General features: G+C 45.4%; 5 protein-coding genes across 5 annotated transcripts; 4 read left to right on the top strand and 1 right to left on the bottom strand.

Annotated features, from left to right (window-relative positions):
* Window positions 1-7292: 7292 nt before the first annotated feature.
* hmox1a (heme oxygenase 1a) lies at window positions 7293-18942 on the top strand. Its single transcript, XM_072588465.1, has 8 exons — window positions 7293-7662; window positions 9678-9798; window positions 11054-11545; window positions 11899-11951; window positions 13285-13405; window positions 14496-14987; window positions 16071-16167; window positions 16781-18942. The coding sequence occupies exons 1-8, from the start codon at window positions 7613-7615 to the stop codon at window positions 16924-16926; spliced, it is 1572 nt and encodes a 523-aa protein (XP_072444566.1). The 5' UTR covers window positions 7293-7612; the 3' UTR covers window positions 16927-18942.
* An 11983-nt stretch (window positions 18943-30925) lies between these two features.
* mcm5 (minichromosome maintenance complex component 5) lies at window positions 30926-52252 on the top strand. Its single transcript, XM_072588464.1, has 16 exons — window positions 30926-31124; window positions 31666-31792; window positions 32404-32532; window positions 35821-35993; window positions 36472-36627; window positions 38172-38338; window positions 39571-39742; window positions 41885-41996; window positions 43045-43188; window positions 44085-44150; window positions 45131-45307; window positions 46496-46608; window positions 48620-48748; window positions 48865-49007; window positions 49339-49466; window positions 51852-52252. The coding sequence occupies exons 1-16, from the start codon at window positions 30958-30960 to the stop codon at window positions 51951-51953; spliced, it is 2205 nt and encodes a 734-aa protein (XP_072444565.1). The 5' UTR covers window positions 30926-30957; the 3' UTR covers window positions 51954-52252.
* Window positions 52253-64277: 12025 nt separating this feature from the next.
* On the top strand, window positions 64278-72257 carry ndufa6 (NADH:ubiquinone oxidoreductase subunit A6). The gene is made up of 3 exons (XM_072588462.1): window positions 64278-64445; window positions 68395-68510; window positions 72084-72257. Exons 1-3 carry the CDS (start codon window positions 64307-64309, stop codon window positions 72213-72215), a joined length of 387 nt encoding a protein of 128 aa, XP_072444563.1. The 5' UTR covers window positions 64278-64306; the 3' UTR covers window positions 72216-72257.
* Window positions 72258-73616: 1359 nt separating this feature from the next.
* On the bottom strand, window positions 73617-90025 carry smdt1a (single-pass membrane protein with aspartate-rich tail 1a). The gene is made up of 3 exons (XM_072588463.1): window positions 89846-90025; window positions 80343-80487; window positions 73617-74559 (listed from the first exon to the last, which is right to left on the bottom strand). The coding sequence occupies exons 1-2, from the start codon at window positions 90005-90007 to the stop codon at window positions 80350-80352; spliced, it is 300 nt and encodes a 99-aa protein (XP_072444564.1). The 5' UTR covers window positions 90008-90025; the 3' UTR covers window positions 73617-74559; window positions 80343-80349.
* A 19275-nt stretch (window positions 90026-109300) lies between these two features.
* Window positions 109301-131491, top strand: LOC140489189 (alpha-N-acetylgalactosaminidase-like). The gene is made up of 9 exons (XM_072588460.1): window positions 109301-109454; window positions 110500-110678; window positions 111485-111659; window positions 113838-114015; window positions 116846-116940; window positions 118536-118697; window positions 122969-123166; window positions 127065-127208; window positions 128677-131491. The coding sequence occupies exons 2-9, from the start codon at window positions 110524-110526 to the stop codon at window positions 128842-128844; spliced, it is 1275 nt and encodes a 424-aa protein (XP_072444561.1). The 5' UTR covers window positions 109301-109454; window positions 110500-110523; the 3' UTR covers window positions 128845-131491.
* Window positions 131492-144179: the final 12688 nt, after the last annotated feature.

The following is a 144179-nucleotide window of genomic DNA, read 5'->3' as shown; positions in this document are numbered from 1 at the left end:
TTATACGCCTAGTCATCACACGAGTGTGCACTCTCAAAAACAAAAGGACTCACGGAAAACCTCATCCCTTGTACCCAACACACTATCCACACACCACCTGCACAGACATATCCATACACACCCTGACACACACACACATTCCCTGATACACACACACACACACACCCTATACACAAATACACACACCCTCCGACACACATATAAACACTCTGACACACAGACATGCACACACATTCTGACACACACACCCTGCCACACATAGACACACAGACATATACACATACCCTAACACACACAAACACCCTGACACACACACAAACATATACACATACCCCAACAAACACCCATCCACACACACAGACACATAGACATATACACATACCCCCAACACACACACACCCTGACACACACACACAAAAGTCCTGACACACACATACACACACAGACATATACATATACCCCCAACGCACACAAACACCCTGACACATACACACAAATGATCTGACACACACATGCAACACACACACCTGACACATATCCCTTGACACAAACACCTCAACAAACACACACACACCTTGACAAAAACATTCACACCCTCCAACACACACACACACACACACACACACCCTCCCCCTGCCTCTGGCTCACATTCATATACACCCCAACACAAACACACCTCAACACACACTCACACCCTGACATAAACACAGACTCCCCAACACACACACATGTCTGGGAACATCTGGCAAGTATGTATGGATAGTGTCAGATATGGAAAGAGAGAGGTTCCACTATTTGGGCCCTTGTATTTGAATAACCAAAGTGACAATCAGGGCCTCTGAGTCCTGAAAGATCACCCAGTGCCCATGGAATTGGCAGGGAGGATTTTGTTGGTTGCTATCAAAGCAGATAGATCCAACATGGCAGGTGGTTACTTTGGGCATTTGTATCTTGTACGCCATTTTGGCTTATTTGTGTCTGAAGTAGGGGCTCTGGGCAGCCTGTTATCATTGATCCCATTTTGAAATCCTGCTGGTGACAATTTTTCCAAAGTAGTTCAGTCTCTTTCTCTCTCTCTCTGTGTCTTGCTGTCACTCTCTCTTGAGTTGGGGGTGGGCTCCCTTTAATCGATAAATCTTGACAAACAATTCCTATCCTCTTGTTACCATCTTCACTTCATAAATCTATTTGTTTCACTTGTTGCTGTTGTTCCTCATACTTGTACCAAACTTGAAGTTGGTTCTGCTTCTGTAAACATCGATTAGTTCCAATTAACCCAATATATTTCAAACTGACTGCAGCATTTGCTTCAGGGTTAATTTTGAATTCATAAACTCTGGCTCCACAAGCTGCAGCAGATTAAAGGTGTGAAGTGATTCTGTTGGTCAGATGAGTGCAGACAGACAATATAAATTAAAGGGTACAGTTCGAAACAGAGTATAAGAACAGAGGGGCCTAAGTTTATCTGAAAGGTGGAGACCACAGTCAATGAAACATACAGCATCCTAGGCTTTATTCTTAGGGGCATGGCACACAAGAGCATAGGTGGCTGTGTTGGACTTGTATAAGAAATGGGTTCAACCTTAACTGAAGTAGGGTATAAGACACAGGATAAGTCATAGGAGCAAAAGTCAGCCATTCAGCCCCTTGAGTTCGCTCCACCAGTCAATGAGACCATGGCTGATCTGACCAACTTCAACTCTATTTTCCTCCTTTTTCCTCATAATCCTTGATTCACTTACTATTTAAAAACCTGTCTATCTCAAGCGTGAACATATTTAACAAACCAGTCTCTCCAGCCCTTTGTCATAAAGAATTCACCAGATTCATCACTCTCTGAGAGCAGAAATTCCTCCTCGTTTTGTCTCAAATGGCTGACTGACAAAAAGCAGAGGGTCAAGATCAATGATGGATGGTGAATTGTAACTAATTGGATGCCACAGGATTCAGTTCTCGGACCTCAGCTATTTACACTCTATATAAATGATTTGCAAGCCGGGACAGAGAACATAGCAAAATTCGCAGATGAAACGAAAATAGATAGGAAAGCAGGCTGTGGTAAGGAAATAAAGAGTTCACACAGGGATATTAATAGGCGAGGAGAACGGGCTAGAATCTAGCAGATGGGGTTTAATATGGATAAGTGTGAGATTATCCATTTTGGCCGGAAAAATAAAAGGCCAAATTATTATTTAAATGGGAAGCCGATTCAAAGTGCATCTGTGCAGAGGGACCAGGACGTATTTGTGCATGATTTGAGGAAAGTGCGTATGCAGGAGCAGCCTATAAAAAGGGAAGACAAATGGAGTCTTGGCATTTATTGCAAAAGGACAAAAAAGTGTTGTGGTGATTATATAAGGCGTTGGTGAAACCACACCTGGAATATTGTGTCCAGGTCTGGTTTCCGTATCTGAGGAAGGGTGTGGTGGGACTGGAGGCAGTTCAGAGGAGGTGCATCAGGTTGATTCCAAGGATGAAAGGGCTGTTGTACAAGGAACGGTTAAATAGCTTAGGCTAGTACTCACCGGAGTTCAGAAGAAAGAGGGGTGATCTGGTTGAGGTATAAAAAACGCAAAAGGGGATTAATAAGGGGGATGTTGAACAGACGCTCCCCCGTTTGGGACAGTCTCAAACAAGAGGTCATAGAGCGAGAGGAGATAGGTTTGAAACTGAGCTGAGGGGAAACTGCTTCTCCCAGAGGGTTGTGAATCTGTGGAACTCACTGTCCCAGAGTGCAGTGGAGGCAGAATCAATCAACAGATTCATGAAAGAAAGAGAGGTTTCTGATGAAAAGCAGGATAAAGGGGTATGTGTAGCAGGCAGGAAAGTGGGGTTGGGACCAGGAAACAAAAAACCATGATCATGTTGAAAGGTGGGACAGGCTCAAAGGGCTGAATTGCCTATTCCTGCTCCTAATTCCTATGTGCCTATGGGTGAACCCCTTATTCTCAGATAATGCCCTCTGGGCACACTCTCCCACCTGGGAAAACAACCTCTCCAAAGAACCTTCTATGTTTCAATAAGGTCAGCTCTCATTCTTTCACATAACCGACTCAACCTCTCTTCATAAGACATTCCCTTCATACCCAAGATCAGCCGAGTGCACCTTCTCAGGACGGCCTCCAATGCCAGAACATCTTTCCTTAGATAAGGGACCCAAAACCATTCACTGTATTCCAGCTGTAGCCTGACAACTACTTTGTATAGCTTTATCAAAACTTGCCAACTTTTATATTCCATTCTATTTGAAATAAAGGCCAACATTCCATTTGCCTTCTTTATAACCTGCTGAACTTTTTGGTGATTCGTAACCAGGACTCCCAATATCTTCTGCTCCATAGCTGTCTGCAGTCTTTCTCCATGTAATCCTCAGCTCTTCTATTCTTCCTGCCAATGCACAACTCACATTTCCCACATGATTTCCCAACTGCCAAGTCTTTTGAGTATTGGGTCCCGTCCTAGCTACTGCACTTTAGAAAGAATGTGAATCTGTTGGAGAAGGTGCAGAAAAGATTCATGGGTAGAATCTATGGACGAGGATCTTCAGTCGTAGGGATCGATTGGAGAGGCTGTGAAGAAAGACGTTGAGAGGTGTTCAACATCATGAGGGGTCTGGGGCGGAGTAGTTCGGGAAAAACTCTTCCTGTTGGTGAGAGGATCGAGAGCTAGAGGACATAGGTTTGAAGTGATTGGCAAAAGAAGCGATCGTGAGATGAGGAAACGATTTTAAATTATGTGAGTGGTTAGGGTCTGGAATGCACTGCCTGACAGTGCGGTGGAGGCAGGTTCAATTGAGATTTTCGAGTGGAAGTTGAATTATTAGCTGAAAAGGAACAATGTTTTGATCCAGACTCGTACCCAACAAAGGCTGCACTCTGGAAGGACCGTGCAACAGATTTTACATGTTCACTGTAGGACTCGAAGGGTTACATTTTAAAGGTTAGCGTGAGGTTTATACTCCTTTGAAAATATAATCACTGTGTTTAAGATGATTAATGGATTTGATGTCAGTTAATCACTACTTTGGATGTCAAATGATGCCTAAATGCTTGCTTTAAGTACATTTAGGTCATTTTTATAGAATTAGTTCATGGGATGTTGATACATACTGGTTATCCCTGTATATATTGCTCATCCCAAATTGCCTAGGAGATGGTGATGGTCAGCTGCCTTCTTGAACCATTGCAGTCCTTGAGGTGTAGGTAGACCCAAAGAGCTGTAGAGGGGGAAATTCCAGGATTTTAACCCAACGATAATGAAGGAACGGTAACATATTTCCAAGGCAGGATGGTGAGTGGCTAGGAGGGGGAAGTTGCAGATAATGGTGTTCCTATGTATTTGCTGCTTTTGTCCTTCTAGGTGGTAATAATCGTGGGTTTGGTGGGTGCTGTCAGAGGAGCCTTGGTGAGTTGTCACAGTGCATCTTGACAATGCTACATTCTGCTGTTGAGCATTAGTGGTGGAGGGAGTGGATGCTTGTGAACGTGGTGCCAATCAAACTGATTGCTATGTCGGAGATGGTGTTGAGTTTCTTGAGTGTTGTTGGAGCTGCATCCATCCAGGCAAGTTGGGAGTATTCCATCACACTCCTGACTTGTGCCTTGTAGATGGTGAACAGGCTTTGGGGAGTGAGGAGGTGAATTACTCACTATTGAAGTCCTAGCCTCTTGTAGCCACTGTATTTGCAATGGTGGGCCCAGTTCAGTTTCTGGTTAATCATAATTCCCAGAATGTTGATAGTGGGAGATTCAGTGATGGCACCACCAATGAATGTCAAGGGGTGGTGGTTAGATTGTCTCTTATTGGAGATGATATTTAAGTGGCATGAATATTACTGGCCACTTTTCAGCCCAAATTGTTCACATCTTGCTGCAATATTGACTAAATGATTCCACTTTAGGGAGCAAACGCTGTAGGATGCAAAGTATGTCAACAACTCTTGGTAGGGAATGGAGAAAAAGTAATTTCTAAATGTGATGGAAATCCAGAACAAGGGGGTTCAAACTCAATTTTAGACTCAGGCCAAATAAGAGACAGACAGGGAACACTTGCTCACACAAAGAGTAGGTTTTCACCCTGTAGTGTGGACTGGGTCTTAGCTAGGCCTGGAAGGTGAAAGGTCAGTGATGAAGTAAAGGAACACGAGGCCAGTGAAGGAGCTAATCAGTGTGAACTTCAAAGGACCTGCAACTGGTACAGTACAGGACATTCAGTCAATGAAGAACAGAGAGATAGCATTGCACTGATGAAAACACAAGGTCATGACCTTCACTTGTATGGGACTGAATGAACAGATGAATGGGAGGTGGAGAACCTGGTTTTCAGCTAATGTTGGGGAACAGGGTCCCAGACATAACTGGCGAGGGGATGGTATTCTTTCCTGTGCTCTCCCAGAGCAGGTCCTACACCAGCAGGCCGAACCTATCAGGAAAACCATGGGCATCAGATTCTCAAGGTATGACCCTCATCTGATTCCGAAGAGTCTCTCTCTCTCTCTCTCTCTCTCTGTGAAGGTGTCAGTGGCAGGTGAGCCAGGGTAGGGGACCTTGAGAATTGGGCTGAGGGGGCCAAATGAGACAGAAGTGTGTGGTTGAGGGTAGTGGAGGGGTGGGGGGGGGGAGAAGACCCTCTATAATGCTCTACAACACTGCATCACACTTTGGCAGCACCTCGTTGAAATAAGAGAGGGAGTGGGAGCGGAGGTGGGAGAGATGGGATGGCAAAGTTGGAGGGCATGGTGGAAGGAGGGATAGAGAATGGAGGGTGTGAGATGGAGAAGGGGTGAGGAGGGAATGGGAGGGAAGTGAGGGAGACAGAGGAGAGTGAAGATTCAGGCGAATGACTCTGAGTCATTATTGAATCATCTGTATTCCGGAAGGTTCCATTTGCTGGCTTATTCTTTTCAGAGAAGACATGACCAACATGAGTTGGATCAATTGGACGCTCCTGCTTTCCTCTTGAACTTTTCAATGACCAGGGAGTCCAGAACCCAGGATCATTGCATAGGGGAATGGGGTAGGCCATTTAGGACTGAGATGAGGATAAACATCTTCACCCAGAGAGTGGTATGCCATAGAATCCCTACAGTGTGGAAACAGGTCCTTCAGCCCAACAAGTCCACACCAACCCTCCGATGAGACACCCACCCAGACACATTCCCCTACCCTATAATTCTACTTTTACCCCTGACTAATGCACCTAACCTACACATCCCTGAACACAATGGGCAATTTAGCATAGTCAATTCACCTAATTTGCACATGTTTGGATCACACAACACCAGGTTATAGTCTAACAGATTTAATTGTAAGCACTAGCTTTCCTAGCACTGCTCCTTCATCAGGTGGTTGTGATTAAACCTGTTGGACTATAACCTGGTGTTGTGTGATTTTTAACTTTGTACACCCCAGTCCAACACCGGCATCTCCAAATCACATCTTTGGACTGTGGGAGGACAACACACACACACACACACACAACACACACACACACACACACAACACACACACACACACACAACACACACACACACAACACACACACACAACACACACACACAACACACACACACAACACACACACACAACACACACAACACACACACACAACACACACACACAACACACACAACACACACAACACACACAACACACACAACACACACACACACACACACACAACACACACACACACAACACACACACACACAACACACACACACACAACACACACACACACAACACACACACAACACACACAACACACACACACACACACAACACACAACACACACAACACACACACACAACACACACAACACACGCCTGAGGCTGGAATCGAACCTGGGTCCCTAGCGCTGTGAGGCAGCAGTGCTAACCACTGAGCCGCCCCTATGTAGGATTCTCTGCCATAGGAATTGGCTGAGGTTTAAACATTGCATATTTTTGAGGAGTTTGATATAGTTCTTAGAAATAAAGGTATTGAAGAATATGGGGAGAAAGCAGGATCAGGTTCTGCATTGGATAGTCAGCTTGATTACAATGAATATTGCAGCAGGCTTGAAGGGCCGAATGGCCTAGTTCTGCTGCTATTTTCAATGTTTTCGGATCTTCTCCCTGTCAATCGAAATCTGTCAGCCTAGCCCTGCCGCAGAGTTCAGAAAGGGAACATTGTTCACCATTCTCAGACTCATGGATGTTATTGCTACTCTCAAGTTCAGGAGTCTGGCAGCCAAGGGGTTAAAGTCTCTCATTTCTGCAAAAGTCGACTGCACACAAGCCCCAGGCTTTAGCTGACTGGGAGCAGGAGATCAAAGTTTTCACTGGGACAAAGAACATTCTAGATTGACACCTCGAACTTTCGCACCCAGCTGGAGAAAAGTCTCCAAGTTAACCACACAGGAAATGAACTCAACATCCTCTCGGAGCTAACGTTTTGCTAACTGATAATCATGTGAATGGTAGTGGGGCTGGGAGAGGTCCAGAGCTGCTCCAACAAGAGGGCTGACTCACAGCATCACGTGGGATTCCACAAACAGCAGATAAAAGGCTCCAGCATTCACACATTTTGGACAGAGAACAGAGTGAGCTGCTAGAGAATCTGAGAGTCAGCAATGGAGACCAGCACGGAGACCACAACAGCAACCATCAGCCAAACAGACAGGTAGGAGGCAGGCAGTAGCTGAAATCAGAGACACCAGCTTCTGTACCTGCAGTGAGGCCAATGTTTGAATCCGGTGTGAGATTCTTGTAGGGATGAGCACAGATTCTGAATCCGGAGTGAGTCCGCACTACACTTTTGGAGTGAGACTCGTGTCTGAATCCAGAGTGTAACTAGGATTCCTAAACTGGAGCGAGCCTAGATAACAAATCCTGAGAGAGAGACTTGCGTCTGAACCTGGAGTGAGAGAGGTGTCTTGATAAAGAATGAAACCAGATTCTGAAACCGGTGTGAGTCTACATAACAAATCTCAAGAGTGAAAGGCAGAGAGGTGTGTGAACCTATTGCTGGGCACCACGATATTAATGATACTGTCAGCTAGTCTGGCCAAGTTGTGTAAAGATCACAACAGATTAAATATTTACAAGTGGCAGTTTCAGTTTGTTGTCTCCATGGGAGAGCAGTTCAGAAAAAGCTAGTGATTGCAGTACTATGGCACCAACAGCTTTGTGGTATTATTGCTGGACTGTTGATCCAGAGACCCTGGTGATGATTTGGGGGCCTGGGTTCTAATCTTGCTGTGGCAGATGGTGGAGTTAAAATTTAATGCAAATCTGGAATTAAGTCATGATTTGGAGATGCTGGTGTTGGACTGGGGTGTACAAAGTTAAAAATCTCACAACACCAGGTTATAGTCTTACAGGTTTAATTGGAAGTACACTAGCTTTCGGAGCGCTGCTCCTTCATCAGGTGATAGTGGAGGACACAATTCTAAGGCACCTAGAATTCTAGTCTTTATCAATTAATCCCAAAAAAACTGCCATTGAAATTCAGCTGGTAATAGAGAGTCTGGATTAGTGGTGCTGGAAGAGCACAGCAGTTCAGGCAGCATCCAAGTAGCTTCGAAATCGACGTTTCGGGCAAAAGCCCTTCATCAGGAATTTATTCCAGCACCACTAATCCAGAATCTGGTTTCCAGCATCTGCAGTCATTGTTTTTACCTTGGTGATAGGGAGAGCAGATGGATTGATGACATTCCTTTCAAAGGGAATGGAGAATAACAATAGGGATGTCTTGCTAAAACTATACAAGTTAAACTAAAACTAGAATACTGTGAGCAGGTTGGAGCCCATTATCCAAGGAAAGATATACTGGCATTGGAGGCAGTCCAGAGAAAGTTCACAAAGCTGATCCTTGGTAGGGAAGGACTGTTTTATGAAGAGAGGTTGAGCAGATTGGGCCTTTGCTCGTTGGAGTTTAGGTGTGAGGTGACTATATTGAAACATACAATTAGGGAACTCATCTAGTAGATACAGATAAGTAGTTCCCCCTTGTGGAGGAATCTAGGAATAGAGATCATCGTCCCCAAATGAGGGAGTCACCATCTAAAAGAGAGGGTTCTCTCAGAGGGTTGTGAATCAGTGGAAATCTTAACCACAGAAGGCTGTCGAAGCTGGGTCATTAAGTAGATCTCAGTGAACTCCATCACAGGACACTGCCTCTATGACATCATAAGATTCCTGTATCCCTGTGGGATCTTGGGGTTTGGACTTAGGAGGGAGACTCAGACCTGTGATGTTCTGACTTGGAGGTGATAGTATGACCCCCATTGAACACTTTGACATCTTGACCATGAGTACTTCCGGGTCAGGGGTCAACAGGACAAGAAATGTGTTCCTTCTCCAGATCTCCCCTCACCAGGTTAGAGGCAGGACAAGCTTGATGCCTGTGATTGATCGCGATGCACTGTGCAATTGAGTAACCTGCTAATATTAGCAATCAGTCCATATATAAACAATGGTCACATGGATGAACGTATGATGGCTATGGAATCAGAGGCTCCATGGGAATTCATTGCATCATGTTTCCCTCAGGCAGCCCAACCATTTGACCTCCTGATCTTGGTGTGATAGCTTCCACAGTTGACAATCTTGACAACACTAACTATGTTGAAACACACATTGTGTGGGAGACCGAATAACTGGCACTGACGCTGCCCTTTGATCTCTTGGTTCCAGCATGCCAGCTGACCTATCAGAAGCCCTGAAGCTAGCCACGAAAGATTCGCACGAACTGGCCGAGAACTCTGAGTTCATGAAGAACTTCCAGAAGGGTCAAGTCACCCGAGATCAGTTCAAGGTAAGGGGGGGAACTGGGGAGCTTTTTTCAAATTGACCAAAGCAGTTCTCCTTCTAGCTTCTAGATTATTGATCCTATGTTCTTAAGTCAGGAGATTCCACAGAACAGAATCAGAATTCCTGACTGCACAGTCAGAGGCCATTTTTTTTCCTATGTCAGAGTTGACTGGAAGAGCTAACCATTTGCACCAAATTCCTTCCCCATTGCTCAGCAAACACCCTCCCCGTCAAGTCTTTATTTGAGTTGGATATCTGGATCCACTTTCCTATTTAGATCACAACTCAAAAATCGGGGAACAGTTCCAGCACAGAAAGGGGCCAATCAGCCCTTCGTGTCTGTGCTTGCCCTGAAAAATCAGTCCATTGACTATTCCTCTTCAGTTTACTCCCTATAGACTTGCACATTATTCCTGCTCAGAAAGCAATCCTAATCCCTCATCAAAAGCCTCAATCAAACCTGGCTCCACACACAGTTGAGCGGCCCATTCCAGATCCTCACTACTGTCTGAAAACCTTTCTCCTCAACACACCAACTCTTTGCCAATGATCTTAATTCTGAGTCCTCTGACTCCCAGTCCCTCTCTGGTGGGGACAGTTTCCCCACGATGCCCTCTGTCCAGGCCTTTAAGGGTTTTGACAGCCTCTGTGGATTTCCTGTCATCCTTCACTTCTCCTAAGGAAAACATTCCCAGACATTGCAAGTCCCAATTCTGAGATACACAGAAGGAAGACTTGCATTGCTGTAGCCACTTTCTCTACCCAACCTCTAGCATTCCCAAAGTGCTTTAGGGCCAGTGAAGTGCTTTCAGAGTATAGTCACTGATCTGATTGGCCGATTTTGGCACACAGCAAGATCAGGTACTGATTGGATGATCCCTTCCTCAGAAACTTAACTAAGGGATGAATGCTGGCCCCAGCAGAGCAGGGAGAAGTCACTTGCTCCATATGAATGGCTCTTTTCCGAAGAGGGACTCTCTTTCATTTCTGAAAGATGGCGCCTCCAACAGTGCAGCTCCAGCACTCCCTCAGTATTTTTAAGATAGCAGGCATAATCTGTCGTCATTGTGCCAAGTCTCAGGCTCGCCACCCTCCTCACCCTCGATGCCATTCTCCTCACCCTCCTCTCCCCTTGCCCTCTTCACCCAGCCCCCTCACCCTCATCTCCCCTTGCCCTCAGTGCCCTCACTGTGTTGATGTTAGGAGTGAGCTCGAGCTGAGGCCTGCTGATGATCCCTTTCCCTCTGTTCCTCCTGCAGCTTTTACTGGACTCTCTGTACTTCATCTACACGGCCCTGGAAGAGGAGATCGAGAGGAACAAGGATCACCCGGCCTTCGCCCCTCTCTACTTCCCCTCGGAGCTCCACCGGAAGGATGCCTTGGTGCAGGATCTGGAATATTTCCATGGGCCGGGCTGGCGAAGCCACATCGAGTGCCCAAGGGCTACGAAGAAGTATGTGTCGAGGATCCAGCAGGTTGGGCGCCAGGAGCCTGAGCTGCTGGTGGCCCACTCCTACATCAGGTACATGGGGGACCTGTCAGGGGGGCAGGTGCTCAAGAAGGTGGCCCAGAAAGCATTGCAGCTGCCGAGCACGGGCGAAGGGGTCGCCTTCTTCACCTTTGACCGGGTCACCAACGCCACCAAGTTCAAGCAGTTGTACCGCTCCCGCATGAACACGCTGGACACCACGAATGGAATAAAAGAAAAGATCCTGGAAGAGGCAAACCGGGCCTTCCAGCTCAACGTGGAGGTAAGAGCAATATACTCACTTTTTTTTGTGTGTGATGAGATCTCACAGTTTGACACGAGGCTGGGTTAACCTTGTCCTCGACCGTGAGGCTTTCTGGGCCTTGTTGCTAAGGCTCAGCCTTCTACATGAGACTGCGTGAAGATAATTGCCTTGGCTTCGCTCTCAAAATCACTTCCAATTCATCCGAATGCAATCTTCACCCTGAGTCCAGCTGAGGTTTAATGTGATTGGCCCAATCTTGAATCTCAATGGCTGCTTCCGCATGGAGCCCTGCAAAACTTAGCCCTTAACTGCTTTTGCTTCACGCTGGGCCCTTAAACTGAGTTTTCTTTTTTGTCTTATTGTAAATGCAGGTCTTTGCAGAGCTCCAGCAGCTGAAAACTCAGAACCAGAAGCAAGGAGTCAGGTAAGAGTGTGGTGCCAGGATTGATGCCCTATTCTCTCCAAGATGGATGGAGGGAAAAGATACAGGTTACACTGCCCAGTAATGTCTCAGCCCTGGGACACCTCTCTAGAGGTAGAGAGTAGCACAGAACAGTAAAGGGAAAGGGTACCTGAGCTGCTCTAGGATGCCCATCACCTGTAGACTTGTGTCCATGGAGAAGGTCAAGGCCTTTGGGAGAAGACAAAACCATCAGATTTGGGCTAAAGAACCCACTGAACCTCCCTAGGCTCAACCCAAGGGTGGCCCAAGGACAACACACTCCAGAAGGGAAATGCAGATGAGAGACACCGAGGCAGAGAAATGGAGTGGAAGAGGAGAAAAAGCCTTCTGAATCCTGGCACCAAATTCAACATGAGGCAGAGCAGCCAGTAGGCTAGGTTCAGGGCTGGAGTTACAATTCAGTGTCAGTGTTAGACTTTAGATCAGTGTTAGGGTCAGCATCATACTAAGGGTTTGGATCTGTGTTTTAGGTTTAAGTCAGCATTAATGTCAAAGTCAGGTTTAGGTTCAGGTTTTGGGCCTGTCTTAGGGTTAGGCTGATGGTCAGAGTCAGAGTTAGGCTGAGGGTTTCAGCCAGGGTTTGTGTCAGAATAACATCAGTCAGGTTTCAGGTGAGGTTTAGCATTTGACTGCATTGGGGTCGGTTTTAGGGTCAGGATTATCATTGGGTTTAGGGTCAAGATTAAGGTCAGGTTAAGGAGGTCACGTTGGGGTCAGGTTTAGGGTTGGGGTAAGGTTCAGGGTCATGCTGCATTTAGGTCAAATTGACAGTCAGGGTTTGGGTCACCTCTAATGTTAGCAGAGATTGCTGGCAGAATATGACCACAGGTTGTTGTGTAAAACTGGCCCTGGCTACACCAGCAGCCCCCTTCCTTCCTGAGGAGATGGTACCTGGGTGAGAGCCCCTTAAGGAAGCCAGCAGCTAACAGGGGCATTCAAAGCTCAGATATGGGCTTTGGGGGATGATGAGGTGACTGCTGACATCAGTTCCATTGGGTGCTGTGAACCCAGTCGGAAAGTGAACACCTGTAAACATTGAGACTGTCCTCAGTGTGACGGCCTCCACAGTCAAACAGCCAACTGAAACTCCCCGTCCAGACTTGGTCATGGGATAATCTGAGCTGTTTCAGGAGGAAGGGGGGGGAGGGAGCACAAGAACCACTCCCTCGGTGATTTACTGGGGATGAGGAGAAGGATATGAGGTGTTGGAGAGGGTGGGAGAGCTGAATAAGTGACGCCAACTGTGGCAGGATTGAGCCAATCTAATACTGCCCTTTTGACCTCTTGGTCCCAGCATGCCATCCGACCTATCAGAAGCCCTGAAGCTGGCCACGAAGGACTCTCACGAACTAGCTGAGAACTCAGATTTCATGAGAAACTTCCAAAAGGGTCAAGTCACCCGGGATCAGTTCAAGGTAAGATACAACTCTTCAAATTGTACGCTCTACCTCACCTTCAAACTTTCACCTTTGACCTCCTGTAGCCATTCCCAGCACTCTTGACCGTTACCTTCAGTTCCTGGTCACCTCCCACACCCACACCGCCTCCCCCCCCCCACCCCAACCCTTGTCCTCCATCTCTTCACCAACGTTGGATGATGGTATCCTACAGGATGGTGATCTCCAGGGTGAAACACTAGACCCTCTCCAATCTCATCAAAACACCACTTCTTAACAGCGAGGGTCAGTCAGAAGTCAGTTGGAAATCACGAATCTGCCCATACACCACCAACAGGCCTTACCTAGGGGAGCTGATGTAAATCACAGCCTTGGGCCAAGACTGAGGACGGATATTTCAGACCTAGATGTAATCCCAGGGGTCCATCTATTTTGAACATACAGCATCAACATGGGCCAGGAAAGGAGCATTCAAATGGGAGAGGAGGGTGGAATATCAATGGACTTGGAGTCCACTGGCTGAGGCTAAAGGTCTGGGTTCAAATCCCATCAAGGCAGCTTGTGGAAATTTCAATCCAGTTCAGAAATTGGAATTAAGTATAGCTTAGAAAGTCATTCAGTTAACTAATGCCCTTTCGGGAAGGAGGTCTGCCATCCTTACCTGGTCTGGCCTACATGTAACTCCATACCGGCAGCAACTGGTCTCTCAAATGGTCAAGCAAGTCACTCAGGCCTAGAGCAGTTAGGAATGGGCAGCGATAGAAGAAAAAAATTGGAGGGGACTCTCAGCTTTCACTGCAGCTCTGACCCTCCAACAGTGGAAACACCAGACTGGGCTTAACAACAGTGGATCTTCCCTTCCCTTAGCACCCAGCCCCATCACCTTCATCTCCCCTTGCCCTCAGCACCCAGTCCCATCAGCCTCCTCCTCACTACCTTCATCTCTGTTACCTTGTCTTCAGCACTCCATCCCATTACCCTCATCCTCACTCCCCTCACCCTCAGCACCCAGTCCCTTTGCCCTCAGTGCCCTCACTGTGTTGATGTCAGGTAGTGAGCTCAGGCTGATGCCTGCTGCTGATCCCTTTTCCCTCTGTCCCTCTTGCAGCTTTTACTGGACTCTCTGTACTTCATCTACACGGCCCTGGAAGAGGAGATCGAGAGGAACAAGGATCACCCAGCCTTCGCCCCTCTCTACTTCCCCTCGGAGCTCCACCGGAAGGATGCCTTGGTGCAGGATCTGGAATATTTCCATGGGCCAGGCTGGCGGAGCCACATAGAGTGCCCAAGGGCTACGAAGAAGTATGTGTCGAGGATCCAGCAGGTTGGGCGCCAGGAGCCTGAGCTGCTGGTGGCCCACTCCTACATCAGGTACATGGGGGACCTGTCAGGGGGGCAGGTGCTCAAGAAGGTGGCCCAGAAAGCATTGCAGCTGCCGAGCACGGGCGAAGGGGTGGCCTTCTTCACCTTTGACCGGGTCACCAACGCCACCAAGTTCAAGCAGTTGTACCGCTCCCGCATGAACACGCTGGACACCACGAATGGAATAAAAGAAAAGATCCTGGAAGAGGCAAACCGGGCCTTCCAGCTCAACGTGGAGGTAAGAGGAAGACTCAGAATCTGTAACCATGGGTACCTGTTACATACTTTGGGTGAGACCAGTGTTAATTGCCCATCCATCACTACTTTGGCGAAGGCAGTGAGCTGCCTTCTTAAACTTACAAATATAGATATTAGGAGTAGGAGGCCATTCAGCCCACTGAGTCCATGTTGTTTTTCAACATGATAGTGGCTGTTTCTCCATCTCCGAGCCATCCTCCTGCTCTTTCCTCTGACACCATCAGCCTCCAGAATTCCATCCCTTATGTAAGGGTATCATGGTGGCTCAGTGGCTAGCACTGCTGCCTCATGGCACCAGAACCCAGGTTCGATTCCAATCTCAGGTGTCTATCTGTCTGTCTTCCCTCTATCTGCGTGAGTTTCCTCTGGGCGATCTGATTTCCTCCCACTGTCCAAAGATGTGCAAGTTAGGTGCGTTGGCCATGCTAAATTGCCCATAGTGTTCAGGCGTGTGCAGGCTAGGTAGATTGGCCTTGGTAAATGTGGAGTTATGGGAATAGGGTGGGGGTCTGGATGAAATCTCTTCAGAGATTCATTGCAGACTCAATGGGCCAAATGGGCTCTACCAGCACTGTAGAGATTCTAGTCAATGACTCCGCCTTCTGAGTGAGAATCTCACAGGTTCATCATTCCCTGAGTGGAGAATTGTCCCTCCCTTCACTTTACTAAATGGCCCACTGCGTAACCCTGCCTCCTTGCTCTGAATCGCCCCCTAGCCTGCAGGAAACATTATCCCTGCATACAGTCTATCTAGCCCAGTCAAAATATTACACATTTCAATGTGATTGTTCTAAAATCCCAGTGGGGTACAAACCAAGTCAACCCTAAATCTCCTCATATGGCAAACCTGCCATCCCAGGAACCTGTCTGGTGAACCTTGGCTGCACTCCCTCAATGGCAAATATATCCTTTCTTAGGTAAGGAGACCAAATCTGTGCAAAATACTCCATGTATGGTCTTGCAAAGCCCTGTACAACTAACCCCCACCACACACCCCCAGCCTCCATCTTGTTTATACCGATACCTCCGCCATTAAAAGTGTCCTCTTCTTTTCCCAATGCAGCTTTTCCATGAACTCCAAACTTTGACCTCCAGCTCAGAGAGAAACGGTGCCGTGCACAGCAATGACACAGAGACCAGGAGACGCATTGTCACTCAGGGTAAGGGGTGGTGTGATTTGGCTCGGCTGGGTGGGGCAGGTGTGTCGACTGGGTTGTAAACCTTACCACAAGAGCCAGGAGTCTCTCTCTGGCTCAACTGTGATGTCGAATATTCCTGCTATCTCTACACTTGCAGTGGGCAAGACCAGCACTTGTTGCTGTCCTGATGTAAAAATATACTTTAATCATATAAAAACAGATTTTAAAAATCACCTTCCTCATCGGTGCCTCCTAACTGGCCTTGAACTGAGCCTCTCTCTTCACCTGAATCTGCCATGATCTCATTGAATGGCTGAGGTGGCTTGAAGGGCCTTGTCTTCCTCCTTGCTCATATGTTTGGAGGGCAGTTATGAGGACACCATGTTGTGGGGTCTAGAGTCACATGTAGACCAGACCAGGTAAGAACAGCAGGTTTCCTTGCCTAAAGAGGCATTGGTGAGCTCGATGGGTTTTGTTGACAACAATTGATAGCGGTTGTAATGGTCACAAGCACTGATGAATTTACCATTTTGTTTTGATTATCTATTCCCCCAATGAATTAACTCACATAGGTGGATCAGTTTCTAGTGGTCAGTTCTGATTGATCAATGACTGTTACCTTTTCTCTTCACAGGACAATCAGTACTTACAGGAGACAATCAGCATCAGCCAAAGCACTCAGATGATTTGCTGACTCACGACCGAGGCCTGCGATTTGCTGTACTGATTGGTTTAGTTGTAGTAACACTCACTGTTGCATATTATCAATATGTATGGTGAGAACTTCAGCAACGAGACACTCTCTCCTTTATTTCCATGTTGTTGTACTAACCAAATTTGGCCAGTTTTTAGCTTCCATCTCCGTGCATAGATTTCTTGCCTCAGTGCTGGGATATTGTGGTTCAATACCCACTCCTCATTATCCTCCACTACAGTACTGAGAGGGTGCAGCATTGTCGGAGGTGTCAGCTCCTGTATGAAGTGTTACACCAAGGTCCTACTTCTGGAGAAATTCTTCTGAAGAAGAGCTGGGAAGTTTTCCTGGTGTCCTGGCCAATAATTAATTATTTCTGAACCACTGTCACAAAATAACAAATTGATTTTATCTGTTCAGTATCACTTTTTTTTTGTGGGAGCTTGCTGTGTTCACAGTGGCTGCCATGTTTCCTGCAAGCAATGACTTTTCAAGAGGCACTTAAATTGACTATCAAGCAATTCTGGCTATCCTCAGGTGGTGAAAGGCGCTAGATAGATGCAGAATCCCTCCCTAAAGCTCTGAGGTCCATGGGCCAGAGTGCACTCAGCACAATGTGGGGCAGGAATAATCACCAATTTCCCAACTCCCATCAGCCCCTCTGTCAGGGTCAAAGGGGAAACAAGATCCTGGAGGGTGAGGGGGATCTGCTCCTAATCCATAGGGGGCATAGCCCTTGCTGTTTTTCTCCTGTTTGCATGTGATGCTGGTCTCTGTGAATGGGTTCCAAGGGAAGGCCAACACAGGAACAGGAGGAAGCTATTCAGCCGCTGCTATACTCATAGAATCCCTACACTGTGGAAGCAGGCCATTCGGCCCATTAAGTCCACACAGACCCTCAAACATCCCATCCAGACCCACCCTCTACCCTAACCCTATAACCCTGCATTCTCCCATGGCCAATCCACCTAACCCACCAATCCCTGAATACCCATGGTCGATTCATCTAACTGGGTACATCTTTAGACTGTGGGAGGTAACTGGAGTACCAAAAGGAAACCCACACAGACACAGGGAGAAAGTGCACACCGTGCATAATCATCTGAACGTGGAAATGAACCTTGCCCTCGGTGCTATGAGGCAGTAATGCTGACCACTGAGCTACCATGCTATCTGTTCCACTCTATCGTGGCTGGCTCACCTCAAATTTCACCCCTTAGCCCCGCATCCCTTAATAATCCAACTGAGCAAAAGATTGGAAATTGAATCCAGGCCCTGGGTCAGCATTTATTGCATATTAATGTCTTTGAGAAAGTAGTGACGAGCCACTCTTTTGTTTTCAACTGCTGCAGTCCATGTGCTGTAGGTACACTGACTTATGAGGGAGTCCTTAATTGAGATGCTCCCTTCAGTGAAACGTTTTTTGTGTCTAACTTACTGAGTCATTTTCATACTTGACTGATGGCATTTTCAACGGTCTACACTCAGGAGGATACACCTCAAACCTAAGTAGCCCAACCTCATCATTTAACCCTTTCAGCTCTTCCACTGCCAACCAACAATCTTGTTCTGGTGAATCTGTGCCTGTTGGCAAGTCACCACCTATTGAGTAAAATGCAGGATCAGTGTGCCTGCAGTATTTGGGGCTTTGACTAGGCTTTTGATCATCTATCCCATCAGCTATACAAAGGGCTTCAAATATGTTTTCCAAAGTTCGAGGAGCTATACAAATGCAAACTGTTGTTCTTAAAATGACTGGCAGTTAGGCCTTCAAATGTGGGAAGTTCCAGTTCGTGGAATTTTTTGTTCATTTGCTTCTGCTTATAACTGAAGAAAAAAGCACCCATGTGATTATGATCATGTCAGTGGGATCATGCTCGGCATAAATGTCCTACCATTCACAACAATGACTGCACTTCAGATGTGTTTAATTACTTGGAAAGCACTGTGGGATGTCTAATGCAAAGGTGTGATAAAGATGCAATTTCTTTCTATTTTTGTTAGTTTCTGTATATACATTAAAAATATATATTTGTACAAACTGTTTTGAAACCATTTCAAAGTGGGCAAGTGCATTTGAATTAAAATTGATATTGATTTCACATCCTGTTTTATGTCTGTTTTAACTGTTGTGGGGTGTGTGGATTTAATCTAAACTGGAGAATAATTAACCTCAGCAGTGAGATGTTTAGTGAGCTGCACAAACCAGTCAGTTCTGTAATCTGGGTGCCAAGTTGGCAGTATTTGGAGAACATGGAGGCCATTTAGCCCCTCAGACTCGCTCTGCCTTTCACTTAGATCATGGCTCATCTGATTTGGGCCTCAATTCCACTTTTTTGTTGACCCAAATTAACCATTGATTCCCTTGTCAGTGAAGAATTCACCTTTCTTCTCTTAAGTGTTCAATAATGTCCTCTCTGGAAAGTTCCATAGACAAAAAAAAACTTCCCTCACCTCAGAAATCACTCCACAGAAGCTAGCATCCCAGCACCAAGTCACCTTTTATTTACTTGAGGAGAGTCCTTGAGTCCTAGTCATTGCTTCCTCAGAGACAGCTCTGAGTGACAGGATCTGACACTCCTGTTTCGTCCTGTCAGCTAGGGCTCTCTGATTGGGGCTGTTAATCTGGTCCAATCAGGGAACTCAAATTCTGAGATCCACCTAGCTGACCTCATTACAATCAGTACAGTGACCATATCAACTATAAACATTGTTTAAATCCCGTCTTGTTCATTAATATCTTTTACGGATGGAAATCTGGCATCCTTACCTGGTCTGTCCTACTATGTGACTCCAGACCCACAATAATGTCAACCACAGAATTATAACATCTCAGGAGGCTGTTCAGCCCATTGTGACTGCACTGGTTCTGTTACCTAGTGACAATCTTCTTCCCCTTACCCCTGAACACCCATTTCTGTCGAAATAATCATGCTCTTGAATGCCTCAATTGTACTTGCCTCCACCACATTTCCAGTCAGTGGACTCCATATGCTGACTACACCCTGTGTGGAAAAAGTGTCTTTCTCACATTACTTTGTTTACACGTTACTTTCAAATGACTTCTGACATGACCCAACTTGAGGGAAATTAGTGTTGGGCAACAAATGCTGGTCTCAGCACTGACGCCCACATCCCATGAAAAATAAAGAAAGATAAAAGTTGGTCCCTGTGGCAGGAAGGATTCCCAATAGAACAAATAACAATACAGCATTGGAACAGGCCCTTTGGCTTTCCAAGCCTGCGCCAACATATTTTGTCCTTCAACTCATTGGGAGGGGCAGAGGAGACGGATGGGAGCAGTTTTAAGACTCACCCTACCTTCGGAATGAGTTAGGGGACAAGACAGATGGGTTTCGGTCAGAGATCATTAAGCAGGGATTCTTTATTCCAATGGTATGAGGTCATTGCAAACAGAAAAGAAATTAAGGATCTATTTACACTACCTGCATGAAATGAAGCCTCTAGTTCACACTTGTCTGTGCCCTTTTCCCATCAGCTCTTCTTCCACCAAAGACACTGTTTTCTTCCAGTGATAGCCCCTTTGAATGCTGTGGTAGCCCTCCCCGCCTCCCTCACCATTGACACCTGCTGGCGGAGGTCCCAGTGGCAACAGAACTCCCCCACTCAGTGCCCTCCATCACCATCGCCAATTGTTTCTGGAAGTCCTATTGTCATTTCACAGAATCTGCACAGTGCAGAAAGAGGCCATTTGGCCCTCGGATTCTCCACTGACCGCCTGAAGAGATTCCTATCCCACTTAAAAATTCCACATGGGGTTTTTAATCATGGCTAACCCATCTAGCCTGCACAACGCTGGACCTTACAAGATAATTTAGCATAGTCAATCCATCTAACCTGCACAACTTTAGACTGTAGGAGGAAACCAGGGCACCTGGAGGAAACCCGCTTAATACACGAGGAGAACGTACAACTCTAGACAGACAGTCACCTGAGGCTGGAATTGAACCTGGTTCCCTGGTGCTATGTCACCTTGTTACCCTTTAATTGTCCAGGTGTTCACAGGAATATGAGAAGGTTATTCAGCCCCTGATCTGTGCTCAACTCTATATCCCTGTTGCTGCTCCACGTTCCTTGATTTAACTTACCAAACCAATCAATCAAGCTCCATCTTAAAGCCTTCAATGGACCTAACATTGACTCGGCAAGATTCAACAGAGATCAGGGAATCCCAGCCAACACCTGTAAAAATCAAATACCCACACGATGACTGTTTGTGGGATACTGCTGTGCACACAACTGGCTGCTCCATTTTTCAAAGTAACTGCACTTCCAAATGATTTCATTGTCTGTAAAAATATGAAGTTATGGCAGAAAAGGAATAGGGGTCAAAGTTCATATTACTGGCAATGATTGGTTGCTTGTTATTGATTTCACTGGGAGCAATGATTGAGCAAAGACTATAACCTGGTGACAATGTGTAAGAACCAGATAAATTTGCTTAATTTTTGGTGAGGTAAAGCAAAATCAACACATGAACAGTCAATTCTTTCATCCTAATTCTACCAAATTCCCAACGGTTTCTCACTGAAACTCATTGACTATGGGGTTTTCAGGTCTCGCACTTTGACATCGCTTGCATTGGGTGTGTATAGTGTCCTGGGCCCAATCATCTTCAGCTGCTTCATCAATGACCCTCCCCTTTGTCATAAGATCAGAAGTGAGGATGTTTGCCAATGATTGCACAACGTCCAGCACCATTTGCCACTGCTCAGATACTGAAGTAGTCCACGTCCAAATATGGCAAGACTTGGACAATATCCAGGTTTGGGCAGAAAAATGGCAAGTAACATTCGTGCCACATAGTTGACCATCTCCAACATGAGAGACAGCTTCTTTTGACATTTAATCACATTATCGTTGTTAAATCGTCCACTGTCAACAGCTTGGGAGTTACCATTGATCAGAAATGGAACTGGACTAGCCACATAAACGCAGTGGCTGCGGGAGCAGGTCAGAGGCTAGAAATACTGTAGCAAGTAACTCACCTCTTGACCTCACCACTATCATGTCCACTATCTACAAGGCACAAATTAGGCATGTAATGCAATACTCCCCATTTGCCTGGATGAAGGCAGCCTCAACAACACTCAAGTTGCTTCACATCATGCAGGACAAAGCAGCCCACCTCACTGATACACTACCACTTTCAACGCACTGTGGCAGCAGTGTGTGCCATCCACAAGCTGCACTGTACCAACTTAACAAGGCTCCATTGATAGCACCTTCCTAACTTGAGACCTCCACCACTTAGAAAGACAAGGGCAACATAGGTGCACTACCACCCAGGTGATCCCCTTAGACTCAAACATCAACCTTTCTTGGAAATATATTGCTTGCCACTCTTAGACCAGTCATCAGTATTAGAGATAAGACAGGTTCAGAAAGTGCATGTTACCCATTGCTTTAACAATTGAAAAGGTAAAAAATCTTGAACAATATGTTAAACGTTTATTAGCCTGAGGGTTAGGCCTCATCACAGTATTATGTTAAATACTGGATACCTTCTTTCAGCAAAAATGTCATGGTCTTGCATAGGTAGTAGACTGGAATGATTCCAGAGATGACAGACTTCAATTAATTCAAGACCAGAGAAGTACTTCATGTGGGGAAGATTTGTGTGTGATTTAATAACCAAGTTCCAATTGATAAATAAAGAACATGGGGAGAAACTCTTCTCAGATACTTTCTAATCATCCTGTTCAGAGGTGTCATTTTACATTCTGCAATAGGTGGCATTTGAACCCTCCTGGATCAGAGGCAGGAACACTATCACAACACCATAACAGCCAATAAGAAGCTCTCTCCATTGACAGGGCTGTGAATAAATGGAGGCCAGAGATTGATTGTAATTGCCAGAGGGCAGAAAGAGGAGAATTTTCATGTTGCGATTGTTGTGATCTGGAATTCTCTATCTGTAAGGATGGAGTGTAAAAACAGAATTGATTAAATACATGGATATTTATCTATTTCCACACAATCACAACATTTAGTGGAGGTGCTGGTGTTGGACTGGGGTGGACAAAGTCAAAAATCACACAACATTGGGTTATAGTCCTAATGGTAGGGCAAACCAAGGCAGGACTTGTACAGTTAATGGAAGGGCCCTGGGGAATGTTGCCAGACAAAGAGACCCAGGGATGTAGGTGCATAGTTCCTTGAAAGCAGACTTACAGGTATGAAGGGTGAAGAAGGCACATTTGCCTTCGTTGGTCAGAACACTGGATATAGGAGTTGGGACTTCATGTGGCAGCTGTACAGGACATAGGTGAGACCACTTTTAGAATACTGCATTCAATTCTGGTTGCCCTTCTATCGGAAGGATGTTGTTAAACTTGAGAGGGTGCAGAAAAGATTTACAAGGATGTTGCCGGGACTGGAGGAATTGAATTATAGGGAGAGGTTAAATAGTTTGGGGCTTCTTTCCTGTACAGTTGGGGGCTGAGGGGTGACCTCATACAGGTTTATAAAATCACGAGGGGATTGGATAGGGTGAATAGCTGAGGCTGGATTAGTGGTGCTGGAAGAGCACAGCAGTTCAGGCAGCATCCAAGCAGCTTCGAAATCCGAATAGCTGAGGCCTTTTTCCTAGGGTGGTGGAGTCCAAAACAAGACGGCCTATGTTTAAGGTGAGAGGAGAAAAATTTATAAAAGGACCTGGTTGGCACATGTATGGAAATAGCTGCCAGAGGAAGTGGTGGAGACTGATATAATTACAACACTTAAAAGGTGTCTGGAGGCTATATGAATAGGAAGGGTTTAGAGGGAAGTGGGCCAAATGCTGGCAAATGGGACCAGGTCAGAATGGGATGTCTGACTGGCACTGCTGAATTGGACTGAAAGGTCTGATTCCATGCTGTACATCTCTATGACTCTTATCATATTTTTCAAACCCGTCGGTGCTTGTGGATACTTGTTCTGTTTGAAGTGGGTTGTGGTACAGGTTGGAAGCATTTGCTTGAAGAGTTATTGAAATACACAAATCTTTCATTAGCGATTGACAAGATATGGAGTTGCCAACTCTGCCTGGACACATTCCTGAAGGTTTTTATCACATGATTTCCCATCACCTAGTCAAAGAGGTTGTTGTTGCCTCGGTGCCAATATCTTGCGAAATGATTAATGCGGTATAAAGGAAGAATAAAGAGGAGCACAACACAAGAACAGGTCATTCAGCCCTCCAAGCCTGTACCAGTCATCATGCCCTAACTAAACTAAAAAGCAAACCGTCTGCTCTTATGGACGGCATGGTGGCTCAGTGGCTAGCATTGCTGCTTCACTGCGCCAAGGACCCAGGCTCGATTCCAGCCTCAGGCGACTGACTGTGTGGGGTTTGCATATTCTCCCCATGTCTGTGCGGGTTTTCTCTGGGTGCTCTGGTTTCCTCCCACAGTCCAAAGATGTGCAGGTCAGATGAATTGGCCAGGCTAAATTGCCCATAGTGTTCGGTGCATTAGTCAGAGGGAAATGGGTCTGGGAGGGTTGCCCTTCAAAGGGTCAGTGTGGACTGGTTGGGCCGAAGGGCCTATTTCTGGACTGTACAGAATCTTATTTGGTTCGTATCTCTCTATTCCCTCCTTATTCACGTGACCGTCTAAACGCCTCTTAAATGTCACCCATGTGCTTGCTTTCCACCATCTCTTCTGGCAGTGCAATCCAGGTTCCTACCACTTTCTACATAAAAACCTTCCCTTGCTCATCTTTCCTAAACTTTCCTCCTCTCAACTTGAACCTGTGCCCCCTTGTAATTGAAACTTCAACAAAGGCTCTGACTATCTACCCTATCAATGCCTCACAGGTCCCTTCTCAGCTGCCATCTTTCCTGTGAAAACAATCCTAGTCTTTTTAACCTTTCCTCATAGTCATCACCCTCAAGACCAGGCAACATCATGGTGAATCTTCTCTGTACTCTCTCCTAAGCTTCCACGTCCTTCTGGTAACGTGGTGACCAAAACTGCATACAATACTCCATATACAGCCTAACAAGGATTTTGTATAGCTGCAACATGGTTTGCCAACTCTTGTACTCCATGCCCCTTGTGATGAAGGTAAGCATAACATATGCCTTCTTAATAACCTTGGCCACCTGTGTTGTCAGTTTCAGGGAACTGTGGACCTACATGCCCAGAGGCATGTCTGTATATTAAACTTCCAAAGCTCTCTGCCATTTACAGTGTAATTCACACTTATTTTTGATCCTCCAAAATGCATCACCTCATATTTTGTCTGGATTCATTTCCATCTGCCACTTGTGCGACCAAGTTGTCAATCTATCTATGTCCCGTTGAATCCTTTCACAATCATTGGCACTATCAGCAATTCTACCAACCTTTACCTGATGAAGGAGCGTCACTCCGAAAGCTAGTGTGCTTCCAATTAAACCTGTTGGACTATAACCTGGTGATTTTTAACCTTCATGTCATCTGCAAACTTGCTAATCAGACCACCCACGTTTTCCTCCAGATCATTTATATATACTACAAACAACAGAGGATCTAAGACTGATCCCTGTGGAACACCACAAGCTACCGGTCTCCATTCTGGAAAATACCCTTCCACCGCTACCCTCTGTCTCCAATGACCAAGCCAGTTTTGTATTCATCTAGCCAGCCTGAGAAAGCTGGTAGCCTTACCCATTTGCTAAAGAGATGTGGGAAAGTGCTTGACCACGGCTGGGGTGGGGAGAGTCACCATTTATTCAGAAGAATTAAGGACATCTGTTCTTAGTGTCAATGTGATGAAGGTAAGCATACCATATTCCTTCTTACTCACCTTGGTGTAAATAAGGTGATAACATTTGTTCACGTGTTGAATGTGTGGCAGTACTTCCTTCTCACCTCGGGGGCTGAGGTGCACATTTTTCACAGTTAGATGTCGGATAACTAAATTTCTGGTTTAGATTGAAGACTCTTAACAAAACTCATACTCAATAGGAAAAGAACATGTAATTTATTAAGATGAGTGGAATTTGCATGTAACAGAACAATCCTGACACATTTTCATGTATACCACACTGAGCAGATTTGAATTTATGAAGCTCAGTTCCCTCATCTTGACTGTTCTGGAATGTAAATGTCTCATTACCCATGCAGGCTAGGAAAACACAAAGGCTAAAAATTGTTATGGTAAGAAAGTTGAAAGATGTTCGTGTGTGAGTGAGAGAGAGAAAACATTCTTCTGTAAGTTACATTCACTGACCGAAGGGTTCAAGGGACATAGAGAGAGAGAGAGAGAGAGAGAGAGACAGGACAGAAGCTGGTGGAAACATTAACTCTTTGTGGTCGGATTTGAGTGAACACTGGCTTGTCATGGATTGAACATTTGTGTGTTGTTCCCTGGAGCTTGAGATCCTGGAATGTTATGAATTTAATTTGCATTCTGGGAATCTAAGATGATTTTAAAAGAAAAAGCCATTTTGTGGGACAATGATACTAAGCATGTTAGCTGAATAAGGTTACCTCATGACCTTTTCCACATAGTTTAGACTAGTCCCTCGTTATGATGCACTAGCCAAAGCAATTGGCCATTTGGCCTGGCTTGATCTAGGGTTTCCCCTTTGATGTGCATGAAGCTTAATTAGTCAAGCATACTCAGGCCTGTCAATGAGTTTTTCTTTCTCTGCAAACTTTTGTCATTTTATTGCTGCTTATCTGATTAAGGACATGTGGCATTTTTGTAATTTTAATACCAAATTCTGTATAAAGACAGCTTCTTTGCAGCAATGAGAGTTGTCTGAGAGAGCTCTTAGGTGTAAGAGCTGGCGCTGCTACACTACTAATGGTTTTAGAACCTTAGTTCGAGCCTGGCTTGTAGGTATCTATGTTCTAGTGTAACATTGAAGCTATTGGTAAACAAAGGTAATAATTTAAACTAAACTGTCTGTAAGAATTTTATATTACAGACTACCACAGAGTCTGATCTCTGGGATGAACCAAGAGAGGCTTATAGATCGAGTCCATCAGGGATTCCCTGAGCATACTCAAATAGGTATTTTAACAAGCCTACCCATGTGACTTTAGTTTTTGTACCAATCTGCCATGTGGAACTTTATCAAATGCCTTACTAAAGTCCATATAAACCACATCCACAGCCCTTCCCTCATCAATTACCCATGTCATGTCTTCAAAGATTGCAATCAGATTGGTGAGACATGACATTCGCTGTACAAAATCATGCTGCCTGTCACTAACTTATTTCATTTTCTTCCAAATATGCAGATATCTTGTCCCTTAGCATCTTCTCCAAGAGCTTCCCCACCACAGATGTCAGGCTCACTGGCATATAATATCCTGGATTATCCCTGCTTCCTTTCTTAGACATGGGAACAACATTAACTAATCTCCAGTCCTCTGAAACCTCACCTGTTGTCAAAGAGGATGTGAAGATATCACTAATATCCCATCTACTTCTTCCCTGCCTCTCGCAATAACTTGGGATAGATGCCATTCGGCCCTGGGGACCTGTCTACCTTAATACAGTTCAGAATATCCAAAACTTTCTCCTTCAATATATTGACATTCTCCAGAGTATTCACACTCTTTGAGAAACAAAGCTCACTCACTTCAATAATTTCAGTCCGAGACAAGATCTGAATCAGTAGTGTCATTTATTTTACACTTGCAAGTGGGTGTGATGTCCAGTGTCTATAAGGCAGAGGACATACACACCAAATTCAATTCATACACAACATTTATATAATTTAGTTTCTTTTGTTTTACATTGCTCCTCCCCTGTTTACATCTTCCACTTCCCTAAGACCGGCCCCCATTACTCCTGTTTATCTCTTGCCTTATCCGGCCTTGTCTGTGACAAAATGCTTATTTCTGGCCTCACAAGGCCGTTTGACCTCATCCCGCTATAGGTCATTGTTGGGCATATTCTTTCTTCATCATTATCTATCCCCTCCATCTGTGCCTTTCCCGAGGCCGTTCTGATCCCTATGACCCTTTTAATTGGGGTTTGTTCCTCCGTCTCTGTAAAAGTGGGAAACAGATGTTTATACCTACTGTTTGAACAGGTGTATCTAGCTTAACTTCATCCCCTCACAACATCTTATCTACTTGCCCGTAATGTCTACCATTGTTTTGCAGTCACATTTCATTCTGACACACAATTTTAGCTAATACAAAAACATTTATATATTTCCTCCACATCGTTTCCATTCTTGTTGACTCAGCTTTTGGCTAAAACAATTACACACTGGTGTGAATTCATTTACTTTGTAAAATGGAATTGCAGAATTGCAGAAGTAACATTAATTTACCTATATCCCACACACTCTCATTCCTGATCTCAATCACAGTCACATCCTTCTCGATGAATACTGAAACAAAGTATTTATAAGTCTCCCCCTTCCTGTGGCTTCACATGTAATTTCCCTCCTTAATCCTTGAGTGGGCCTACTCTTTCTGTTGCTACCATCTTTCTTCTAATATATGCAATAAATGTAGATAAAGAAATCACATCCCTTGCATGACATCATAGAATCCCTACAGTGTGGAAGCAGTCCATTGGCCCAACAAGTCCACACCTACTCTCCGAAGAGTAACTCACCCTGACCCATAAACTGTATCCGGATCTTAGTGGGGTGGAAGGTGAGGACAAGATATGTTCTATCCTTGTTGTGGTTGGAGGGGTGGTGTTCAAGGGCAGAGGTGCAGGAGATGCGCTGGAGGGGAAATTGCTGTCCTACTAATCTCCAGATACAGCGCACTATCCTCCATCACCTGCCACCTACAAGCAGACCCCAGCAGCAGAAATATACTGTATTGCCCTCCCCACTCCTATCGGTATTACATAGAGACCATTCCCTTCGTGACTCTCTTGTTATGTCCATGCCACCCCCACCAACCCCCACTCCTCCCCCCACTCCCAGCACCATCCCTGCCGCCACAAGAGGTGTAAAATCGCTCACACCTCCCCTCTCATCTCTGTCCAAGGAGACTTTCCTCCACATCCAAATGCCTCATCTACTGTGTTTGTTGCTGTCAATGTGGTCTTCTCTACATTGGGGAGAGAAGATGCCAACTCATGGAACGTTTCAGGGAACCTCTCTGGGACACATGCACCAAATGACTCCACTGCTCTGTGGCCGACTACTTCAGCTCCTTCTCCCACTCTGCCAAGTATATGTAAGTCCTGGGCCTCCTCTTCTGCCAAATATAAGCCACCCAACACCTAGATGGAGAATGCCTCATCTTCTGCCTTGGGACCCTCCAACCACACAGCATCAACTCGGCTCCACCTGTTTGCTCATCTCCTCTGCCCCCACCTCATCCCAGATCCAACCCTCCAACTTGGCACCACCCTCTTGATCTGACCTACCTGTGCATCTTCCTTCCCACCTATCCACGCCACCCTCCCTCTGACCTATCACCATCATCTTCCAACTGCATCGACCTATCGCCTTCCCAGCTACCTCACGCCCACCCTCCTAAGTATCTCTCAGCCCCCTTTGCCCCCCCTCTTCCTGATGAAGGGCTTATGCCTGAAACATGGATTCTCCTGTTCCTCCGATGCTGCCTGACCTGCTGTGCTTTTCCAGCTCCACGCTTTTCGACACCATTCACCTAACCTGCACATCTTTGGATTTTGGACATAGCCCTATGCGTTTCATGCATTTCACTCTGTCTGGTGGCCAGGAGATTAATTGATGATTCCCATTCAGCCCTCGGGATAATGCTCAAGTAGAAGTTAAACAAAGTGGAAATAATGAAGGAAACACAGGAAATGTTTGGGGATCATGCTGGTGGCTTGTGAACACAGATGGGAAACCAATCTGAATATCATATCCTCCAGTGAGATACTTCCAGGGAATTCACATCCCAAGAGGGACCCATCACTGCGAGGGTTTTGTTGCTTTCAGGAGGGAAGCGATGTTTGGGTTAGTGCCTTTTACCAAAGGGGCAGCAGGGGATAAGGGGCCGAGTGACCACCCGGAAACGTTCTGTGGGATATAGGTAAATTAATGTTACTTCTGCAATTCTGCAATTTCATTTTACAAAGTAAAATGAATTCACACCAGTGTGTAATTGTTTTAGCCAAGAGCTGAGTCAACAAGAATGGAAACGATGTGGAGGAAATATACAATTGTTTTTGTATTAGCTAAAACTGTATGTCAGAAGGTAGACATTACGGGCAAATAGATAAGATGTTGTGAGGGGATGAAGTTAAGCTAGATACGCCTGTACAAACAGTAGGAATAAACATCTGCTTCCCACTTTTATAAAAACACAGAACAAACCCCAATTAAAAGGGTCATAGGGATCAGAACAGCCTCGGGAAAGGCACAGATGAAGGGGGTAGATAATGATGAAGAAAGAATATGTCTAACAATGACCTATAACAGGATGAGGTCAAACAGCCTTGTGAGGCCAGAAATAAGCATTTTGTCACAGACAAGGCTGGATAAGGCAAGAGATAAACAGGGGTAATGGGGGCCGGTCTTAGGGAAGTGGAGGATGTAAACAGGGGAGGGAGCAGTGTAAAACAATAGACATCAAATCATATAAATATTATGTATGAATTGAATTTAGTGTGTGTATGTCCTCTGCCTTATAGACACTGGACATCACACCCACTTGCAAGTGTAAAATAAATGACACTACTGATTCAGATCTTGTCTGGGACTGAAGTTATTGGAGTGAGTGGGCTTTGTTTCTCTCAGTTCCTTTCGCCGATTGGCCAGAGTTTGGTGCCAGAATGAATTCGGGGCGGGGCCTGGGAGAGGAGTAGCCAATGAAGGGAAGGGGAGGGGCCTGAGGTGAATTTGGCGCGAAACCGGGGACAACGCGGCGGGAAGAGAGAGAAAGAGAAAAGAGAAATAGAGGGAAAGAAATACAGAAAAGGGAGAAAATATAGAAAATAAACAGAGGGAGAGAAAGTGAAGAGGAGAATCCCCGAGAGATCGCGGCTGCGGCTCCATCCCCGGTCCCTCTCCCTCTCCCCCCTCTCTCCCCCCCGGCCCCTCTCTCCCTCTCTCTCCCCCCCCCCCCCCCCCCAGGCCCCTCTCTCCCCCCGGCCCCTCTCTCCATCTCCCCCCGGCCCCCCTCTCTCTCTCTCTCTCTCTCCCCCCCCCCCCCCCCCCAGGCCCCGGTATGTCGGGTTTTGATGACCCCGGGGTGTTTTTCAGCGACAGTTTCGGGCCCGACCCCCCGGGAGACGCGGGGCAGCTCCGTCGGACTCAGCTCCAGAAGCGGCTGCGGGATTTCCTCCGGCAATACCGGGAGGGCAGCGACCGCACCGGCTTCACCTTCAAATACAGGTCCGTCCGGAGGGTGGGGGGTGGGTGAGGGGAATGTGGGCAGATCGGGGGCATGAGGCCAGAATGGGGAGTGAGGGGGGGGGGGGGGGGAGTCGTGGTGTGTTGGAGGATCAAGGGGGTGAGGGGGGGGGGAGATGGTGGGGAGATGAGTTGGAGCGAGGAGGGTGTTTTGGGTTGTCAGGGGGGGTGAGGGCTTCAAGGAAGGGGTTGGGGTGTCAGGAGAAGGGGCTGGGCATGAAGTCAGCAGGGTGGGGTATCCCAGGGTGGTGGGAAGGGGAGGGTAGGGGGGGCAAGGAGGAGGGAGGTCTGAAGGAGGTGGGGTAGGTGTTCAGGGAAATGGGTGTTGGGGGGGAATTGAGGGAAAAGAGGAGTGAGAAGAGGGTGTTGGGGAACTGGGTGGGTGTTGAATTGGAGAAGGGATGGGGTAATGAGGCCAGTAGGGAGAGAATTGACAGGAATGGGGCAAGGGAAGGTGCAGGGAAGCTAACATGCTATTTGCTGCTCTGGCATTTAATTCCTTTGGATTTTGACTGATGCACAGGGATGAACTGAAACGTCACTACAACCTGGGGCAATACTGGATCGAGGTGTCCCTCGAGGATCTGAGCAGCTTCGATGAGGATTTGGCTGACTACCTTCTCAAGCAACCATCTGAACACCTGCCACTGGTAAAAACCCAAAGGCATTCCCCTTTGCCTAAGATATCAGGAGGGAGCAATTCCTTCCCAGCATGGACCATTCTCCATTCAGTGTGACCGCTGACCACGGTTGGCAGAGATCACAGGCTTGAAATGTAACATAGGAATAGCTGAGCTGGTGTACCATTGCCCTGGCATTTCCAATCCTCTGGATTGCACCCCTTCTGTAAAATTAGTAAATGCCACATGAATCACAGCTGTGATACCCAAGCAGTCAAATAGTCTGGAGTTGTCCAGGGTTGCTTGTGGTGAATGAGGTGCTCGGTGAGATTATCTGTAGTAGGTTGTTCCTGGTTCCCATAGGGCTTGACCTGAGTGAGTTTCCTTGCAGATTGCCAGTTGTATCCTTCTTGCCACCTGGTTCTACTACTAGAGTGGAAGGTGATGATTTAAATGTTTTCTGAGGAGGGCAAACTTGGGTTGATTAATTAACACCAACGCCACATTCCCAGCTGAGAAAGATGTGTGGTATCAGCTCACTCTAGGGTCTCGCCGTGGGGTGGGGACTGTGCAGTGTGTGAGCGACTGTAGTTATATCTGTGTGTGTGTCTCTCTCTCTCTTCACTTCCTGTTCCCTGCAGTTGGAGGAGGCAGCGCGAGAGGTGGCAGATGAAGTGACACGCCCACGCCCAGCTGGTGAGGAGACGCTTCAGGAGATCCAGGTCATGCTGCGGTCCAGTGCCAACTCTGCTAATATCCGCAGCCTGAAGGTAACAACTGGGCAAGGTTTCTGGTGAGATGTGCCCCTGCCTGTTGGGATATCAGGGAAAGATTTATTAAGCTCTCACTTTCGTTATGAAGCATTTCATTGCCATATCCCTTTCATGTGTGCCCACCTTGTGGAAGTTCTGCTCCCCTCCATCAGGATTTTCAGTTTTCTTGTTCAAATATACCAACCTTTTCCTAGCTATAACTAGCTCTGAAGAAGCACCGCTGGACTTGGAATATTAACTCTGCTTTCTCTCCACAAATGCTGAAGAACTGCAGAGTTTTTCCAGCAGTTTCTGTTTTCATTTCTGATTTCCAGCGTCTGCAGTTTTTATATAGATTAGATTACTTGCAGTGTGGAAACAGGCCCTCCAGCCCAACAAGTCCACACCGACCCGCCGAAGCGCAACCTACCCAGACCCATTCCCCTACATTTACCCCTTCACCTGACACTACTGGCAATTTAGCATGGCCAATTTACCTAACCTGCACATTTTTGGACTATGGGAGGAAACCCACGCAGACACGGGGAGAATGTGCAAACTCCACACAGTCAGTCGCCTGAGGCGGGAATTGAACCTGGGTCTCTGGCGCTGAGAGGCAGCAGTGCTAACCACTGTGCCACTTGCTTCATAGTGTATCCTGTTGTGTGCATTCTGAAGATTAGATTAGTGAGTGATGAGCAAGCCAAAATATGTTGGTGATTTTTAGAAGATTGGTGGAATAGAAAATGGAGAGCATTTTGTTACAAATGGACAGGGGAGTTGGTGAGATCCACAGCTTTTAAAACAACTGCACAATTTTGGACACCACCCCTTGAGATGGTAAGACTTGCATTGGAGGCAATTCAGGGACGGTTCACTCAGCTGATTCCTGGAATAAAGGGGTTGGCATCTGAGAGGTTGAACACATTGGGCCTATCCTCACGGGAGTGTAGGAGAATGAGAAGTGATCTTATTGAAACATATGAGACCAAAGGATGTTAGTGTTTTGGAGTGGAGAGAATCCGAAAGTGGTTAACAAAAATGGTTCCAGGAACAAGAAACTTCAATTGTGACGATTGATTGGAGAGGTTGGGTCTGTTCTGCTTGGAGAGAAGCCAGTGAAGGGAGAAGTTTCTGGTAAAACAAATAAGGGCAGAACTTACACAATTAAAAGTCGGGCCTTGGGTGGTGTTGTAAAACAGAGACATAGGGGTTCAGATGCATAGTTCTTTTGAAATTTGCGTCACATATACACTGTGGTTAAGAAGACATTTAGCGTCCTTGTCTTATTGCTCAGATCTTTGAGTAAAGGAGTTGGGATGTTACATTGAGATTGTAAATTACGTGAGTGCCACCCCTTCTGGAATACTGTTCAGTTCTGGGGTCTCAAAGAGAGGAAGGATATTATTAAGCTCGGCAGGGTTCAGAAGAAATTACTCAGGATGTTGTTGAGAATGGAGGGTTTGAGTTGTGAAGATAGGCAGGGATTTTTTTTCATTGGAGCATAGAACATTGAGGGGCGACCTTATAGAAGTTTATAAAATCATGAGGGGTATAGATAAGGTGAATGGCAGAGGTCTTTCTCTTAGGGTGGGGGATTTCACGAGTAGGGGGGATTTTGAGACTTGGGGACATATTTGTAAGGTGAGGGGAAAGATTTAAAAGGGACCACAGAGGGTGTTGGGTGTATGGGATGAGCTGCCAGAGCAAGTGGTAAAGTTGGTACAATTTCAACGTTTAAAGGATACTAAGATGGGTACATGGATAGGAAAGGTTTGGAAGGATATTGGCTAAATGCTGGCAAAAGTAATGACGCATGCACTTTAATATCATGTCAATTTATTAGTTTAATCTACTTATTATCTAATAGAGAAATAGGCAAACTAACAAGTGAGTATACACAAATACATGAGTCTGACACTGTCTTCTATCTGTCCGGGGCTCTGGTGATAGTGGCACTCGAAGCTCTTTCTCAGATTCCAAGTCTAATAAGTGGGGCAAAGTCCCTGATACTAATGGTATTCTGAATCTGAGATTGTGTGTTTAATCTCTTTAATAATTGCTGTAGTCATTTTGCAACCTTCACAACAGGCTGGCCCCTTTGTTTTTGCAGTTTTGTCATCCAGTGTATAACCAAGATGGTGCCAGAGAATGGCGATATGTACACTTCGCACTGTACTCTTGTATGTCTATGGACTCATGTACAGCACGGAAACAGACATTTCGGTCCATGCCGTCCATCCCAACCCAATCTAGTCCCACCTGCCAGCACACAGCCCATATCCCTCCAGACCTTTCCTATTCATATACCCATAACAATAAAGTCTAATTCCAATTCTGAACTACACAACAGAGGGCAGTACTCAGATGTGGTCAGTGGCATGTGCTCACCTTCCATGAAAAGCAGGCTGTTTTTGTATTAGACCTGCTTTTCACGTTCTTTAACATTTTCTTTCCAATTAACCCTGAACAATTCGTTTGAAGATATAATTACAAAACCCAAGACTACGTCCACCATCCTTCTCTGAAACTCCGGTATGTTTAATCCAGTCTCTCGGACATCAGTCTTGCCAGCGCAGGAAGTGGTCAAGTACACCGTTGTTGTGCTCCCTCCGTAGCCTGACATCCTTCCTCAAAAAAGGAGATTAAAACTGCACATAGTACTGTAGGTGTGCAGCTACCAAGACCCTGTACTATTGCAGCAAGGCATTCCCACGCCTGTACTCAAATCCTCTCACTATGAAGTCCAATACCTGTATACTTTCTGCAACCTTCACTGGCTGCCTACTTACAATGGCTGGGAGACAAGTAACTCCCATGTCTTGTACTTTCCCAATCTGTCGCAATGTAGATGATCTGCCTTCCTGTTTGTGCTACCAAAGTGGATAATCCACCCTTAATCAACATTATACTTCATTTGCCATGCAATTGCCCACTCATTCAACTTGTCCAAGTCACTCGGAAGCAGCTCTGCAGTTTCTTCCACATTTCACCCTCCCACCTACCTTTTGTGTCTGGGTTATGGTCGCGTCATTCATAATCCAGAGGCCCAGACCAATGATCTGGGGAACCTTGAACATAGGAATTAGGAGTAAACAGTCTGCCCCTTATCTAAGACTGTGTTCCCTGGTTCTGGATCACCACCACTGTGCGAAAATTCCATGTTCAGAGTAATGCCTAAAGATGAATATTTTTAAATACCATCCAGACAAATTGCTGTCTGAGTTTTATAAAAAAAATTTTGTTTTTTAATAAGGTGTGAGGTTTTGCCTGGCACTGTTTTTAATACTCCCTTTCCCCTGTCAGTCGGACCAGATGTCTCGGTTGGTGAAGATTCCGGGCATTGTGATCTCTGCCAGCTCAGTGCGGGCCAAGGCCACCAGAATTGCCATTGAATGTCGTGGCTGTCGCAACGTCATGAGCAACATCGCGGTCCGCCCCGGGCTGGAAGGCTACACCCTGCCGCGCAAGTGCAACACGTGAGTGTGAGGCGTGGCATTATTGAGTCTGGATCGTGGGTTGCTGAGGCTATACCCCTGCTCCCTAACACCCTGTCGAAGATTCGCTGCCCACACCCTGACCTTATTTGTATTGGTGCTTGGTAAAGCCAATGAGTGAGAAACAATGTCCATCATTGAACTTCTATTTGCTCCTGAATTGTGCTGCTTGTTCCTCTGGTTTTTCAATATCCTCGTTAGCTACATTTCTGGAATGGGCTCCCTTGCTTACATTGTGGAGATTTGTGGGGCCCTCCCTGAGTTTGTTCCTACCCTGATTTATTAAAGGTTTCAGGTTGAAAAGTTGTTTTTTTTTCTCTCTGGGGAATGTTTCATTTATGTTGGTTGGTGGGGTGGGGTAGAGATTTGTTGGCCGGTCTGCCTTCAAGCTCGAGGCCTGGGGTGGCTGTTGTTGCTTGCACTGAAGATGACGGAGGCGTTATGCGTGTGTGTGTTGCAGGGAGCAGGCCGGGCGCCCAAAGTGTCCCGTGGACCCATATTTCATCATTCCCGACAAGTGCAAATGTGTGGATTTCCAAACCCTGAAGCTGCAAGAAGCTCCTGACGCTGTGCCTCATGGAGAGATGCCCCGACATATGCAGCTTTACTGTGACAGGTACTGGGGTTGGGTGGCGTGACGGAGGTCGGGGTACACTGGGTGATGGGGATGCAGTCAGGCCACACCAGGAGTGGGGCAAGGTTGGTTCACCTGCACTGCAGGCAGTTAACTCTGACTGTGCCTCCCTGGGCAGCAGCAGTGAATAGGGCAGCATGGTAGCTCAGTGGTTAGCTCTGCTGCCTCACAGCGCCAGGGACCTAGGTTCGATTCCACTCTCAGGTGCCCATCTGAATTTGCACCCGCTCACTGTGACTGCGTGGGTTTCCTCCGGGTGCTCCGGTTTCCTGCCACAGTCCAGTGATGTGTAGGTTAGGTGGAGTGGCCATGCTAAATTTGCTCATATGTCCAGGGATGTGCAGGCTAGGTGGACTAGCCAGGGTAGATCCAGGGTTACGGGGTGCGGGTGGAGGAACCAGACTGCTGTCCAGAGGGTCAGTGCAGATTCGATGGGCTGAAGCCTTCTCTCTGCAGAGCACAGGTTCTATGAATCTATTTCCGCCCCCCCCCCCCCCCGTGAGTAATTATCCGGTTCTTGTCAGGATTCTGGTCAGGAGGAGGTGGGTGCAGTTACCAATGTGGGCCCTGCTGCATCAATCCATGGGGTTTCTCTATGTAGGAGTAATGTGCTGTGGGTAACGGAGAGTCTGTAGGTGTACTGTATCTGGATTTACAGAAGGCTGTTGTGAAAAATAAGAGCTCATTGTTTAGGGGGTAACAGATTGGGATGGATGGGTGATAGGTTGGCAGCAAATAGTATTCTCACATTGGTCTTTGTCTGATTGGACAGTTATGACGAGTGGAATCTTGGAGGGATCTGATCTGCGGCCTCGGCTTTTACAATTCACACCCAATGATCTGGGGGAGTCAGGGCCTAACTTTGCAGACAACACCATGGAAGGCAGGAAAATACATTGTGAAGACTACATGTGGTTGCAGGCCGATCTAGATAGGTTGAGTGAGGGGGCAAAAAAATCTGGCAGAAAGTGTATAATGTCGAAAAATGCAGTTCACTTTGGTAGGAAGATCTAAAAAGCAGAGTATTGCATAAACAGGATCACTGCAAAATCTACATGTTTTGTCACTAGAAGTTATTATGTAGGTACATGAAGTGATCAATGAGGCTAATGAATTTGCTGTCCTTATAAGTAGAATTGAATGCAAACTTAAGGATTTTATGCTCAGTTCAGAGGGCGTTGGTGAGAGCACATCTTGAATATGGTGTAGAGTTTTGGTCATCATATTTAAGGACCAATGCAGTTGATTCACTGGAGGCTTGTGGCTGAGTTCAGAAGATGGGGCACTATTTTGAGAGCCTCCCTTTTACAACTGAGTTTTGGGGTTTGTGCCCCTCTGTACCTCCATGCTTGGGTGGTGATGTGGTGTTGGTAGATGGAATTGGCCTTTAATCTCCCACCCTCACCTCCTGCTGGTGATTGACCTTCTGTCTCACAGATGTCACCTTCTCTCTCTCTCTCTCTCTCTCTTTCTCACTCACACGCACACACACACACTTTGTCTCCTACTCTCTGTCTTCACTGCAGGTACCTGTGTGATAAAGTCGTCCCTGGCAACCGTGTCACCATCATGGGGATCTACTCCATCAAGAAAGCAGGTGCAGGTCGCAACAAAGGCCGTGACCGGGTTGGAGTGGGGATCCGGGGATCCTACATCCGAGTGGTTGGGATCCAGGTCGACACTGAGGGTACAGGTACGTCCTGCCTCTCACCCTGACACAGACTCTCTCTCTCACACACACACACACACACACACACACACACACACACACACACACACACACACACACACACACACACACACAGACTCAGGCGCTCGGACAGACACGCGCACACTCAGACACAGACACACGCACACAGATACACATCCCTCCGTTACGTCTCCTATGTGAAATTGTTAACTGGGCTGCCTTAACACTCAGGTCCTCAGATGGCAGAGGACAATGAGGAGCCAGTGAATTGTCCCACTGATTCTGACCACGTTCACACAGTGCCATGCTTTGATGACTATGATCCCTCTCCCCTCAACTCTGAATTCACTGGACCCTATTCCAGGGTCTGAACCAGGACCTCTGTGGTACTGAGGGAGCGCTACACTGTCAGAGCTGCAATCTCGCAGCCACTGGTTCACAGAGATAAGCAAGGGATTGGAGCGTTATCCCTAGTGTCCTGGTCAACATTGATCCCTCAGGGAACATCCCTGTGACCTATCATCTGGATATTATCCTGTGACTGTTTTTGGGAGATGACTGTGCACTTCCTTTGCAGGCAGTGACTGTTTCGAAAGTATGTCAGCTGGAAACGGCCGAGGGATATCATGAGGTTATTGGAAAGTTTTGTCTTTTTTTTTGCATGAATCACAATTTGATTTATTCATGTAGCTTGAGATCTGTTTCCAAGATGCTCTTCATGTTCTGTTTCAATAGATCATGTGTCCCTTAATCTGGTTTGCCCCTCGAGTGTGCTTTGGTTTTCTCCAAGCAGCATGGTGGCTCAGTGGTTAGCACTGCTACCTCTCAGCGCCAGGGACCTGGGTTCAATTCCCACCTCGGGCAACTGTCTGTGTGGAGTTTGCACATTCTCCCCATGTCTGCGTGGGTTTCCTCTGGGTGCTCCGGTTTCCTCCCACAATACAAAGGTGTGCAGGTTAGGTGAATTGGCCGTTCTACATTGCCTGTAGTGTTAGGTGCATTAGTCAGGGGTAAATGTAGGGGAATGGGTCTGGGTGGGTTGCTCTTCAGAGGGCTCATGGGCCTTGAGGTCTGGTGTGGGATCTTCCGATCTAATCGGGGAGGATTTTGTTTAATTTTAATTGGTGAATAAATTCTGGGACTGAGAGCCGGCAGTGAGCTGACCTGCTCTCTGATGGGGAGTCATCTCTCTGGAACTGGGGTCCTTGATCTCACGATAGTATCATTATCCTTAGGACACGGCCTGTCTGGTACCACAGCCCCACAGGACGAGGAGGAATTCCGCCAGCTAGCTGCCATGCCCAACATCTACGAGACCGTTGCCAAAAGCATTGCTCCCTCCATCTACGGCAGTTCTGACATCAAGAAGGCCATCGCATGCCTGCTCTTTGGGGGCTCCAGGAAGCGGTGAGTGTTTGTGATGTGGAAAGGGGTGATTCTGTTAAAGGGTTTAATCCATCTACTTGCGATCTTGGTCTGACCCTGCATCAATGTAAACTTCTCCTCTGTGTCTCATTATTGGCTGTGTCTTCAGCTGCCAGGTGAGGTGCAGCATAATCACGGTGGAGCAGTCGCTGAAGGTTGGCATGTAGGTTCAGCAGGCAGTGAGGAAAACTAATGGCGTGCTGCCCTTAGAGCAAGAGGGTTTGAGTAGGGGTAAGGATGTCTTGCTGCAGTTATACACGGCCTTGGTGAGGGTACACCTTGAGTATTGTGTGTAGTTTTGGTCTCCTAGTCTGACGACAGACATGCTTGCTATTGAGGGAGTCCAGACTGATTCCTGGGATGGCAGGACTGACACATGGGGAAAGACTGGACCAACTGGGCATGTGCAGGTAGTGCTGGTATAAAGCGCGTTTGGGCCGTGCAATTTGGCTGTAAGGTCGCTGAGGAATTAGGGAACGGTATTTTTGAGAACGCTTACGTCTGTTGGAAATAGTGCGATTCCAGCAGGTATCGGTTTTCGCGCTGCATGCGCCGCTGTCCATGGCGAAATCTATGCTGTTTTGCACATGCGCCATCATCTGTACATGTGCGACATTGGTGCCAGTCTTTGTGCCACTCTGTGCATCCGCCGAAATCTCTGCACATGTTCGATGTCAGCTGCCAGCAGCAGCTTTCTGAGAGGTACTGTACAGTGAGAAGTTTTCTTACTCTTATTAATGCACTGTGTTAAATTTGCTTTTGTTAATAAATATGATTTCAACCTTCATTCAGGATGTGCTATAGTTGGTGTTACGATTTTGGGTGATTGTTGAGCGATCATGAGTGATTTTATTTTTTGCTGGTCAGCCCCTAACCCCATTTTTCCCAAAAGCCCTATTGTTTCTATTAAGTGATTTTCTGTGAAGCAAGGTTTTACTGGATTGCAAATACACTTCATAGGTGAACACCCTGGAGTTTGGAAGAAAGAGGGGGGAATCTTATAGAAACTCCTGATGGGACTAAACCAGCTAGATGTGGGAAGAATGTTCCGGATGTTTGGAAAGGCCAGAGCTAGCGGTCACAGTCTAAGAATAAGGGGTAAGCCAGTTAGGACTGAGATGAGGAAGAAGTTCCTCACTCAGAATCTGTGGAAGTCTCTCCTGTAGGGAGCTGGTGGGGCCACTTGATTAGATATATTCAAGAGGGAGATGGGCATAGTCCTTGTGGCTAAAGGGATATGGGGAGAGAGTGGGAATGGGATATTGAGATTGCATGATCAGCTGTGATCATATTGAATGACGGTGCAAGCTCAAATGGCCTACTCCTGCACCTAGTTTCTATGTTTCTAAATCATACCCTGAAAATCTCTTCACTTTGTACCCACTTCCTAAAACCTGTCTCAAAATCTGCTTTCAACCAAGGTTTTGGTGGTCTGTCCCGACACCTTGGTGTCTGATTTTGTTCAGTAATCAAACAGTGCTGGTGTGTACTGTAAGGTTGCTGAGAGTGTGTGTACGTTTGCGTGTGTGTGTATGTGCGCTTGCTCTTACCTTAGTTCCGCAGACTGGGATTTGCCTCAAAATGGGTCACAGTCACAGAAATCGGAGAAAACCCATTTCGAATTGAGAGGAGGAACATGTTCACACAGCGTGGCCAGTTTTTGTTATCCTCTGCCGCAATGCCGTGGAAGTTCATTTATTGAATATACTTGATGTGTGTGCATGCAAAATGCATTGCCTGGGTATGTAGTGGAGGCAGGTTCAATTGAGGGATACTGGATAATTATTTGGATGGAAATTGTTTGTATGTGGAGAAAGCAGGAGTTTGACATTAAATGTTCTTTTGAAGAGCTGGTACAGACATGATAGGCCAAATTGCCTCCTATAACAATTCAGATGTTCAAAAGTGAGGTGAATAGATTTCTAGTCACTTAATTACATCTAGATATGCTGATAGAGGAGGGGATCAAGGCTGAAAATGTGTTGCTGGAAAAGCGCAGCAGGTCAGGCAGCATCCAAGGAACAGGAGAATCGATGTTTCGGGCATAAGCCCTTCAGGAATCAAGGTACAACATACCGGTGATTGACTGGGTGGTCTAACTGGCCTTTGCTTCTCCCCCTCTAGTCTGCCGGACGGTCTGACACGGCGAGGTGACATTAATTTGCTGATGCTTGGGGACCCAGGGACGGCCAAGTCTCAGCTGCTGAAGTTTGTGGAGAGGTGTTCACCCATCGGGGTAAGCATGGCTACCTGCAAAGGTTGTGAGGACACCTGAATAATGAGATTATTCACCTGCTCTGCTTCTCTGTGTAGTTCTCAGTGCCATTAGATTAGATTCCCTACAGTATGGAAACAGGCCCTTCAGCCCAACAAGTCCATTGACCAACCCTCTGGAGGGTAACCCACCCATTCCCCATATTCACATCTTTGGACTGTGGGAGGAAACTGGAGTACCTGGAGGAAACCCACGCAGACACGGGGAGAATGTGCAAACTCCACACAGACAGTCACCCGAGGCTGGAATTGAACCTGGGTCCCTGGTGCTGTGAGGTAGCAGTGCTAACCACTGAGCCACTGTGCCACCCAATTCTCCTGCCTTTTCCCTCTAACCAAATACGTTGTTCCTTTTCAAATTACAATCTAAAACACCGTTTGAATGCAATCTATCTCCACCTTTCCCCACCTCCATTATTTTATTTCTTCCAATGACACTATTTTGCTGCTATTACCAATTGCTTTAGAATGGCAATGCTCTAATTCCTAAATTCTTCATGAGGGGGAGCACATTCTCCTTCTCTACTCTATTATGACCCGCTATGATTATAAAGTCCTCTATCAGATCTCCTCCCTGCATTTGCTGGTCCAGAGCAAACAGTCCCAGCTTCTCTAATCCTGCACTGAGGCCTAGTATTACAGGCCTTGGCTCCTGGTGTCAGCTCCAGATGTGGTGTTGGAGCTGGGATCTCAAGGTCACGGGTTGAATTAGCGTATTGATTTATGCGCCAGGTCCAGATAAAATGAGTGCTAAAACTGTTGGGTTGGATCAGGGAAATCCAGAATCCTTCAGGGTTGGCAGTCGTCTGGTCCAGCCTAATGTGACTCCAATCCGACCCTTCCCACATGCCCCTGAGGTCAGCAATAAAGGTCGCTTTTCCGTTTCCCTGGGAGTGCTGAGGGGCTGGTGTTGTTCGATTTGCTGCCTCCGCTGGAAGCAGGAGGGAGACTGTCTGCATGCCACGGTGACTCCTCTGCTGATGGGTGTGGACTGTTTTTGTGTTGTGTAGGTGTACACATCTGGGAAGGGAAGTAGTGCGGCCGGACTCACTGCTTCAGTCATGCGGGATCCATCCTCTCGAAACTTCATCATGGAGGGGGGCGCCATGGTTCTGGCTGATGGGGGCGTTGTCTGCATCGACGAGTTTGACAAGGTACGAGGGAGTGTGCTCAAAGGCTCTCTGGAACTAGTCGATGTAGACCGGACCAGCTTGTGCTATCTGATCCAAAACAAGATTCCTTATACGGGATAGTGAGTGGGTTGCATTGAATGTCATTTTGTCAAAATTCAAACATTAAATTACCTCAGTGTGTCAATAATTTTGAGGAGGGAACTCTGATAGATCTGTGCTGCATTGACCCTGCAAGTCTGATAAGGTGGGTGATCTCCCATGACTAGAAAGGTGTGTTTATTAATCTTTTAGTGCAATACAAAATCAGTTGGTCCAACTACTCTAACTCTTTGTGCCAGTGAGTTGAATGTTTTGCCCCAGTTGAGAAATTTGTAAATAGGGGTTATGTTCTTTGAATGACGGGTTCTCTCTAGGGTGGAGGTGAGGTGAGCAGTCTCCACTTAAAAGACTCGTGAATCTTTGAAGTTGACTCCAGCGAGCTAGTGGAGGCAGCAGTGCAGTGGCTACATCACTGGGCTAGTAATCTAGAGGCCCTGGATCATGTTCTTAAAATTTGAATTTGATAAAATCTGGAATTGGAAAACTATTCCTCATAGTAGCCGTCTAGCTGTCATTTGTTGTAAAAATCTATCGGGTTCACTAATGTCCTTTTAGGCAGGGAAATCTGCCATCCTCGCCCTGGTCAGACCTATAGGTGACTCCAGACTGACAGCAGCGTGGTTGACTGAGTGCTTTTTGCCGCCACCTTGAAATGGCCTAGCAAGCCATTGCATTCAAGAGCAGTGAGGGGTGGACAACAACTGCTGGCCCAGCCAGTGACATTCATGTCCCATGCGATTATAAAAGAAATAGCAGGTGAGAGGGGTAGAATGGCCTGGCGCCTTGAACTTTGCTGACTCCAATCTGCTCTGTCTCAGATGCGTGAGGACGATCGAGTGGCAATCCATGAAGCCATGGAGCAGCAGACCATCTCCATTGCCAAGGTGAGAGGCCAGCCCCAGGTGGGGGCATGCTTGGGACTGTGACCCTGAGGTCAGAAAGCTAGGAGGGAGTTTTGTCAAACGAGAGTCTTTGTTTAGGGGAGGAAGGTGGGATTTTCCAGGGAGCAGGGAAGAATGGAAAGGCCAGCTCAATGTTCTGTGTCCTGGGACTATCCTGACAGGCTGAGTGGCTTCCTCTGGCACTGGGATCATTCTGTGAAGGGAGGGTGGAGGTCACAGTTGAAAGGCTGAGATGATGGATTTGTATAAAGGCATGGGCTGACAGCTGGAACTATTACTGGGGACCGTGTTTCCTTGTGGATTTGAATGAATTTTGCTGATCTGGAGGTCTACCTTTACTTACAAAGCAGACAAAACATGTCCAGAAACCCTAGCCATTCTGCTCTACATCAAAGACATCTTGGAAATGACTGCCAGACTACTCCGACCTCTTGACATCATGGTAGCTCACAAACCCACCAATACATTAAAACAGCAGCTAATGAACTTGTAAGACCTATACAGACAACAAACAAAACTAATGTCATTTACAACATGCCATGCAAGAACTGTAACAAACACTATATTGGACAAACAGGCAGAAAACCAGACACCAGGATACATGAACATCAACTAGCCACAAAAAGACATGACCCACTCTCTCTAGTATTCTTACATACGGATGAGGAAGGACAACACATCCATCCTAGGACAAGCCAAACAGAGACATGCACGAGAATTCCTAGAAGCATAGCATTCCAACCGGAACTCTAACAACAAACACATTTCCTTGGATCCCATTTACCATCCGCCTGAGGTGTCGGGCCTGGGACATTAGGGTGGGTGTTGTTGCTGAGGACAAAGTCGATCAGTTGAGGAGGGTTGCCACTGTTAGAGTGGGTGGCAGGGATGTTTCCCAGGGCTGTGTGTTGCAGGAATATTGGAGACTTGGAGGATTGATGGGAATGCTAACTGTTCCACAGGCTGGGATCACGACCACTCTGAACTCACGCTGCTCGGTCTTGGCTGCAGCAAACTCTGTTTTTGGACGCTGGGATGATACGAAAGGAGAGGAAAACATTGACTTCATGCCAACCATCTTGTCTCGATTCGACATGATCTTCATCGTGAAGGACGAGCACAATGAGGAGAGAGACATGGTGAGGCTAGGGTCAGCAGCGATGCTGGTCGTGACATGAATCACTGAAGCTTTAGTTTGGGAATGTGAGGAGAGGCTGTGGGGTGAATTGATGAGTATTCAGTTTGCAAGTGGGTGGGATGCTAGTTGTGATCAGTTAAACTCTCCAGTGGCAGTGTAGTGGTAATGTCGCTGCACTGGTAATACAAAAAACTTCCAGGCTAACAAACTGGGGTCATAGGTTCAAGTCCCATCATGGCAGATGGTGAACTTTGATCTTTTACAGGATGTTGGTTCGGCCGCATTTAGAATACTGGTCGCCACATTACCAAAAGGATGTGGACATTTTGGAGAGGGTGCAGAGATGATTTACGAGGATGTTGCCTAGGGAAGGTGCTAGTATGAAGAGAGGTTGAGTAGGTTAGGTTTATTTTCATTAGTAAAAAGGAGATTGAGGGGGGACCTGATTGAGATTTACGAAATAATGAAGGGTATAGGCAGGGTGGATAGAGACGAACTTTTTCCCAGGGTGAAGGATTCAATTAACCAGAGGTCATGCTTTCAAAGGTGAGAGGTGGAAAGTTTAAGGGGATGCACGCGGCGAGTACTTCACACCGAGGGTGGTGGGCGTTTGGAACACGTTGCCAGCAGAGGTGGTACAGGCAGGCATGGTAGATTCATTTAAGATGCGTCTGGACAGATGCAAGAGTAGGTGGGGAGCAGAGGGATACAGATGCTTAGGAATTGACCGACTGGTTTAGACAGTATGTTTGGATTGGCTCAGGCTTGGAGGGCTAAAGGGCTTGTTCCTAGGCTGTAAACTTTGTTTGTTCTTTACCTGGAACCTCCTGTTGAGGTGGATTAGAATGTAAAATTGAAGCTAGTCTTAGTAAAGGTGAACATGATGACGAGCAACAATTACTGCAATGGGCCAGATGGGTTTTTAATGCCTCTTGGGGAAGGAAACTGCCATCCTTACCTGATGTAACCTAGACAAGGGTCCAGACCTGCAGCAATATGGCTGATTCTTCATTTTCTTCTGAAATGGCTTAGAGAGCCACTTGGTTCAAGGGCAACTAGAGATGACAACAACCATGTCCTGTGAATAGTTCAGATAAATTCCAGGGTGAACTGTGCGCAGCTGATTACCTCGTCTTCGGTTCCTTCGGTTTGTCAAGAAACACTTTTTTTTTCCTCCTCTCTGCCACAGACTCTGGCCAAACACGTCATGAATGTGCATTTGAGTGCCCTGACCCAGACCCAGGCAGTCGAGGGAGAGATCGAGCTCAGCAAGCTGAAGCGTTATATCTCGTACTGCCGCACGTGAGTGAGGGGGAGGCGGGGGGGGCAGCCAGACTGCTTTTGCGATCATTGAGTTTATTGGGATGGGGATGCGCGCGGAGCAAAAGGAAAGGATAGAACTCATTTTATGCCTCAGCTCCTGGCTGGGAGTTATAGAACATAGAAAAATACAGCACAGTACAGGCCCTTTGGCCCTCGATGTTGCGCCGATCCAAGCCCACCTAACCTACACTAGCCCACTATCCTCCATATGCCTATCCAATGCCCGTTTAAATGCCCATAAAGAGGGAGAGTCCACCACTGCTACTGGCAGGGCATTCCATGAACTCACGACTCGCTGAGTAAAGAATCTACCCCTAACATCTGTCCTATACCTACCACCCCTTAATTTAAAGCTATGCCCCCTCGTAATAGCTGACTCCATACGTGGAAAAAGGTTCTCATGGTCAACCCTATCTAAACCCCTAATCATCTTGTACACCTCTATCAAGTCACCCCTAAACCTTCTTTTCTCCAATGAAAACAGCCCCAAGTGCCTCAGCCTTTCCTCATACGATCTTCCTACCATACCAGGCAACATCCTGGGAAACCTCCTCTGCTCCCGTTCCGGTGCCTCCACATCCTTCCTATAGTAAGGCGACCAAAACCACACACAATACTCCAGATGAGGCCGCACCAGAGTCTTATACAACTGCAACATGACCTCAGGACTCTGGAACTCAATTCCTCTATCAATAAAAGCCAGTTCGCCATATGCCTTATCCACCGTACTATTTACCTGGGTGGCAACTTTCAAAGATCTGTGTACATGGACACCAAGATCCCTCTGCTCATCCACACTACTAAGTATCTGACAATTAGCCCAGTACCCCATCTTTTTGTTACTCTTACCAAAGTGAATCACCTCACACTTAGCTACATTGAAATCCATTTGCCACCTTTCTGCCCAGCTCTGCAGCTTATCTATATCCCGCTGTAACCCGACACATCCTTCCTCACTGTCAACAACTCCACCGACTTTCGTATCATCTGCAAACTTGCTCACCCAACCTTCTCGCTCCTCCTCCAGGTCATTTATAAAAATGACAAACAGCACTGGTCCCAAAACAGATCCTTGCGGAACACTGCTAGTAACTGCACTTCAAGATGAATCTTTACCAACAACTACTACCCTCTGTCTTCTTCCAGCCAGCCAATTCCTTATCCAAACCTCCAACTCCCCCTCAATGCCATACCTCCGTATTTTTTGCAGTAGCCTACCATGGGGAACCTTATCAAACAGCTTACTAAAATCCATATACACCACATCCACCGCTTTCCCCTCGTCCACCTCCTTCGTTACCTTCTCAAAGAATTCAATAAGGTTTGTGAGGCACGATCTGCCCTTCACAAAACCATGCTGACTCTCCTTGATCACATTATTCCTATCCAGATGTTCATAAATCCTATCCCTTGCAATTCTCGCTAAGACTTTGCCCACAACAGAAGTGAGGCTCACCGGCCTATAGTTACTCGGGTTATCCCTACTCCCCTTCTTGAACAAAGTTGGTCAAGACCTGGAGATTGATTCCCACCCTTGGCAGTTAGTTGAGGATTGAATTATTTTAGCCTGGAGTCATGGGTAAGCCAGTGTAAAGGGAGACAAACTGTGTTGCATTGTGCATTTGAATAGCCACCTTGTTTTTGTGTGCTGGGGGAGGGTTAGATGAGGCTGCATGCCTCTCAGTATAAGCTGTTGGCTCTGCTGGGTGAGTAGTTGGGACTGGGTTTTGTTGGAACACAGAAAAAAAGTGCTGGAGAAACTCGTCAGGTCTGGCAGCGACTGTGGGCAGAAAATATAGTTAACGTTTCAAGTCCTGTAACCTTTCGTAACAACTTCTAAACAGAGGCTGTTCTGCTTATTTTTATTTGCATGTTTCAGATATCCAGCATCCACGGTTCTTTGTTTTATTTTGGGGTGGGCTGGTTCAAGGGTTTTGGTAAGGGTGTTTCTATATTTATAACCTCCCCGTCTCGGGGTTATCTCCTGCAGGAAGTGTGGGCCTAGGCTGTCGGCAGAGGCTGCAGAGAAGCTGAAAAACCGGTACATTCTAATGCGGAGTGGGGCACGGGAACACGAGCGAGAGAGTGATCGGAGCAGCAGCATCCCCATCACTGTCAGGTCGGTGTCTGCTGCTCAGCCCTCAGTTAGCCCAGTGCCAACAATCTCCTTCCCCCAACCCCTTGGTTGCCACCCCCTCCTCGATCCACTGACTCTGTCTCTTCTCCCCCCTGCAGGCAGCTGGAGGCCATCATCCGGATCTCCGAGTCACTGGCAAAGATGAAGCTGCAGCCGTTTGCCACGGAGCGTGACGTTGAGGAAGCCCTGCGGCTGTTCCAGGTCTCCACCCTGGACGCGGCATTGTCGGGAAGTCTGGCTGGTGAGTGAGGAGGGGGAGCAGATTGTTGAGAGGATGACGTTTGCTGGCTTTGTTTCATTGTGCCAAAATGAGGTTTTGCGAAGGGGCCAAACCCCCCAGGATCCTCTGAACTAGTGCCGTTCACAGACATAATGCAGCGTTACCATTGCGGGGTCAGGAGCTGGCTGAGTGTTTGGGAGGGCCTGCAGGCAGGGGAGGGGGTGGTTCTTGGTGCACTGAGACGAGAGGGTTCTTACTGGGATGCGATAGGCACGACCCTGAGGGGATGGAGGGAGGTCTCCTCTCTGGGTCCTCTGAACCCATGCTCTGCCTTTTTTCTCCCTACACCCAGGAGCTGAGGGCTTCACCACAGCGGAGGACCAGGAGATGTTGGCTCGTGTTGAGAAACAACTGAAGCGTCGCTTTGCCATTGGCTCGCAGGTTTCCGAACACAGCATCGTCCAGGACTTCCTCAAACAGGTGGGTGGCTCACTTGCTGGGACTGGCACTGACAGCAATGGACTGAGTGGCCTTTTGCCCCAACGCCACATTTGCTGGTCCTGGTGCTGAACAGAGAGGGACAGTTGATTTGTGGTTGGAGCTCAGCCCTCGGCCGGTCTTGATGAAATCAAATGCCAGAAGTTGAGGCAATAAAAACGTTAAAAGTCCCATCACCTTGGATGGCAGTCAGGTAATAAAACACCAGTGTGAGCAGCAGTGCTGTGGTTTAAATCCCACCCTGACTCCTGTCAATACTTGAATTCGATCAATCCACCTGGAATATGAAGCTGAAACAAAAACAGGAAAAGCTGGAAAAACTCTGCAGGTTTGGTAGCATCTATGGAGAGAAAGCAGAGAAAACATTTCAGGTCTAGTGACCTTTCTTCAGAACCGGACTCGAACCTTTGACTCTGCTTTCTCTCCTCAGGGATTCTGCCAGACCTGCTGAGTTTATCCAGCTGTTTTTCTTTCAGATTTCCAGCATCTGTAATTCTTTATTTTGTTTTGGAACATGAAGCTCTTTTCAGTCACGGTGACCATGACAACTAACATCATTTTATCCTCTGGTTGACTCAGGCCCCTTTCTGGGGAGGAAATCTGCCACCCCTCACCTGATTTGGCCCACAGGTGATCCCAGACTCCAAACCAGTTTTCGAAACCCTTCACCATGGGGATGAGAAGTTGTTTCTCCCTTGTGTTGTTGGCCTCTGCATTTTTTTTTCAGTAGAGGCAGGGTCACCTTGAATTTTGTTAAGGTCGCTTACAAAACATTCACACATTGATTCCTGGGGTGATGGGGTTATCTCACTAGGACAGTGTACACAGGGTTGGACCTATAATCTCTAGACTTTAGAAGAACAAGCGGTCATCTTATTGAATGCCATAAGGTCCTGCGGGAACTTGACTGGGTGGATGCTGAGGCAATGGTTCCCCCCTCCAACCGAGTGGCAGAGTTTATAACTGTAAGGGATGTCCTTTAAAACTGGAGGTGATGATAATTTGTTGGAAGGTCGAGAGTCTTTGGAATTCTCCTCACCCCGAGATAGAAACCACCAGGTTATAATCCCACAGGTTTATTTGGAAGCACTAGCTTTCAGAGCGCTGCTTCTTCATCAGGTGAAGGCAACCACCCAGTGAAGGAGCATCGCGTCGAAAGCTAGTGCTTCCAAATAAACCCACTGGGCTATAGCCTGGTGTTGTGTGATTTTTAACTTGGTCCTCTCCAGTCCCACGCTGGAACCTCCACTTCATTTCTCCCTGAGAGTAGTGAAGCCTGGGCAATTAGATATTTTTAGGGCAAAGGTTTTTAGTTAATACATGTCCAAGGTGTCCTGCCATCATGGCCATGATTAGCTATGATCTTATCAAATGGTGGAGCAGGCCTGATGGATCAAATGGCTTGCTCCTGATTAATTATGTTTGTATGACTCTCTACCAGCCCTCTGAAATGGCCTTGCAAGACTCAGTTTAGGGAGAGTTAGAGATTGGCAACAAATGCTGGTCCAGCCAGTGATGCTGCACACCCCGATTTAAGACTGAAGGGAGAGAAAAGTCAGTTGGTCTCCATCAGAACCTGGCTGAAGAGAAATGAAATGCAGAGCAATGCTGGAGAGCTTTGGGAGCCAAACTTATCAGATGCTCCCATTCCCTGTCTGAATTCAAATCACCGAGGCCTCTCACTAGCAATTAACCTAGCCAGAGCCAAAGAATTGTGTCCAGTTCTGGTCAGTGTTCCTGAGAGGGGGCAGAGGAGTTCTGTCAGAATGGTTCTACAGTTTCAGAAGGCAGTTAAGAATGAGGTCACGTTTATGTCGCATGTGGGCCAGACAAGCTAAAAATGGCAGATTTTCTTAAACCATGAATGAACTGGATGGGTTTTGGCTTCAAGATTAAGCTGGAGTATGTCGATGTACAAGATTCTAACAGGTTTAAATGACGTAGACAAGGGTATCCCTTTTTTGATGGGGATAGCCTGCAGCTGCTTGGGTTCCTTTGTAGGGGAATTAAGAAATGTGAGATTGAACTGAGGCATTCAGTTAGTAAGAGTTAAAGTTTGGTACGGTAAAGAAATTTGCATGTAGTGAATCGCTAGCGAGACGTGAGTTAAACTTCACTTGGACTTGAAAGATTAAACAAAAGCTTGCAGGATTCCTGGCTGTTGGAGCAGAGATTGTTGTAGACATGGGAGAAGTATTCCAATGGGGAAAGTGAGAACAGGGCAGTGGGGGTTAATTTATGATCGACTGGGGGCTTTGGGGAACAGGTGGGCTGATCGGATTGGACTGTTTTAAGCACGATGAGCTGAATTGCTATTCATACTGTTAGTAATGAGTGTCCCTCTCCTCGTGCTCTGTTCTCTTGCAGAAATATCCGGAACATGCCATCTACAAGGTGCTGCAGCTGATGATGCGACGAGGTGAGATTCAGCATCGAATGCAACGCAAGGTCCTTTACCGCATCAAGTAATGATGACTGTGGTGAGGGTGAGGCCTCTGCAGCCACCTTGCACTGTCTGTGTGATCCACCCCTTTTCTGCCTGTGTGCCTGCTGTCCCTGCCCTGGGTCCAGAACCAGGTTACCAAGGTGACATGGCAATTATTGGTAACTGGGAGGCTGCAGGTGGAGACAGGCTGGACCAATGGCCTTCGGACAGCCATAGCTTTTGTCCTTTTATTAATCACTGGATAAGGAATTTATGACACTCTATCTGAGAACTCTTTTAATTCTTCAATAAAGTTGCTTTCCAGAAAGGTTTCTGTTTCTAACTTCTGTGTATGTATTCATTGTGACTCTTATTCAGACAGTGCCTGTCTTCAGGAATATGTCCTTTGTTGGTCCTCCTTGAATATCCTGGTGGGGAGTTTTGCTAATGTTATTCGGGAGGCTTTACACTGTTCTGATTGGTGGTTGGGATCCTAAGCAGTAGTGAGGAAAAAGAAGAAAGGTAAGCCTGACAGTGGTGGTGGATAAGTTGCTGGAAGGGATTCAGAGAGACAGGATTTACCTGGAAAGGCATGATTAGGGATAGTCAACATGGCTTTGTGCGTGGGAAACTGTTCATAAACCTGATTGAGTTTTTTGAAGAACTGACCAAGAAGATAGATGATGGCAGTTTACATTCTCTACATAGACTTCAGTACGGCCTTTGACAAGGTTCCGCACAGCTGACTGGTTAATGAGATTACATCACATGGGATCCAGGGAGAGGTAGAGATTAGATTCCCTACAGTATGGAAACAGGCCCTTCGGCCCAACGAGTCCACACTGACCCTCCAAAGAGTAACCCACTCAGATCTATTCCCCTATCCTATATTTACCCCTGACTAATGCACATAACACTACAGGCAATGTAGCTTGACCAATTCACCTGACCTGCACATGATTGGATTGTGGGAGGAAACCAGAGCACCTGGAGGAAGCCCATGCAGACACTGGGGGAAATGTGCAAACTCCACATACAATTGCCTGAGGTGGGAATCAAACCTGGGTCCCTGGTATTGAGGCAGCAGTGCTAACCACTGAGCCACCATGCGGACCATGATTTGGATAAAAAGTCAGCTTGACAGTAGGAGATAGGGTGGTGGTCGAGGGTTGTCTTTTGGACTGGAGGCATGTGACCAGCAGTGTGCCACAAGGATTGGTGCTGATCCACTACTTTTCATTTATATATGAACTATTTATATATGGAATATAGGAGGCTTGACACCCAAATGGATAGTATAGTGGACAGTGAAGATTATCTAAGTGTACAACGAGGTCTAGATCAGGTTGGCCAAGGAGTGGCAGATGGAGTTTATAAATGTAAGATATTGCATTTTGTTAAGAAACCAGGGCAGGATTTGTACAGATAATGGCAGGGTCCTGGGGAGTATTATCAAACAGGCCTAGGGGTGCAAGTACATAGTTCCTTCAAAGTGGTATCACAGGTTGACAGGGTCGTGTTTGGCGCACTTGCCTTCATCGGTCACAGCACTGAGTACAGTTGGGATGTCATGGTGTGGCTATACAAGATGTTGGTGTACTGTGTACAATTCTGGTTGCCCTGCTATAGGAAGGATGTTATTAAATTGGAACGGGTGCAGAAAAGATTTATAAGGCTGTTACTGAGGCTGGAGGTTTTGAGTCATAAACAGTGGCTGCATAGGCTAGAGTCTAGGAAGCTGAGGGGTGACCTTATAGAGGTTTATAAAATCATGAGGTGTAGATCAGGGGAATAGCCAAGATCTCTTCCCTAGAGATTTGGGAGTCCAAAACTAGAGGGCATAGGTTGAAGTTGAGAGGAGAAAGATTTCAAAGGAATCTGAGGGGCATGTTTTCCATATAGAGGGTGCTGCATTGATGGAACAAACTGCCAGAGGAAATGCTAGACGTGAGTACAATGACAATATTAAAAGACATTTGGACAGGTACATGGATAGGAAAGAGGGATATGGGCCAAATGCAGGCAAATGGGACTAATTCAGTTTTGGAAGCTTGGTTGGCATGGATGAGTTGAGCCAAAGGATATGTTTCTGTACTTGTTGATTCTATGACTTCGGCTGGACTGTTTGACACATGGGAAATTCAACTTTTAAAATCGTTGCAGCTAGGCTTGCTTCTGTCTTCACCAGGAAAAGGTTAATCCAACTGGAGTCCTCTGCCTGGTAGAGACCATCCTAACATGACCCATTGTTGACTCCTATTCCAGTTTTCTGTCAGTGGAGTGGTTTCCTGGGTCTTCCTTATTGTCCTCTGGAACCTGTGCCACCCCCCACCCACCACTGACCCTGTTTCCTCTGAAATTCATATCACTCCATTCTAGAACCTTCTCTTTTGGAAGTAAACAACATGAGCCGACACCCCCTTCTGAGAAGCCCCCACCCCCAGCTCTGCCCCTTCAGCCTGGTGCTCTGTGGGCAGTAAGCGAGTGAGTTTCTCTCAAAGGGGCCAGGCACAATGCTGGAACACTTCCAGAAGATTGACCGGCTGACAGTGGCAGTGGACGAAGTGTTTTACACATGGACTGTCCGTGGCTGTGAGAGGCTCAAAGCCATGCCCTCCATCAAGCTGCTACTGAGGTGTTTCCAATGTTTGTTTGCCTTCTTGGGAAGGGGCCTGGGCTTCAAGCTGCTGGCAACTTACTGGGCCCGCCTGACTGACTGTGTCAATGAGCGGGTGGCAGAATTCGAGGCTGTAGCCCAGCTTGATCTGAAGATGCCACTCGGAGTCTGGGATGTGTGCAGGTAATCAGGACTTTTAAGGGCTGCAGCAAGTTTGTCCTCTCTGTTGTGGTTCATCCTCTTGTTTGAGTCCCATCTTGGACCAAAAACACAAGGCTTAGCTGTTAACTCTTTCCTTGTGCACCTTTTGTGAGAAAGGCTCTACCCATCAATGCTCTCCCAGCTGCCAACCAATCAGCACTGGCTTTCCATGCAATATAAATTGTTGCTTCCTTTGAGATTTGGTATTCTTGCAATTTTATCCTGATCAGTGCAAAACTATAAACATTGAGTGCTGTGCATGGTTCTGGAGTCTACGTTCCAAAATGGATGCAGAATCAGTGGAGAGATGTAAAGGCAACCTTCTAGGAGCACATGGTTGTATCTCTCAGGTATGCCCGACAGGGTGCAGTGCTTTCCTCTGAGAGTAAACCACTGGGTTACCTGATTGAGGTTTTTAAAGTTATAGCAATATTTGATGGGATGGACATACAGGGTGTGTGTGAGTGAGTGGGTGTGTTTGACTAAATCACAAGTAAATCTACTCATTCGGGAGAAACTGACTTAGCCAAACAGTGATTCCATACGTGATAAACATGACAAAGTGATATAGTTGGTGCGAATATTAACAATTAGAAAAACTAGGTTTATACATGAGGGATGGGAGGATATTTTGCGAGCGTGTGATGAGGGGAATTGTATGAGGTTTTAACACCAATATGAGTCACTTCAGTCAAAAGGTCGGTTTCTGTGCAGCCCTCAAATAGCTTGACAATATCTAGGAGAAAACTGACTGGCCATCCTCTCCATCACCTTAAATAAGAGACCCTTGGAAATAAGAGCATCTGGCCCCTCATGGGAGCACCACCATCACCCAAAACGATGTGACACCTTGACTTACCATTCCTTCATTGTTGCTGGTTCGCTATTGTTGGGTTGTTCCACTTGACAGCATGGTGGAGCAACTCAACCACCATATTCTCAAGGGGACTCAGAGATAGGCAATTAATGCTGGTCTTACGATTCTCATATTCTCAGAATGGGTTTATTCTGCGATGCCTGAGTATTGAGAAGGAGGAAAGATGAGTTCACAATTTTCATGAAGGGCCAAATGATGACCTCCTGTCCCCAGTGTTTGAGTTTCTGCGATTCCTGGACATTTTCAGCTTTGGTTATGAAGTCAGATCAGAGTCTACTGCATTCTCCTCAAAGTATTTTCTCATCTTGTTGAATTACGTGCCACCCCAGTGACTGAACAGGTTTCTGGACAGGAGAATGGAGAGAGGTACTTAAAGCTGGGTTGGCAGTGGGGGTAAGGGCTGTGGATTATCACCTTGTCTCTCTCATCTCCCGCCCCCCACCATCTTTTGGCATTGCCTTCGCTCAGTCTAATACCATTGGTTGTTGCTGACAGGACCAACACTCAATGCCCATCCCATAAATGGCCTCTAACAGAATGGGGCAGATGGTAGCATGACATTAATGTCCATGGGATAATAATCTAGAGCCCCAGCCTAATGTGGGGACATGGATTTGAATCTTATTACAACAACTGGTGAAATTTAAATAAATATGAAAACCAATCTCCAAAATGGGAGCTGGAAAATCATTGTCAGTTGTTGTAAAAACTCATTTTTCCCTAATGTTTGTTAGGGAAGGAAATCTGCCATCCTTACCTGGTCTGGCCTACATATGATTCCAGACCCACAGCAACATGGTTTGAAAAGCATAGAAAATAGGAACAGGTGTAGGCCATTTGTCTTGTTAAGCTTGCTTCACCATTCAATATGATCATGATTGATCATCCTGTTTCTGCTTTTAGTCCATACCCTTTGATCAGCTTAGCCCTAAGCTCGCCCTGCTATAGGAAGGAAATTATTTAGTTGGAAAGAACTCAGAAAGGATTTGCAAGGATGCTGCCGGGAATGGAGGGTTTGAGTTATAGGGAGAGGCTGAATAGGCTAGGTCTTTTTTCACTGGAGCGTAGAAGTTTGAGAGGTAACCTGATAGGTTATAAAACCGTGAGGGACATCGATAAGGTAAATAGCAGGTGTCTTTTTCCTAAGGTATGAGAGTTCAAAACTAGAAAGCATTGGTTTCAGGTGAGAGGGTAAAGATTTAAAAGGGACCTGACGGGTAACCTTTTCACACAGAGGATGGTTTGTATGTGGAATGAACTGCCAGAGGAAGTAGTAGATGCAGCTATAGTTACAATGATTAAAAGAAATTTTGATATGGACCATGAATAGGAAAGGTTTGGAGGGTTAGGAGCCAAATGGGACCAGTTTAGATTCTCTACAGTATGGAAACAGGCCTTTCAGCCCAACCAGTCCACACCGACCCTCTGAAGAGTAACCCACTCCCCTCTGACTAATGCACCTAACACAATGGGCAATTTAGCATGGCCAATTCACCTGGCTTGTACATCTTTGGATTGTGGGAGGAAACCAGAGCACCCGGAGGAAACCCACGCAGACACGGGGAGAATATGCAAACTCCACACAGTCACTCAGCCGAGGCTGGAACCAAACCTGGAACCCTGGTACTATGAGGCAGCAGTGCTAACCACTGAGCCACTGTACTGTCTGTAAGTTTGAGAAACTTGGTTGGCATGAACTTGTTGGACTGGAGAATCTGTTCCTGTGATGTATGACTATATCCAACTCCTTCCTGAAAATAATGTTTTGGTCTCAACTGCTTTCTGTGGCAGGTACGTCCACAGGCTCCCCACCCTCTGGGTGAAGAAGTACCTGTCTGGTTGACACATAACTACCCTCTGAAATGGCTGAGAGAACTGCTCAGTTCAAGGGCACATGAGCAACAAATGCCAGAGGTGTCCACACCCCACGAAAGAATGGGTTTTATAAGAGTGAACTGCATTTGCTCTAGGTCTAGAGTCACACAGAGGCCAAACCAAATGGCAGACTTCCTACACTAAAAAGACATTGGTGAACCAGATAAGGTTTTTTTTAACAACAATCAATAATTGCTGCCATAGTCACCATGACTGAGATTAACTTTCATTTCTGGATTTATCAATTGAGTTTAAACTCCACTCACTGCCATGGACTTTGAACCCATGTCTCCTTCTTGGGGATTTGGGAATACCAGTCCAGTGACTATCCTACCATCTTTCCTTAGCATTGTGTTGCTAATGAAAACCTAGGAGTCTGCTGAGTATGATTAAAACATTACATTTTGTTATATACGTAAATAAAAGTTAACTGAGGCTTCATCTTGCCACCAGGCTGTGAGAGAGCAAGATTTCAGTCATGCTACATGGTGCAGCATCACTTCCTGCAATGATGTTGCAGAGTACCCAGTTTGCGTGTTGCACAGTAACCTCTTGCACTCCTCCCACATGTCCGTTCTTTGTTTTAGGACCAAGTACAGTTACCACCAGAACCTGCAGAATCAAACTCTGTCTCTCCGATGGCAGCTAAGCAACCACCTGGAACAGGAGCTGGCCGAAGCCATGATCCTCAGAAAATATCGCAACCACCTACTGGATGTGCTGGAGTGGGCCAATCAGATTGCAGAGAAACAAAGGTGCGCTGCGATTGGCCGACACGTGAGACAGTTGTATGTTGTTGCTGACAATTATGTTCTGTGTAATTCTTAACTGTGTAGCACATCGTCCCCTCCCTCATGTGCTACTGAATGTGTTTTTTTTCCAGTCTGGCCTTTGTGGTAGTGAAGCTGAGCAAGGGTACTGTTCCCAACTCCAGAGGGAGCTGGAGCCTTGGCTATTTTCGTCACCTCCCTCATTCAGTCCAAAGGCCCAAATTGTCCTCTCCCTAACTGACTTATGGACACTGACAGGAGGGGAGGCATGTTTGTGCGGTCCAGAGGACAGGGTAAGTGACATTGTTCCAGATGACCAAGGAATCCCATCAAATACTGATCTTATCTGCTACAGAATAATCATTCAAGAGGGAGAACTGTCCAAAAACCTCCGAGGGTTGGAAGATCTGAAGAAGATCTGGAGGCTACTCATCGAAGAGGAGAAGAGGTTGAGTCGGGAATTGAAGAGATGTCCAATGCAGAGTTAGAGTTTGAGAAAACCCGACTAATATCAACTCAATGCCCTCCCTCTCTCTTCTCTTCGCTTCCCCTTCCTTCCTCCTTCCCTCTTCCCTTCTCTTCTCCATCTCCCCTCTTCTCCTCCCTGCCTGTTCCTTCCTGTTCCCTCGCTTCCTCCCCTCTCAACTTTACCAACTTTGGTTGGACATATTCCTGGAGGTTCTGTCCACTCTCCAGCTGCCCAAACTACTCCGACAGTTTTTAACTCCAGCTTCTATATTTATATAACCAATAAAGTAAAGTCTTTAAAGAAAAATAAAGTTAATCATTTGCTTGAAATTCTCTTTGCCTCCAGCATAGTCCTGGAGGATTAGAAAACTCCTCCTGGCCCACGTGGAAAAAAACTCAAAACAGGTCAAAATTTCTTTTCAGACATGAAGATTTTGTCAACCTATCACATTTAGCAGCAGATCAATGGTACTGTTTAGATGGGGTAAGATCCAGTCAAGCTTCCTGGGCCAATGGCTGAGGAGTGGCAGGTGGATTTTAGTTTGGATGTGTGAGAGGTATTGCATTTTGGTAAAACAAAAAAGGGCAGGACTTACACAATTAATGGTAAGGTCCTTGGTAGTGCTGTAGAACAAAGACTCCTAGGGGTTCAGGTATATAATTCTTCAAAGTTCGTGTCACCTGCAGACAGGGTGGTTAAGAAGGTATTTAATACAGTTGCCTTTATTAGATTACTTACAGTGTGGAAACAGGCCCTTCGGCCCAACCAGTCCACACCGACCCGCCGCAGCGCAACCCACCCATTCCCCTACATTTACCCCTTTACCTAACACTACAGGCAATTTAGCATGGCCAATTCACCTAACCTGCACATCTTTGGACTGTGGGAGGAAACCAGAGCACCTGGAGGAAACCAACGCAGACACGGGGAGAATGTGCAAACTCCACACAGTCAGTCACCCGAGTCGGGAATTGAAACCGGGTCTCTGGCACTGTGAGGCAGAAGTGCTAACCACTGTGCCACCATGCCACCCAAATTATTCAGACTTCGTGGAGTGTTGGGAGTTCGAACATCATGTTGAGGTTGTACAGGACATTGGTGAGGCCACTTTGAGAGCACTGTGTCCAGTTCTGGTGGCCGTGTTATAGGAAGGATATTGTTAAGCTGGAGAGGGTTCAGAAAAGATTTACCAGGACATTGCTGGGAATGGAGGGTTTCAGTTATAAATGAGGCTGCATACGCTGCGACTTTTCTCACTTCAGTGTACATCATTGAGGGGTCATCGAGTCATAGAGACGTGCAGCACGGAAACAGATCCTTTGGTCCAACGTGTGCATGCCAACCAGATATCCTAACCTAGTCTCATCTGCCAGCACTTGGCCCATATTTGTCTAAACCCTTCCTATACATATACCCATCCGTAAGCCTCTTAAATGCTGTCGTTGTACAAGCCTGTATCGTTTCCTCTGGCAGCTCATTCCATACATGCACCACCCTCTGTGTGAAAAAGTTGCCCCTCAGGTCACTTTTAAATATTTCTCCTCTCCCTTAAAAACATGCCCCCTCGTTTTGAACTCCCCCAACCTAGTAAAAAGATCTTTGCTATTGACCTTACCCTTGCCCTTCATGATTTTATAAACCTTTAGAAGGTCACCCCTCAACCTTTTATGTTCGAGGGAAACTGTCCCAGTCTATCCAGCTTCTCCTCCTTTATCTTTTATCTTTAAATGCCTAGTTCAAGATTCCCCAGGAGGAGAAACATCTTTTTGCCCACTGTCAAGCATCCTCAGAAACTCACCCCTCTCTTGATGTGTGTTCTTTATTTTAAAAAAGTCACTTCCCCCACCATTATATAAAAGAACAGCTCAATCAGTGATTGACCTAGTTCCACTTACGCAAGAAAAACTTCAGGTATGACCACTTCAACTGACCCCTAGCTTCAACGGCTTTGAAGGGAAGAGAGTGTTAGAATTCTAGATTGCAACATGAAGAGGTGACACAGTGCTTCATGCACCAGGGAACTGGATTTGATTCCAGCCTCAGGTGACTGTCTGTGCGGATTCTGCATGTTTCCCCATGTCTGCATGGGTTTCCTCAGGGTGCTCTAGTTTCCTGCCAGAGTCCATGGAATACAGGGAGAACTAGCCATTTGGATACAGAACTGGCTCAAAGGTAGAAGACAGAGGGTGGTGGTGGAGGGTTGTTTTTCAGACTGGAGGCCTGTGACCAGTGGAGTGCCACAAGGATTGGTGCTGGGCCCTCTACTTTTTGTCATTTACATAAATGATTTGGATGCGAGCATAAGAGGTACAGTTAGTAAGTTTGCAGATGACACCAAAATTGGAGGTGTAGTGGACAGCAAAGAGGGTTACCTCAGATTACAACAGGATCTTGACCAGATGGGCCAATGGGCTGAGAAGTGGCAGATGGAATTTAATTCAGATAAATGTGAGGTGCTGCATTGGTAAAGCAAATCTTAGCAGGACTTATACACTTAATGGTAAGGTCCTAGGGAGTGTTGCTGAACAAAGAGACCTTAGAGTGCAGGTTCATAGCTCCTTGAAAGTGGAGTCACAGGTAGATAGGATAGTGAGGAAGGCGTTTGGTATGCTTTCCTTTATTGGTCAGAGTACTGAGTACAGGATTTGGGAGGTCATGTTGCGGCTCCAATCCTGCCAACATCCTTGTAAATCTTTTCTGAACCCTTTCAAGTTTCACAACATCTTTCCAATAGGAAGGAGACCAGAATTGCACTCAATATTCCAACAGTGGCCTAACCAATGTCCTGTACTCAATACTCTGACCAATAAAGGAAAGCATACCAAACGCCTTCTTCGCTATCCTATCTACCTGCAACTTCACTTTCAAGGAGCTATGAACCTGCACTCCAAGGTCTCTTTGTTCACCAACACTCCCTGGGACATTCCCATTAAGTGTATAAGCCCAGCTAAGATTTGCTTTCCCAAAATACAGCACCTCGCATTTATCTAAATTAAACTCCACCTGCCCATTGGCCCATCTGGTCAAGATCCCATTGTAATCCGAGGTAGCCTGTCCACTACACTTCCAATTTTGATGTCATCAACAAACTTACTAACTAAACCTCTTATGCTCGCATCCAAATCATTGATACAGATGATGAAAGGTAGTGGACCCAGCACCTTGTGGTCCTCCACTGGTCACAGGTCTCCAGTCTGAAAAACAACCCTCCACCACCACGCTCTGTCTTCTATCTTTGAGCCAGTTCTGTATCCAAATGGCAAGTTCTCCTTGTATTCCATGAGATCTAACCTTGCTCACCAGTGTCCCATGGGGGAACCTTACTGAAGTCCATATAGATCACATCTACTGCTCTGCCCTCATCAATCCTCTTTGTTACTTCTTCAAAAAACTCAATCAAGTTTATGAGACATGATTTCCCATGCATAAAGCCATGTTGACTATCCCAACTCAGTCCTTACCTTTCCAAATACATGTACATCCTGTCCTTCAGGATTCCCTCCAGCAACTTGCCCACCACCAAGGTCAGGCTCACTGGTCTATAGTTCCCTGGCTTGTCCTTACCACCTTTCTTATACAGTGGCACCACGTTAGCCAACTTCCAGTCTTCCAGCACCTCACTTGTGACTATCGATGATACAAATTCTCAGTAAGAGGCTCCGCAATCACTTCCCTAGCTTCCCACAGAGATCTAGGATACACTGATCAGGTCCTGGGGATTTATCCTCTTTTATGTGTTTCAAGACATCCAGCACTTTCTCTTCAGTAATATGGACATTTTTCAAGATGTCACCATCTATTTTCCTACATTCTATATCTTCTATGTCCTTTTTCACAGTAAATAATGATGCAAAATACTCATTTAGTATCTGCCCCATCTCCTGCGGCTCCTCACAAAGGCCACCTTGCTGATCTTTGAGGGGCCCTTTTCTCTCCTTCGTTACCCTTTTGTCCTTAATGTATTTGTAAAAACCCTTTGGATTCTCCTTAGCTTTATTTGCCAAAGCTATCTCATGTTTTTGCCCTCCTGATTTCACTCTTAAGTAAATTCCTACTGCCTTTATACTCTTCTTAGGATTCACTTGGATCTATCCTGTCTATACCTGACATATGCTTCCTTCTTTTTCTTAACCAAACCCGCAATTTCTTCAGTCATCCAGCATTCCCTATACCTACCAGCCTTTCCGTTCTCCCTAACAGAAATATACTTTCTCTGGACTCTCATTATCTCATTTCTGAAGGTTTGTCATTTTCTAGCTGTCCCTTTACCTACAAACATCTGTGCCCAATTAACTGTTGAAAGTTCTTGCCTAATACCATCAAAATTGGCCTTCCTCCAATTTAGAACTTCAACTCTTAGATCTGGTTAATCCTTTTCCATCACTATTTTAAAATTAATAGAATTATGGTTGTTGGCCCCAAAGTGCTCCCCCACTGACACCTCAGTCACCTGTCCTGCCTTATCTCCCAAGAGTAGGTCAGGTTTTGCACCTTCTCTAGTAGGTACATCCACATACTGAATCAGAAAGTTTTCTTGTACACACTCAACAAATTCCTCTCCATCTACACCCTTAACACTATGGCAGTCCCAGTCTATGTGGAGTCACACACAGGCCAAACCAGGTAAAGACATGGAATTCCTTCCCTAAAGGACATCAGCGAATCAGATGAAATTTTATGACAATTGACAGTGGTTAGATGGTCACCTTTAGAGTAGCTTTTCTAATTAAAGATTTAATAAAAATGTTTCCATCTGTGATAATGGGATTCAAAACCATATCCCCACACTTGGGTTCTGAATGATTAATCTAGGGGCTGATGTTCCTGGTTGGAACACGATAGTATTCTATGATGTTAGTTTGATGTTCACAAAACTCAAAACTAAGGGAATGTGACATTGAGGAGTAGTGGTAGCCATTCAGATCCTCAATCCTGTTCTACCATCATTATTTGATGGGATTGTGGCCTCAACTCCATTTTCCTGTTCCTTTGTGACCCCTTGACAATCAGGAATTTTGGTTTGCGTTTTCCGATCCCTTAATTGGACAAGCATATGGAAGTATATGGAATAGTGTAGGTTAGATGGGCTTCAGATTGGTAATGACAGGTCGGCACAACATCGAGGGCCGAAGGGCCTGAACTGCGCTGTAATGTTCTATGTTCTAATTACCAGCAACAACTCAATTTTAATCATCTCACTTTCAATCTCTCCATTTAGTCCCTATCTCTGTACATTGCCCTCCTGCAATCCCAGCCTCCATTGCAGCAACCATTTTAATTGCACCATCTTCAACAACACTCAGCCCAGATTCTACAATTGTCTCCTGTGGCCTTTATCCCCGCCCTTTCACTCAAGGTGATTGACATCCGCTTTTACCAATCGGTGTGAAGTAGAAGGCGGGACATCCGTCGGAATGTGGTACTTGACGTTCATATCAGCCTATCACCGCAAAGGATATGCAGGACCATTGTGATGGATATGCTCCTTCACCAATCATCATCAAGGACGGTTGGAGATTCCGCCCTCCACCCGCGGTTGTGGACCAATCCGCAGACAGGGAGCTCCAGGCGGGTTGGAAGGGGTGAAGATGGCGGCGGCGGCGGCGACGGGCCGTGTGATGGGTGCCGTCAAGGTGGTGAAGCCCTTTCTGTCCCGGAACCAGAGCGAAGCCAAGCGCCGGGTGCGAGAGCTTTACCGGGCTTGGTACCGGGAGGTGCCCAACACCAGTAAGGAGCCTGTCGGTGGGGTGAGGGGTGAGGGGTGAGGGGGGTGGGGGGGGGTGAGGGGGGTGAGGGGGGTGGGGGGTGACCCTCCCCGGCGGGTGGGGAGTGTCCCTCCCCGGCGGGTGGGGAGTGTTGGCCCTGAGCTGGGCCTGGGGTCACCCGGGGACTGGGCACATCACATCACATCACTCCCGGGCCGTCGCGGTGGAAGGGGAAAGAGCTGACGTGATTTCATTCCTGTAGCGCCGTTCACTTTGCTGAGTGAAATGGTCAGGTGGCCATTCTGCCCCTCAATAAGATCACAGCCTCCATGACCCGCCACTGCCCCAAATCCCTTAACACCGCCTGGGCACTCTCCAAATCTGTGACCTCTACCATCTGGAAGGACAAGGGGAACACCACCAACTACAGGTTCCCCTACAAGACACACATCATCCTGACTTGGACATGTCACTGTTCCTTCAGTGTCGTTGGGTCAGAATCCTGGAACTGCTTCCCCGTCGCCAGTGTGTTGTCCCTACCCCCAAGGTCTGCAGAGGTTTAAGAAGGTAAAAACAATGACTGCAGATGCTGGAAACCAGATTCTGGATTAGTGGTGCTGGAAGAGCACAGCAGTTCAGGCAGCAACTGCTGTGCTCTTCCCAGCACCACTAATCCAGAGGTTTAAGAAGGCAACTCTCCATTCACCTTCTCAAAGGACACTGAGGAGCAGGCAGCAAATGCTGGCCCAGCCAGCAGTGCTCTCATCCATTGCACGAATATGCAAAGAAAATCTGCCCCCACAAAATGTTCCTTTTGGTACCCAGTTGGCCAACTCCTTCCTTTTACTGAGTGCTTTTGTAAAAGACTGGTTTTTTAAAATCTTTTCTTCCTCTTTGCCTGTCTTGGATCTCACCTGCACCTTGAATATTTAGTCTGGTTCCATATTGTGTCATGAACATTTTGGTATAAGCCTACATTGTTTGTATGTTTTAACTTATTAATGTAGAATATTTATTTATTAATGTAGAACTTTGGCATAATAAAATGTACCAATGAACTTTTGAAGAGCCTTACAAAAGAATATATGACAGAACCACATAAGGAGAAATTATGTCAGATGGGGTGCTGTATTTTAGGAAAGCAAATCTTAGCAGGGCATATACATTTAATGGTAAGGTCCCAGGAGGTTGCTGAACAAAGAGACCTTGGAGTGCAGGTTCATAGCTCCTTGAAAGTGGAGTTGCAGGTAGATAGGATAGTGAAGACCTGCAATCATCTTCCCGACCTCTCCACCCCCACCCCCTCTCTGGCCTATCACCCTCACCTTAACCTCCTTCCATCTATCACATTCCCAACGCCCCTCCCCCAAGTCCCTCCTCCCTACCTTTTCTCTTAGCCTGCTTGGCACACCTCCTCATTCCTGAAGAAGGGCTTATGCCCAAAACATCGATTCTCCTGCTTCTTGGATGCTGCCTGACCTGCGCTTTTCCAGCAACACATTTTTCAGCTCTGATCTCCAGCATCTGCAGTCCTCACTTTCTCCGAGTCAAAAAGGTGTTTGGTATGCTTTCCTTTATTGGTCAGAGTATTGAATACAGGAGTTGGGAGGTCATGTTGCAGCCGTACAGGACATTGGTTAGGCCACTGTTGGAATATTGTGTGCAATTCTGGTCTCCTTCCTATTGGAAAGATTAGATTCCTAATATGAGATTCCTAACAGTGTGGAAAATGGCCCTTCAGCCCAAGTCCACACCAACCCTTCGAAGCGTAACCCATCCAGACCCATTTCCCTCTGACTAATGCACCTAACACTATGGTCAATTTAGCATGGCCAATTCACCTGATCAGCACATCTTTGGGTTGTGGGAGGAAACCAGAGCACCCTGAGGAAACCCACGGGGAGAATGTGCAAACTCCACACAGACAGTCACCCGAGACTGGGATCGAACCTGGGTCCCTGGTGCTGTGAGGCAGCAGTGCTAACCACTGAGACACGTGCCGCCCACTTTCTTTTTTTGTTGGACGTGGGTCGCTTGGGGTCACATAACTATTTAGATGTTGTGAAACTTGAAAGGGTTCAGAAAAGATTTATAAGGATGTTGCCAGGGTTGGAGGATTTGAGCTAAAGGGAGAGGCTGAACAGACTAGGGCTGTTTTCCCTGGAGCGTTGGAGGCTGAGGGGTGACCTTATAGAGGTTTACAAAATTATGAGGGGCATGGATAGGATAAATAGACAAAATCTTTTCCCTGGGGAGTCTAGAACTAGAGGGCATAGGTTTAAAGTGAGAGGGGAAAGATATGAAAGAAACCTAAGAGGCAACTTTTTCACACAGAGGATGGTGCATGTATGGAATGAGCTGCCAGAGGAAGTGTTGGAGGCTGGTACAATTGCAACATTTAAGAGGCATTTGGATTGGTATATTTGGAGGGATATGGGCCGGGTGCTGGCGGGTGGGACTAGATTGGGTTGGGATATCTGTTTGACATGGATGGGTTGGACCGAAGGGTGTGTTTCCGTACTGTACATCTCTATGACTAAAAGTTTGGTCAAAGAGAGCTTTTAAAAAACAACTAAAGAGAAAGTAGGTCAAAAAGGTTTGAGGGGGCAGGGAAGCAAAACAACTGAAGGGAGCTTGGTTCAATTTGGAATGGAACAGCTGGAACTGGATTTCATCAGTGTCCATGTGAAACCTGAACACAAGCTGTGAAGATAGGATTTTGTCTTCATAAGGACAATGCAGAGAGCATTCCTAGCAGTATTGGGTCCTGAGTGCTATGTGGATTGGTGAGAGACAAAAATCTGCCGATGCTAGAATCCAGAATAGATAGGCAGGAGACTGGAAGAACACAGCAAGCCAGGCAGCATCACGAGGGACAGGCAGGAGGCTGGAAGAACACAGCAAGCCAGGCAGCATCACGAGGGACAGGCAGGAGGCTGGAAGAACACAGCAAGCCAGGCAGCATTAGGAGGTGGAGAAGTTGACATTCTGGGTTTGGAGATGCTAGTGTTGGACTGGGGAGTACAAAGTTAAAAATCACACAACACCAGGTTATAGTCCAACAGATTTAGAAGGAGCGGTGCTTCGAAAGCTAGTGTGCTTCCAATTAAACCTGTTGGACTATAACCTGATTTTTTTTTACTTTGGACATTCCGGGTGTAACCCTTCTTCTTCACCTGATGCTGCCTGGCTTGCTGTGTTCTTCCAGCCTTCTGGTCTGTGTGGATTGGTGAGGACAGGGTCAAGTAGGTTTTTCTCGCTTGGTGATGCGCTCACCATGTATTCCAGACCCCTCATATCCTTCAGGATTCAACTAGTTCAATCATTCTTTACAACCCTTTATTCAGGGTTTGTGCCCTTTTTATCCTCAGTACATCTTCCAGACGATGTTCAATATGGAAGAAAAACTGATTTGTCTGCTGAGGGAGGGTGGTAGGTGGTCATCAGCTGGAGGTTTCCTTGCCTGCATTTGACCTTCTGCTCTCAGATGTCAGGGTCAGGTATCAATGTTGAGGACTCTGAGAGCTACTATCTTCTGATCTGTTACAACTGTGTAGTCCCCTCTGGTACTTCTGTCCTGTCAGAGGACAGACCCAGGAATGATGGAGGAGTCTGGGGCATTGGATATAAGGTATGATTATGATTATGACTGTGACATCCTGTTGCTTGATTAGTCTTGGTTTTCTACACAAGTCAGATGTCTGGCTGATTGCAAACAAATTCTGGAACTGATGAGATGAAGGATCTTGTCGCTGATTGGTACTTCAAAACAATAGACATTGTGTAAAGCAGGCAGGAATGAAAGAAATAGAGCAGACGTCAATGAGGATCAGATGAAGTGTTGGGATGTGGAGTGTAAATACCTGGTGTGCAGCAGTTGGACTAAGAGACCTGTTTCTGCATGTTGAATGTAATTGTTTTGGGAGATTAAATGCTGCAAGTTTGGATCTAACATTTCATTCTCTCTACAGTACAGAAATTCCATCTGGATATCTCAGTAAAACAGGGACGAGATAAAGTGCGGGAAATGTTCATGAAAAACGCCCATGTCACTGACCCCCGAATTATCGACCTGCTGGTGATTAAGGTCTGGGATTCTGTAATTGTGCAGAGAAACTGATAATGTGATGGAAAGCATTGTGAAGTGGGAAGTTATACATAGTCATAGGGCTGTACAGTATGGATACAGACCCTTTGGTCCAACTCCTTGCAGACCAGATATCCTCACCTAATCTATCCAATTTGCCAGCATTTGGCCCATATCCCTCTAAACCCTTCCTATTTGTGTACCCATTCAGATGCCTTTTAAATGTTGTAATTGTACCAGCCTCCACTACTTCCTCTGGCAGTTCATACCGTACATGCACCATTCTGTGAAAAAAATTGCCCCTTAGGTCCTTTTAAATCTTTCCTCTGTCACATTAAACCTATGCCCTCTAGTTTTGGACTCTCCTACGCTGGGAAAAAGACCTTGGCTATTCACCCTATCCGTGTTCCTAATGATTTTATAAATTTCTACAAGGTCACCCCTCAGCTTCCAACTCTGTAAAGAATATAACCCAAACATATTCAGTCTCTCCCTATAGCTCAAACCCTCCAATCCTGGCAACATCCTTGTAAATCTTTTCTGAATCCTTTCAAGTTTCACAATATCCTTCCCCTTTAACTCTGAATTCCCCAAGGATTTGTCCTTGACTCCCTCATCTTCCTATTATATGCAGTCACTGCCAAGATCATCTGTGGGCATAAGGATGGCTTCTGCAGCTCCTGTTTGTCTGCCTGGTTCAAACTTCCAACCCTTGACGAGCTGCAGTTTCTTTAGTGAAATGTGGCGAAGCCCAAAGCTGTCATCTTGGAGCCGACAGAAACTCCCATCATTGGATCGCTGTCACCCCACTCCTGTCTTGGGGGATGTTTTCGGCTGAAAAAGACTTTGTAACTGCAGTATCTTATTTAATCTAGTACTTCAGTCCCAGCTCCGTAAGCCGTCTATCATCAAGACTGCTTACATCCACTTCCAGAGCCTCTGTCTCCGTTCCTGCCACAGTACCCTCTTCCAAATGTGACCTTTCCAATACTGCCTTACATCCTCTGACCTCTAAACTTTAGATCATCGTAAACTCTGCTACCTGTGTTTTAACATACTTTAAAGTCTTGAGAGAGACCACTGAAATAAAGTTCAGCTGTGTGAGGGCTTGGAAAAAGTAGTTCAGGTCAGCAAGACAGCATCGCGAAAACAAACTCTGAAATGAAATAAAAACAAATGCAAGGAAAATGTTGCCGTCATGGTCCAAAAGAAGGAGCCTGAAGAAATTGTTCATTTCCTACATTTTAAGTGTACACCAGTCTTTCGAATCTGAAGAATCAGGATGCTATGTTCCAGCTGTACAGGACATTGCAATTTTCCAAAAGAAGCCTAACCATTCAGTCTGGTCTCCCTACTGGAGGAAAGATGTTGTTAAACTTGAAATGATTCAGGAAAGACTTACAAAGACGTTGCTTGGGTTGGAGGATTTGAACTAGGGGAGAAGCTGAATAAGCTGGGGCCACTATACCTGAAGTGTTAGCGGTTGAGGGGTGACCTTACTGAGGGTTATAAAATCATGAGGGGCATGGAAAGGGTGAATAGACACGGTCTTTTTTTCCAGTATAGGGGAGTTCAAAATTAGAGGGCATAGGTTTAAGTTGAAAGGGGAGAAATTAAAAAGTGATCTAAGGAGCAACTTTTTCACACAGAGAATGGCATGTGTATGGAACAAGCTGCCATGGGAAGTGGTGGATACTGATACAACATTTAAAAGGCATCTGGATGTATATATGAATAGGAAGGGTTTAGAGGAATAGGTACCAAATGCTGGTAAATAGGACTGGATTTATTTAGGATATCTGTCTGCATCAATGAGTTGGAGCGAAGGGTCTGTTTCTGTGCTATGTCACTCTATAAATAGTTAATAATTAAGTATTTGCTTATTGCTAAAAGAGATATGAAGTTGAAGCTTTTAGTTTTGCTGTCATTTTTTAACAGGATGCTGCTCTTTGTAGAATATGCCTACACCTTGCAGCTTTCTCTGAGGCCTCTTGCATCCCTGTGACCAATCAGAGTCAGCTTGTCTGGTTTGGATTTAATTGGTTAACTAAGACAGTAAACAGTTCCATGTAACCCCAACCAATCAGCACCCTCTTTCCATGATGTATAAATTTATTCTTTCCTTTGTAAAAGGGGCTGTCTTGTAGCACAATGGTAGTATGCCTATATCTGAACTGAGGGGCCGTGGTTCAAATCCCACCTGCTCCAGAGGTGTATAATAACACCTGAACAAGTTCATTAGAAAAGTAGGATCCTTTTGTAAAATTGGTTTTCTTGTGTTTCAGTCCTGATTGTCACATGAAAAGCTTTGACTGCATGTGCCGTTTAAATACATCAGTAATTAATAAATTGAGTATGACTTAAAATTGATCACTGAAGCGTTACTGAGACCATGAATGATTCTACTAGTCTTTAAATGAGCTTCTGCTAATAATAAATTGAAAGATTAGCAATGGCAGCCCAGCCATTGTGGTTGTTGTTTGTGGTGATGTGTAGACAGTGAGACTCTCCTGGATAACAATACCTGTAGGAAATGTCTTTGTCTTGAGATGCTGCAGAGTAAATCTATAAGAGGGAATATGTGACTGTCCAGCAGCAAAGTGCTGGGTGAATAGATCAGAAATGTTGTAACCAGATGTGATTTGATCATTTGAGCTGATAATGTCCACTGCAATCAAAGCCCATCCTGATGCAAAGGTACTGGATATTGTGGTGCAAATGGAGAGGCAATTGGAAAGAGAAGGCTTCTACCTAGTTGGTCCTGATGTGGCCTAAACCAAAGAGACTCAAAAGATCAGAGAGGTAGACCAGCAAAAGAAATCTCAGGAGCTACATAAATTAAAAAGCAGGATCCAATGTCTTGTCATCTTGCTGAGGAACCAAAGCATGAGCGAATTAGCAGTAGGATCAGCAGAACAGCAAAGTGTATGTGTACTGACGCTATCTATTATCCTTTATGCAAGGATAAGGGAGGAAGAAAAGTAACTTTTTTTTACTGGCTGTTCTGTCTTAATAAAGGACATAAAGGTAGAAACAGAATTGACCAATTATTTGAAGTATGTTTGTGCATCAATACCAGTAGGGATTTACAGGATGACGTAGCTGGAAAAGCTATGAAATGAGTAAAAGCTACAGAACAAATATGGGAGATTACAGCTAACCCTAAATAAATCAACAAGAGAAGGTAGTGAAAGGGATAAAGGAAATAGAGTTTTTAAATGATGTGACTAGGAATGGAGAACAAAAGTTATAATATTACAAGTGGGAAATATTTCAAAAATGAACTAAGTATATTCAATCAAAACCAAGGACAAACAAGCTGATAACGAATGGCAGGGGAAAAAGTTAGAAGTAAAATGAAAAGTCAAACAGTAAGGGAGGATGACAAAAGGAAAACCAAAGTTTAGGGAAGAGAAGGAAGATTCAGTGATTATTTAGTCTCTAATTCCTGTATGTCCAAATAAATAGTTTGGAATTGATGCAGTGCATGGAAATGGTGGGGAGTGGATTTAGTTTTGTCCTCCTAATCTGCCTCGTTCTTTGATCACTCATGTCATTAATTTGTTTTTCAAGGGTAAGATGGATCTTGAAGAAACTATAAAAGTATGGAAGCAGCGGACACACATAATGCGTTACTTCCATGAAACAGAAACACCCCGACCAACAGATTTCCTCTCCAGATTCTACACAGGACATGATGTGTAAATGTGGGAAGTGGCAATTGTAAAATAAATGTATTCAGAAATACTTCAAGAAAACTGGATTTAATTGCCTGTGATTCTAGGGAGCTTGATGGTTGCTCCTTAATTCCATGTGGTCTTATTACCATTAAAAGATTGCAACACAGTACTTAAAGGAAATAAGAAAATATTTTCAAAGTTTTCTTAATGGCAGAGGGAGCAGTTATAGAAATGTCACAGTTGTTATGGCTCTAACATTCTTGCCTCTTAAATTAACAAGCAATTTGAGCCTAGTTTTCAGACTAGTAGTACTGCATTAGAAAAGTCAGTGCTATTTTTCAGATGAGATTAAAGTGAGGCACTACAACAGCAACTATTTCAAGGCTTCAGGACTTTCTGGGATTGTGAAATGTATTTTTAAAATGTCAGTTAAGTGATTTTGATCCCCTGGTCATCAGGCTGTAAAACTAATTGTTTACTTTCATGTGCAGTATTGACTTGAAATGTAAAACTTATACAGTATATGTCTTATTTAACACACATGAGCAAGGCTCAACTCTGATTTCCTGGGAGATGTGGCAATTGTACATATTTAGTGAAGATTCACTTATGGAGGCAATAAAGAGAGTCATAAAACTATTGCAAACTAACTTGATATCAGCACAGACTGTAAATACATGACCATATCAGTGACAAACATGGCCAAAGGTCCCCACTGTGATATATTCTGATACTTAGTGACATAGGTTGCTGAATGGACCTCAATCTTGGGTACATAGTGTTGAGCCAAATAATCTATCACTTGCAAGCCAGGTAAATAAATGGATGAAGTGCCTGTTGGGGAGATGCCACCTGGAAGTGGGCAACCAAACAATGTGCGTTTTTAAAAATTAAGTATTTCCAGTTTTACAAAACAAATGGAGAACCTTTTAAAAGGTGTGTTTGGAGGACACTGCCCATAGATGACAGTATGGACCAGTGTCGACCAGAATGATGCTAGGCTATGTGAGGCTCTTTAATGGTGACATCAATAGCTGAGGATTGAAAAGGAAAATATGTAAGGCTTTGATATATACAATGTGGAGAAGATAATAAACACACTGGTGGTTTTAAAGTAGTCACCAAGTAAGAATTCAGAAGATGCTGGAATGAAGAGAATGTGGAACTCCTGCCAGAAGGAGTGATGAAGCAAACAATTTCAATGTATTAATAATAAATACAGATGCAGGGAATAGAGGGTGACGCTGGTATTTTTATTATGAAAAGGTGGGAAAGAAGCCCAAATAAATATCAGCATAGACTGATTGGGCTGAATAGTCTGTATAGGCTACATAGTAATAAACCAATGTTGAAATCTTCAGTAGTGTTAGAAGTTGTATGACAGAGCCAATATCACAGCCTTTCAGAAACATGGCAAGAGATGGACTTGAATTTGAAAAAAATTTATTGCTGTGATTGACATGGGCAGCTGCAACCCAATCAAACAACACACTCAGTAAATCTTCAGACTGACGAGGAGACTTAAATAAAACATTTAACCCAATGACATGCAGTTAAAGAAAACATGCAACCCAATAAAATATAGACTGGAACAGTCCCTGGAATCAGTGTCCTTCTCATTCACATGTCACCACCAGATATAGCTAGGAACTTCTTGGTCAAAAACCTATTGTGTTCATGTCCATCTCTAAATATCAAATCTTACAAACAGTTCACTCAATTAAGTTTCAGTTCACTTGATTCTTCTGAAATTCAGATACTGAAGATCATAACTTGAATAACTGTAAACATTTAAAGCTTTTATTTTTTTTCAAATAATTATATTCAATTGTATTTAAACTCCCTGGAATGAAGTAAAACATGAGGGCTGTACTGCAAAATGCATTTTATGAATGTTAAATCTAAAGATCCTTTTGTCTTCACCCTCCCGTCAATGGACAAACCATGTCCACACTCAAAGCTAGGGACCACTACAGTTCAAATTAAAGAATGCACACAACATGTACACAGATCAGGCTGCAGCCTGTCTCAAAATTTAAAGATAACCTGTTATTATAGATCCATATTTGAATCAATGTCTCAAGGAAAACAGAGAAAGGGAATGTTTTCTCGGAACAGGGAGGAGAGACAAATCTAACCTTCAAAAGGCAACCAATGCACATAACCCATCAGAATGGACACACTCTATAAAAGTCTAAATTTTTCCTTAAGCACACACTATATACAACACATGCAAAGTATTGTGAAGAAGTTTTCATTCTCTCAGTGTCTGTGTTTCCTCGCCAAAGCTTCAGATACAGGATTATGTACAGTTAGTCGTTACTATGGTGCGCAGTCCAATGAGAGCAGCTCTAAGTCACAGCAGAAATCTGAAAGACAAAAGATGAGAGTTTGTTTCACTTCATTTCAAAAGTTTTTAATCCCATAAATTGTGGACTTGGAGGGGAGAAGGTGGCCTGGTGAGAAAATGGATGACACATTAGAATCTATTATCACACTGCAACTAGCTTTTCCAGAGATGATGGCTTACTTGGGATACTGGATGGAAAGATCCTCAAGAGGCAGATTTTACTTATGGATGACCCAGCTAACCATCCTAATGATAGCATGGTTTTGGTCAGGGTCAGGAATTTCATTCGGTGTTATGAGAGTTTCAACTTCAACTTCAAAATGCAGATCTAGAAATCAGCGCTGACACACTTTGTCCTGCACTCAAGAAGACAATTTGCAAGAATACCAATTTGTTAGTGTTATACAGAGGAACCTTGATTATCCATATACCAGTTATCCAAAAATCGGATTATTCAAAAGGAGATCTCTAGGTCCCGACAGAAACATTACATCAAAGACGTGTGTCGACACTGATCGCTTCTTTTGTTTACAGAGATTAAACGTACTGCAAAGATCAGTCCTGGACCGATGGCAGCGCAAGCACCCCCTCTAAATGACTGACCTCTACCCCCCCCCCCCCCCCCACACACACACACACTTTCCCTGGAGTTCTACACAGGCGTGTACACTAAACCCCCCTTCCCCAGATATTCTCTCCAACATTGTTCTGTACAAGGGCAAAGGTGGAACCTGTCAAAAGATTTCAATAAAAAGTTGTGTATGTGTCGGTGTGCACATGTGTGCTATTTGGAGAGTCACACCCCAAAAGGCAGCAGTCTTGTTGGTGTCCAGTCCAGCTGCCCTGGAGAGGAGGCAGGTGGAAGGGGGTCACGCAGTGGGTGGGGCAGTGGCTCACGTGCTGCTGCTAGTCTCCTGAACGGGGAGCAGATTTAATAGAGAACTCCAAGCCCCAGAGGAAAGGCATTGAATCGATTAACCGAATAATCAATTATCCAAATGAAATGGTGCCCACCCATCTCGTTCGGATCATCGAGGTTCCTCTAATCGGTTTCCAAAGCCACCTACTGTGTGAATCATCAGGATGAAGACATGTAATTTTAGATGGTTAGAACTAGGTTCCTTTTTCGACTGTGATGCCAACTCAAGTTTAAAAAAGAAGTCAATTTAGTTTTATAATGAATGTATCAAAATAAATCAATCACAATGAAGTATAAAACCACTGTAATTGTATCGGAATTCTATCTGTATTACAGTCCTGAACTGTGCAACAGCAACACATGAGTGTGACAGAAATTCCACCAATGTATCCACTGCATCCTTCAATGCTGTTACCATCAATCAAATGGTAGTCTCCTTCTTAAATTCAATTCCACAAGTGTACAGATAAAATTCCTGCAAAACCAACTATGATAGACTGGACACTGTTCAGACAGTGAAAACTATCCTCCACCAATTTCTGTTTATCCACTCTCCAGCATTCCAAGGCAGGGCAAAGGAAACACTTCACATACTTATAGTCAGAGAGTCATATCTTCTTGAAGCAAGGAAATATTGACATTAATGACTGGGAGAAGCTTATTACCAATCACATTAAAATTGTGACAAGTTGTCTACCAAGCTGCTTCACACTTCGAGTCTAAACGACTTTATGTTGAGGCATAGCAGCAGAGAAGGGAACTAAAGCAAGTAACTCCTGCACGCTAGATCCCACTATTTTGTGGGACCATCTTGCCTCATGCCCAAAGATCCGCGGATTGAGAACTGAATGGTTGGTCACTAAAGACCACAGTTCTGGTTGCCCAGTTATAGGAAGGATATTAATAAGCTGCAGAGGGTTCAGAAGAAATCTACCAGGATGTTGCTGGGTATGGAAGGTTTGAGTTATAAAGAAAGACTGGGACTTTATTTCACTGGAGTGTAGGAGGTTGACAGATGACGTTGAGAAGTTTATAAAATAATGAGTATAAATACAGTTAAGGGTAGAGGCCTTTTCCCTAGGAAGGGGGATTTCAACACTAGGGGACACATTTTTAAGGTGTGAGGAGAGAGATTTTAAAAAGACACGAGGGGCAAATCTTTTACACAGAGAATGGTTTGCGTGTGGAATGAACATCCTCAGAAGTGGTGGATGTGGGTACAAGTACAATGTTTAAAACACATTTAGGTAAATACCTGAATAGGAAAGGTCTGGAGGGGTATGGGCTAGGAACAGGCAGGTGGGACAAGTTTAGTTTGGAATTGTTCAGCATGGACTGAAGGATCTATTTCCGTGCTGTATGACTCTTAAGACAGAAACTCAAGCCCAAGTCGATGGTATACTTCAACTGAAGGACAGAGGGCATAATATTAGATAGTTCATATCTTGAATGTGCAGCTTTAAATGTAACAACCAGGTAGTCACAGTGTGCAGAAACAAGATTTTTCACAATGTGCTTTGACCAGATGAGGACACCTTTGCGTTGCTGTGACTAAACCTTGATCAAAAAGGTACAATGAAGGAGTTTGAAAACAATTACCTGAGGTTCACTTAGCATGCTTTACTTAGAACTTTCTAGAATTATTTTGCCTAAATTGCTTTAGTCTTGTTGGGTCTAGAGTGAATTCACCTTCACCACACAACAAGCAAGTTGCAGCAGAACATAGTGTTTGAAAGCCAGTTTGGCAATGGTGATGAAAGATACGAGATATAAACAACACTTTTCCTTTATATATAAAAAAAGTTTATATTTTATACTAGCAGATATGAGTGTTTGTTTTAGTGAAAAAGTTTAGAAATTAACTAGATTGGTCTATTCAGAACCATGACTTAAAAATCAGAATTTTTCCTCTCAATTGTGCAACTTCAAAATTCTCTACTTGAGGTGGCAGTGGAGGTAGGGTTATTAAATATTTTAAGGCTGATACAGACTCATTTCATGTCTAACAAGAAAACATAAATGATTTGGATGCGAGCAGAAGAGGTACAGTTAGTAAGTTTGCAGATGACACCAAAAGACAGCAAAGAGAGTTACCTCAGATTACAATAGGATCTTGACCAGATGGGCCAATGGGCTGAGAAGTGGCAGATGGAGTTTAATTCAGATAAATGCGAGGTGCTGCATTTTGGGAAAGCAAATCTTAGCAGGACTTGTACACCTTAATGGTAAGGTCCTAGGGAGTGTTGCTGAACAAAGAGACCTTGGAGTGCAGGTTCATAGCTCCTTGAAAGTGGAGTCGCAGGTAGATAGGATAGTGAAGGCGGTGTTTGATATGTTTTATTTTACTGGTCAGTGTATTGAGTACAGGAGTTGGGAGGTCATGTTGCGGCTGTACAGGACATTGATTAGGCCACAGTTAGAATATTGCTTGCAGTTCTGGTCTCCTTCCTTTTGAAAAAATGTTGTGAAACTTGAAAGGGTTCAGAAAAGATTTACAAGGATGTTTCCAGGGTTGGAGGATTTGAGCTACAGGGAGAGGCTAAACAGGCTGGGGCTGTTTTCCCTGGAGCATCGGAGGCTGAGGGGTGACCTTACAGAGACTTACAAAATTATGAGGGGCATGGATAGGGTAAATAGACAAAATCTTTTCCCTGGGGTCGGGGAATCCAGAACTAGAGGGCATAGGTTTAGGGGGAGAGGGGAATGATATAAAAGAGATCTAAGGGGCAACTTTTTCACACAGAGGGTGTGACGGGTAAGGAATGAGCTGCCAGAGGAAGTGGTGGAGGCTGGTACAATTGCAACATTTAAGAGGCATTTGGATGGGTATAGGAATAGGAAGGGTTTGGAGGGATATGGGCCAGGTGCTGGCAGGTAGGACTAGATTGGGTTGGGATATCTGGTCGGCATGGACGGGTTGGACCGAAGGGTTTATTTCCATGCTATACATCTCTATGACTTTAAGAATCTAAGTGATTGGGAAGGTGGAATTTGAAACAGATGAGCCATGACCTTATTGATTGCAAGAGTAGGCTCAAAGATCAATTTCTACTTATAAAGTCATCGAGCTGTACTGCACAGAGACAGACCCTTTGTCCAACTTGTCCATGGTGAACAAATGTCCTAAATGGATCCAACTCCCATTTTCTAGCACTTGGTCCATATTCCTCTAAACCCTTCATAAGAACAAGGAGCAGGAGGTCGTCATCTGGCCCCTCGAGCCTGCTCTGTAATTACCATGACTGATGTTTTCATGGCCTCTGCTCCACTTACCTGTCCTCTCACCATAACCCTTAATTCTTTTATTGTTGAAAAAAAATCTACCTTAGCTTTAAAAACGTTCACTGAAATCGCATCAACTACTTCACTGGGCAGGGAATTCCACAAATTCCCAACCCTCTGGGTGAAGAAATTCCTTCTTAATTCAGTCCAAAAGCTGCTCCCCCTCATTTTGAGGCTGTGGCCTCTTGTCCTAGTTTCGCTTGCCAACCCGTGAAAACATCTTCTCTGTTTTATCTATTCCCTTCATAATTTTACATGTTTCTATCAGATTTCCCCCCCCCTCATTCTTCTAAATTCCAATGAATATAATCCCAGTCTACTCAGTGTCTCCTCATAAGCTAACCCCCTCAACTCCAGAATCAACCCAGTGAACCTCCTCTGTACCCCTTCCAGTGCCAATACATCCTTTCTCAAGTAAGGCGACCAAAACTATATACACTACTCCAGGTGTGGCCTCACCAGCATTCTATACAACTGCAACGTGACCTCTGCTTTTAAACTCAATCCCTTTAGCAATGAAGGACAAAATTCCATTTGCTTTAATTACTTGTACCTGCAGACCAACCTTCTGTTATCCATGCACAAGGACACCCAAGTCCCTCTGCATAGCAGCATGCTGCAACTTTTTACCGTTCAAGTACTAGTCCTTTTTACTGTTACTCCTACCAAAATGGATGACTTCACATTTATTAACATTGTATTCCACTTGCCAGACCTTTGCCCACTCAAAGTATTTATGTTCCTCTGCACATTTTGCTCTGCCTCTCCTCTTAATATTATCCATAAACTTTGACAACGTACACGTGGTCCCCAACTCATCTATATAAATTGTGAATAACTGCAGTCCAAACACTGATCCCAAAGGCTCACCACTAATTACTGATTGCCAACCAGAAAAGCACCAACTTATCATGCACTCTTTGCTTCCTGTTAGTCAACTTCTCTATCATTAGATTAGATTAGGTTACTTACAGTGTGGAAACAGGCCCTTCGGCCCAACAAGTCCACACCGCCCCGCCGAAGCATAACCCACCCATATCCATACATCTACATCTACCCCTTACCTAACACTACGGGCAATTTAGCATGGCCAATTCACCTGACCTGCACATCTTTGGACTGTGGGAGCACCCGGAGGAAACCCACGCAGACACGGGGAGAACGTGCAAACTCCACACAGTTAGTCACCTGAGGCGGGAATTGAACCCGGGTCTCTGGCGCTGTGAGGCAGCAGTGCTAACCACTGTGCCACCGTGCCGCCCACATTCTCTACCCTTACGCCATGCATCCTTATCTTATGCAGCAGCCTCTTGTGCAGCACCTATTTGTGTACCCATCCGGATGCCTTTTAAACATTTGTAATTATACCAGCCTCCACCACTTCCTCTAGCAGCTCATTCTATACACGCACCACCTTCTGCGTGAAAAGGTTGTCCCTCAGATCCCTTTTAAATCTTTCCCCTCTCACCTTAAACCTATGCCTTTAGTTTTGAACTCACCTAGCCTGGGAAAACACAATCTTGGCTGTTTAACAATTTCACATTTGTCCAGTCAGAAAGAGCCAGAGGTTCACGGGGAAATTGATGGAAATGCTTCTTTACCTGTTAGTTAATCATCGTCATCATCATCCACTGGGACAAAAATATCATGTTCCTCCAGTAGCGAAGCGAAGCTCTTGCTGATCTGAGTGCCCATGTACAGAAAAGGGATGACCACAATAAAGACTTTCATGAGACCAAAGGGAGTCTGTGCAGGAGAAAACAGAACCTTAAAACACATCCTCATGCAACTCAGATGTCAACCCTGTGCAGTTCCACTGTGATGGAGAAAGTCGTGGGTGTGGGTGCAAATACAATGTTTGAAAGACATTTGGATAAATACATGAATAGGAAAGGTTTGGAGGGATATGGGCCAGGAGATGGGACTAGTTCTGTTTGGAATGATGTTTGGCATGGACTGATTGAACTGAAGGGTCTGTTTCCATGCTTTTGATTATATTAGATTACTTACAGTGTGGAAACAGGCCCTTCGACCCTCCGAAGAGCAACCCACCTAGACCCATTCCCCTACATTTACCCCTTTACCTAACACTACTGAAGAAACCCACACAGACACGGGGAGAATGTGCAAACTCCACACAGACGGTTGCCTGAGGCGGGAATTGAACCCAGGTCTCTGGCGCTGTGATGTAGTAGTGCTAACCATTGAGCCATCGTGCCACCCATGCTGTATGACTCTATGATAGAGCGTCTGTTTTGCATGATCCAAGGTAACATTTATGGGCCTATTCACAGTGGAGTCTTATCTCACCTCAGCTACCAAGCAGTCAGGCAGAAGGCATTAGCCCTGGTTCAGCAGATAGCACGAAAGTCAGAAAGGACAAGTCCAGCTCCAGAAACTTCAACTGATAAGGCTAACACTCCAGTGCAGCAATGTGGATGTGCTGCACTAACATCAAATGCCATCTTTCAGCTGACATATTAGATACCCCTTATGTACCCCTCTGGAGGGTAGGAGATCCCATGATCTTTATTTCAAAGTGGTGCAGGAAGAGCACTCTCCCCATGTCTTGGCCTCTACTACTTCTCACAACCAACATCACAAAAGAAATCTCAGCATTACCACACTGCTGTTTGTTGGAGCTGACAGTGCAAAAATCATCTGCATTACAACAATACAAACATCTCAAATCTCTTTTAAAGATAAAAGCCTCCTCTTGTTACATCGCTCTTTGTCTTTCACTCTTGGCTCTGTGTTTGATGCTTATACCGTTGCTGGTCATGATCTTTGTGACTAACTCAGACTCCTAATCCTTTCTGCAAGGAAACGGTGGAGAGTGTGGTGCTGGAAAAGCACAGCAGGTCAGGCAGCATCCGAGGAGCAGAAGAATCGACATTTTGAGCATAAGGCCTTCATCAGGAATGAAGGGTTTATGCCCGAAACATCGACTCTCCTGCTCCTCGGATGCTGCCTGACCTGCTGTGCTTTTCCAGCACCACACTCTCGACTCGGATGTCCAGCATCTGCAGTCCTCACTTTCTCCTGCAAGAAAACTGGCCCAGGTATTTAAACTAACTAAATCCTCATTCGCAGGCCAGTGAGCCAGTTAGAATGGCTATAAGGACAATCGCTACAAACATTTTCTTTAAAGATATCAGTCAGTGCACTTTTCTCATTTGCCTTCCTGGACATTATCCTTCACTCCATACTGGAAGCTGTGTTGTTGCTACTTGACTAAGGGGGTATCTGTATTTCCTATAAAGTGTAAAGGGTCTGAGACACTGGTAGAGAGAGTGTATGGAATTAACGTTGTGTTTGCCAGTACATCAAGCAAGACATAAATCAGTTTTGCAGTTGCTGTAAAATGCACAAGTGGACAGATCCTTGCTGGGTTCTGCTTCCACCCAAGTCATCGTCAACTGAAATGTGTCCAGTTGAGAGCAGAACTGCCAAACCTAACATGTACCAGACTACTCGAAAACAAACATCTCTCTTAAAAGTATCTTTTCGATCAGTAACCTGTGATGTAGAAATTCTTAACAAGGAGAAAAGACGACACATGGAGATCCGAAGACAAGAACCTAAAACTGCCTACACAGCGTCACAGAGATGTGCAGCATATAAACAGACCCTTTGGTCCAACCCATCCATGCCGGCCAGATACCCCAACCCAATCTAGTCCCACCTGCCAGCACCCAGCCCAAAACCCTTCCTGTTCATATACCCATCCAAATGCCTCTTAAATGTTGCAATTGTACCAGCCTCCACCACTTCCTCTGGCAGCTCATTCCATACCCGTACCGCACTGTGTAAAAAAGTTGCCCCTCAGGTCTCTTATATCTTTCCCCTCTCACCCTAAACCAATGCCCTCTAGTTCTGGACTCCCTGACCCCAGGGAAAAGGCTTTGCCAATTTATCCTATCCATGCCCCTCATAGACTGACTGTGTGGAGTTTGCACGTTATCCCCGTGTCTGCGTGGGTTTCCTCCGGGTGCTCCAGTTTCCTCCCACAGTCCAACAATGTGCAGGTCAGGTGAATTGGCCATGCTAAATTGCCTGTAGTGTTAGGTAAAGGGGTAAATGTAGGGGAATGGGTGGGTTGCGCTTCGGCGGGTCGGTATGGACTTGTTGGGCCGAAGGGCCTGTTTCCACACTGTAATGTAATGTAAAATGTAATCTAAGGTCACCCCTCAGCCTCCAACAGTCCAGGGAAAAACAGCCCCAGCCTGTTCAGCCTCTCCTTGTAACTCAAATCCTCCAACCCTGGCAACATCCTTGTAAATCTTTTCTGAACCCTTTCAAGTTTCACAACATCTTTCCGATAGGAAGGAGACCAGAATTGCACGCAATATTCAAATAGTGGCCTAACCAATGTCCTGTACAGCTGCAACATGACCTCCCAACTCCTGTACTCAATACTCTGACCAATAAAGGAAAGCATACCAAACGCCTTCACTATCCTATCTACCTGAAACCCCACTTTCAAGGAGCTATGTTCCTGCACTCCAAGGTCTCTTTGTTCAGCAACACTCCCTAGGACCTTACCATTAAGGTGTATAAGTCCTGCTAAGATTTGCTTTCCCAAAAGGCAGCACCTCGCATTTATCTGAATTAAACTCCATCTTCCACTTCTCAGCCCATTGGCCCATCTGGTAAAGATCCTGTTGTAATCTGAGGTAACCCTCTTCACTGTCCACAACACCTCCAATTTTGATATACTCTGCAAACTTACTAACTGTACCTCTTATGCTCACATCCAAATCATTTATGTAAATGACAAAAAGTAGAGAACCCAGCACTAATCCTTGTGGCACTCTACTGCTCACAGGCCTCCAGTCTGAAAAACAACCCTCCACCATCTCCCTCTGTCTTCTACCTTTGAGCCAGTTCTGTATCCAAATGGCTAGTTCTCCCTGTATTCTGAGAGATCTAACCTTGCTAATCAATCTCCTTTGGGGAACCTTGTCAAACGCCTTACTGAAATCCATATAGATCACATCTACTGCTCTGCCCTCATCAATCCTCTTTGTTATTTCCTCAAAAATCTCAATCAAGTTTGAGAGACACGATTTCCCACGCACAAAGCCATGTTGACTATCCCTCACCAGTCCTTGCCTTTCCAAATACATGTACATTCTGTTCCTCAGGATTCTCTCCAACAACTTGCCCACCACCGACGTCAGGCTCACCAGTCTATAGTTCCCTGGCTTATCCTTACCACCCTTCTTAAATAGTGGCACCACGTTAGCCAACATCCAGTCTTCCGGCACCTCACCTGTGCCTATCGATGATATAAATATCTCAGCAAGGGGCCCAGTAATCACTTCTCTAGCTTCCCCCAGAGTTCTAGGGTACACCTGATCAGATCCTGGGTAAATCTTAATTAGGAGTTTTATCAGACTATTATTATAGAAAGGAAGGTAAAAGATAACTAGAGAAAGAAATTGTAAGTAGTGGTTAGTTAAGTATTCGCTGTTATATTTTAAGAAATAAAGTTGTCAATTTTTACTTTACATATTTCTTGGCCACTCAAATGTTTTTACAAATTACTGTATGGGATAAATCTTTTCTGTGTTGCTGGTTTTAAATTAAGCAGGAGAGTTTACCCAGTGTCGTAACACTCAGAATTGCCTTATGATTCTGAGCTCAATGGGCAACGACAAAAAAAAAGGTCTGAAAATTAATCAATCACAAATAGATGTGAAGATAATTTGGTGACATGTTATTGTAGCATTCCACAGTAAATGCACATGCTTCCAGGCCATTTCAACCAGGTTGAATAATTCGACTTCAAGTGCATAGAAATGTTATTTTACATTTCATTACTTTATTTGACCATAAGGACTGATGAATTCTGTGCACAAAGTGACCACTGCATTTCAGCAGTCCATTCTAATAATAAAATGTGACTTAGCTAGATTGTGTACATGTGAAGAAGGTGTGAACTCATTGCTTCACAAGCTATTTTCCGTTGTCAGTTCAAGTGTAATCAAGGATAGGTGCCACAAGGCATGAACAAATATTTCTGAAAAACTACAGGAAAAATTAACATGATTCGAGAGTCCAGTAAAAGGTAAGGAATGTCAGATCAGCCAGGATCCAATGCTTCAACAGACTCAAGGAGCCAAATGGCCTGATTCTGTTCCTATTCCTTATGATCTTATGAAAACAAGACAGTAATAAGGTGTAAGTAGTTTGGAATATCAAGAATTAGTTTCACACTATTTCTTTTGTGAAGATAGGTTGAACAGGATGAGGATTTCCTCCACTGGAGTTCAGAAGAATGAAAGGTGACAAACAAGATGCTGAGGAGACCATTAGATTCTGAGACAATGTTGATGACGCCCCTTGTTCCCTGGCCTTTGTCAAAGAAATGTTTGAGAATAGGGCCTGTTTATTGTAAATGCCATCAGATGGAGCAACATGCAGGATGCAGCATTGTGGCCAGTTGGCATGACTGAGCTCAGTCAGTGTCTCAGCAAAGAAGGGGATCATTCTTTTATAAGCAGTGATGGTGAAGGGCACACAAGATTCAGCCCATCATTTTTACTTGGCTGCTCAGTGAGATTATGGCTGATCTGATAAACCTCATCCGCACATTTCTGCCTTTTCATTACAATTCTAGAATTCCTGTTTAAAATGGTGACAAAATGTCTGAAAACAAACCTTCCAGCTCAGCGAGCAAACCTACATCCAGAAACTCAACCTGAACTACAAATCTTCTCAAAACTCACTGTTTAAAAATCTGTTATCTCAGCCCTGAATATACTCAACAAACCAGCCTGGACTGCTCTCTGTAGTAAAGAATTCTGTAGATTCATGATCCTCTGATATAAGAAAAACCTTTTCATCAGTATCTTAAATGGACAACCCACCGAATCTGAGATCATGCTCTGTGAGCCTAACAACCTTGCCTCATCCACCCTGTCAAGTCTCCTATGAATCTTGACTCTCAGTAAGGTAGCATTTTTCCAAACTTCGGTGATTACAGGTCCACTCTACTCAATTTCACCTCCATAACTTAGGATAAACCTAATGAACCTTTCTAGCCGGCCTCCATCTTACCTAAATTAAAGGGACCAAAATTGTTAACCACACTCTCTATAATTCTGACTAGACTGTGGAAAGTTTGCAGCAATCTTTAAAAGCAAATTACCAAAGCTCATTTTAAGTGGTGTTTACACTGCTGCTTTTCTCGATCAGAGGGGGAGGTTGATTGCAGATGGGCTGGCACTCACTTGGTAGAAGTAGTTGCTTGGTTTGTGGAGTAGTGACTAGATGTGGATGACAAATGCCATCTATTGATGTAATTGGTTTCTATGAAAATTGGTGGACACAAACAATATTGCCAGAAACCTTTGATGTCTGTCTCTCTCTCTCTCTCTCTCTTTCCTCTGCTCTGGCAGATACCTGAAGCAAACCCGTTCAGTTAAGTTGTTGTAGATTTTAAGGCAGAGACTTTATGATGGGTGAACCAGTCACCCTGTGCATTCTGCAGGAAAGTGAAAAGTACCCAGAGAAGTGAAATTGAACAACAGTATGTCCTGGAAAGCAAATGAATTATTGAAGTAAACCATCCCAGTTTATTTTTCTTCACTAATGCCTGATGTATAGGGTGACTTTTATAAGGGATCAGAGTTTTAACTAGTAGAGTTACATGCAACAATTCATACTTGTTTTTCTGTATCCTGGGTCTACCTATATGTAATAAATAGTAACTCCTGTTACATATAAAATTTGATGAGTTTTCTATTAAGCTGGTTATCAGAGGATAACTGGAGAATCTTTATGCTCTTTGCTAAAACCCTTTTAAGTGCAGTGAAGCACAACAAATATAACTACTGCCTTGTACAGTTTAAGCATCACTGAAGCATAACATTCCCACATTTGTATTCAATTGCCTTTGCAATAAACAGTAACGTTCTATTGGCTTTCCTAATTACTTATCATATCTCCATAGGAGAACTTGTGCACTAAGACACTCAAATCCTTCTGTATGTCAGAGCTCTGCAATCTCTCACTAAGTATAAAACAATTTCTTGAATATTCTTCCTGCTGAAAGACACTTCACATTTTTCCACATAATATTCTATTTGCCAGATATCTGACCACAGAACCTACTTTTGCGTCAGCAGCAAATTTAGTTACCATATCTTTGATCCCTTTATATGAATTCTGAAAGGATGAGGCCCGAGCACTGTGGCAAAACTCGATCATAAGATTGCAACAAACACGAGTGAGAGTAAAGAAAATTCCTTCCCCTCTCCACCTTGCAGTAGACCTCTTATTTTACAGTATGCCTCTGGCTCCAGATTTCCCTAGACCTAAAGACTAACTATATAAGCCATTTGCAGCTCTTTCATCCAGAAAAAAAAAAGCATAGGGATGACCTAATTGAGGTCTTTAAATTATGAAGGGAAATATCCAACACTGATAATTACAGAATTTCCCCAATAGCAACTGTCAATGACAATTCTTTGTGGTACTTACAATTCCTCCAGACTCAATTATTCTTCCACCATAATGGCAGGGTTGGGGAGTGTTACCGAACAAAGAGACCTACAGGAGCAGGTTAATAGTTCCTTGATAATGGAGTCACTGGCAGACAGGATAGTGAACACAGCAATTTCTATGAAATTTGGTATGCTTGTCTTTATTGGTCAGTGTATTGAGTATGGGAATTGAGATGCCATATTGGTGAGGCCACTTTTAGAATACTGCATTCAATTCTGGTCTCCCTGCTAATAGGAAAGATGTTATTAAGCTTGAAAGGGTTCAGTGAAGATTTACAAGGATGTTGCCAAGGTTGGAGGATTTGAAGCAAAGGAAGAGGCTGGATATGCTGGGGCTATTTTCCCTGGAGTGTCATAGGCTGAGGGGTGACCTTAGAGAAGTTTATAAAATTATGAGGAGCATAGATAGAGTGAACAGCAAAGGTATTTTGTCAGGGATATGGGAGTCCAAAACTAAAGAACACAGACTTAAAGCGAGAGGGGAAAGATTTAAAAGGGACTTAAAGGATAACTTTTTCCACGCTTGTATGGAATGACCTGCTAGAGGATGTGGTGGAGGCTAGTGCACTTAAAAGGCATCTGGACGGATTTATGAATGGGAAGGGCTTGGAGGGATAGAGGCCAAATGCTATCAAGTGGGCTAGATTAATTTCGTATATCTAGTCAGCTTGGACGAGTTGAACCAAAGGGTCTGTTTCCACACTGTATGTCTCTGACTCTGATGTGGAGTTGCTGGTGGTGTTGGACTGGGGTGGACAAAGTCAAAAGTCAGATGACACTAGGTTATAATCCAACAGGTTTATTTCACCTGATGAAGGGGAAATGCTCCGAAAGGTTGGACCCCACATAAACCTGTTGGACTATAACCTGGTGCCATCTGACTTCTCCAGTTCCACAGTGGAAGACAGTTCCACCACAGAAGCTACCTGGATTAAACCTCCTCCCAACCTGCCTCCTGCAAAAATGCTATCCCTTATTCCCAATTCCTCTGCCTCTGCTCCCAGGAGTATCAGTTCCACCACAGAACACACCAAACGGCCTCTTTCTCTAAAGACCGCAATTTCCCCTCCCACGAGGTTGATGATCCACTCCAGCACATCTCATCCACTTCCCACACCTCCGCCCTCGGACCCCACCCCTCCAACCACAATAAGGACAGAATCCTCTAGTCCTCACCTTTCGCCCCACCAACCTCTATATATATTTTGCATCATCCTCAGTCATTTCCACCACTTACAAACAGACCCCACCCATATATTTCCCTCCCCACCCCTACCCGCTTTCCGTAAGACCTTTCCCTCCGTGACTACCTCATCAGGTCCATACACCACCCCCCGGGCCCCCAACAACACACCCTACCCTACCCTCCCCTCCCACCACAGAAATGGCAAAACCTGCACCACACCTTCCCCCTCACCATCATCCAAGGCCCCAAAGCAGCCTTCCACATCCAAAGTTTCACCTGTACTTCCACACATCATTTACTGTATCCGTTGCTCCCGATGCAGTCTCCTCTACATTGGAGAGTCAGAATGACTACTCACAAAGCGCTTCAGAGAACATCTCCAAGACACCTGCACTAACCAACCCCACTGCCCTGTGGCTGAACACTTAAACTCCCACTCCACTGAGGACATCGAGGTCCTGGGCCTCCTACATCGTCATTCCCATACCACCCAACACCTGGAGAAAGAATGCCGCATCTTCTGTCTTGGGACCCTCCAGCCCCAGGGCATCAATGTGGATTTCACCAGTTTCCTCACTTCTCCTCCCCCAGTTCCAACCTTCCAGCTCAGCACCGCCCTCATGAGTTGTCCATCTTCATTCCCACCTATCCACTCCACTCCACCCTCCCCAACAACCTATCACACCCCACCTCCATCCACCTATTGCATTCTCAGCTATCTTCCGTCCCAGCCCTCTCCCATTTCCCTCTCCACCCCCAGAGACTCCCAGCATCATTCCTGATGAAGGGCTTTTATTCAAAACGTCGATTTTCCTGCTCCTCGGATGCTGCCTGACTTGCTGTACTTTTCCAGCACCACACTCTTTGTCTCTAATCTGCAGTTCTCACTGGCGCCTAGTCGTCTGACTTCTGTCTCTGAGTCTATGGTAACCATCTCCTTTTACTTACACCAACAACCCTGTCAACGCATTTTGGTTTCCAACCTGACCTTTTATTTTCTCTCTCATTCCCTGCTTGGATTTTCATTATTTAAAAAAACGGTTAACTTACAAATGCTGCCTAACCTACTGATTGTTTTCAGCATTTTCTCTTCAAGTGTCAGATTTCCAGCAGTTGTAGTCTTCGACATTTCTCTCATGGGCTCCGTCGATTGGCTGAACCCAAACAACCATCGACCAGGTGCTTAGGCGTCGATTGGTGGAGAGAGCTGTCCATCATTGCCATTGCACCAATCAGCAGGAACTAATTATGATCTATGCAGCGATTCGGCGCATCGATCGCTAGCAAAGATGTCAATCATAACAGCGCGCTGTCCGATTGGTTTAGAGGAGCTGTCAATCTACTCCGTACATCCGCATCTTCCCTCCAACCCCTCATACTCCCCCAGCCGGATCGCTGCGCTCACCTTGACGGGCTTCGGCAAAATAGCACCCGATTTTGACATCACCACTTTTCTAGAAGAGTTAAACTGACCCCCAGCTTTAATTTGGGGATTGAGAAGACACCGCGTCACCCCAGCCCGCAGGGAGCCGCCGACCCCGAGAAGAAACCGCCCGACCGTGGCCATCTTGGTGGGAGGATGATTGTGACGTCACCGGAAGCTCAATGAGGCTGGGTGACCTTTAACCGCGGCTGGCTGGTTTCCATGGTACCCGGTTACCATGGTGCCAGCATCAACACTATCCACAACAAGAAGCCCTCATAGGCCTCAAAAGCAATTGTCCTGAATGGGTAGGGTTGTGCATATGTCCACCTTTTCTTGGGTAAAGGCTGAGTTAGGACAAGGCCACATTGGATGGTGAACATGCTTGAGGGCTTGAATGCCCAGGAGGGACTGAATGGCCTGCTTTTGTCTTCAAAAGCCAGTGCTTCCAAATAAACCTGTTAGACTATAACCTGGTGTGAGAGGTAATTTCGGTTTGCAACTTTAAGATGTGCCTAGACCACAGACTGATCTATAATAAAAGATAAAACTTTTGCTTCTTTTCTAAAACATTAGACTTTTGCTTTCTTAAAACATTTTGTATACTCAAAAGTAGAATAGTTTAAAATAGTGCATGCAGTTTGTGAGCAGAGTAAAACAAGCAGGCCCTTGATTGATGAAACCATAAACACAGGCAGGGAAGGATGAGTCCTTGACTGATAAAGACTGCAGGACAGGGAAACAACTCGAGAGACATCTGCTACAGATTGATACAGAGATATCTGCTACAGCACAGACAGAGAAGAATAAGTCTTTGACTGATAAGACTACAGGGAGAGAAAAATAACACCTCTAGGGTCTGGAGGCATGAAGGGGAGGGTCTGAAGACATTTGTTGCAGACTTTGTGATAAGGATGCAAGTTGGAGAATAATGATGTTTTTAAGAATGTGAACCTCATGGCTCGTTAGAACCAAGGAGGGGAGGGACTTGTACTGTATATAATGAGAAACTTTGTAAGCCTCAGCGCGCCTTTTACTCAGAAGGCTGCCCATCTCTGCAGACTTGCTAATAAAGCTTTGTTTTCCTGAATTTGTCTAGAGCGATTATTAAGAAGCAATTTTCGTTTCTAACAACTTGGGGGCTCATCCGGTCAACACTCCGGCCGCAAGGGGAGCTGAGGAAGGACATCGGAGAAGGTGCACCCTGCCGATTTCGGCAGTCCCTGATTCCTTGCTTGTCGCCCCGCGCGGCTTGAGCGAGTGATACCCGGGAGGCTCAGGAAAACAAAGGAGGGGTGTAGCCGAGGCAGTGGGGACGGTTAACGATCGAGTAATTTCGGTGCACCGAACCCAGGTAAGAAAAAACTTGCGGGGACCGTGTTTCCGGAGGCCTGGGGACCTACGGGGTGCCTGTGGATTCTTCTACAGAGACGTGGGACTCAGGTATCTAGAGACCGGGGCTCGCCTGTGAGGGATTTTGCAGAGACCGTGTTTGAGGAGGAACATGTACCTATGGGGTGGCTGTGATCTGTGTCACAGAGACGTAGGACACAGGAATCCAAAGACCGGGGGTGCCTGCAAAGGAACCTGGGCGATCACGGGACTGAAGGTCCGGGAATTGGCTAAATTGTGATAGATTATCACGGGATAATACGAGAAATACGAAGTCCTCGGCAATGGGAAATAGGGGATCCAAGGCGATTAAGGGAAGGGTAGGCTTAAACAGGGACAATGACACATACCCCGGGGTACCTGATGATAGTCCGTTAGGAAGAATGTTAAATGATTGGAATCAGGGTGGGAGAAAAGGAAAATCTAAAAGGAAGATGGTAAAATACTGTGAGAAGTGGTCCCAGAAACCTATTCAGGGCGACTCCGTGTGGTGGCCTAGATTCGGTACTGACGAAGACTGGGTCCGGCAAGCTCTCATTTTATATGTCAATTCAAAACCAGGTGATAATCTAGAAGAAAGTGATTATGCCTTTTGTTGGCTACTGGTTGCGATATCTTGCCAAATGCAGGCAACTAATGAAGACTCGAGAAGACAGAAAGAATGGGAACCTTTAGATCACTTACCGCCGCCCTACGTGACCCCGTCTGCCCCACAAAATGTTCCTCCGGGTGACGACGAATCAGGGGAAGGGAAAGAAAAAGGGGAGGAATCACAGGCTACCTCAGGGGTGCAGACCAGATCTCGAGCTGGAAGGGGTCACGGACAAAACCCTACCTCAATTGCATTAATGAATCCACTCCGGGAAGTGCCCATGGGGGGCGAGGAAGGAGGGACGGGATATGTGAACGTTCCCTTGACGAGTACTGAAGTACGGAATTTCAGGAGAGAGATGAAGGGTCTACTAGAGGACCCCATGGGCCTGGCTGAACAATTAGATCAGTTCCTGGGTCCGAATACTTACACGTGGGAAGAGATGTGTTCCATCATGAAAACATTGTTCTCTAGCCAGGAACGACAGATGATACGACAAGCTGCGCTGTTGGTCTGGGAGAAAGAGGGGGGAGAAGGAGGGGAGCAGAAGTTTCCCCTCACCGACCCCGAGTGGGATAAGAACACGGAGGAAGGACGGCACAACATGAGAGACATGCGGGAATATTGGATAAAAGGAATAAGGCAGGCAGCCCCGAAGGGGCACAATTTTACCAAGGCCTTTGGTAATCATCAAAACCCGGAGGAAACCCCTACGGACTTCCTAGACAGGATTAGGAAGAACTTGCAGCAGTTCGCTGGGGTGGACCCTGAGACGGACGTGGGGCAACAACTCATACGGGTAGAGTTTGTATCAAAAGCCTGGCCGGACATACGAAAGAAGTTAGAGAAAATGGATGATTGGGATAGTAAATCTCTAAGTGAACTACTACGGGAGGCGCAAAAGGTGTTTGTGAGAAGGGACGATGAGAAGCAAAAGAAGGCGACAAAGATAATGATGCAAACCGTGCAACAAATGACAGCTGGAAGAAGGGAAAAGGGAGAGCCGTGGCAGAAACAGGAAAGGGGAGAGTCGTGGCAAGAGCAGAGGAAAAGAGAACCATGGCCGGAACAAAGGAAGAGTGGAGGAACGCGAGACCGCGACAGGGAAACAAAGAGGATACTCAGATGTTACTACTGTAATGAAGAGGGACATTTTAAATGGGAGTGCCCCCGCTACAAGCGGGAGGTGCGGTCGTACGCACTGATGGAGGAAGATTAGGGAGGTCGGGGGTTCCTACCCTTGGGGCAAAAGGACTATAGACAGGAACCCCTGGTAAACTTGAAAGTAGGACCCCAAGGATCGGAGATCACATTTATGGTGGACTCGGGAGCCGAAAGGTCAAGTATAATCCAAATACCCCCCGGCACCCGAGCAGGAGGAAAAGTTATGGGGGTATCTGGAATTGGAGGACAGAAATTACAAGTTCCAGTGGTGGAGGACGTGGAAATTGGATATGAAAACAGAACTACTAAACGAGACCTCCTTCTACTGCCATCGGCGGGGTTTAATTTGTTAGGAAGAGACTTGCAGGTCAAACTAGGGATCGGAACGGTACCAAGTAACGGGGAAATAGTGGTAAGGTTGTTCGCCCTCACCGAAGAAGATGATCAACAAATAGACCCAGGAGTATGGTACCGAGAAGGGAACAGAGGGGGTTTAAATATCAAACCTCTCCAAATCACCATGTTACCAGGAAAAGGCCCGGTAAGAAGGAAACAGTACCCGATTGCTATGGAAGGACGCGAGGGGTTACAACCTGTGATAGAAAGATTAATCACAGATGGACTACTGGAGGAATGTATGTCCCCTTTCAATACTCCAATACTCCCTGTGAGGAAGCCGGATGGGACATATAGGCTGGTGCAAGACTTGCGGGGGTTGAATGAAGTAGTCCAGGCTAGGTACCCGGTGGTACCCAATCCCTACACGTTAATGAGTAAAATTTCACCCGAACACGAATGGTTCAGCGTAATAGATCTGAAGGATGCCTTCTGGAGTTGCCCCCTTGACGAAGAAAGTCGGAACCTTTTTGCCTTTGAATGGGAGAATCCCTTCACAGGACGAAAGCGACAGTTAAGGTGGACGGTCTTGCCGCAGGGATTCACGGAGTCACCCAACTTGTTTGGACAAATACTGGAGCAGATCTTAGGAGGATTTCGGTGTAACGCGGAAAATCAATTGCTCCAATATGTCGATGATCTCTTACTCTCAGGACCAAGAGAAGAGGAGGTACGGGCAGACACCGTTGCCCTGCTGAACTTCCTGGGGAAACAGGGCCTACGTGTCTCCAGGACAAAACTCCAGTTTGTGGAGCAAGAAGTAAGATATCTGGGCCATCAAGTCAGTAAGGGGCATCGCCGTATCACGCCAGAACGAATATCAGGGATTACGGGTATGCCAATACCCAGGACGAAGAAGGAAATCAGACAATTCCTGGGGCTAGTAGGGTATTGCCGGATATGGATTGAAAGTTACACCACTTTAGTAAAATTCTTGTACGACAAACTGGGACAAGAAGTACAAAAGGTGGACTGGTCAGATGAGGAGGAGCAGCGATTTAATATTATTAAAAATAAACTGATCCGAGCTCCGGTATTGGCTTTACCCACCCTGAAGGAACCGTTCCAGTTATATGTCAATAGCGCCGGCGGAATTGCCCAGGGCGTGCTTACCCAGCTGCGGGCAGGGAAACGTCAGCCGGTTGCGTTTTTGTCAAAAATGTTAGACCCTGTGTCATGTGGATGGCCGACCTGTATACAGGCAGTGGCAGCTACGGCAATGTTAGTGGAAGAGGCCCGAAAACTTACCTTTGGAGGAAGGATCACAGTATATTCCCCACATTCGGTTAGTGCCATACTGGCTCAGAAGGCACACCGCTGGTTAACAGACTCTCGCATCCTGAAGTATGAGACGATTTTGATGACCGGGGACGATCTCAATTTTGCAAAAGATCTCAGTTGCAACCCAGCCCAGTTTCTATACGGACGTCCTGTAGATGGAGAACAGGAGCATGATTGTGTGGAATTTGTAGACTTGCAGACCAAGAGCCGAGAGGACCTGCAAGAAGCCCCGCTGGGTGAAGGACAGGAACTGTACATCGACGGGTCCTCCCGGTGCATCAGTGGGGTACGGTACAGTGGCTATGCTGTCATAGATGGTGCAACGAAACAGACGATCGAGTCCGGACGACTGCCCGGGAAGTGGTCAGCCCAATCCTGTGAGTTGTACGCCCTCCAGAGGGCCCTGAAGTTGTTGGAAGGGAAAGTGGGGACCATATATACTGACTCAAAGTATGCATACGGAATCGTTCATACTTTCGGAAAAATCTGGAAAGAGAGAGGATTGATAACCTCCCGGGGAAAAGAATTGGCTCACGAACAAATGATCAGCCTAACGTTGGAAGCCCTGGCATTACCTACGGAACTCGCAGTAGTCCATGTACCCGGTCACCAGAAGGGGTCGACACCGGAAGCGGTGGGAAACCGGCTGGCAGATGAGGAAGCCAAGCGGGCAGCGGTCGAAAAATCCGTCCAATTGTTAACGTTAATACCGTTGAGGGAAGGGCTCGCTAAACAACCCGTCTTCAACCAGGGGGAGATTGATAAAATGGATCAATTAGGTGCCCGGCTAGATACTAACGGGAAGTGGACGGTTCCTGATGGGAGACAAGTACTGAACAAACAGATCACCCAGGGTATTCTGCACCGATTACACCATCAGACCCACTGGGGGGTGCAAGCCATGTGCGACACGATCCTGAGAGACTATGTATGCAGGGGGATATACACATTAGCCCAACAAGAGGTAGTCGGATGCCCCACTTGCCGGCGTATTAACCAGAAAGCCATGCGTTCTATGCCAGCCGGTGGTCAGCCCCTCGCGATCAGGCCATTTCAGAGGATCCAAGTCGACTTTACGGAATTACCCCCAGTGCAGCGATGGAAATATCTGCTAGTAATAGTAGACCATTTCACTCACTGGATAGAGGCTTTCCCAACTGCCAAAGACGATGCACCAACCGTGGCCCGACTGTTGTTAGAGAACATAATCCCGAGATATGGCATAATGGAATCTATCGACTCAGACTGCGGGACGCATTTTATTTCTAAACTACACCATTTGATCTGTACTGCCCTGGGTATCCAATGGAAATTCCATGCACCCTGGCATCCTCAGAGTTCGGGTCGGGTTGAGAGAATGAATGGCACACTCAAGACCCAATTGACTAAACTGATGTTAGAAACTAAGTTACCTTGGCCGAAGTGCCTTCCCATTGCCCTATTGAGGATACGTACGGCACCTCGCCGGGATGTCGGGGTTTCCCCCTATGAAATGCTGTTCGGATTACCATATTGGAGTAAGGTTGACGGATGTCCCACTTTACAAGGGGGAGATATATTTATCAGAAACTATTTACTGGCCTTATCCCGTTCTTTTGCAGAACTCCGGAGGAAAGGTCTCCTGGCTCAGACTCCACCGCTCGACTTCCTCCTGCATAAGGTGGAGCCCGGAGATTGGGTACTTGTTAAGACCTGGAAAGCCGAAAAGCTCCAGCCGCGGTGGGAAGGACTGTTCCTGGTTCTGTTAACAACTGAAGCAGCTGTTCGGACGAAAGAAAAAGGGTGGGTCCACGCATCAAGGATAAAGGGGCCTGTTCCGCCTGAAGGAGAAAGCACTTGGACATGCGAGCCAGGGGACAAGCCGTTGGTGGTAAAACTGAAAAGACAGCAATAATGAACTCTACTTGGACTGTATTGGTGGGGATATTGATCAGTTTACTCCTGTATGTGGGGGAGGGTGAGGGGAGATGTGACAAATGTTGGACTACGGTGAGGCTTGGGAGTCGGATCTACTCGGGATCATTTGTTTCTCACTCCCATGTGGACGATCGGTGTTACGATGTGAATGCACGGCAAGAATGTCGGGAGGGTGGAAGACCCTATTATCAGGTGTATAATAAAGGATACGGTGGCAAAGTCCGTGGATGCCCTAAAAATGACCACTGGGTGTGTGTTAGCAAAACTGGGAAGTGGGGCCTATCCTCCGTGTTGCTCAGAGAGCAGGTTGACAGAGTCAAGGAGACCAGGGTACAGAACACTGATCGGGGGTTGGGGAAAGGGCAAGACCGTCAAAGAATGGTCGCGGTCTCTAAAGTGCCATCTGTATACGAAGAGGTAGAAGAAAGGATTGAGCTCCCTGATGTAACACAAAACCTGTTTATTGATCTTACCTCTAGGATAGCCACTGTTTTAAATGTTAGCAATTGCTGGGTTTGTGGGGGGCCGCATATGTCAGAACAATGGCCATGGACTGGTCACAGCTTAGACATATGGGAATTGCTTCAAACCACTTGGACACATGTCAACGAAAGGAAAAGCCAGGGGTGGAGACTGACAAATAGCCCTGAGGGCCAGTTATGTGTTGAAGGAAAGGGGACCGTGGAGGTAGGAATTAGTCCCTGTCAGAGTGTATTGGATGCGACCACACGAGTATGGTGGCCTGAGGATATTACTTGGTACATTGCAAACCGAGGTCATCAAAATTGTGTTCCATTACGTTCTGATTCCTCCTCTGACGAACTAGGTGCTGATTCTTCCGATGACATGATGAGAGCCTGGGGTGGTGGTTGTCAGGGGAGTCGATGCTGGGATACTCCTGTCCAGACTCTGGCACGGGGCCACGAGCCCGAATATTGGAATTGTAGTGGTCCTGATCCTTATGAGGGCGTCCCTGTGGTAAAGGAGCTGTGGGATGACGTTGTGAGGCAGGGAGGGCCTGCTCCAGATGGCCTATTTTGGATATGTGGTAATCAGGCATACTCCACACTGCCCATGGGATGGGCTGGGGTATGCTTCCTGGGTCTAATACGACCTGCGTTCTTCCTATTACCCCGGGAGGAAGGCGATGATTTGGGAGTTAAACTCTTTGACTCCCTCCGTAGGTCGCCAAGGGATATCCAAGTCGGTGATTGGGGGGATGAGTGGCCACCGGCCCGGATTATTGAATACTACGGGCCAGCTACATGGGCACAGGACGGATCATGGGGATACCGTACTCCTATCTATATGTTAAATCGAATTATCAGGCTCCAAGCAGTCGTAGAGGTTATTACTAACCGGACTGCCCTGGCCCTGGAGCTGCTGGCTAAGCAGCAGGATCAGATGAGGGCTGCTATATATCAAAACCGACTTGCCTTGGATTATCTGTTGGCCTCGGAGGGGGGCGTGTGCGGGAAGTTTAATCTGACTAACTGCTGCCTAGAAATTGACGATAATGGTAAAGCGGTTTTGGAAATTTCCGATGAAATTCGGAAATTGGCCCATGTGCCAGTACAATCTTGGCGTCCTCTTAGTGGCATCGGATGGTGGGGTGGTCTCTTAGGTGGTAGTTGGTGGCGCACGGCGCTACTGATGGTTGGGGGGGTTGTGATTCTTCTTCTCGTATTACCCTGCCTAATCCCCTGTATTCAGCTTCTAATTCAGAAAAATATTTCCCGACTCCAGGCAGTGGTGGTTCCACAACATGGGACACGGGAACTTAAGGTGATGTTGCTGCGAAAGTCCAAAGATTTCCCGGGCCCTTAAAGAGGGGGGGCTTATCTTGGTCTAGGCACATCTTAAAAAGAGAAAAGGGTGGAATTGTGAGAGGTAATTTCGGTTTGCAACTTTAAGATGTGCCTAGACCACAGACTGATCTATAATAAAAGATAAAACTTTTGCTTCTTTTCTAAAACATTAGACTTTTGCTTTCTTAAAACATTTTGTATACTCAAAAGTAGAATGGTTTACAATTGTGCATGCAGTTTGTGAGCAGAGTGACTTCTTTTCTAAAAACATTAGACTTTTGCTTTCTTAAAACATTTTGTATACTCAAAAGTAGAATGGTTTACAATTGTGCATGCAGTTTGTGAGCAGAGTGACTTCTTTTCTAAAAACATTAGACTTTTGCTTTCTTAAAACATTTTGTATACTCAAAAGTAGAATAGTTTAAAATAGTGCATGCAGTTTGTGAGCAGAGTAAAACAAGCAGGCCCTTGATTGATGAAACCATAAACACAGGCAGGGAAGGATGAGTCCTTGACTGATAAAGACTGCAGGACAGGGAAACAACTCGAGAGACATCTGCTACAGATTGATACAGAGACATCTGCTACAGCACAGACAGAGAAGAATAAGTCTTTGACTGATAAGACTACAGGGAGAGAAAAATAACACCTCTAGGGTCTGGAGGCATGAAGGGGAGGGTCTGAAGACATTTGTTGCAGACTTTGTGATAAGGATGCAAGTTGGAGAATAATGATGTTTTTAAGAATGTGAACCTCATGGCTCGTTAAGAGCCAGGAAGGGGAGGGTCTGGAGACATTTGTTGCAGACTTTATGATAAGGATGCAAGTTGGAGAATAATGATGTTTTTAAGAATGTGAACCTCATGGCTCGTTAGAACCAAGGAGGGGAGGGACTTGTACTGTATATAATGAGAAACTTTGTAAGCCTCAGCGCGCCTTTTACTCAGAAGGCTGCCCATCTCTGCAGACTTGCTAATAAAGCTTTGTTTTCCTGAATTTGTCTAGAGCGATTATTAAGAAGCAATTTTCGTTTCTAACACCTGGTGTTGTGTGATTTTTTATTTTATTTTGTACAAAATGTGGGACCCTGTGACTCTGGACAGGGTCAACGGTTGCATCACTTCCTTCTAGAATCATAGTGTCAACATAGTTGTGTGAAAGAATAATACTTGACAAATTTCTTTTAGAGTCCTGTGAGAATATAACAGGAAACCTGGACAGATTAAGAGACTGGATAATAAAATATAAAGGTTTATAAAATCATGAGGAGCATGACAAAGTCTTTTCCCTGGGATGGGGGAGTTCAAAACTAGAGGGCTTAGGTTTAAGGTGAGAGGGAAGAGATTTAAAAGGGACCTAAGGGGAAACTTTTTCATGCCTTATTGGAATGAGCTGCCAGAGGAAGTTAGAGGCTGGTACAATTACAACATTTAAAAGGCATCTGGATGAGTATATCAATAGGAAGGATTTAGAGGGATATGGGCCAAATGCTGGTAAATGGGACTAGGTTTATTTGGGATATCTGGTTGACATGGACTTAAGGGTCTGTTTCTGTGCTGTATATCTCTATGACTCTACAACTAATTCAAATTTGGAAGGGAGAAACCGAGTTTAGTGATTTTTCTAAAAATCCATCTGATTCACTAACTTCTTTGAGGGATGGAAATCTCCTGTCCTTACTGGATCTGGCCAACCTTTGACTCCAGACCAATGTAATATGGTTGACTTTGGGTGTGAGAAATAAAACTCACAGTATAATAAATTTCAGTCTGTTAAAAACAAATTTAATAAAATTTAGGTGAGACCACCAAAACTGGAAACAAGACAATTTATTCTACAATCTTGCAAGAAAGGGCATCAAATGCAGAAGCAATTGAGCAAATTAGAACTCAGGTTAGTGTACAGTTATACCCTTTGAGCTGAGTGAGGTCATCTCTCCAGACTCCTAATTACCCAATCTCTCATTGTGCCAGACCATTGCCCAGCTGCGCTCCACCTTTATTACTTCCCCCTTCCCCAGGTTGGCAACCTTCCTCTCTGTAAGTGCTGACACACACATTATTTTGTCGACAGTACATCAAGATTTGGTTTTAACATTTTGTATCAATTCTGCTGGTACATTCCATCCTCGGACATTTCATTAACTTGTATCATTTTGTATAGCGCAAGCATTTCGATTATCTTTGCTGAAAACATAATTTTTTAAAAAAAGAACATATTTGCTATAATAATTACACACCAAAGTTAGTATTTAATTAACCACAATTATACACTGAAAAGTAGAGATACTCTTCCCTAAATACCTGCAGAGTTAATAGTTCTCTTGCTGTACCCCTTTTCTGTATGCTTTTGCTATATCTGGAAAAACAATACTTTTCCCCATTTCAAACAAGTCCGAGTCAAAATCTGAAACAGCGAATTTTATTGAAATCTTCTTGTAAGAAGGGGTGACCAGTGGGCACACACATTCAGGGATTGCTTTACAATTTATACAGTTTTAATTTTTGGTACTCCCCGTTTACCTCATAGGTCTTCATACCTATCAATCTCCCTTACTGTGTTCTGCCACTACCCAGCTGCACTCCGCCCTTATTACTTCCCCCCTTCTCCAAGTTGGCGACCCTCCCCTCTGTAAGTGCTGACATAAGGGAGATTTTGCTAAACTTGGATCTTGATGTTCTTTTCACATTATCTGTTTGCTTGTTCATAGGTACATTCCATTCCTGAATATACATTTTAACAATGTGTCTTTTCTTGCCTAGTTTATGCGTTTCAGCTATCTCAGCTATTTTGCTGAGACTATAAATTATTTAATCTATGATGAAAGAAATTATTTGCTAGAATAATTATGCACTAAAGTTAGTACCCAATTATCCACAATTATATACTAAAGTTAGTAATTATTTACCTATTCCACAATTATACACTAAAGTTAGTACTCAATTATACTTGCAGAAGTAACACTGTTTTACCTATATCCCACAATTTACCCCCTTTTCTTTTTATTATCTTTTGTTATCTTCTGCATCGTTTTTTTATATGTTGCTTCCAAACTGACCAACATTTTTCCCGAAATTTCATCTATTCTGGAATTCTTTCCAGGGTCACTTATTTCCTTATTGTTCAACAGGTAGAGCCCTTCCCCTCGATTGTTCTTTAAAGGCATTTGTGTGGCTAAAGTCGTTTCAATCAACCTTAGAGTTAACCTCTGTGCGCAGGGTACGATACAGCATCTTAGAGCGATTAGTACTCCCACCACTACGATCAAAGAAGTAAGGACTGCAACCACCACACCCCACCATTTTCCAAACCACAATTCTAGCCACCCAGTGAATGATGTGCTGACTCCTGAATTTTCAGTTAGTTCTTCGGCTAGTGTTGTTAGACCTTGCAGGGCTCGAGTAACAGACCCATCTGGGGCTGTGTTATTTGGAATATAAGCACAACAGCTCCCTCCTAACATTACACACACTCCCTCTTTTTCTGCTCGGATCATATTCTCCCATGCCATTCGGCTGGTTACATCAAGTTGTTCGGCTATTTCTTTAATCGCGTCTCTAGTGTGATTGATAAACCTTTGCTGATTATAGAAAATATAATTTATCCAATCCACATTTTTGTTAACTGTTACCCAACAAAAGAGAGCTGACTCAAAGCCTGCTGTGATCTGGTTACGAGCCTTGAACTCATCAGGTACTCCTCTTGGGATTCCCATAGAGTCTAGATATACCTGATCATCAAACAAAGTGCCCAATAGTGATTTCTAACTTCGTCCCCCTTCCTTTACTATCTCTTTCTTTTCAAATGCCAGGGTGAGCGGAATTGCCAATTGTACAATTGCACACATGCCCCTCCAATCTGGAGGTAGGGAGGGTCTCAATATTTTCCCTCCGCAGTACCACCACAGATCCGCTCGGGGAATCCTTAGTGCTGAGTAGTTCCCTCCCTTTTCCGTCACGTACTCAATCTTGGTACATGATTTCAGCTCCCCCAAGTATATGGACCAATCTGTTCCTTGCCTGTTTACACACAATGTGTGATTTCCGACCACGGCTGAAAACATAGGGGGCATCTTCAAGCCTTCCTTCTTTAGAGGAGGGAACTTTAATAGAAGGGGCATACAATCTTTATTACTCTGTGCAGTCTCATCCTGATACAGGGCTATCAAGCATGTCATGCCCCTCCTGTCTCGCTTCCCCCCGAGCGGAAAGGGGACTACTTGGGCCATTGGTCTCCCAGAGGCACATGCAGAACAATTGCTTTTATTCAAACTTTTCACAGTGTACTTTACCCATTCAACCCAGCCATTTGTATCCCCATATCCTGTTTTTACTTCAATGGTCTACTTTAAGTCCTTTATCTCTACTATCTTTATCACCTCAGGGTGAGAGTAAGGGATTTTACTATTCCTTTCTCCTACTCGGGTTCTGTCTTTCACCTATATTTTAAAACAACATCCCAGGAAATTCTTCCCATCTGCTTTCACCTCTATCCCAAGGATTTGGTCTAATTAGACCTGATAGGTTTCTCCCCCTAAGACCGCTTCATACCAGGAGGTTTCCTTTATTGTTAAATATATTGGGTTACACTTTTTATCGAGACAGTCAAGAGCTGGCTGGAAGGGGCCTCGGTGTACTGTAATGAGTGGATTAATCAAGAGGTCACCTCTGAGGCCTTCCTGCCTCTGCCACTCTTTACATTCTTTATTCCGAAGATATCTCTTACGCTTTTCTCTCTGGGACATTGTCTTCCCGCTAGCCTTATCCCATGCCACACCCCCCTTCTGGAGTTCTTTCATAATATCTAAGATGTATCTCTGAGCTACTGTACTGCCTTTGATTTATTCCATCTCCACAATCCACCAGGCTACAGGCATCTGTTTCTATGACTTGTGGATTTGTACTTTCAGGAACAGTTATCACTGAGTAAGACGACATCACCATAATCTGACAGAGTCCTAAGACTAGAAAAGCTAATATAATGTACCTAAACATTTTTACCATTCTATAGTGGTATGGAAGTACTGAGAGACTTAACATACAGTACTGCAGAAACTATCCTGCGCTTACGCTGCTACCATATAATCAGGAGAGACTTAACATACAGTATTACAGAAACTATCCCGCCCTCATGCCGCTACCGTATAGTCAGTTATTTAAAATCTTTTCAACTTAAGTTTAAGTGGTTCTTTTGTCAATTCAGCTGTTCAGACGTCTGTCTCAACTGGAGATTCCACTGGCCCTTTGATCCGAGTGCAGTGAGTTCAGCCTTTCTCTGCTGTTCTTATTGCTGTTTCAGTGGTGAGGAGTGCTTGGTACAGCCCCTGCCAGTCTGGTTGCAATTTGGCCTTAGCCCACGATTTGACTAGGACCCAATCCCCCGTTTGGATCGGATGGATGGTGAATTCAGGGGGTGGAGTCTGTGCCAGCGAACTCTGTTTTCTGAGGAAAGACAAAGAGGAGGACAAGCCCAGTATATACTTCTTCAAGAACAGATCTTTAGTCTCCAGGGTCGGCAGTTCCCCTTTTGTTCCCAGATCGGGCAGGCCAAACAATATCTCATAAGGGGACAGCCCCATATCTTTCCTTGGGACCGTTCGCACTCGCAAAAGGGCTATAGGTAAACACTTAGTCCAAGGGAGTCTGGTTTCTACTACTAATTTAGATAACTGCTTCTTGAGTGTCTGGTTCATTCTCTCAACCTTTCCTGATGAAGTGCCAAGGAATGTGGAACTCCCAGGAGATTCCTAATCCCTCCATTATCCCCTGGAGTACCCTGGAGGTAATATGATTTCCCTGATCTGAATCTATGCATTCCACTATACCGTATCTAGGGATTAATTGTTCGAGTATTATCTTGGACACCCCACTTGTGGTGGCAGTGACTAAAGGGTATGCTTCCACCCATCCAGATCGGTGATCAACCATTCCCAGCATATACCTCAGTCTTCCCACTCGGGGTAATTCGGTATAATCAACTCGAATGCTCTGAAATGGTCTTAGCCCAGGTTCTCTCCCTCCTGGGACTTGTTTCCTTAACACCTCCTTGTTTTTTTTTACATGTTATACAGCCTCGCATATCTGTTTGGCTATCGTATATATCCCTTTGCATCCATATTTTCTTAAGACTAAATCACACATTGCTTGCATTCCCCAGTGACTCCCCTGGTGTAAGATAGCCATAATATCTCGCATCATCATTTTATTCAACATTTCCCTCCCATCGGGTAACATTCAGCGCCCAGCCACTGTCTTTGCAGCTCCGAAACCTTTTAGTTCCTTTTCCTCCTTTGCAGCAAACAATGGGGTACCCTGAAGATCTGGATTTGTAGGTATTAGGGAGTGTGTCACTGCTCTTTGTGGATTTAGGGCCACTTCTTTAGCTACCTCTTCGGCCAATTTATTTCCCCTTCTGATGTCCGTTTATATGAACTATCGATATTTATCCCGGGAGTAACAAAGATTCCAGCACTTGTTTTATCGATTCCTCATGTGCTAGTTCTTTTCCTCTGCTATTTATCAGTCCTCTCTCTTGCCAAATTTTTCCAAAGCTATGTACCACTCCAAATGCATATTTGGAGTCTGTATATACCGTTCCTTCTTTGTCTTCTAAGTTTCTGAGAGCTCTTTCTAGGGCATAGAGTTCACAAGTTTGGGCTGACCAGCCATTAGGCAGTCTTTCAGCCTCAGTAACACTTCCCTCTATCCCGTCTACTACAGCATATCCATTGTGCCTTTCACCCCCTCTCCCTGCCACAGAAATGCAGCTGGATTCAAACAACTGTCTGTGACTAACACAAGGTCATCCTGCTCTATTAAGTCTGTTTCATATTTCAAGATCCTAGTGCCTGTGAGTCATCATCCTGCTTTTTGTGCAATTTGTCCTGTACCTGATGTGGGATGCTGACTATTTAAGGCTTCCCCAACAGTCAGCTTACGACTCTCCTCTACCAATAAGGCTGCTGCTGCCACTGCCTGCGTGCACTCTGGCCAGTAATGTAGCTTTCCGTTCTTTAAGTTAAAATGAATTAATGATTTAAAATGAATTAAATCAACCATGAATCAATATGACAGGTCACTGAGAATGTGTGAAGGAATCCTGCCAATTAATATTGATTCAGGCTAACACAATTGATTTATTATAAATATTAATTATTAATTATATATTATATAATTCAGGGTGAAAACGCAACAAGTGACGAAAACATTTTAAAAACTGTAATTGCTCCGTTCTGTTTGTTTACCAGTCACTTGTGACCTCTCATTCTGTTTCTGTAATTGTTTTGCTCGAGCACATTCATTTTTAAGAACCTCAACAAATTTCATAGCACCATTTGCACTTAACTCAATCTCCAATTTAGTGGCAGTATCTTGTCATGAGCGCAAAACTGATTCTTCGTGCCTCTCATCACAAAACTGTCGCCATAATCCAATTAACTCTTTTGTTCCCTCTCCCTTCGGCTTAAAATTTAAGGATGACCTTGCTGCCCCCCGTATCGACTAGGAAGACTACATCCTCTTTGTAAGGTCCCACCTTTAAATTTATCAAGGGTTCTTGGTGGGTCCCTGGAGGCAGGAACTCCTGACACCCCTATTCTTCATCAAGGTTCATAAACGGTACTGCCTTTGCTTCCTTTTTCAGATCTGGACACTCTCTCTTAAAGTGACCTGTCTTTCTACAGTAATAACATCCCGCCTGTGGGGAATTCCACTTTGATCCTTGTTCCTATCCACCAGACCCCTTAACATTCCTCCCCTATTTCCTTTATTTTCAACATCCTGCCTGCCACCATTCCGGTTTCCTTCTCCTCTTAGGTTTGTCCTTTTCTTCATTATCTCATCAACCGTGGCTATCATTATTTTTGCCTTTCGTTTCTGCTTTTCATGTTACGTTGCCAGATCAATTGCTGAGCCGATTTAACCAATTGAACAGCTTTCGTGCCACCTAATGGCCATTCCTCATCACCCAATGTTTTGTTTAGACCTTGATTTTTTTTTAAAAGAAATATTGCAATATTTCTTGCTCCCTGTAATCTCAAATACCAGGAGCCACTTTCTCCTTGTAATCTCAAATACAATTTATCAAGTTATGCTTGTCTAACTTTAAAGCTTGTTCCTAACTATACATTTTGGAATCTTATTTGTAAATATATATTTATATATTATAAATTCATTTATTCAGTGTTTAATATTTAAAACGTAAAATGTATACAGTTCCCAACTTTGAAATCCACTATAATTACCCGGTTTTAGTCCCTTGATTTAAATCCAAAATTAGTTTTCTTCAGTAATCCTGACCAGTCATTGCTCAATTACAATGCTATAAGTCGTGAAATAACCAGAGCTGCCTCGAAAAAGATTTGTCTATTCAAGTTAAAAAAAACTTCTAATGCATGAATAATGGCCAAATCCAAATTCACCGAAATTAACCACAGGATTTTTTTTTGATTTATTACAATCTAATGTTGAACTGAGACTTCAACTGTCCTCCATAAATCGCTTTTATGTGAGGATAAAAGAGATTAGTTAGAAACTGATAGTAAGGCAGTCATGACCTGTAAAAGGAACAGGAGTTAACATTTTATTTCATAATCTGTAAAATCCTTAACCTTAAAAGAAATCATGTTAAAATTTCCATAATAGAAATCAGATTCAAAACAGTCCCAGATCTCAAGCTCCAGGGAACAAAGCACAAACATTCAATCACTAACAAACAAATGTGCATTCAAACCGAGTCACAAAGGGTTAAACTTTTTGTTAGCTATACAGCTCCTTTTTTCTCTCTCACACACACACAGACACCGTATCTCACAGACACTTTGAGCTTCCCGCAATGACTCCTCTAGCTTTTGTATCTTTTTCTGGATGTCTGTCCATGATTTAGTTATGAAGTGTATCCTCAGTAGCCCTTCAGCTACTCGCCCTTCCGACACGAAGCATAATCTGATTCCTCCTGACTGTAAGGCTGTTTTCCATTGACATATAAGTTCAAATATTTACAAACCCAGTCTTCGTCCGACCCGTACTTTGGGCAGAAGATGGCAGGACAAAGAATGGATTCCTCAGTGCATACAAAGCAACAGTATTTAATCATCTTTTTCCTATCCTTTCCCCTTGTACAAGTATTATTTTTCCAATTCCACAACATCCTGCCCAGCAGACTTTGTGAGGTATGTTGCCATGGACCCCACCTCTATTTCCATTTTCTTTTTCCTGGAGGCTTTTTCCTTACCCTCGGCACAGCCCATATTGGGTTCCTTCGTTAGTCCCTTATTAACTACTAGAACTCAATCCCAGCCATCAAGGCAGTAATTAAAAGTCAATTTTCTTACCTTGGTCTGTGCACAGAGTTGTCTGGCTCCCTGTGCCTTTTGCCTGGTTCAGATAGACTTTCTTCGGATCTCGATCAGTCAACCAGATGGGGGAACCCACCGCTGAGGAACACAGGACTGTTCTAAAAGGAACGGAACGCATCTTCCCAGCCGTCGATGGTGCTTTACCCTGCCGGTAATGAAGGACATCCCAGACGAAGCCCCCAAATATGAGAAATAAAACTCACAGTATAATAAATTTCAGTCCAAGTCAAAATCTGAAGCAGCGAATTTTATTGAAACCCTCTTGCAAGAAGGGGTGACCAGTGGGCACACACATTCAGGGATTGCTTTACAATTTATACAGTTTTAATTTTTGGTACTCCCCGTTTACCTCATAGGTCTTCATACCTATCAATCTCCCTTACTGTGTTCTGCCACTACCCAGCTGCACTCCGCCCTTATTACTTCCCCCCTTCTCCAAGTTGGCGACCCTCCCCTCTGAGTGCTGACATAAGGGAGATTTTGCTAAACTTGGATCTTGATGTTCTTTTCACGTTATCTGTTTGCTTGTAACATCTTCCATTGTTCATTGGTACATTCCATTCCTGAATATACATTTTAACAATGTGTCTTTTCTTGCCTAGTTTATGTGTTTCAGTTATCTCAGCTATTTTGCTGAGACTGTAAATTATTTAATCTATGATGAAAGAAATTATTTGCTAGAATAATTATGCACTAAAGTTAGTACCCAATTATCCACAATTATACACTAAAGTTAGTACTCAATTATACTTGTAGAAGTAACACTATTTTACCTATATTCCACACTGGGCAATTGGGATGACAATAAATATCCAGATACCATGAAGAAATATAAAAAGATTCATGATATAGACTCATACAATGCAGAAAAAAGAATCCAAATACATCCACCATCCTGTCATTTCCATGCAGCCTTACAAAAAAGAAATTTCCTGTCAATCATTTGTCTAATTCCCTTTCTGTTTTTGTCTGCCTCAGTTTAATAGCTGGGTTTATTATTCCAATCGACAACACAGCTCTACCTCAGTGTTTCCCCAGTATTGGCTGGAAACTTGATCCCTTTTTTTCCACGTATGGAGTCAGCTATTACGAGGGGGTGGTATTAAGGGGTGGTAGGTTTAGGACAGATGTTAGGGGTAGATTCTTTACTCAGCGAGTCGTGAGTTCATGGAATGCCCTGCCAGTAGCAGTGGTGGACTCTCCCTCTTTATGGGCATTTAAACGGGCATTGGATAGGCATATGGAGGATAATGGGCTAGTGTAGGTTAGGTGGGCTTGGATCGGCGCAACATCGAGGGCCAAAGGGCCTGTACTGCGCTGTATTGTTCTATGTTCTATGTTCTATTTCTGGAGTGGGACTCAAACACAAACCATTAATATGGATGGTGTGTGTGAGGTTTGTGCAGAATAAATACCCAGCAGACTAAGAAAGGGTTAAAGTGTGATCCTAGTTGGGTATCAGCTGTAGGGGGCAGTGTTGGTGGAGGTTTGTAGCTGGTTGTAGCGCTCCTTGTGGTTCTGAGGGAGCTGCTCCCTCCCGGTGACGTCAGCATCTGGTCAGACGCTCAGGGGCAAATGGCTGGGTGATCAGGTGACCCAAGTCAGGTGACCCACCGGGGACTCACCAGACCCGGAAGTTGCAAATTTATCCAGAAACTGCACTTCACAGGAACCATCAGGAGCCAGGTTGTATTATCCGTCTGAGTGAGCGGGCCTCCCCCCCCAGGGGAGGGGGAATCCAGTCCCCAACCCCCCCTCCCCCCCACACCCCAGGGGAGGGGGAATCCAGTCCCCAACCCCCCCTCCCCCCCACACCCCAGGGGAGGGGGAATCCAGTCCCCAACCCCCCCTCCCCCCCACACCCCAGGGGAGGGGGAATCCAGTCCCCAACCCCCCCTCCCCCCCACACCCCAGGGGGAGGGGGAATCCAGTCCCCAACCCCCCCTCCCCCCCACACCCCAGGGGAGGGGGAATCCACTCTCCTTCCCACCCCAGAGGGAGTGGCGATTTCTCAGATTGGTCAGATTTGGGGAGAAATTCTAAATCTGAGTCGACTGATTTAGGCCTTAGTTGCTCAGAAAGATGGGAATCTTTTTTTTGAGCAGCGAAGGGCTTGTGGGGGATTTAATCTGAGGAATACAAAGGGTTTAAATGGAGAAATTGTGAAGCTTTCTCAGTTGGCTGGAAGTTTGGGAGTTAGAGGACACAGAATTAAGGTTCTGGTCAAAAATATCAAATGCAACAATCAGAGAATGCTCTATTGAGGTTGGCGTCATTTGTGGAAAGGCTGTGGAAAAGGATACATGAGCAGCTTTCAACAGGAAACTGGATAAAGTCTGGGAGAGATCAAATGTACATGGGGAAAGGATTTTGATATTTATTGTCACATGTATTCAAGTACAAAAATACAGGAGTGGAGTGAAAAGTGTATAATGTTGCCACAGAAGGTACAAGTACCTAGGTACCGAATCTTAGGAACAAGGTAGAAAGAAAGAATAAAATTAAAAGTTAAACATTGCAGTAATTATTGTACAGTGACATTTCCTTTAGATTTAAATAGAAAATAAATAAATAAGACCTAAAGTTCAGACATTACAGGATTGAGGGGGTGAGTGTGATTGGAGAGCTCTTACAAAGAGCTACTACAGCCAGGGTGGGCCAAGTGGCCTCTTTCTATGCCAAGTTATCCTGTGCCGGTCTGACATGGTGTTTTCTGTTATTGATGCCACAGGTTGAAGGGATTTTATTGTTGGGGATGAAGATACTCCCAACATTCCTCGTGATAGTACTCTCCAGCTGTGGCCACTCATTGGACAATGGCCTAATGAGGACCCCGCCCATGGGATGGTTGGCATGGGAACGCTTTCGCTGTAACACGGACTGTGACAATGATCCTGAAAATTGCATCAGGTCAGAGGCGACAACTGGAATCGCGGAATAACGTTGAATCAAAACTGGAATCAAACTGGGCCCCATTGTCCCTGAAATTATCACAGGCAAACGCAATTCACTCATCACCATGTCTGTCATGACCAATCAGACACTTTCATCAAATATCTCCCCCACACCCACTGGCTCTCACTGAAGTACAGATCCCATATATATTGGCTCTCCCTGGGGTACAGGTCCCACAACACTGGCTCTCCCTGGGGTACTGATCTCATACACACTGGCCTGTCAATGGGGTACGGGTCCCTTACACACTGGCTCTCACTGGGGTACAGGTCCCGTATATACTGGCTCTCCCTGGGGTACGGATCTCATACACACTGGCTTGTCACTGGGGTATAGGTCCCAAACACACTGATTCTCACAGGGATACGGGGACTACACAAACTGACTCTCACTGGGTTATGAAAGTAAATGAGAAGACAGCTTCAAAACTACAATGGCCTTTGGCCATCCTACAGTCAGCATGGATTAGGCACCCTGGTGTTTAGAATGGCATTCAGATTTCAAGGTGATAGCATGCCTGCTGTCACACATCTCATACCTAGGACACTCAAAAGATACCAACTCTGCCCAGCTGCCTGTTGGGAGATAGTTTGTTGTCTGATAGCCCTGGGCCTTGTGCTGGAATTTGGATCTGGAGCTGGGTCCTGGACTAGGACATAGGGCACAGCACAAGGGCCAGGCCCCATCTTTCGGTGGCCTGCACTGGGACCAGTGGGCAAGGATTCTAACTTGTTGACTTTTTTGCCTCTGATTGCAAACAGTGAGCGCCTGTTTATGGACATGGCTGACCGTTTGGCAGAGGACGGTTGGAAGGAGCTTGGCTATCAGTATGTGAACATCGATGATTGTTGGGCAGCAAAAGAAAGGGACTCAGAAGGGCGGCTGGTGGCTGATCCCATCCGATTCCCCAGTGGAATCAAAGCTTTGGCTGAATACGTGAGTCTAGATTTTGCTCTTGTTTTATCCCATCCTCCCCCCAACTCTTTCTTTCTTCCTCTCATCTTTATCCTTTGATCCTGTCTGTACCACTCTAACCTCACCCCAGCTAGGGGAGAAGGGGTGTAAATGTAACTGTTAGATTTACAGTTGACTTGGATGTAGAATGAGTCAGACTAGGTTGGAAACTGATTGTGGTCTCAATATCCTTCTGCAAGGCATCATTCAGAGGTTTCTGCTGAAAGAGGAACATATTTGTTCTGCAATTGTTCATCGAGTGGGCAAGACTTTTCCTGTTCTTTCTAAGTGGTGATGGGGGAGGGATGGGGTGGCAATTATATTAGCTGGTGACTAACACACCACCCCTATGGGTCACTGGCCATCAGCTTGCGTCCGAAAATCTGCTACTTAAGACCTACAGCTGGGGGACTCTGGAGGTTGGAGAGGGGTGTTTAGAGGGTAGTTTTCAGAGACTTTCCCGTGCCCTTAATTGCCTCCAGATTAGACAAGTAGGACCTCAGTCTATAGCCACCTCTCTCATCCATTAGGAAGTGGGTGACTGGGGCGGTGCCAAGTTGTTGCCCTTAAGAAGCTATTAATAATTCACTTAAGGGCCTTAATGGGAAGTTGTGGCACTTTGTACAGGAAACCAGACCATACCAGTCTCCCTCGGTCTTTCTCTGCAGCTCTGGGGCTTAGGTTATGTCTAACTGTTTGACTTAATGTTCTGGTATAGAAATATACAGAATCTGCAACATTGGAATGGCCACTCTTCATTAGATTAGATTAGATTCCCTACAGTGTGGAAACAGGCCCTTCGGCCCAACAAGTCCACACCGACCCGCCGAAGCACAACCCACCCAGACCCATTCCCTTACATTTTACCCCTTCACCTAACACCAAGGGCAATTTAGCATGGCTAATTCACCCTGACCTGCACATCTTTGGACTGTGGGAGAAAACCGGAGCACCCGGAGGAAACCCACGCAGACACGGGGAGAACGTGCAAACTCCACACAGTCAGTCACCTGAGGCGGGAACTGAACCCAGGTCTCTGGCGCTGTGAGGCAGCAGTGCTAACCGCTTGACATGAACTTCCTCCTGCCTCTCTCCAACTCACCTTGCTTTTGAACTTAGAGACGTGTTTCTAAAGCCAAAAAAAAATATTTTCATTGAACAGCCTAATAAATTTGTCCTGCCATATTCCAACATTTGCATTCCAAGCGAAGGAAGGAACAAGAGCAGGTCAATCAACTCATTCCACCAGTCCCTCCTCACATAATGTGTGTCTGACTGGACGAGATACTAGAAGGCAATACGATTTGGGATATTGTACCCAGTACAGGATGGTGAAGGCTTTCGAAAGGGTGCAGCGAAGATTAATAAGAATAATTCCAAGTACACGGGAGTGCACTTATGTGGATAGATTGGCTACAAAGGGATTATTCTTGTTTGGAAAATGATTTGATTGAGGTTCTGAAACTCACAAGGGGTCAGAGTCATTAGGAGAAGTTGCTCTGACTGAAAAGATTAACAACCAGAGGATACCAATCTAAAATAAATGGTAAACTAAAGGCAGAAGAGGAAAAAAAATTTGCACAGAGGGATTAGGATCTGAAATACATGAGAATGCGGCAGATGGAGGGTCAATCCGGCATTTTTAATTAAATTGGATAATTATCTGAAGAGAACAAAAATTGTAAAGCTACAGGGAAAGGATAAGGAAGTGGAACTAGATGAGTTGCTCTTGCAGAAAGCCAGCACAGGTATGACTGGTTCCTGCACTGGGAGCTGCTGTTCACTTCTGCTTTTGCCTCATCACTGACCCTTCACCTCTTGACATAGCTTGACCCAAGTCACATGGATGGGCTAAAGCCGTTTCCTCTCTTACTGTTGAATGCAAGCCTCCAAGACTGAATAGCCTTCAGGCTTTTGGGGAGGGGAGAGGATTCCAGCCTCCATTTCCATCAGAGAATTTACCTGCTTTCTGTTTAAGGCTGCAGCTGGAATCCAACATGGCTGCCAATAAAACTCAGAGCAGGAGGAGGCCTTTGGTCCTGCTGAAGTGAATTGTGACTCTTTTGTATCAGAATGCAATTGACCCAATATGTTTCAGTAACTCTTGAAAACCCTTAAACAGCAAAACAAAAGACAAAAGGTTTCTGTCTTGTTTGACAGGTCCATGCAAAGGGCTTGAAGCTTGGTATTTATGGAGATCTGGGCACCTACACCTGTGGTGGCTATCCAGGCACCACACTGGACCAGATTGAGCTGGATGCTCACACCTTTGCTTCTTGGGGAGTGGACATGCTGAAGTTGGATGGCTGCTACTCCAATTCCTCTACCAAGGCTCTGGGTAAGAACATGAGCAACTGGCCTGGTTGGCATCACTGCATTGCATCAGAGCAAATTTCCCCAAACACCATCCCATGTGGCACAACGGGATTGGGGAATCTCTGCAGAAGTTATAGAATCAGAATGATTGCAAAGAAGGAGGCCATTCAGCCCAATGTTGTTGTACTAGCATCTTAGTGCTATCCAATTGGTCCTACCCCCTTCTTGGTAGTCTTCTGAATGTTTTCATCTGATATTTTCTCTTTTGTAAATGATTAGTAAATCTGCTTCCACCACCCATTCAGGTAACCCCTTCCAGATCATCATAGCTCCCCATATAAAAGTACGTTCTCATATCCTAACTGACCAGTACCTGGGGTATATCTTTTCCTATGCCATCTGATTACTACCACTCCTATCATTGCAAAAGTCTCTTCTTATTTACTGTATCATTATCATACATTGATGCAAAATAATCACAGTCTGATCAGTGCACTCAGTCCCATGAGCAGTGTTTCATAGACTCAAATAGCACAGAAACAGACCCTTCGATCCAACTCATATGCGCTGACCATGTTCCCAAATTAAACTAGTTCCACCTTGTCTGCATTTGGTCCATGTCCCTCGAAACCTTTCCTATTCATGTATTGATCCAAATGTCTTTTAATTGTTGTAACTGTATCTGCATCCACCACTTCCTCTGGCAGTTCATTCCACATACGAACCACACTGTGTAAAAATGTTGCCCTTCTCTTTTTTTAAAACTTTCTTCTCTCACCTTAAGAATAGTTTTGAACTTTCCCACCTTAGAGAAAATACCCTTGCCATTCATCTTATCTATGCCCCTCGTGATTTTATAAATCTCAAGAAGGTCACCCCTCAACCACCACCTCTCCAATGAAAAAAGTCCCAGCCTCTCCAGCCTATTTGTATAACTCGAACCCTCAATTCCTAGCAGCATCCTGGCAAATCTCTCCAATTGAACAATATCCTTCCTATAGCAGGGCGACCAGAGGAAGGCTCACCAACGTCTATACAGCCTCAACATGACGCCCCAACTCCTATACTCAAAGGTCTGGCAATAAAGGCGAGCGTGCTAAACGCCTTCTGAACCACCGGTGATGCAAATTTCAAAGACTTATGTACCTGAAGCCCCCTCTGTTCTACAACACTACCCAGAGCCCTATCATAAATTGTATAAATCCTGCCCTTATTTGTTTTACCAAAATGCAGAAATGTCCATCAGGAACCTTTGCTCCTGAGGTCATGGGTTCAAGCCCTTGCTCCAGTGATTGGAGCTGTCCTGAGAGTGAGATACTGAGGCCTTGTCTCTTCCCTTGGGTCCTTGGAAAAAACCCATGGCAGTATGTTGGAGCAACAGCAGTGGACTTCTGTCTAGAAGCTGGGGGCAATTTTTATGTTTTCAGTCAATGCCCCCCAAAAAAACACAGGTTTATGTGGTGATTATTTCATTGCTGTTTGTGGGAGCTTTCTGTAAACATGTTGGCTGCTATATAATGAGAATGCTAGTACTTCAGAATGTTAGGACACTTCATTAGATGTAAGGCACTTTGGGGCATTCTGAAATGCAGGTTGATAGACAAACACTGGAGACTGTAAATGAGTCAATAGGGAATTCAGAAGAAATGCCCTTTCTCAAAATATAACAGTGGCCAAGTTTGTAATTGACTTGTTAGATGGTACTGTTTACAGAGGAACCTCAGTTATCCAAAGGACACAGGTGGGGGGAGTATTCCTTTCAGTTAATTGAATTCCGGATAATTGATGCCAGATGACATAGTTTAGCCAAGCTTCTGGACTTTGCGAACTTGCCGGATAATCTGCAATTTGGATTATCGAATGCCAGATAATCGAGGTTCCTCTGTACATAGAATTGCAGTGCAAAATATTTACACAGTCACTTTGAATGTTAAATGTTGATGTTGAAGTGTGATCAAGATTCTAACACTCCATAGTGATTATTAACAGAGTTAAGTGTAATGTTTAGGTGATTCCTGGCACATATGTTGTGAATTTCCTTCTTTCTTCTCAAATTCAGCCAGTCCTTTAACTTTCCATCTGAGCTGTGGAGCGTTTGTTCAGAAGCACTTCCTTTCGCCCTTCAAGTTGTGTGTGTTTCTGATCCCTACAGCTTCCAGAGGGTGGGAGCTGGCAGAATTCTTCCAAACGTGCTGCAGAATTTCCAGCTTTGGCTCTCCCCTCGCCCAGCAATGCTGCCCTCAATTTCAGAGTCAGCAGGGTGTAATGAGATTCACACGATAGTGGCTGCTAATGAGAGCTTAGCAACCAGAGACAACATGGCAACTTGTCCACTTTTGTGGTCACTGCTCATTCCAGAATTCCTATCATAACTCCACCCACCCCCCTCTTTAAAATCACCCTGCTGTGGTCAAGGATATGGTAATCCTCTCCCAACCTCACTTTCTTTGGATCAATACCTTTTGTCTTAGTGCTGCTCCCATCCCTGTGAAGTGACTTGGGGCATTTTTTCTTGCGTCTAGGAAGCGATTAGCTTTTCATCTGCAGATGGCATCGTACATATCGTATTGAAGCCTAAACTTCATTCACACTGGCCCTTGGAGCAGAAACTGCAGGTTAATCAACTTTGTCTAGCTCTCCCTCTGCAATGCTTGTGAAGCGGGAGGACACAGACAACTGGTGATGATGCCGCATGTGTGAGGGGGCTGTGGCAATCTGTGATAGGAGGAGTGTAAGCAGACTCTATTCTGGCCTTCAGGCTTCACTTATTTTCTGATGATACCTGTGCATACTCTGAGCTGCAGATGGTTGGATTTTTAAGTGTTCCTATTTGTCGTTTCTTTTTTGAACAGGCTATCCATTGATGTCAAAGGCTTTGAACGCCACAGGCCGTCCAATTGCTTTCTCGTGTAGCTGGCCAGCTTATGAAGGAGGTCTGCCCCCTGTGGTAAGGCTGCAGAACACAGTGTCCATTTTGCTCTCTAATAGACGGGGTGGTTTGTTCAGTTGGTTGGATGGCTGATTTGCAATGCGGAATGATGGAATGATGTGCGGTCTTCAGTTTCTGTACCAGTTACCATGAAGGTCCCACCTTCTCGACCTCATTCTTTTCCTGACATGTGGTGACCCTCCGGTTATACAGTTGTCTCTCTGTAATGAGAGAGATGAGTAATCCTCTGGGACTATGACAACTTTACCTGGAGTTGGTGTGGGGGGCGGGGGGGGGCACACCCTCCTGGATTCTGCAGATATTTGCCATGTTGTCTCTGGTTGCTAAGCTTTCATTAGCAGCCACTATCATGTGAATCTCATTACACCCTCCTGACTCTGAAATTGAGGGCAGCATTGCTGGGCGAGGGGAGAGCCAAAGCTGGAAATTCTGCAGCACGTTTGGAAGAATTCTGCCAGCTCCCGCCCTCTGGAAGCTGTAGGGATCAGAAACATAAATAACTTGAAGGGTGAAAGGAAGTGCTTCTCAATGAAAGCTCCACAGCTCAGATGCAGAGTTAAAGGACTGGCTGAACAGCAATCATAGCAGGAGCCATTCACACTGTTGAGTCTGTTTGACTTGCCCACTTAGCTTCTCACCTCAACTCTGTTCACCCACCTTTAATCTCTTACCCTTACCCAGCAAGAATCTACCTATCCCAGCTTTGAAATCTCTAGTTGATTTGCTTTAGTGAGAGACGGTTCCCAATTTCCAGCGACATTTATGAGGGAAAAGTGCTTCCTGAATTCAACTCTGCAATAGCCCCTGACTCATACTCGGATTATTCCATCCCCCAATCAAATCCTTTAATCATCTTAGACACCTTGATTTTATCACCATTCGGCCTTTTAACTTTGAACAATAATAAGTCTAAGTCAATGCAACCAACCCTCATAGTTTAAGCTTTGGAGCCATTGTATAATTTACAAACTGAAAAAATGCGGATGCTGGAAATCAGAAACAAAAGCAGAAGGTGCTTGAAAAGCTCAGCAGGTCAGGCAGCATCTGTGGAGAGAAATCACAGTTAACGTTGTGGGTCCAGTGACCTTTCCTCAAACACTGTTTAGTTCTGAAGAAGGGTCACTGGACCTGAGACATTAACTCTGATTTCTCTCCACAGATGCTGCCAGACCTGCTGAGCTTTTCCAACAACTTCTGTTTTTGTGCCATGGTATAACTTACCTGCATCTGATTCAGAGTGTTATTAGATTATATTCTCCTCAACAGTACTAATGGTCTTTAACCAAAGTTTTCTACAACTGAGGCGGAACCTCCCCCCCCCCCCCCCTCCCCCAACCCCCGTTATATTTCAGGCCCTGAGATAAAGGCCTGTACTCTATCTTTTAATGAAACACTTTGCGATATCTTGAAGTCGTGAAGGTGCTATAAAAATGCACTTCATTTTTGTTTTTGCTCCCTTTCGCTCCCACTCTCATTTACCAATTTACACCTTCCCCTCATGTTCCCTGTTTCTTATTCTCCCCTGCATGCCCTCATCGTCCAGCCTCCTCCGTTCATGAACATTGTCTTTATGCCGCAATGGCTGTTTGCAGGTGAACTACACATTGCTGGGAGAGATCTGCAACCTGTGGAGGAACTACGCTGACATTGACGACTCGTGGGAGAGCGTTCGAGGCATCGTTAACTGGTACTCGAGGCACCAGGACGTGCTGCAGCCCGTGGCTGGCCCAGGGAAGTGGAATGACCCTGACATGGTATCCTTGCCTTGGTCTGTGCCCCTCTCTGCCACACAATGGGAGACTTTCTGACATGCAGGGTTAGGCACGGCATGAATAGAGCTTGGTGTCAGCACTTGTACAAATTAGGAGCAGCAATAGAACATTTAGGCCCCAAAGCCTGCTATGCCATTCAGTAAGATCATGGCTGATAGCTCCCTACCTCCGCTCCCGCCAAACAAAATTTGGAAGTCCTTCTATAATTCCATTATATAGCGGCATGGTGGCTCAGTGGTTAGCACTGCTGCCTCACAGTGACAAGGACCCGGTTCAATTCCCGCCTCGGGTGACTGTCTGTGTGGAGTTTGCTCATGCTTTCCATGTCTGCGTGGATTTCCTCCTGTTCCCTCCCACAATCCAAAGATGTGCAGGTCAGGTGAATAGGCCATGCTAAATTACCTATTGTGTTAGGTGCATTAGTCAGGGGTAAATGTAGGGGAATAGGTCTGGGTGGATTACTCTTCGGAGGGTCGGTGTGGACTTGGTGGGCCAAATAGTCTGTTTCCATACTGAAGGGAATCTAATCTAATCTGTATTTACTGCGTCCACTTCCATTCAGAAGGTTGTAGGTTCAAGTCCCACTCCACAGACTTGAGCCGCTACTCCAGACTGACAGTCTTAATGCTGCACTGAGGGAGTGCTGCACTGTCAGAAGAGATGCTTTTCAAAAGTGATGTTAAACCAAGGATTTCTACCCCCGTGAATTGCATGTGAAGGATCCCATGGTATTATTCACAAAGAGTAGGGAAGTTGTACCTTGTGACCTAAATGATTTTACCCCTTGATAAACACTAGTAGAATTAGGTTTTCTGGTCGTTGCAGTTCATAGGATCTTGCTGTGTTCATAAATTAGTCATGTTCCAAATGAGACTATTCTTCCAAAGTATTCATGGTCTCCAAGCCTTTGCAATGTTGCAAGAGACAGGAGCTGCCAGTCCCTCTGACAGGAAGGGGAAAGGGGCCAGTAATGGGGCTGAAAACAACCTGGTATTTCTCTTAAAGAGTTGGTAGGCTGTCGTTTTGGTGTTTTTCTTCCTGGTTTCTAACATTGATTCTACCCTTTTCAAATGTCACTTTCCGAAACTAAACCAGATTGTTTGTAATCTTGACATCTTAATTGAGCTAGCTGAGCTTTAATCCACTCTCCATTGCCAACGTTGCCTACTTCCATCTCCCTAACATGACCCTACACTGTCACTTCCCCAGTTCACCAGCTGCTGAATCCCTGGACCCTCCATACTTGGCAATTCTGGTGTGACCAACCTCTGACCCTTTGCAAACATCAGCTCATCCATGCCTCTACAACTGTCGCCTGACTAGCACTGTTCACCTGTATCACTCCTCAGCGTGTTCACTGGCATTTACTCCTGACACCTTTAGTGCTTCGAATTCTCGTCCTCGTTTTCAAATTTTTCACCCTCCCTCCCATCCAGCCCTGCAGCCTTCCAGCTTTGGCCGTCTTGCACATCCTAATTCCCATCTCTCCGACACTGGTGCTCAGTATCCACATCTGTTTGGAGGTTGTGTGTGTGGCATTCAATGTGCTGATGAAATGACTTCTTGTTCTGGAAACCATTGCTGTGCATGGATTTGGGAGGAAAATCAAATTCGGGGGAACGTAGCTCGTGGGTGTGTCTTCAGCTGCCCAGGCCACGAACTCACTCACATGTAGGGTCATGTTAGGGAGATGGAAGTAGGCAACATTGGCAATGGAGAGTGGATTAAAGCTCAGCTAGCTCAATTAGGATGTCAAAATTACAAAAAATCTGGTTTAGTTTCAGATAGTGACATTTGAAAAGGGTAGAATCAATGTTAAAAACCAGGAAGAAAGATACCAAAATGACAGCCTACCAACTCTTTAAGAGAAATACCTGGTCGTTTTATGGGTGGCACAGTGGTTAGCACTGCTGCCTCACAGCGCCAGAGACCCGGGTTCAATTCCTGCCTCAGGCGACTGTGTGGAGTTTGCACATTCTCCCCGTGTCTGCGTGGGTTTCCTCCGGGTGCTCTGGTTTCCTCCCACAGCCCAAAGATGTGCAGGTCAGGTGAATTGGCCATGCTAAATTGCCTGTAGTGTTAGGTAAGGGGTAAATGTAGGGGTATGGGTGGGTTACGCTTCTGCGGGTCGGTGTGGACTTGTTGGGCCAAAGGGCCTGTTTCCACACTGTAATGTAATGTAATCTAAACATCTCCAATTTTCCACCTGTCTTTCGTCGTCTTTGAGACGCTCCTAAGGCTGATATTACCTGATCTAGTATTGTTGTCAAATTCATAGAATTATACAGTAGAGGAGAGGTTTATACCCCCCTCACCCACCACCCCCCCCCCCCCAAACAATATAATACTTCCTACACTCATCCCATTTTCCATACGAGACCCATAGCTTCAAATGTTATGATATCTCAAGTGCTTATTAAAGGTTGTGAGGTTTCTTGTCCCAACTACCCTCCCAGGAGCACATTCCACACCCCCACCACACTCGGGGTGAAACAATTTTCCCTCAAATTCCCTCTAAACCCCCTGTCTTTCATCATGGAAGTGAGTCCCCTTGTTATTGACCCTTCAACTGAGGGAATTTCTGTCCACCCTACCCATATCCCTCATTATCTTATATACCTCAGGACCCCCCACTCAAACTACTTTGCTCCAAAGAAAATAATCTGAGCTTATCCAGCTTCTTTTCAGAGCTGAAATGCTTCATCCCAGGCAACATCCTGCTGAATCGTCTCTGCACCCCCTCCAGTGCAATCATAGGGTGGTGACCAGTACTCCAACCACAGCCTAAACCAAAGTTCTGTACAGCTCCAACATGACCACCCTGTTGTTATAACCAGTGTCTTGACTGATAAAGGCAAGAGTCTCATATGCCTCCTTAACTACCCTTTCCAGCCACCTTCAGGGATCTGTGCACAAGCACCCCAAAATGCCTCTGCTCCTCTGAGCTTCCTGGTTGAAATAACTCCACTGAGGCCACCCTATGTTTACCCAATGAGCGTTCTTAACACTGATCCAGCTTCCTCGGAGCCAGGTCTCAGAGTGAGCAGAACCTCTGACGCTCCTGTTTTTTTTCTCTTTTTTTTTCCTTCTCTTTCTTTTTTTAAAATAAATTTAACCCCCACACTACTGCCTAACTGCGGTAGTGCTTATTTTTTCCCCAGCACCCATGGTGTGTGTGTGTGTGTGTGCAGGTGTGAGACACAGTGAAAGACAACAAGTGTATCAATCTTTATTTGAATTCCACCACCAGGAAGCAAAGAAACGCCCGAGTGGCCAGTGACAAGCTGTGCCCTTCACATCAAAGGGTAATGCTGTGTGATCAAACAGCGAAGGGGAGGGTAGGGACTAAATCAAAATAGAGTTGGAGGGGGAGACACTCCGGTTTTTTTTTCTTTTTTTTTGTTTTTTTTTTGCTGTGTGATCAAAAACACTCCTGCTTATTTTTATTTTTCCTTTTTTCTCTTTTTTTTTAACCCCCACACTACCGCCTAAGTGCAGTAGTGCTTATTTTTTCCCCAGCACCCATGGTGTGTGTGTGTGCGCAGGTGTAAAACACAGTGAAGGACACAAAGTGCACCAATCTTTATTCAATTGCCACCACCAGGAAGATAGGAAAAACACCCGAGTGGCCGGTGACAAGCAGTGTCCTTTTGAGAGAGCAATACTCCTCTCCTGCTTATATATTTTTTTCTTTCTTTTTTTTCTTCTTTTTTTTTTACATAAGCTCCTAGTTTATTTTGTTTTTGTTTTTTACAGTGAAGGACACAAAGTGCACCAATCTTTATTCAATTTTCACCACCAGGAAGATAGGAAAGACACCCGAGTGGCCAGTGACAAGCACTGCCCTTCACATCAAAGGGTAATGCTGTGTGATCAAACAGCGAAGGGGAGGGTAGGGACTAAATCAAAATAGAGTTGGAGGGGGAGACACTCCTGTTTTTACCTGTCAGCCAGGGCTCCCTAATTGGACCAGATTAACAACCCTAATCAGGATACCTATTTCTGAGGTCTACCTGGCTGACCTCATTATAATCACTATATTAGTGTCCTGCAATTCGTTGAGTACTCCCTTGCCTTCAAATGGTGATTGGTTTACATTACTGCAAAGTGCCTTGGGATAGTTTACTCAGTTAAAGGTTTTTTTTTAAAAAGGGTGCTATATGAATGCAGGTTATATTTGTTGCATTGTTAGTCACAGTGGTGTACTATCTCCAATTCTCTTATGCACCTTTTTTGATATTTCTTTCCTCTAGTTAATTATCGGGAACTTCGGCCTGAGTTATGAGCAGTCTAAGTCCCAGATGGCTCTCTGGGCCATTCTCGCTGCTCCCCTCTTTATGTCTAATGATTTGCGGGCGATCACCTTGAAGGAAGCTTCCATCCTACAGAACAAGCTGCTAATCAGGATTAGCCAGGATCCACTGGGAGTGCAGGGCCAAATGCTACTGAAGGTGAGTGGCAGGAAGGAATGGAACAGCAAGGAGCTGCTGTGCTTTGAGGTGGATTGGGCCCAGTACCAAAGTACGTGATGAGAATGAAGGATTATGGGATATCCATGTTGCCAAGAAAGAAAAATCACCTGTTAAGGCGCAAGGACCGAATAGCCTCATGTCATTTCCATCTCTCATAAGATAGGTCAAGTTATTCGAAGTTAGGTCAAGTTGAGAACGATTAAAATTGGCATGTGTGGATTAGCGTGTACTATCTCTTACTGGTTAACAGTGACGATGGAGTTCACAGTCCTGGCAGGAGATTGGCACAATCCTGGTCAAACATGGTTGGGTACACCCTGAGAATGGAACAGCCAATGTGAAAGAGGTGTGGAACAAGGGAATGAGTGATTGGATCGGGTTCAGAAATCGGGCATTCACTAACTGTTACATTGGCACAATTACCTGGATCTTTCGGGAATGGGGCATTTCACATTGGAACCAATTTTCAAGGTTTGTTCCTGCCAAGGTGTGAAGCTCGAAAATGTTTTGTGCTGGGAGTGTGAGCCAGTTGCAAAACAGTAAGGATAAAAGGACGTCTGAGATCAACAGCATATCTCACTAACCAGTAAGCTAATAAATAAACAGAGGAGGATAAATTAGAGACAAATTAGGAAATTCATGCAAAAGAATTTAAACTTAAATTTCATTCTTGCAGGTAGTCAATAGTTGGTGATTTTTGGTGATGTTGCAGCGAAACCTCCTAATGAAGATATTAGGGAATCCTTATGTTGTTATTTAATGACACATTCTGTGTACAGTCTGTACACTGTCATTGATTAATCATTAATCTCTGATCAAAGCTGGTAGGTATCTGATTGCTGCTTAGTCACCTGGAACTTTATTTTCCATCCAGGACTGATTTTTAAAAAAAATTCTTTCTGGGGTAGAAAGAATAAGAAAGAGGTTTAAGAGAGAAAAGGTCAGAACAGAAACAGTAAAATGTAAAATTGACATTTTAAATTGCTGTATCTCCAGGTTCAGTCTTGAACATGTCCTTAAGACATTGGAGCACAATTTAGGCCATTTTGCCCATCGTCTGCTCCACCATTCAAACATGGCTGATACGTTGCTCAATTCTGCCTTCTTCCTGTAACCTTTGACCCCCCCCCCTTTTCCTAATCAAGTGGCTATCTGTCTCTAGTTTAACCACACTTAATGATTTGGCCTCCACTGCCCTCTGCAGCAGTGAGCCCTACAAATTCACCACCCACTGGCTGAAGAACTAACTCCTCATCTCCCTTCACTCTGAGGCTGTGCCCTCAGGTCCTAGTGTCTCTTACCAGTGGAAACATCATCTTCGCATTCACTCTATCCAGGCCTTTCAATACTCTCTAAGTTTCAATGAGATCCCCTCTCCTTCTAAACTCCATCGTGTACAGGCCCAGAGTCCTCAACTACTGCTCATATGACAAGCCCACCTTCCCCAGGATCATTCCTGTAAACCTCCTCTGGACCCCCTGCAACGCCAGCACATCCCTCCTTAGATATGGACCCCCAAAACTGTTCACAATATTCCAAATGCTGCCTGACTAGAGCCTAATGCAGCCTCAGCAGTACACCTCCACTCTTATATTCTAGCCCTCTTGAAACGCATGCTGACTTGCATTTGCCTTCCCATGTTAATTTTTAAGATAAACCAGGATTTGAAGTCCCTTTGAGCTTCAGATTTCTGAAGCCTTTCCACATTTAGAAAATAATTCTTCCTTATGATGAACTTCTGCTGAGCCTCCTGAATTACCCCCAGAAATTCCTGCAACAGCTGCTCCATTGTCTCCCTGCTAGGTTTCCCTTCCAACCAACTCTGGTCATCTCCTTCCTTATGTCTTTGTAGTTATCTTTACTCAGTTGTGATATCATTTTATCTGATTCAAGCTTCTCCCGCTCAGAATCCACCCTGAAGTTTATCATACTATGGTCGCTGACCCCGAGGTGTTCCTACACTGAAGCTCCTTCATCATGTCTGCCTCATTACACATCACTAAATCCAGAATTGCCTCTTCCCTAGTGGGCTCCACAAGTTTCTTTCATAAATTCTTGTGATCTGCTACCAACCTGATTTTGCCAGTCCACCTGCATATTGAAGATTATTGCAGTTATGCCTTTCTTTCATGCCTTTTCTATCCCCTGATTTTTGTTTTTGTTTCCCACATCCTGCCTATTGCCAGGAGGCCTGTACATAACTCCCATCTGGGCCATTTTACCTTTTGTGTTCCTCAACTCTACTCACACAGGTTCTACGCCCTCCTACTCTATATCGCTTCTGCTCTTGATTTAATTTCATTTTGTCCTAACAAGCCAGCCCCATCCACCTCTGCCTATCCTATTGATAGGACGTGTATCCTTGGATATTTAGTTCCCAGCCCTTATTGCCATGTGTCTGTGATACCCACAACATCAATTTCAATTTGTGTTACAAGCTCATTTACCTCATTTTGTATACTGGGTACATTTAAGTACAATACCCTCAGTCTTGTGATCCCTTGTCATAGTTGTCCCCTTATGATTAGGTTAGATTCGATTCCCTACAGTATGGAAACAGGCCCTTCGGCCCAACAAGTCCACACCAACCCTCCGAAGAGTAACCCACCCAGACCCATTCCCCTACCCTATATTTACCCCTGACTAATGCACCTAACACTATGGGCATTTTAGCATGACCAATTCTCCTCACCTGCACATCTTTGGACTGTGGGAGGAAACTGGAGCACCTGGAGGAAACCCCCATGCAGACACGGGGCGAATGTGCAAACTCCACACAGGCAGTTGCCCAAAGCTGTAACTGATTCTGTGAGGCAGCAGTACTAACCACTGAGCCACTGTGCCACCCCAACCATCTGTTGTATCTGAAGTTAGATTCCTAACCCCTTCCATACTATGTCCTATTTCTTCTTCTGGATTCTTTGATATCCTCTGCTGAGCCCTCCCAACCTTTTAAATTTTTCCATAACTTTCCATGCAACTGAATCCAACCTGCACTATTTCGTCCACAGGCATGACATTAGCACCTTTGTGTACATGTGCTTTTTCCCATTATGTATGTGCCAAAGGTATATCCTGCTTTAACATGAAAATCCCGGAGTCTTTTTTTTTTTGGATATTACGTTAGCAAGATTCAAATCCATGGCTGATCCAACTGTTCAATCTTAATCTCCTGCCCTTTCTCCCTTCAACAAAAATATCGATGATTTTAATCAGCCCATTCGAGTAGCACAAACAATAATCCATATGTTCGATTTGATAATTGTTAGTGATAAGTTACAGTACACAAACCATACAAGATGTGCCGTTAAATAATGGAATAGAGATTTCTTAAATGCACGAGGAGTGTGCTGTCACCAAAAAATCTCCAACAACAATTGATTATCCGAAGGAATGAAAACTAATGTTCTAAATTGATGTCCTTCTGGGCTGGAAAAGCTGACTAGCAATCGTTAATCAGGTATATGAATAGGAAGGGTTTGGAGGGATATGGGCTGGCAGGTGGGACTAGATTGAGTTGGGATATCTGGTCGGCATGGACAAGTTGGACCGAAGGGTCTGCTTCTGTGCTGTACATGTCTAGGATCTATGACTATATCCATACTGTTAGAAGGTATTTACACTGTTAAACTCAGAAGTTAAATCTGTTTTTGATAGCCAATTTATGAATGGATACAACCAGTTTGTTGAGGCTAAGAATGAGATGCTGATCGTGCAATGCAAACGCAGGACAATGAAAACAGCACAAATCAAAATTTGGAACATGACTGTGGATTTTCACATCGATAATTGTTAACTTGCCACTATTTTTGCAGCAAGTTGCGGCCAACCAGTTTTCAATTGTTATTGTTTTACCCATTCCCCTCCCTCACCCCAGGGTAAGAATAATATCGAAGTCTGGATGCGACAGCTTTCCTCATCAACTATGGCACTGGCTTTCTTCAGTCAGCGCACTGACATGCCTTATCACTACACGACGTCTCTTGGCCAGCTCAACATCACTGCCCCTCAGCTGTTCTCGGTGAGTATGGTTTGCCTTTTGTGGTTTGAACAGGATATTACTGAAGCAAAACAGCTTCATGAGCATAATGGAGAGGTCAGAACTCTCAGGGACCTTTGAACAGGCTGAGGCTTTTTTCCCCAGGTAAAGTCAGACCTGAGAACTTTGTTTTAAAATTATGAATGGAGGCATGGTGCCTCAGTGCTGCCTCACAGCGCCAAGGACCCAGGTTTGATTCCAGTCTCGGGTGGCTGTGTCTGTGTGGAGTTTGCACATCATCTCCGTGTCTGCGGGGTTTCCTCCGGGTGCTCCGGTTTCCTCCCAATGGCCAGAGATGTGTAGTGTAGGTGGATTGGCCATGCTAACTTGCCGAGTAGTGTCCAGGGATGTGTAAGCTTGTGGGATTAGTTATGGTAAATGACGAGTCTGACTGGAATGCTGTTCAGAGGGGTTGGTGTAAACCTGATGGGCCAAGTGGCCTCTATCTGCACTGCAGGAATTCTATTAATGGATTTGACAGCTGGGAGGATGCAGAGAGGGAATTCCCTGGATTTCAGGAGAAACTTCGTTGCCCAGAGCAGTCCAAATGTGGGACATTTTCCCCACGGGGTTGATACAAACAATATGGATAAGTTTACTGAGAGATTGTGTAAACAGATAAAGGAGGTGGGAATAGAAATATACTGACAGGGTGCAATGAAGGGAGTCAGAGCCTGATCACTGGCTCTGAATGATAGAGTGCTGTAGGTTTGATGAAATTCGGGTGCTGCAAGCCCCTGCCAGGTTGAATTTGGAGAATCTGCATCTGAACTCTCCTCCGGGACATCAGTGATGTTTTACCCGACATCTTTTCCTCAGGTAGCAAGAAAACGACAGAGCTGTCTCCCCACTTCCATATTTACAATGGGTGCTATTTAAACCCAGCAGTCTGTAGTGCTCCCACTGGCTGGAGTCTGTCGTTACATTGGCTACTTCAATTAGAATTGCAGATATGGAAATCCAAGCTGCACATACAAACCCAAGAATAATGTTTGTGTGTATCTTTAAAATGAAACAGTCTCACTCAATGACTGACTGGGGAAGAGAGTTCCATAAAATCATAGTACCCTGAGTGAAATAAATTATCTTCATCTCTGTCTTAAATGGGAGCTCCTTTCTTTTTAAATTGTATTTCCTAGATCAAGTTTTCCCCAGAAGGGGGACTCATTCTCTCAATGTACACCTCCAGGATGTTCTGTGTTTCAATAAGATCACCTCTCATTTTTCTAAATTCTTACATGCCCAACTTTTCCTCATAAGGTAATACCCTCATCTCAGGAATAAGCCAAACTCATCTCTGTTGATCTTATTCCAATGTAAGATTTACACTCTCATTCTATTTGTAAAACATTCTTTGCCCGGCAGGAAGTCGGTGAACAGTTTTGAGTTGTGAGAGAGTACTGCCTCTTATGTGCTCTGTCTTGGTCCTTTTGTTTTTTTCTGGATTTAGATGCAGGATGTTTATTCAGGGTGGGTCCTGCACCAGCTGGAGATCGACACCGAGTTCACTGTCACCATCAATCCCAGTGGAGTCGTGATGCTGTTTGTGTATCCGGAGATGCAAATAGTACAGGATTGGGACAAGAGAAGGCCGGAATTCAGCCCCTTGAAACTGTGAAGAGGTCTTCGTTACCTTTAGCAACAGCTATAGACTTTATTTTTCTCAGGCACGTTGACACAATGAATGTCTGTTTTATTCTCAAATTGAAAGCTCAGTCATGCAAGAAGGGTATACCCAATGCCTTCTCTTTTCAGAGTTTTGTGGGCGTTATTTTGTACTTTTACACCCAATTTAGTTTACTGTGCTTTGTGGATGATGGGATGCCTGGAATTTGAGGGACTAAAGCAGCAGCTAGTCGCTCTGTGGTTTGTCATGTGGCTCAATTCTTGCTCCCGGGTCAGAGTCTATTTGGGTGTATTTAGTCACTGAATCTTGCTGAGAGTCGCTAATCACGTTTTAACCTTGGGCAGGGTGGAGTTGATGTGAGCACTGGTGACAGGCAGTCCTGCTGTTTTTAACCTCTCGGCCTGTTTTCAGCCATGGGAGGGAGTAGAGAACAACTGTTTTGGGATTGGGAGGATGAAGTTTGTGAAACTGAGGGCAGCTCAAACAGAGCTGTTAATCAGACAGCTGCAGGGAACAGAAAGAGTGGGGCAGTTGGTATCGATGAAAATGATGAAGATCATCTATTTTCTCCGTAATTTTATCCCTTTTCACTGCCACTGAAACACTGATTCAAGCCTCTCTAGATTTTACTATTCAAACATACTCCTTCTGGCCTCTTGCCATTCACCCTGTGCAAATTTCAGCCTTTCCAAAACTTCACGGCCTGCATCCCAACTTGCACAAGTCCTGCTCACCTGTCACCCCTCTGCTCACTAACCTGTGTTGGTCTTGTGCTGGCAACACCTTGACTTTAAAATATCTATCCTCTACTTCAAATCCCTTCATGATCCCAACCCCTGTAACATCCTCTAGCTTTCCAGATTCCTGTGGTCCTCCAATACCAGCCTCATAGAATCAAACAGCATGGAAATCGACCCTTTGGACCAACCAATCCCTATTGGCCATAATTCCAAACTAAACCAGTCCCATCTGCCTGCTCTTGGCCTATACTCCTCCAAACATTTCTTTTTCATATACTTGCCTAAATGTCTTTTAAACATTGTAACTGTATCTGCATCCAACACTCCCTCAAGAAGTACATTTCACACACAGTCATAGAGATGTACAGCAGGGAAACAGACCCTTTGGTCCAACCCGTCCATGCCGACCAGATATCCCAACCCAATCTAGTCCCACCTGCTAGCATCCAGCCCATATCCCTCCAAACCCTTCCTATTCATATACCCTTCCAAATTCCCTTTTTTTTTCTCCTCTCACCGTAAAAATGTGCCCCCTCGTCTTGAAACTGCCCACCTTTCGGGAAAGGATACCTGCCTTTCTCTTTATCTTTACCTCTCATAATTTTATAAATCTCTATAAGGTCACCCATCAAGCTCCCATGCTCCAGTGGAAAAAGTCCCAGCTTATCCAGCCTCTCCTTATAACTCAAAAGCCTCTCTTCCCTTCCCTTCCCAGTGCTGAAGGCCATTCCTTCAGCTGTCCTGGCAGTGATCCGTCTTCAAATTCTTCCTAAGTCTGTCGTGTGCTCTACTTTATTAAGACCCTCCTTAAAACCAGGGTCTCTGATCAAAGGGGTCTCCTCCTTTCCATGTGTTGAGTTTGATTTGACAGCCCTCTGTGGAAAATTAAATACATAAGCGATACAAAATGTTTCCTATTCATTGAAGATCAGTCCAGACCCATCGAGCGGAGAGTTCCAACTTTCATTCTCCTCCCTCCCCCCCCCCCCCCCAGTTATATGGGGAAATATTTCTTGCCTTCACGGGTGGGTCAAGCTCCCCAGAGCCAGGGGTTTTAGTTTTTCAGCAGCACTTGCTGCTGGAGTCTTGAAGCTAGATGTGAAAGCTGTTCTCCCCCCCACTCTGTTACAGTTAAAAGCTGGGGTTCTCTTTCTGCTGCTGGAATTGCATCCAAAATGCAATGCCTGGCACTTGCCTTTAAAACAAGAAAAAGTGAGTGTCTAGGCTCATCTTAATATATTTTGAGGGGGTTAGATCTAGTCCATAACAAAGGTCCATCTTCTCTTCCTTCACTCCCTAGCTAGCAGACATGGCTTCTCTCTAGCGACCTTGTCACTTCTCTGTGGGTGGCACTGTGGCTCAGTGGTTAGCGCTGCGGCCTCAAAGCACTAGGTTCGATTCCAGCTTTGGGCCACTGTCTGTGTGGAGTTTGCACATTCTCCCCGTGTCTGTGTGAATTTCCTCCAGGTGCTCTGGTTTCCTCCCACAGTCCAAAGATGTGCAGGTCAGGGTGAATTGGCCATGCTAAATTGCCTGTAGTGTTAGGTGCATCAGTCAGAGGGACATGGTTCTGGGTGGGTTACTCTTCGGAGGGTCGGTGTGGACCGGTTGGGCTGAAGGGCCTGTTTCCACACTGTAGGGAATCTTAAAAAAAAATCAAATCACTCCTCACCCTCCCTATATTGATGATGGCGAAGTGCTGAGAAAGGGGGATTGGAAGGGAAGCCGAATTGTTTTGCTTTTATGTTGAAATGTTTTATATTTCCTGTTTGTTATAAACTGAATCAACAATTCTCAAGCAGGTTGCTTCTACTTTGATTTTTGTACTAAATCTTTATCAGAATTCTTCCATTGTATTTTCTTCAAAAGTTCAAATAAACAATGATGTTCAGTTTGAACTTTTGTTGTAACAGATTCTGTCATGGATTTGGTGATGTCTGTGGTACAGTATTGGGGTAGTGCCAATAGCATCCCTGCCTCAGAACTAGTAGATCTGGGTTCAAGTCCCACTTGCTCCAGAGATACCAATGTCTCTGAACTGGTTGATCAGAAAAATCTGGGACAAGGGTAGGGTGTGGACCAGACCTGCTGTACTGAGAGCATCCCACTTCAGGTTTTTAGCCGTGGTTAAGAGTCATCATTCACTCTCATATGATCAACTTCTGTTTCAACTTCAATATAAACTTTGCTCAGTTTTTGGTGAACACCCAGCCTTCCATTTCTAGAAGCTTCAGGTAATCTGTCCTGACTGTGAAAGACAAAGCATTGGCCCATTTCCTGAAGACGCCCTGACCTCACTCTTGTCTCGATTTAGATTAGATTCCCTACAGTGTGGAAACAGGCCCTTCGGCCCAACCAGTCCACACCGACCTTCTGAAGAGTAACCCACCCAGACCCGTTTTCCTCTAACTAATGCACCTAACCCTATGGGAAATGTAGCATGGCCAATTCACCTGACCTGCACATCTTTGGACTATGGGAGGAAACCGGAGCACCCAGAGGAAACCCACGCAGACACGGGGAGAATGTGCAAACTCCACACAGAGAGTCACCCGAGGCTTGAGTCGAACCTGGGACCCTGCTGCTGTGAGGCAACAGTGCTAAGCACTGAGCCACCGTGCCGCCCAATACCAGGTTTATCTCATGAGTCTGAGCAAAGGACAGTGACGTTGCTCATGTAGAAGAGGCTCTGAACCAAGTTTCTTAGCTACCTGCAGAAGTCACCCCCCCCCCCGCCCACTTAATGTACACAGCAAAGGATTCTATGTAACACACAAACAGGGCAGGGGTGACAGGGCAGCCCTTCCTAACTCCATTAATTGAAGCTGCATGCTAAGACCATTAGGACACAGGAGCATAAATTAGGCCATTCAGCCCGAGTCTGCTCCACAATTCAATCATGGCTGATATGTTTATCAACCCCATTTTCTTGCTTTCTCCTGTAACCCTTGATCGCCTTTACAATCCAGAACCTATCTATCTCCAAATTAAATCTACTCAATGACCTGGCCTTCACAGCCCTCTCTGGCAATGAATTCCATAGACTCCCCACTCTCAGGCTAAAGAAGTTTCTCCTTCTCTCCATTCTATAAGGTGTTCCCTTTACTCTCAGGCTGTGCCCTCGGGGCCTAGTCTCTCCTACCAATGGAAACATCTTCCCAACATCTACTCTGTCCAGGCCATTCAATATTCTGTATGTTTCAATTAGATCCCCGCCTCATCCTTCTAAACTTCAAGTCTCGACCCAGAATCTTCAAATGTTCCACTTTTCATTCCTGGGACCATTCCCATGACCACCTCTGAACACGCTCCAGGGTCAGTATATCTTTCCTGAGATATGTGGCCCAAAACTACGCACGATACTCCAAATGTGGTCTGACCAGATCCTTATGGAGTGTCTGGAGTACATACCTGCTTCTATATTCACGTCCTCTCAAAATAAATACCAACATTGCATTTGTCTTCCTAACTACTGACTCAATCTGCAAGTTTACCTTGAGAGAATCCTGGACTGAACTCTCAAGTCTCTTTGCATTTCAACCTTCTGAATTTTCTCCCCATTTAGAAAATAGTCCATGCCTCTCTTCTTCCTGCCAAAGTGCACGACCTTACACTTTCCCACATTGTATTCCATCTGTTAATTGTTTGCCCACTCCCCTAACCTGTCCAAATCCGTCTGCAGCCTCCCCACCACCTCAATGCTATCTGTCCCTCTAACTTCTCTTTGTATCATCCGCAAACTTAGCCAGCTTACCCTCAGTTCCTTCATCTAGATCGTTTATGTATAAAGTGAAACGTTTATACTGACACCCTTGCGGAACACCACTTGTCACCAGCTGCCATCCTGAGAAGGACCCTTTTATCCCCACTCTCTGCTTTCTGCCAGACAGCCAAGCTTCTATCACGCTAGCACTTTCCTCTGACACCATGGGCCCTTATCTTACTCCACAGCCTTCTGTGTGGCACCTTGTCAAAGGCCTTCTTGAAGTCCAGGTAGCTAACATCCATTGGCTCTCCTTGGTCTAACCTGTTACTTCCTCAAAGAATTCTAGCAGATTTGTCAGGCTTGACCTTACCTTGATGAAACCATGTTGACTTTGCCCTATTCTACTGTACACTTCCAAGTACAGAGAAACTTCATCCTTCACAACAAACTCCAAAATCTTACCCACAACCAAGGTTAGAGTAATCGGCCTGTAATTTTCTACCTTTTGCCTTACTCCCTTTTTAAACAGGAGTATCACGTTATCGATTTTCCAGTCCTCTGGGACTCTAGTGACTCCACTAGTTTATTAGCATTCTAGTGAATACTAGTCTCAGACCCAATCTTCTCCCCCTCAAACTATGTAAAATGCAATGATGTGGTCACTGCAACAGGTGCCTTTACTCTGAGGTCACTCATTAATCCTGTCACATTACACAATGCCAAGTCTAATAGCATAACCTGTTCTCTCTGGTTCATTCTAAAACATACTGTGCTGGGTTTGTATGTTCATATGCACTGATGCTTGTGTAAAGCACGCAAACTAAGCAGAAATATGTCATTTGGCCCCTTAGGTCGACACTGCCATGCAATAAGATCATGGCTGATCTGCATTTGTTTCACATTTCATGTTCTGATCTACTCCCATAACCTTAAGATTCCTGTTCAGTAACGGAATTAATCTACCTCTGTCTGAAAAATATTCAAACTCCACCTCAATCATCTTCTGAGACAGAGAATTCCAAATTCACATAATCCTCAGAGAAAATATTCTCTCTGTCCTAAAAGGGAGTGCTCTGATTATTTAGCAGTGACTAGTTGCGGGCTCACCTATGACAGGGAAGAATCATTTCCACAGCCATTTTGTCAACATCAGTCAGGATCTTATACACTTGTATCAAATCACTCCTCGCTCTTCCAATCTCCAGTGGAACCAAGCCTAGTCTGTGCAACCCGTAGGAATTCTGAAGAGTCACCTTTGTACAGTGAAAATAGGAATATTGCATTGAGGAAGACTCCGTGACCTTCAGGGACATAATGCAATATCTTGTGAGGAGAAGTTGGGTATGTACTTATCGGAGTTTAGAAGAACTGGTAGTGACCTTATTAAAACATACAAGATTCTTTAAGGGACTTCAAGGATAGATGCCGAAAGGTGGTGTCCCCTTATGGGAGAGTCTAGGACCAGAGGGCTTCATCTCAGAATAAGGGCATTGTACATTTAGGGCAGAGGTAAGGAGGAACCTCTTCTCAGAGAGTAGTGATTCCATTCACAGAGGGCTGCCAAGATTGAGCCATTAATTATATTCAAGGCTGAGATGAACAGATTTTTAATTAGGGAATTGACGGTTATGAGGATAAGACAGGAAACTGGAGTTGAAGATTTTCAAATCAGTCACAAACTCATTGTTGTTTCCACTAAAGGGAGAGACTAGGCCCTGAGGGCACAGCCTCAGAGTGAAGGGTTGACCCTCTATAACTGAGATTTCAGCTAGAGGGTGGTGGTTTGGTGGAACTCATTGCTTTAGAGGGCTGTGGAGGTCAAGTCATTGAATGCATTCAAGACAGAGATAGACAGGTTCTAGATGAGTAAAAGGATCAAGGGTTAAGGGGAGAAGGCAGGAGAATAAGACTGAGAAACATATCAGCCATGATCAAACAGCAAAGCAGACTCGATGGGCCGACTGGCCAGTTTCTGCTCCTTCATCTTATGGTCATGTGTGACTCCAGAACCACAGCAACGTGGTTGATTCTTCGCTGCCAAATTGCTGGGAAGTCTGAAAACAGAAATGAAAGTAGACGGACCCCTGACATCAAAGTAGGCACCAGAAAGGACAACGGCAGAAACAGCTCTGTCGACCCTGCAAGTTCCTCCTTACTAACGTCTGCTGGCTATTGGCAACATTGGGGGAACTATCTCAACCCACGGCCTGACATAGTCATATTCACAGAATCATACCTTATAGACAATGTCCCAGCCACCATCACCATCACCATCCCTAGCTATGTCCTGTCCCATCAGCAAGACAGACTCAGCAGAGGTGGTGGCATTGTGGTATACAGTCAGGAGGGAGTTGCCCTGAGAGTCCTCAACATTGACTCCAAACCCCATGAAGTCTCATGGATTCAGGTTAAACATGAACAAGGAAACCTCCTGTTGAATACTGCGTACCACCTTCCCTTGGCTGATGAATCAGTGCTCCACCATGTTGAATAACACCTGGAGATACCACTGAGGATGGAAAGGGCACAAAATATACTCCGGGTGGAGGATTTCCACTACCAAGAGTGACTTGGCAACAGTACTGCTGATCGAGCTAGTTGGCTCCTGAAGGACACAGCTGCGAGACCAGCAAGAGAGAATAACATACTTGACCTCAACTTCACCAGCTGCAGATGTTCCTATCCAGGATAGCATCAGTAAGAGTGACCACCATGCAGTCCAGAGACGATGTCTTACCTTCACACTGAAAATAGTCTCCATTGTGTTGTGTGGCACTATCATCGTGCTCTACGAGACAGACATTGAACAGATCCAGCAGTTGAAGACTGGACATCCATGACGTGCTGTGGGCCATCATCAGCAGTTGCCAAATTCTAGTCCAATACAATTTGCAACCTCATGGCTCTGCAGATCTCCCACTGCACCTTCAGGCCAGGGGATCAAGCCTGGTTCAGTGAAGAGTGCAGGAGGGCTGGTGCAGCATTGGAAATTTTACACCGTCAACCAAAGTCTACACAAATCCTGTGGAGACCAAGATTCCTCCATGTTGTGTTTAGAATTCACCATGTAATTCATATTCTGAGATGGATGAGTTCCACATTTGGCACTCATCACAGAATTATTACAGCACTGAAGTTAGCCATTCATTCCACTGTGTCTGCTTCTATTCCCTCGTGCCCCTCTTCCGTCTTTTCCCCATATTTCTGCAAACCATTTCTATCCAAATATCCATCCAATGCCCTCTCAAATGGATCAATTGAACCTGTCTCCACCACATTTCCAAACAGTGCTTTCCAAATCCTAACTACTTGCTGAGTGAAAACCTTTTATCCTCACATCATCCTTAATATAGAATCATTGAATCCCCACAGGATGAAAGTAGACCATTCAGCCCATCAAGTCCACACCAACCTTCGAAAGAGCATCCCACTCCAACCCACCCCCCCTCTGGGTAACTCTGCACTTCCTAATCCACTTAGCACGCACATCCCTGAACACTTTAGACAACTTAGCACGGCCAATCCACCTAAGCTGCACATCTTTGGACTGTGGGAAGAAACCGGAGCACCCAGAAGAAACCCACACAGACATGGGGAGAATATACAAACTCCACACAGAGGGTGGAATCAAGCTAAGATCCCTAAGAGCACTGCTGCCTCACGGTGCCATCCAATAGGCTGTAGAATACGTTATACAGCAGGAATTGCTTGGGGTAATAGGGTGTGGGATGAATGGCAGTGATTCGAACAGAGCACTTACTAACGGAGGATGAACTTGCAGTTCTGAAGAATCTTTCAGCACCTTGGGACAACCCAATGTGACTCACAGGCAGCGAATTATATTTTCCTCCTGCCGTACAAAAGGTGACAACCAATTTCCGACACACAACCATCCAAATCATCCGACAAAATTTCAAAAGTGTCACAAGACCAGACGAGGAATTGGATGAATACGTCATCAAAATTGGACAGTTACACGAATAGGAAAGGTTTAGAGGGATATAGGCCAAATGCAGGCAAGTAGGACTAGTTTAGTTTGGGACATTTGGTCAGCATGGATGAATTGTTCCACGCTGTACGACTCTATAACGACAGCATCTCCATCAGTGTGGCAGAGCCTCAGACTGCACCAGAGGGTCAGCCAGATTGTGGGGTCAAGTCTTTAGAATGGGACTTGGGCTATAATCTTTGGGCCCAGAGGATAAAGTTGACACTCAAAGGAATGAAATTTGTAATAAACAGTTGGGAAACCATGTAAAGATAAAGAGGTTCACAGAAAAGAACATTAATGGACATCTACTGCTGCTAAGATTTCATATTTTGTGATATTTACCCAAGGAATTCTCACTGCGTACTGAACAAAAGATCTTTCTAATGTCACCATTGATTCCTTTGCCAAATCTGTATTCACTAGTTTTCAATTCTTCTGCTGATGGGAACTGTTTCTCTCTATCTCCTCTGTCCAGACCCTTCGTGATTTTGAATCCTTCTATCAAATTTTCTCAACAATTCCAGCTTCCACAATCTGTTCACAATAATTGGACTTCTGATTTCACTGGAACCATTGTGTATCTGTATTCATTTCCCTGTGTTAATGTCCTTACATTTCACATCTCTTTCTCCTTTCTATATCTCGCTCTATTTCTCTGTTACTCTCTACTTTTGTTCTGTGTCTCCTCGCTACTCCTATGTCTCTATTTCTCCCTATCTGTATTTTTCTCTCTGTCTCTCACACTCTATTTCTGTTTCTCACTCTATTTCTGTGCATCTTGCTCCATTTCTCTATGTCTCTCTATTTCTTCCTGTCTTTATTTTCTTGAGTCTCTATTTTTTATTTCTATTTTACACTCTCTCTATTTCCCCCATCTATCTTTGGTTCCCTATTTCTCCATTTTGTTCACTCTTTATTTCACTCTTTCCACTTCTCCCGAACTCAACTTTCCTCTGTCTCTCTAACCCTATTTCTTTGTATCTCTTTATTGCTATTTTCTTTTGTGTCTCTTTTTATCTCTCTTCTTCTCTCAATCTCACTATTTCTTTCTCTTCCCATTTCTACATCTCAGTTGTTATTTCTCCTATCGGTCCATCTCTCTATTTCTCCTTCTCTCTCAATTTCTCTCTCTTGCTATTTTCTCCCCTGCTATCTTTCTCTTTATTTCTCCCCCCTCTCTATTTTTCCCTTTTTCTCTGTATTTTTGTTTCTCTCTATTTCTATCCCCTATTTCTCTCTCCCTTTATTTCTCCTGCTATTTATTTATTTCTTTCACTATCACTCTCCCTGTGTATTTCTACCTCTTTCTCTCGCTATCTATCTAGCTTTCCATTCCATTCCTCTCTATATCTCTTCTCCCTGTCTCTCCATCATATTGAAGCTGCCTCCCTCCAACTAATTGGTCCATTATCTCTCATGGCAACAAGAGGGCGGGACAGATTTGATGTGCGTCGTGGCTCAGTGATGAATCATAGCTGGGAACAATTGGTTGTTAGTAAACCACCAATCATCGGCAAAGCAAGACTTTGGCACATTATTGTCCAATAGGAAGCTGGAATTTGGATTGCCTTTGGATACCAACCTTACCCACCCACCCATGTCTGGAAATGCTCATTTGATTGAAGAATATTGAGTATATGCAGATTAATGAGCATATTTGGCGAAAGAGATTTTATTATTGTTCTTAATGATCTGATCTAATGCATGAATCATAGATTTGATAGTTACCAAAAGATGGATTATCTACATGGACTCATTAATGTTTTGTAACTCTGACCTGAAGGTGCTGAGATTTGATGAGTCTTTTGTTGAAAGAATAAGGTTATCTTTAGTTGTGCTTCGTGTACTCACCACATATGAAACCTCTTTTACTGCCTGCCCGATCTGGAGTCAGGTAGGGCTGCCCTCTCTCTCCTGCCTTGTTTGTGTGCTGCTTAGAGCCATTTGCCGAGTCCATCAGGAAGGATGGGAGCCTGAGAGGGGTGACTATTCCTGGCAGCGGAGGCCTGCAGGTTAAGGTCTCCCTGTACATGGATGACGTCGTTGTTTTCTGCTCTGATCCGCTGTACAAAGATCTGGGCAACGGGGGAAAAAACACACCCAATGCCACCCTCACCCTGATGGCCACCTTTGCGTGTGGCTGCATCAAGCTGTGCGTGAATCCCCGGTACGCAAACACCAAGTGTCACTATTCTGTCTCTGTATACCAAGAAATGGAATGTTTACGGATGTATGGCATGACCAATTGTACAGATCATCAAAATATTTTATGAATAAAGTATATTTTTGAAATAAAGAGAACCTCTTGTCTGGTGGTGAGAAGGGCTCTGCCTGTGAGCCCCCAGCAGACTGGTGGGAAACAGTAAAAGGGAACGTCAAGAGGTTCTTCATCCTCAAAGGTGTTCAGGAGGCGAGAGAGAGACGGGGAAAACGGTCCCAGCTCCAGGAAAGTATGCAGAACCTGCTCCTGCTGCAGATGATGGGGGTGGATGTCACGGAGGACCTCCAGGAGGTGAAGGGCCAGCAAGCCTCACTCTTTGCCTCGGAGGCCTCCAGGATAATCTTCCGGTCCAGGGTCCGCTCGGTGGAGCAGGACGAGACGTGCTCACGTTTCTTCTTCCAGAAGGTGCACAAAGAGAGCTCCGTGCTCGGCAGCCTGAAGAAAGAAGATGGCTCGGTAACGTCATCTCAGGCTGACGTCATGAGGATCAGTAAATCCTTCTATGCCAGTCTGTATGACGTGAAGCCGACCGACAGCGCGGCCTCCCACTCGTTCCTGTCCTCTATCACGGAGGTCTTAGACAACAGAACATGGGAGAGGCTGGACCAGTCAGATCTGGAGTCAGGCAGGGCTGCCCTCTCTCTCCTGCCTTGTTTGTGTGCTGCATAGAGCCATTTGCTGAGTCCATCAGGAAGGATGTGAGTCTGAGAGGGGTGACTATTCCAGGCAGCGGGGGCCTGCAGGTTAAGGCCTCCCTGTACATGGATGACGTCGCTGTTTTCTGCTCTGATCCGCTGTCCGTGCACAGACTCATGTGCATATGTGACCAGTTCGAACGGGTCTCGGGGGCCAAGGTAAACCGAGGCAAGAGCGAGGCCATGCTCTTCGGGAACTGGGTCGACCAATCCTCGATCCCCTTCACCGTCAGGACTGACCACCTGAAAGTGCTGGGTGTTTGGTTCGGGGGGGGTGGGGAATGCGCCAAGTCTTGGGAGGAGTGTATCAGCAAAGTGAGGCAGAAACTGGGCAGATGGAAGCTACGGTCGCTCTCCATTGCGGGAAAAAACCTGGTCATCAGGTGTGAGGCACTGTCATTGCTGTTGTACGTGGCACAGGTCTGGCCTATTCCCAGAACCTGTGCCGCTGCAGTCACCCGGGCCATCATCCAATTTATATGGAGGTCAAAGATGGACCAGGTCCGAAGGGACTCGATGTATAAAGATCTGGGCAGCGGGGGAAAAAGTACACCCAATGCCACCCTCATCCTGATGGCCACCTTTGCGTGTGGCTGCATCAAGCTGTGCGTGGATCCCCGGTACGCAAATACCAAGTGTCACTACGTGCTGAGGTTCTACCTGTCCCCGGTGTTGCAAAGGATGGGCCTGGCCTCGCTGCCGCGGAACGCTCCGAGTAGTTGAACCGTTCCGTATCACCAGTCCTTCGTGGAGAAGTTTATGAAGAAACCTTTGACCACAAGTCCATCAGGAAGTGGTCAGCACGTAATGTCCTTGAGACCCTTCGGGAAAAAGAGAGGGCGGATCCTATCGAGCGGTTCCCTGAGCAGACTGTCAAAGCCATTTGGCAGAATGCCTCATCACCAGAACTTTCCAACAAGCACCAAGACAAGGCTTGGCTGGTGGTGAGAAGGGCTCTGCCTGTGAGATCCTTTATGCACGCCCGGACTCTCAGCCGTACCGCATGCTGCCCTCGAAGTGGCTGCAGGGGGGGACGAGACTGTCACACACCTCCTTCTGGAATGTACCTATGCAGCAGAAATCTGGAGAGGAATGCAGTGGTGTTTGTCGAGGTTCGTCCCGAGCAGCACTGTGACGCGGGACTCCGTGCTCTACGGCCTGTTCCCCGGGACTCACACTGAGACGAATATTAACTGTGCCTGGAGGATCATCAACTCGGTGAAGGACGCTCTCTGGACGGTCTGAAACCTGTTGATCTTCCAGCCGAAGGAGTTGACCCTGACTGAGTGTTGCAGACTGGCACATTCCAAGGTCCAGGACTATGTATTGAGGGACGCGCTGAAGCTTGGGGCAGCTGCCGCCAAGGCGCGGTGGGGAAAGACCACCGTGTAACATCTGCCTGTCTAAAAAAGAACAGGGGGCCCACTCAGTCATTTGGGCTCTGCTGACGCCTCAGCTAAATATGTAATCGTACAGACCTGTAAATAGGAATGATTACTGTGTCTCTGTATACCAAGAAATGGAATGTTTACGGATGTATGGCATGACCAATTGTACAGATTATCAAAATATTTTATGAATAAAGTATATTTATTGAAATTTAAAAAATTAACTATCTCTCTCCACAGATGCTGCCATACCTGCTCAGTTTCTCCAGTACATTGTTTCTCTCTCCCCTGAGATTGCCAGCTTTTATAGAAAAAAGTAAAAACTTCTGAAAGTGAAGAGACACAAAAGTGGAGGAAAAGATGAAAACACATCAAAATGCTGGAGAAACTCAGCAGGCCTGGCAGTGGGAATGAAGCAGTGTTAACGATTCGAGTCCAGTGACTGTTCATCAGAACTTTTAGTAGATCGAAAATATGGTATTTAAGCTGAAGCTGAAGGGGGGAGGGGAGAAGTGAGTGGATAGGTGGAGATAGAGTATGAAAGGCGTAGTAAACAAGAAGATTACAGATAGGACAGAGAAAAAGTTGACAATGTGATAATAAGACATAGGAGTGAGAAAATGAGTTAGCTGTGGTGACTGCAACCCATATAATGTGATAAAGGACCAAGGAGTTTGTGAGAATGGGGGACTGTGTGCGAAAAATAACCCATGTCAAAACAAGACCAAGTGTGGGGTGGGTAAAAAACGTGGATGGATGGAATCAGACGCTAATGAGTGTGTCAGAAGTTTGAGTCCCAGAGGCTGCAGGGCCCCTCAGTGGAAAATGAGATGTTGTTCTTCAAAGTTGTGCTGAGGCTCTGGCAGAGAAATTTGCCCAATAGGTTAGAGATCACAAAACACAGCTCGAAGTGAAATTGACAAGTTTTTTTTTAGATTACTTACAGTGTGGAAACAGGCCCTTCGGCCCAACAAGCCCACACCAACCCGCCGAAGCGCAACCCACCCATTCCCCTACATTTACCCCTTTACCTAACACTACGGGCAATTCAGCACGGCCAATTCACCTTACCTGCACATCTTTGGACTGTGGGAGGAAACCGGAGCACCCGGAGGAAACCCACGCAGACACGGGGAGAATGTGCAAACTCTACACAGTTTATTGCAAGCGATATCGCTGGAGGAGAAATTGCTGGCTTGTGAAACTGCCCTTATGGGCTTTGAGATCTCTGTCATGTCCATGGGAGCTGAAAGCGTATTCCATTGTCTGCGTGCTGTCTTACCAAGGTTGTGAGCTGCTCGGGACTTCTGGGTGTCCTGGTACAATTTGGCCAACTTGCTTTTGTGGGCTAGCAAATCTTTTCCCACAGGCTCACTGAACACTACAGTTGGCCTGTGACAGAAATGTTAGCCAGCGGCTGAAGTGGCATTTTCATAGATCGAGCGTAGGTGTTCAGCAAAGTGGTCACCCAGCCTGTGTTTCTTCTCCCAAGTGTACAGGAGACCATACTGTGAACAGAAAGTACAGTAGGCTAGATTAAGTGAAGTACAGGTCAATCGCTGCTTCACCTGGAAGGTGTGTCTAGGGCCTTGGATAGTGAGGAGGTAAATGGGCAGAGTTACACCTTCTGCAATTTGCATGGGAAAATGCCATGGGGCTGTGGGCAGGCGTTGAGAATGTAGGAGGAGTGGACCAGAGTGCTCCGGAGGGAATGGACCCTGCGGAATGCTGACAAGGTGGAGAGGGGAATATGTGTTTGGTGGTGGCATCGTACTGGAGATGGTGGCTAATGATCCTTTGGATGTGGATGCTGGGGGTATGGTAGGTGAGGACTAGGGAGACCCTATCATTTTTGTGGGAGGGTACCCAGGGATTGAGGACCAAAGAGCGGGAGATGGGTTGGACATGGCTAAGGTGAACCACATGGATGGGGAATCCTCAGCTGAGGAAAATGGTGGACATTTCCGAGGACCCCTGCAGAAGGTATCGTCATTGAAACAGATGCAACGGAGACAAAGAGAATGGGATGGAGTCCTTAAGGGAGCAGGGTGTGAGGATGTATAGTTGAGGTAACTGTGGGAGTTGGTGGGTTTCTAGTGGATATCAGTGGCCACCCTATCCTCAGAAATGAAAACAGAAGATGTCAAAGAGTCAGAGATGTAGAAGTTGAGATTAAATGACAACAGGGCCAAAATCTGGAGACAGTGTGAATGGCAGATGATGGACATATGTTGTCCAAAAACAAAGGCAAATGAAAGATTGGTTAACATGAAAAAGAAGTAGAGATGACGGTCTGAGCAGAGAGGTCACGATGAGAGGTGGAGAATTTAAATTGTAGTTGATCAAGAGTTTGGGGTCATGCTTGCAATCCGAGTGGGGATACTTCACAAAGTTGTCACCCGGTGTCTGTTTGTTCCTCCCTGTATAGAGAAAACTGCCTTCTGAGCAGTGAATGCAGCTTACCAAACTGAGTGAAGTACACACAGATCACTATTTCACCTCGAAGACCTGCTCAGGCCTTAGGCAGTGAGTATACTCTTTCTTTCTAGATCTACTGTACGTACATCCCATATGTGTAGTTTCAT

This window comes from Chiloscyllium punctatum, chromosome 18 (genome assembly GCF_047496795.1).
Source record: "Chiloscyllium punctatum isolate Juve2018m chromosome 18, sChiPun1.3, whole genome shotgun sequence".
Lineage (NCBI taxonomy): Eukaryota > Metazoa > Chordata > Chondrichthyes > Orectolobiformes > Hemiscylliidae > Chiloscyllium > Chiloscyllium punctatum.
This window is presented reverse-complemented; position numbering and strand designations above follow the sequence as displayed.

Coding starts and splice junctions, on each gene's coding strand:
- smdt1a (XM_072588463.1), bottom strand. CDS start 90,007: ATGGCCACGGTCGGGCGGTTTCTTCTCGGGGTCGGCGGCTCCCTGCGG. Junction 80,488..89,845: donor TTTTGCCGAAGCCCGTCAAG/GTGAGCGCAGCG, acceptor TCTCCTGCACAG/ACTCCCTTTGGTCTCATGAA.
- LOC140489189 (XM_072588460.1), top strand. CDS start 110,524: ATGAAGATACTCCCAACATTCCTCGTGATAGTACTCTCCAGCTGTGGC. Junction 114,016..116,845: donor TTCCTCTACCAAGGCTCTGG/GTAAGAACATGA, acceptor TTTTTTGAACAG/GCTATCCATTGATGTCAAAG. Junction 127,209..128,676: donor CTGCCCCTCAGCTGTTCTCG/GTGAGTATGGTT, acceptor TTCTGGATTTAG/ATGCAGGATGTTTATTCAGG.
- mcm5 (XM_072588464.1), top strand. CDS start 30,958: ATGTCGGGTTTTGATGACCCCGGGGTGTTTTTCAGCGACAGTTTCGGG. Junction 43,189..44,084: donor GCATCGACGAGTTTGACAAG/GTACGAGGGAGT, acceptor GCTCTGTCTCAG/ATGCGTGAGGACGATCGAGT. Junction 49,008..49,338: donor ATTGTCGGGAAGTCTGGCTG/GTGAGTGAGGAG, acceptor CCCTACACCCAG/GAGCTGAGGGCTTCACCACA.
- ndufa6 (XM_072588462.1), top strand. CDS start 64,307: ATGGCGGCGGCGGCGGCGACGGGCCGTGTGATGGGTGCCGTCAAGGTG. Junction 64,446..68,394: donor CCGGGAGGTGCCCAACACCA/GTAAGGAGCCTG, acceptor TTCTCTCTACAG/TACAGAAATTCCATCTGGAT. Junction 68,511..72,083: donor TCGACCTGCTGGTGATTAAG/GTCTGGGATTCT, acceptor TTGTTTTTCAAG/GGTAAGATGGATCTTGAAGA.
- hmox1a (XM_072588465.1), top strand. CDS start 7,613: ATGGAGACCAGCACGGAGACCACAACAGCAACCATCAGCCAAACAGAC. Junction 11,952..13,284: donor AACCAGAAGCAAGGAGTCAG/GTAAGAGTGTGG, acceptor TCTTGGTCCCAG/CATGCCATCCGACCTATCAG. Junction 14,988..16,070: donor CCTTCCAGCTCAACGTGGAG/GTAAGAGGAAGA, acceptor TTCCCAATGCAG/CTTTTCCATGAACTCCAAAC.